Below are 125,110 nucleotides of genomic sequence, written 5' to 3'. Positions count from 1 at the left end.
CACGGCTTGCAGCGAGCTTCTCAGAGCAGCCAACAGGGGGCCATTAGGCGCTGTTTATTTTGCACAAAGATATAAAAAATAATGTCCAAAACAAACTGAAATATTTTTTATACTACTATTTTCCTCGCAAAATGCAATTAGCTTTAGTCATATCAATATAAAAGAACACACATTTGCTGAAAACAACGACCATGCTCTAAACATAGCCATTGTTCCGCTCTGCTGGACACCATGCGCGGCGTTGTGCAATACGTGGTGCAGTCGCGACAATTAAACGCAACTAACCGAGTTAGAATACAATTTTATGCAATAAAACTAATATATTTAGGAGTAAAAATTACATTATTGAAGAAATATGTTATTTAATGACTCGGAAGCAAAGCACATTGGAAACGAGAGTACTCCCTTCGCCCATCAATGGAGATCGTCGATCTCCTTTGCTTCAAAACTCCATTTAACTTCCTTCCATAATGGACTGCCGTGTGACACGGCACGTATCTCCCTCGAGGTAATGGCTACCTTGGTTGAAGGGAGTTGAAAGGAGTTCAGCCGTGTCCGTGTGACAGAGGTATACTTTCAAATTGTTGTTGTTGTCGTGGCTGTAGGAGGAAAGAAAAGAAAATGCATGGGCCTGCAACTGGCTCCGTAGTTGAGCCACCTCCGCTTCCTCGTACGGACAGAAGAGAAAATATACAAGAAAGAAAAAAGAAGAGAAAGACGCGCGCCGCAACAACAGGCGTCGTCCACCACCACCGAAGCGGTGGCGGGTGCAATGACGGCCTACAACAGATAAAAATTCAGTGGCAGGCTAGTCTCGCCGCAAGCGGCAGTGACCTACCTTTCCCAGCCCCATCAGAGCCAGGATCAGCCACCCTTCAATACCCCCCCCCCCCCCCTCAAATTGCGCGCCAATCCTTCCTATGTCCTTTTTCGGTTCTACTTCCAGTTGCGTGACATCACATTAATTCACTTCTTGTTTACCTAGCCTTTGGTACTTTCAAATTGCACGCCAGTCCCTTTCCATGCCCTTTTTCGGTTCTATATAGTTGCGTTGCGTGACGTCACATCTACTACACCTACCCATTCGGCTTTCACTCCCATCTTCCTTCCCTTCTGGCGCGGTTCAGGTATTCACAGAGTGACAGATACTTCGCCTTTCCTTTCCTGTGAACCAGTTATTCTAATTAATTGCCTAATTAACTTATTGACCTAATTATTTTTTCGGACACATTACGTCACCCTCTATCGACTGGACACCACTCATTAACCTCCATCCCAACTGCTGTGGACACGTTCTGCGGACAGAAATCTGTGAACATGTGATATGCTTTCGCATTAAAAAACGAATTTCACTCTTGTGCATTGCAATGTCAATGCACAAGAACCCCAAGTGGTCGAAATTTCCGGAGTCCTCCACTACGACGCGACTCATAGCCTCAATTTCTGTGGTAAAAGTGACCGCGTCACGTTCTGTACTCCGTTCAAGCGAAAACAATTTTAAACAAAACAGAACCAACAATTAAGAAGCATCTGTATGAAAGTCAGCCGACGTCAAAGCCATGGAGGGAGCGTAACACGGTTTCGAAGAAATCCCGTCCCGGGAGGAAAGAGGAGCAGTTCTCAATGGGCGCCTCAACCGTGCTGTAAAAAAAGATTGTAAACAATTTATTAGGCAAGGAGAAGTGCAGTATTTGTCACACTTCAGGGAAGGAAGCTGGGAACGAAAGAGAGGTGCCGTATTGGTGGGCTGCGTATAGTACCGAATTTCAACCACTGGGACCTTCCAGCACTAACACTGCACAGGACACAAAAGCCTCCATCTAAGCGCAGCCGCTGCGGTTGAGTGTAAATTAGAAGCAAATGAATTGTGCTGAAAGGAAAATTTATGGTGATTGGAATCGGACATCTAATCAGACATGCTATCCCTAAGCCTAGGTCACATGCACGTTTGTATGGCTTGGTCAAAGCAGCTCTTTACATCCATGTTGTGTGTCGCAATTGTTTGCGAGTACGTGTGAGGTCAGAAATGCTTAAGTTAAGGGAGCAATAATTAGGCGAATAGCAAAGTGCATGTCGGTGATTGGTAAGTGTGCGCAAAAGAGGTACTGCAAGAGAAGCTGCTGGTGGAAGCCATTAATGCTGTTACATTATGCCCTTAAAAGTGAAGTGTAAGTGCTCCTCAAAGGCCTTTTTTGTTAAAATTTGTATGCCTGTTTAAGTGCTATGTATTAGAACACAAAATTAATTTTTAATTATATTTCTTTAGAGGCAGCGAATATTTATCCTGAGCAGTGCAATGCCTGTAGAAAGCATATATCTAGGAGTCTGTTCGCATTAACAGTTTGCACACCTGTAATTAACATACATTTAGTATCATTTGGTGCGGCATCTATTGTCATTGCTATGTATTGCTATCGTCATTAAAAATGTAACAAGCTAAGTAAGATAGCAAAGTGGAACTGTACTTCCAAGAATTAGGTTGACATGTCATAGCCGTGTTGTCATGTTGGGTTGAGCGAGAGAATGGGGCAGCATATGTGGTTTGTGCTCTTGATGTAGGGATTTTAAGCACAAAGACAAGAACAAGAGAGGCGACACACACACACACAAGCGCTAACTATCAAGTGACTTTATTGGCGGAAGGCAACACCATATATAGGCCGAAGGGTGGGAGAGAATGAAGCCGAAGCGAATAACTATGAAAAAATTACCGACGATTACGTTACTTCCTAATGCGAAATTTGAGCGCAGCAAATAAGCTGTTTCACCTTTTCGATAGATTGAGGCAAAGAAATCGAGCAACACATGTATGCGCTATCACAGAATTTTTCTTTTTTATTTTTCACACGTATTCCTTTAACAAAACGGCGATGAGCTTCTGCTTCAGCCTCGCTTACACCTGGTTGCTCTCGACGGTGGCGATGAGCCTCCGCTTCGGCGGTGCGAACAGCAGGGTCTTCTCGACGGCGGCGATGAGCTTCTGCTTCAGCCTCGCTTACTGTTCTGGATTCTGGCGGCGACGGCGCTGGCCCTCTGCTCTGGCAGCTCGTTTAGCAGCAGCAGCAGCAGACGGAGGACTTCCACCGGTCGTCTCGCTCATGGCTCAGCAAGAACTGGCAGATAATTTCGCAGTGGCGAATGGCAGCAGCAATTTCGGCTCGGGCGGTGCACATATACAGATCCGCCGCCACCGATCTGGCTCTCTGATTGCCACCGCACAGGGGTTGCATTGGAGGAGGAGCGAAGAAAGGAATTAAGTTCGAGCCGGCGCTTTGACAACCGGAGACTCGCAGGAAGAGGGGGGAGGGGGGCGGCGTGTACACCCAGCGGCAAACGATGGGGGCAGAAGCGCGCGCAGCAAGCGGACAACGCGATAAAGGGAGAAGGGAAGAGATAGCAGCGACTGACTGATGCTGCTGACGCCGATAGTGAGTCAACCCCAGCTGCGGAGTTGGTTTCAGGGACAACGCCGCCAATGCCGACGCAAACAATATGATACCCTCGCTTCCGCAGCGCCAAGAACCAGGTCTAGCTGTGGGAACGTGGTCACGTATTCGTCGACGTGCCGGGGCCTACGTGAAATAACCGGCGCGTCGGCAACTGAAGAGCACCCTATCCGCCACACAGGAACAGGGGGGGGGGGGCCTCCCCTCCTCTTTTTGCATGGCGGCGACGGTGTTCTATGCAGTCACGTTATCTTGACTCTCTAGCGGCAGCAGCGGCATCCAGCGGTATCAGTCGGTCGCTGCTAGCGCTGGGGGGATGAAAGGGGGGCGGAGCTGGTTACGAGGCCTACGACGACGCTGACGCGAAACCCAGGAACGGGCACCAAAGAGCTGCGCTCTAAAACAAAGGAATCAAAGGTAAAAAGCCTGTAAAGCAAGGCACATACGCGGGTGGGCGTGTGTTTCATACGAAAAGACACTTTTGCCAGAGAATCAACAGGTAGTCGTGTTGAAAAAGTCAGCCTCGGACGTGAATGGAGATAAAGAGGGCTCACTGATGCACTCATTGCCAAGTTTCTTAATACGACAGGTTTCTAGGCTAATCCGTGCTGTCTTATCTTTACTTTTGCCAAGAACCTTCATCTCTTCAAACCGGGCCACACATGCATGACATTTACTTACGTGCACAACTAGATGCTTATGATTGTCATCATTATTTTTAAAATTTTTGGGCATGCTCCCCCAGACGGTCATTGACACAATGTCCAGCCGATGTAATACTTTCCACAAGACATGGGAATGGAATAAACCACTCCAGTGGCATTGCTTTGCTGGCTTTTTACTTTTGACTCCTTTGTTTGTTTTTTCATTTTTATTCACTTTGGTTTCATTCTCTCCCACCCTTCGGCCTATATGTAGTATTGCCTTCCGCCAATAAAGTCAGTTGGTAGCTAGCGCTTGTGTGTGTGTGTCGCCTCTCTTGTCCTTGTCTTTGTTTACGCTTAAAATCCCCACATCAAGGTAAACTACCAATCGCCCAACAGAAAAAAATAATGCAATAATGTTTTGTGCTCTGATGAAAGCAATAAAACTGTTACTCAACCAAAATGGTAGCTGAAACATGCCACTTTTTCGTGATGCCTGTGCACGGTTTTGTGTTAGTGTCCTACAAGCAGTTAATAAACCAACTGACTGTTGCAAGTGGGTGATAGTGAACAAGCAGCGCTTATGTCGTAGGCAGTGAAGTGGTGGTGCTTCCAGGTCTGCAGAGGCACGTAAGCTAGCGGAGCAATGCCTTGAACTGCAACTATGCTGCTTGTCCAACAATAACCCTGTCTCATCATGCCCCTTACTTACCTACTTAGTTCATTTTAATATTTGAGTTCTACTAAACACTTAGCAATCTATGCTTTACATGGTAAAAATATTGATCTTTCCTTCCTAATACAGAATTTTTACAGTATTAATTAATACAGTATAATTAATTTGGTGTACATTTTTCAGCATTTTTCTGTTTAAACCAAAAAGCCCAACCCTTAATTGTGAGAAAAGAATAAAAGGAGGCGAAGCTTTTAGCAACAGCAGCAAGGCACGACGGGATTTTTAGTCTCTATTAGCTTTCAGTTTGACATACTTACGACATACCGTCATCCACTCTATATCCAATTAGCACATTTAATTTTTGAGTCATGGTGTGCCGTCACGTGACTATTGGTACCACCACTTCTGGTGACATGTTCTGCGTTGTATTCTGACTGGCATTAGCATTTCTAAGCATACCAGCTATTGCTGAAATTTGAAATACCACAAGAGTAAATCCCAATTAAAACTTTTATTTAAAAATTATAACATTGCAGTCATGACTGACAGACACTGTGTCTAAAATGCTCTACAAAATGTTAAAATTACATGCATGCTTTAAGTTCGGCTTAAATTCAATACAAATAAAAACGCAGTTCTTAATAAAATGGATGTGTACAAAATAAAAGAGATAAGTTCCAAGTTTCAAAGAGCACTCAGTGTCTCGTTTTCACAATTCCTTGACAATGACGCTTGCTTGCACCTCAGAAGGTCGAAGAAGTTTCAAATGTCACTCGCATTACCACTCTTCACAATAATGGCAGTCGCTGAGGTGACATTCACATCACACCACCAAAACCGGTCAAGCTGGCAATGGCAGATCGCCTAATAACGTGGCCACATCAGGAATCACTTGTAAATGACATTTCTTCAGTATTGTCACCCGAAAGTTCAATTGGTATGGTCTCCTGAGTAGACATGCTGGACAAGCTCGTAGAAGGTGACAGAGTGTGGACGTTAGTTAATGCTGCAGCCCCGTAAGGCCTTCCTTTGAGCACAGGAGAAGAAAACTTCTTGGCAGCACTCATTTTTGAGTCCATAAATGACTTCAGAGAATCGATTGCTTCGTTGTAGTACTGAAAACATTGGAACTGTTCCCGAATCCATTTTGACAGGGCTGAATAAGAAAGAAGGAAAAGGATCACAATTGATAAAAAGCTCTCACTGTTCAAATAAGACACTTTTGCAAACCACCTTTTTTCATTGTTTTAGTGTTTAAAAGAACAGGCACCTTTGGAGAGATTTTGTTGAAGTCCTTGAGGTAGCAAGGTGCAGAGTACGTATATGTTCCACATTTCGGAACACTGTTATGTAAGTTTTCACGATTTTATGATAAAGAAACAGAAAATTGAAAGGAAAGGCAGACTGAAATTTAACAATAAATGTGCAAGGAAACAAAAATTTTATAGTGACTGTCACTCGTTATTATCATGCAATTAACCAAAAGGCTAGGCCTAAATGTGAGTACTTGCCCGACCTTCTCTGAACACTTCATATATACATATAGGCCAAGATGTCAAGCATCAGTCATCATTGCATCGAATAGCATACCTTTCTGAAATTTCGCCTGCTGTGAAAAGCGGTGGTCTATTATGATCAAGGCACCCCAGTCTTCACTGCAGAAAGAAAAAGACGAGGAAATGTAATTACAGTTAAGATCTAACTTTTTTTTGTTCTTTTCAAGATCATAAAAGCCGATCTTAAATGCCATCCCTTTCCTGTTATAAGGGGGAGTTGAACGAGTCTACATCAACCTTATTAAATTTATGTAGCCTCAGTAAAAGTGACAGACAAGAAAATTTAGTATCACTGTTAGTATGTGCACTTTGTCTTGTGAAGTATCATTGTGTCAGCCCCATGATAATTTTGAGAATAAAAGCTTCGTATGAAATTGTTGTTTTTTTAATGGTTGGTAAGACATGCACTCAAGGTTTTTTTATGTCTTCAGCTCACCTTCAGGTAAACTACGAATCTAGAACAATCATAAATTTTTCACCTGCAAATATTTTCTTTTTTAAAGGGACAGTCTGTTGGACACAAGTAAAAATATTGGCACATTCTTTTAGAGCTTTCACTACGATAACAATAGTCAGGGCATGGCTTCGCAGAAAAAATTACACCCTAAGATAAAAAAACAAAGGCAAGTTAGGGATGATGGCCCTGCTATGCTGGGTGGCATTCAGAGCTTTTTGTGGGCTGGAATGGACATACTATCTCACTTTTATGTATCCGAGAGACACCCCAAAAGATTGACATTTGCAGGAAGAAATTTTTCTTTTTTTCCTTTTGAAATTGGTCGTTATTTCTTGTGGAGTTTAAACCTTGTTTTCTTATCATTTTTTTTAACATTCTGAAAATGCAGGCTGCCACTATGGCATCAGTGGTACTGCCATGGTTACCATATGTCCACAGAACAAGTGTGACAGATACTGCGCCTGTCCTTTCCTGTGAACCAATTATTATTTTTATTATGTTCAAAATCCCCTTCGAACTCTATAGATCTCGGTTCAATTGTATCTGCACAAAAATTGTGATGTGACTTCACAGTCAGACATAACCTTCAAACAAAGATGTTATTTTCCCCCAATGGTTATGCAAAGATGTTAATCTTGTGCAATTTCCTTTGCCACACATGCGCTGCCATGTCGCCAACGACCAGAGCAAACCAAAATCACCTGTGCCGAATGCATCGTCCCAAAGCCTGGTTGAGGGCACGAAATGCCTGAGTCTCGTACCAGGCGTTTCCTCCCATTACTGGTCTACCCAACCTGCACTGTTGGTCATTGTACTTGCGCTTAAGGTCCACCTGCAAATTAGAAAAGAAATGTACACAACAAGCTCAGCCTTCTCCATGGAGCCTTTCTTAGAACGGCACTGAACAGCAGCAAGTAAAAGAATTTTTGCTTTGGTTTCATTAAATGTTCCCTGAAACCACCGAAACAATGTCTCAGATTTACTGCTTAGAAAAGTTGCAGTTTTCCACACTGTTTACCATGAACGAGACATTTGCGGGGACAGCAGTTTTGGATCTATCCAACACAAAGTACGCTACAACCACTCGACGGTCGAATATTCAGGTTCTTGATGCAATATTGATGCTAATGGGGTAGCATTAGAGTCCACGTAAGAAGAAAAACTCTGTGGCGTCGGGAGATTCCCAACTGGTTAAGAGGAGTCGGGAAATTCCTTCTCTGGTCGAGAGGCTGATGACATGCCAAGGTCATGCGACATGGCCAAACGCTGACTGGTTACCAAGGTGTATGAAGTCATGAGATCATGTGACATGCCCGAGTTGGCAGGTGCTCTGGCAGGTGACATGCTCAAATGCTGATCGGTCACCGGGGTGTATAACGTCATGAGAGTGTCAACTCTGCAGCAGCGCGGATCATAAGAAATGGCAGAGAGCAGTCGCAGGCTCGGTGGCAGTTGGCAGCTGTGGAGCAGACGTGTCTAGGCAGCTTCGCGTATCGAGTTGGAATGGAGTCAGACTTAACGCCACCTGGTGCCTTCCATAGTGGAAAAACAACCCAAAGTCACTGGGTTAGATCCACAAAGTATTATTAGAGAAAAAGAAAAGGTTAGTAAAATGTGACAATGAGCACGTTGGGCTGTAATGACAGAAACATTCAATCCTTCTGCCATAAGTCCACAGTTACTTCTAAAATTCATTGTCCTTATCTCCTTAACTAAGGCTCCTGCACAAAAAAAATGGCTTTGGCAGCACTCATAAGCACACTCCTCTTTTTGCATCAGCTGCAGCCATGAACTTAAACTTGCAGTCATTGTCATTCTCTTCTTATTCAAGGATACTGTGGAACAACAGTTCTATCAGAAATTCCTTCTATGCACCAGCAACCCAGAATTATAAGCCTAGAAAAAATATTTTCTAGACTTTCTTGTTTCCCCTGAGCAAATTCACTGAGTGAAAACAGAGAATTCTACAAAATTTTTTTCTTGCAGGCTTGTAATTCTAGTTACACTTCTGTAACGTAAGTATGCTTTTCTGCACTGCATATTTCAGCACAGTGTTTCAGTTGATTTCTGAGGAAAAAAGTAAAAATGGTGTAAAAAGAAAAATGAAAAATTACCGTAAGAACCCGCGTAAATGTTAACCTGCATATAAGAAGAGGTGTAACTTGTGGGGATTCACAATCCCCTTCCTCCATTATAACGCCTGCGCATAATTAACACGCGTGATTACGCGCGTTGGTAGAGAGGTTGGCGGAGGAAAGGGCATGCTGGCCAACCCCCGCCACCTCCCGGTCTCCTGCAGCGACATTGCCGCGGGCTTCCCCCTTTTCTTGCCGGCGTAACTGGGAGACCTCCTTTCCCATGTCCAAGTCTAGCAGCGCGTCTGTCGCGGCTGGCTCGGGGTTCTTCAGCGGTTGAATAAAAATGGGAGGAAAAAAACAAAATCTCGTATAATATGCAGGTTTTTACGGTAAATAGGGAGCTTATGGCAAATTTTAACCTTTTATTGTAACTACAGCTTCTGAGATTTGCATGTGCCAATTTTCATTAACATAGCTCTAATTATACCATTTTATGTGTATATCTCAATGAAATACTTTGATTAGCAGAACCTCGCTATAGTAAACCCAGATATATAGTAAAAACTCGGATATAGTAGATATAGTAAAGTGAAACTCAAGTCCCAGTTTATCTTCCATAGACGACTGTACATTTTCCACCCTTTATAGACCGTTTTATCCTGGGCGCTGCCATGTTGTGTATGTGGCGCCATCTAGCGGCCGAGTTGTGAACAACCGCCATGCTGGTATGGGGGGTCTCATCCGCGGAACAAGCGACAAGTAGCGGACATCAGCATTTTGGAGCTTTCGCGTGCAAATTTTTGCTTTCTGAAAGTATACCTAGCTGAAAGAAAAAAAAGTTTTCAGTAGCAGCGAAGCCATTCGGTCAGAAATGACAAAAAATGATGCTCCTGATCAGGTCGGCTGAAGGCTACAAGCCTGATTACAATTAGTGTGTAACTTTTATGTGGCACAGAGAGGCGGCGGCGCACCACTGGCAGTGATGTCAGCTTTCGATCTACTTTTTATTCTTAAATGATTTCTAGAGACGGCTTACCGTAACAATTTGAGGAAAGAAAGAAAGCGAATGTGGCCGTTTCATGTCACGTTTAGGAGCAATGCTAATCGCGCTAGATTTGTTGGGTCAACCGATCATTCATATGCTCTTTACTGCATGAGCGGCTACTGCGGAAGTTCCCACACCTCTACTGGGGTTCTGTTCTCAAGGATCCATTATCCACTTCGGATCCATTTACTCTACCCTGGCTACTTTTGTTGAGTGACAATCAGGCAGGGTGTTCAAGCGTCCACTACCAGGCAATCGGATTTCAGCGTTGCCTACATGACTCGACCACCTGTTTGCCGGTATGTGCGGGGAGTGGCAATGACTTGTCAGCAGCGGAAGCTGCTATCCTGCAATTTCTCTGACTGGGCATTAGTTGCGTTTGTCTGACGCTGCCGTCATGCTGACATTAAAATACAAGATAAAATGGACAAATGCTACCTATGGAATAGGGACCTTAGATTATGTCCCATAATGACCTCATCGAAAGTTGCTTTTGTCAACAATTACACCATTTTTCGTCGCAAGGTTTGCTCACTGCAAGAAATCGCTGCTATTTCTATGATCATATTCCCATTTATTATCGGCAGCAAAATCTTACGGGACGCGTGTTTAAAAAAAAAATATTGTAGCGCTGTTTCACTAAATAAATTGACAACCGATTTATTAGTATATCGTTGTCTTCAAGTGGGACAGGTTCTTCCATACTTGCATTAACCTCAGTTCTTCTTTACCTGGCGGCATCAAGTAAATATTTGCCGCAAGGAATATCATCCGCTTGTTGCCCAAAGTCTGCCGTGGTTGCACGGGTATTCAGTTTTTCCGGTCCCTACTCTACAAACACAGTGTTCAGAACTCACACGAAAGGCTGCCAAAGCAAAACATTTTCGGTTAGGGCTTGAAATTCAGAAGCTGCTCGTCTTCGCCTAATTGAGTGAGTTGCAAGTGGAACAGTGTAGAGCAGCACACGCGCATACCACCGCTGTTAATCTTTTATCTTTTGTTAATCATCTCCTTTTGGTTGTTGTTGTTTTTTTTTTGTTAATGCAAACAACTGAGTGAAAAAAAAAACAATTGCATTAACCGCGGCAGCTCCTAGCAGCTAAACTGTGGCAGGCGGAAATGAAACGATCAGGGAAATGAAGGAAAGAAAGGGGCGAAAGAAGAAAGAACAGGGAAAGAAAGCACATCGCTCACATCAGCTAATCGGCTTAAATACTTTGCGGCTATTCAAGACACTCTGTGTGCAAAAGACTGCAACATGTGCCCTTTCTCCGTAGAATGCCCTGCCGCCCCCGCTGCTATCCCCGCGTCCCCACATACCAGACAGGAGGAGCCGCGCAGAGCGTTCCGGTTCGAAGCTATTTTCCTCCTCGCCGCAAAAACGGTCTATAGTAAAGACATTTTTGGTAAAAATCGGTTATAGTAAAGTGTATCTGGCCGCGGCGACAATTTCCCACGAAATGACATCGCCACACACACACTAAATAGGATCGCGAGGCAAATTTTTATTCAGTAAGCATTTAATTACAAGACAGCAACTTCGGGACCATGCCATCACCGACAACTGATATAGTAAAGACCCTGATATAGTAAAAGATTTTTTTTGGTCCCAGTGACTTTACTATAAAGGGGTTCTACTTATGTGCTTCAGAAGTCTACCCCACCCTAAATATAGGTTCTTGTAAACATATCAGTCAAGTTCTACAGTCTTATATAATTGCAGCACTCATTAAATGCAAAGCTAAACACCTTTTTGGTTCTTAAAGTGACTTCATGACCTGATTTATGCAACTTCTCAGTGTACTCCACAGCACAGCTGCACGCGTCACGTCAGCAGCTATGGATGGCACCGTAAATAAAAATGAAGTTCTAATGATATGATGCGAATTCGAAATACTTCCTGCCAGGAATGCATCGAGTACAATGGTGAAAATTTTGGGTTTCTGAATGCTCTCGTGTGCCACTATGAATGATGTGAACATGCTGTGACCACACCCTTAAACACTAAGCGCAGCCTGTAGTTGACGCCATGGGGTGAGTGGTGGCACGATGTGCACCGTGAACAGTGACCAGTGACCAAGCAGTGGTAAATAAATCCTGTTAGCTGCAAAAAGGTCTGCACGAATGCATTTCCCGTGATGCTAAGTGTGAATTTTATTCATTTTGGATGATGCGAATTTCACACAATATGAATGTTTGGCCCCATGAGATTCATATCATTGATATCATGCAGTAGAGGAGCAACAGAAGAAGCGAAACGGAGTGAGCTCTCATTAACTTGAACTCCCAAATATGACTAGGCAGTCTAGGTCTTTTGAAAGGGCGTCACTGAATTCATAATAAACTTTGAATAATTCAAGCAAATTTTTGGTCTCCTTCGAGGTCAAATTATCATTTGCGCTCTTATTACTGGTAAACATACACTCTTTGTAAGGGGTTCTACCAGTCAGACTTTCACATGGTAGACAAAGAGGTACTGCAGGACCTTTTTGTCATACAATACATAGGACACAGAAGCAGATGGTATGAGTGTGTCGAGCAGATGGGCACTTTCTTGAAAAAGTAGCCCTCATATTGTATACCTCTATGTTCTGTGTCAAGTGTGAATTTGCATCTCATTTCTTTCTTCAATATTTAGGATCAACTGGCTCAAAATCATAGCAAGTTGAAGTTTTCATCAATCCATCAAAAACCAAACAAATATCCCCTCATGAATCAGTCAGTGCTCATACTTGTGTCCTCCCTTCATCTCAGTATTGTTTCATACTGTTTTTATGCAAAGATAAGCAATTATGTTATAAAGCCTTGAATTAACAGGTCAATTCTTGGCAAAAGAAAAAAAAAAGCTCGAAGTATGTCTCACCTGCATGTCCTTTACATTTGGAAATGGAATTCCAATCTGTAATTACAAATTGCAGAAAAAAATTAATTACTTCCGAAATCACAAACACTTCTCCATTTATACCTACTGCAACCACAATAAGCATGGTAGTACACTGCCACACAGAATGCAAAGCTGTCAGCCCCATACCAAAATTTCCTCAAGCTCATCACTGCTCGCTACTTGCTGCCATCTTCTAAGCACTAGCTTTGCATTTGTAGGATTTATTTATAACATATTCTGATGCCCAAATCTGACGCAAACAAAATTTCTGTTTCTTACCATCCCAAATTAGGGTAAGTGCCTCGGTCAAGGTCAATTGGAGTAAAGAAATTGCCTTGCTCAGTAAGTCCAAATGACTCTAAAGTCAAAATGAATGTGCCCAAATGAGTGAGTGCGGATGAGTTGTGAGTCAAAATAAGTGAGTGATGCCAGGTAAGTCGTGAGTCCAAATGAGTGAGTGAGCCCATGTGAGTCACGAGCTGAAGTGAGTCGTGAGTCATAATAAGTGGTTGACTAAGGATGTGTTGCGACTCAGAACTAATGTGAGTGTACTATAAGTCTAAATGAGTTTGAGATCACAAGTACGGTGAACCTGAGTGTATGCGAGTCTCAGTTTGAGTGAGCCTGCATGTTGTCCAAACTTTTGTGAGTGAGTACTCGTTACTTTGCCGAGAAAAATACATGAAACAAAAATCACATGTTTATTAAAAATACTTAGGAATAGTTTAATATGGCCAATAATATATAATATTCGGATATGTTATATCGAGGCTTGACCATAATCACCCCCGTAAGAGAAATACACATAAATGTCCTTTTCGAAGAAAGCAAAAGGACCGGAAAGCAAAAACGTTGACTACATTTGTTGTGACCAGCAACAACCACATATTCCATATCGATAGCCATATCAGTGGCGACAACAGGCTGACTACTTTGAGAGAGGCAGGAATCCTTTAGCAGAGTTTACTGGTTCTTACTGATTTAATAAATTCAACTTTTAATCTTTTAGTCGTGTGTGAAAAATATGCGGTTTGGTAAACATGCAAGGTTTCATGTTTCAAAACGGCTCAGGCTATGAGGGATCCTGCAGTGTTTGGAAATTTCAACCATGTGGGGTTCTTCAATGTGCGCTGAAACTGCACAGTACATGAGCACCCTGCGTTTTACCTCCATTATAAAGTGACTGCTGCAGCTTGGATCGAGCCCCCATGCTGGTGAGCCACAGAGGTGTGACATTTTAACCACAGTACACACCAGCTTAAATTCCAATTACCGTATTTACTCGCATAATGATCGCACTTTTTTTTTTAAAATACTGACGCAAATTTCGGGGTGCGATCATTACATACGCGGGGTAAATTTTCTACAAAAAAATTTTTGAGCACCGAAAACGCAAACAAGTTGCAGGTCAGATGTCTTAGAACATATATCTCGATTACAACCAAAAATAAAAGCTGAGTAAGGCTTACCTTCGCAATAAACACGCACATTAAGCATCACATGGAGTGCACAATGCCCATTTATTTTTTTTCGTCAGTACTCTAATCAAAGTCTGACTCCTCGCCATCCTCGCTTTCACTGCTGCACGACTCATCGAAAATGGCAGTGTCGTCGCTGGGAGCATCTTCACAATCCCACAGGAAGTCATCTTCCGTTCCATCCAAAGCGTTAGATATGCCTGTCTTCTTAAAACTCTTAGCCACTACCTCGTCGGGGATACTGCTCCACGCTTCTGTGATCCACGAGCACAGCATCTCCACGGATGGCCTTCTAATCTTTCCGCTCGGCGTCAAATCATGCTGGCCCATCGCCATCCACTCAGCATAAAGTCGTCGAACGTTGTCCTTGAACGGTTTGTTCAAAGACACGTCGAGAGGCTGCAGCAGCGAAGTCAGGCCGCCAGGAATGACTGCAATGTCCGTGCGCAGCTCTTTCAGCTTGGCACGCACGCTGTCCACAAGGTGACCCCTAAAACTGTCCAAAACCAGAAGCGAGGGAAGCAGAAATGCTCCTGGTCTTCTTCCCCAAACAGTCTTGATCCAGTCGACCATCAGGTCTGCAGTCATCCACCCTTTCATCTGTGCACATATAGGGATGCCACGGGGAAAGTTTCCCTTCGGAATAGTCTTCCGTTTGAAGATCACGTATGGTGGCAGCTTCCGCCCGTCGGCCGTCACAGCAAGCATGACTGTGCATCGCTGTTTTTCTGCGCCAGACGTCTTCACGAGGACGCTCCGAGCACCCTTCTCGTTCACAGTTGTATTCCGGGGCATGTCGAACGTCAGTGGAGTTTGATCGGCGTTTCCAATTTGTGACATGAGGTAACCGCATTTTTCGCGAAGCCTAGTGACGAAGTGATGGAAGTCTATCACTTTGCTTTCATACGCGGCTGGGAGCCGCTGGCACAACGACGTCCGCCGCCTCAGGGAAAGTCCATTCCGTCGCATAAAGCGAGTCGTCCAACCGGAGCTAGCGCGGAAATCCTTTGCGGCGATTCCCAGCTTCCTGGCAGTTGTGCGCGCCTGCGTCTGTATCATTTCTAATGACACTGCACAACCATCCTTGCGCAGGTCCCTCACGTATTCTAGGACCGCCTCCTCAACACGAGGGAACTTGCCCGTTTTGGGTCCACGGAAAGCCCGCCGTGTCTTGTTCGTAGCCATCAGCTTCTCGCGCTGCTTCTTCCAATAGCGTATCCTCATTTCGTCCACGCCAAAATGCCTACCAGCAGCGCGGTTGCCATGCTCCAGTGCATAGTCGACAGCCTTGAGCTTGAACGCGGCGGTGTAACTGGCATACCGCCCCATGGTGAAATGGCGTAAACTCGCACAAAAACACAAAGCACGCTACGACACTGCCGAATTGCAAAATGGCGAACGCCGCAAAGCATGGAATCATGGGAACTCCAACGTTACTAGACTAGGTTGGGAACTCGTCGGAATGCATTCACTGCGGGATGACTGCAGATCAACCACCAGGCGGCTCCATGTTCGGGGTGCGATCATTACACGGGGAATTTAAAAAAATGAAATTTTGACCTCAAAATTCAGGGGTGCGATCATTACGCGAGTGCGATCATTATGCGAGTAAATACGGTAGTTCAAAAACAAAGCAAATGAAACTGCTCAGCTAAACTATAAGTATGTGCAACGCACTTAATGTAGTATGTGACTGTTATTTAAGATCCCAATAATTCAGACTTCTGCAATATTTGGTGTTGGAATCATCAGGCACCTCACAGGAGCATGAACATACAGGAACGTGTATGTATGTATTCAGCAATCATCAGGCACCCTCACATGCACAGAGCATTCACAAGGAATATTTTGGCCTCCATAGGACCCAAAAGTTTGATTTTTCAGACTAAATTCGTCAGCCAGACGGTCTGTGCAATCAAGCTGGCTTGCTGCCACTGATAAATGTAAAACTCTGGACAAAAATCAACGTGTGATTGTGCTAACAATGCGACAGCAAGGCCTTCTGCCACAGCTCTGCCGCCGTCGCCACCTGTTCCACAAATTACGAGTAGTGAAGAAGAGAAAGGGAGAGGTCATATGTGCGCTTTCCATACATTCCAGCCTCTCCATGCCTCTCTTGGCCCTCGACACGTCTCGCCATTGTTCCCTGTTCAGTTACTCGAATCAATTTTTGGGTCTTGTTTTGAGTTCACGAAATCTGCTGGAAATTGTAAACCCCTCTTCACAAAATGTGGGCCAACCTGGGTCTGCAATGGTTGCTGTGACCAAACAGGAAGTTCCATCTGTGACGACACTAGAAACGGCGAATGTAAACATTGATGCCTTGCAGGGGGCGGCAGAAAGTTAGGTGGGCGGAAGATGTCAAGAAGTCTGCAGGGGTCAAATGGATGCAGCTAGCACAGGACCGGATTAATTGGAGGAATATGGGAGAGGCCTTCGCCCTGCAGAGAGTGTAGCCAGGCTGATGATGATGACGAACATTAATAAGATTTAAACGAATGAATGTGAATGAATTCTTGGATAAAAAAAATAAAAACATTGCTTCTAAAAACTGCATCCTTACCGTTACTACGGCTCTTGCACTGTTGTCGGCAAAGTCAAGGCCTTCGCTTACTTTGCCCCTGCAGACTGCGAGAAGCAATGCTCCACCCCGGTCATCATCATCTGTTTAAAGCCACGAAAAACAAAAGAAAAGAAAGCACGAAAGACACTCTGTGTTATACAATATCACACAAATTACATGAAACCTTTTACCTAAGATTGTCTCTGTACGCAGGCAGGACACTTATGCATATGAAGAAGGTAGCGGGAGCAAAGGCCTTTGAGCGCAGTGGAAAGGGAGAGGGAAAAAAAGAAAGGGAGGAATAACCTCACCAAGGTTGACGACTGGGCAAGTTGGTTAGGGTTCATATTTAACCAGCCAAAGGACGAGACACCTTTCATATTTAACCAGCCTCGTCCTGTCCTCTTCTTCCCTGTGTCTCGTCCTTTGGCTGGCTAAATATGAGGAATAACCTACTGCTTCAAGCAGCCCACTTTGGGATCCGACTTTTCTCTGCCCAAAAACTGTAAAATACAATTCAAATCACACAGGTCCAATTGCTAACAGTGGCTGGAATTAGGAAAGAGGTCATTACACCAAATATCCAAGAGACAGTAACCATCAATCCCAGGCACCACTTAATTTTTGCTTCCAGGCACTGAAGCTATTGGGTGCAGCTAGTAATATGCCCCACACTGAAAACGTTAACATGCAGATAATAATAAAGCTTACAGAACACACTGCTTTCTGACTACCAGCAAACAATTTTCCACCAGAGTTTACTAGATACTTATAGATGAAGGAAGAGTCCCTTCACATTGCCTTTTTACATTCCAACCGCATTCAGCCATGAAAAGTCACAGGACAGATATATTATTTATTATCTTGTTCGCAACGAAAAACAATTTTCAACCACATAATTTACACCCGCCCTGCCCTACAGTACTATCTTAGGATGTACACACTTACTGTCTAGTGCACAGAAAAAATGGTGTATTTGCTATGTCGCATGAAGGCAACCTTTGAAATGTGGTGTCAACAAATAAACGAAATAGAAAATTCGGAGGGCGCTTAAAGGTGCACCAAAGTGCTTTTTGGAAAACACAGTTCTCACTTTTATTTTGTTTTTTGGTTTGTCGTGGATAAAAAGCTTTAGTCACGAACAGTACAGCTACAAATTAAGCCTACAGCAATAAAATATGGCCATACTTTTTGCTTTCGCGCAACTGAAACTCATCAATCTGCGGTGGCTAATGAAAATACTATAACAGCCGAATGTAGTCTGCCCAACAAACCTCACATTTTCGTGAACTGACGAGTAAAGAGTGCTATGTAAGAGTGTTTTTAAATAGTAGCAAGGGGTGAACTATGCATTGTGACAGAAAATAAAGGAGGACACGAGGACTGTTTTGCACAATTCCTTCTATTTCCTTCGCTGTTGTATTTTTTTAATATGAACCAGGCGAGCTACCCTTCGTTCAACGCTTCCTTGGGTGTTTATACCTTAAGTGGCTTACTCGAAAGCAGTCAGCATCACTCCTTCGCAGGACGTAAGTGAAGCTACACATTATGCCACAAAATGATGCGCCAGAACCTCTGGGCATGCATGACGACTGAACAAACATAGGAAACTTAAAATCTTATTATAGATTTTAGCCAAAGGACTCAGCACACTCGTGGGGTAACCGTTTAATGGTGATAGCAATTTCAACGCTTTTAAGAAAGATATTAGTACAGTCGCACCCTGATATATCGAATTTTGGTTATATCGAACTTACAGAATATCCCCTTGAAAATCCCATGCAAAAGTATAGGAAAGCCGCGTCATATATCGAGCTCAATTTCACCGGTCGCTCGATATATCGAACTCCACACCACGCAAGACGATCGCATCACCCTTGGCCGTTTGCCTTGTGACGTTTTCAAGCCACGCGCGGAAGGAATGAGAGGGGACAGTTCGGCGACGGCTGGTCTAGGGAAGCGCCGCGGCCATTCCCCAAAGGCGCGCGCATCTGCGGTTATCGTTTCCCGCGCGCCAGCATGTGACGTTTGCAAGCCATGCACGCGAATGAACCAGAGAGAACCGGTGGGAATGAAAGAGGAAAAAAGCGATGGAGCGAAGCGCAAGGCTGTGCCCATTATTTTGCCGAGCAATCTCTCTCCTTCCTCTCTCCCGGCCTTCGTTCGCCGTAGCACGCGCTACGCATGCGACAAGCCAGCTCAGCCTATTTTCAGACAGAACGCCGGACGCTTTCTCCAGCGTGTGTTGCGAACCCTCTGCGCTCGGCGGCTGACGTGGCTATGGCACCTGCGGACGTTAAGAAGCGGCAGACCTCTCTCATATAATTTTTCTTTTTCGCGAGTCGCCCATTTTTATTGTTGTGCTGTACGCGCGGCGTAGCGTAGGATATAGCGGCTGCGGACGTTAAGAAGCGACAGTTTTTTTTTTTTTTTTTTGCTGGAGTCGTTTATCCTTGCATGTATGAATCAACGAAAGCACGCGGTCAGCTGCGATCATGACACCGGCTTTTAGCATTTTTTGCTTCGAACAGCATTTGCCGCTATCACGCTTTCCAATGATTTTGTGGCAGTGGACTACGCCACCTTTGACCTTTAGACGACTCCTGTAGATGACCCCAAGCTGGCAGGAGCTGCCAACTTGGGTCTCTCGACCCCCGTAGTGACATCACACCGAGCGGAGGAAAAACTGGAGACCAGCTCGGCTCGTCAGCGTGGTCCCAACGATAACCACGGCACGCCATGTGACGATGTGACGTCACACGCCACGTGACACACGAGCTGGCAGGAGCTGCCAACTTGGGTCTCTCGTTTCACACGGGACGGTTATGTCAGAATCAGCCTGCTAGGACCCTGGCATTCACGTTACCCCTATAGGCCACTAAGGCACGTTCATTTTGGTTGGTTAAAGCAGGGCTTTATATGTGGGCTGAGGAAGAAGAAAAAGAGAAGAAGAAGAACGCTCGGTCATCCGCAGAAAATGCTTTCGCTCAATATTTGGTTCAGCAGCGTTGAACCCTTGTAATTTTATTTGTTCTTGTTGTTTTCTAACTTAAAAGAGCTTTGTTTTCAGTTAAAGTGGTGTTTTTGTGATGAAGAACTGGTATTCTGTCAATACAATTCAACTTCACTTTCCTCTTCAGCGTGACTTTTATCACTAATCCATTAATTTGTGCCTCTTCTTTCTAACGCATACTCTTTACCATACATTCATTAACTACCACATTACGTGAAAGGCTACCTAAATACATCTAAAGCCCCTATTTAACCAAGCCATATGAAAAAGCTTGTGTGGCCCAGGGGTAGCGCGTATGACATGGGATAAATAGGTCACTGTGGGTTCGATCCAAATGTCATCCTCTCAACACAAAGGAGCTGCCTGGGTTGGCAGTGCCTGACAACAGATGTCCTGCCATGTCACCTTCCAACCAATGAATGTCCTGTTATGTCACCTTCCAACTACCACCTGCCAGAGGCATGCCTAAGATTGTTCGCTCACACCGCTAACAATGATTCCATATTTTCTTGAATGAGGCCTTTAATATTTTTGCCTAAAATCTTTTGTGCAGACAATCAAGTCAATGGGTCATATGTTCAATTCTGTGTGTGAAATTTCAAACAGAGAATATGCTTCAGCTAGGAAGCTCACAGATGGCTCCCAAAGTAAGGGGAGCAGTGTTTTTCACTCTTAAGGAGTTTGCTCTTTCCAGGAAAAATAGTTCTCACTTTATTGCTTTTTTTCTTTTCTTTTTTTGCTTTGCAATGGTAGTTCAAACTTAGGCTTCTTTTTTTATGGCAGTCTTTCTTTCTGTGTGCCCTGCCTCTCTATTTTCAGGCTGCTGTGATGCTGTCATCTCTTTGACGCTCTCCTCAACTTGAAGCTGGCTTCACCTTATCAGCTTTCTTGATTTTTCATTACCCAATTTGCCATGTGTTTTCAAATAGTTGGTTGCTTTCGGTGGCCTCCTGAATGCCTCACTTGTTTATTTTATTTGCCTTTTTTTCCCCTCCAAAATTATTTCTCAGAGATTGCTTCATCTCATTTCGTAATAATTTGTCTTTCATCACATTACAGCATCAATGGAGCAAGTTTCTTCTCTTCAGGATACTTTTTGAAGAAGAAATCTATTGAGGTAAAATTACACACATGGACTTCCAAATGGAATGGCAGAGTGCCTTACCATCATCATTTTCCCCTTTGGCATAGGTGTAGTACTCATCCATTGTGCTGTCGAATGAGCTCGCATCAGCCTTCTGAGGTTCCATTGCAATGTGCTTAAGGCTCTCCAGCTTGTCCCACATTCCAGTGACCTGAGAAAAGAGCAAATATAAAAAGTCATAAAGAAAACTGCACCAGATTTTGGTAAGTTGGCCAAATGCAATGTGCGCTAATATACAATGCAGTTCGTTTCTCTTTTCGCTTCAGATAGACGTTAAGGTTTCAAGGTCAGGCTTAAGGCAAAGATGGATGATGAAATTGGTGACTAGGGACGTATAGGTGACTAGGGAGGCGTAAAATTTTGAGACCACCTAAAGCACCTTAAGAGGGCAATGAGACAGTGATGTCTTGGATCCAAATATAGCGCATGGATGGAACTTGTTCAAGAAGACAACATGCACTGCACAGTGTAAGACAGTGGCAGCGGTTAAACATGCGAGGTAATCGGCTGCGGCTGGCGCAGCGGCGGCCATATTTATTTCAATTCTTTCAAGGTTAGAGCTCTTTCCCTCTGCTCATGCAACCAACTTGTAGTTCCCTCTGCACACCAGTCATATACTCCCGAAGAGAGAATCCATAGAGTCGATGATGAGTTTTCTAGTGAGAATCAAGTTGGCTCCTTTCCTAAGAAGGAATTTTACCTTTTGAACAGCAGACTATGTTGTGACCAGCAGGGCATAAAATGTGCCATCAGTGAAGGCACTTCGTTTCAGGTGATTTGCAAGTTTCCTAAGTGCTCTCCATATACAGTTGAAACCAGATATATCGAACATGAAGGGGACTGTGAAATAGTTTAATACATCGATTATTAAATATATGACATGCCAACAAATGATCTCCCTGTAACCCAGAAACATGAATATGATGCACCCATGTTACTGGTGCGTCTCCTGAAGCAAGGACATACTACCCACCAGCATGCTGGCAGCAGATCGCTCACCTGCAGTGTTGGAGCTTGCACTGGTTGCGTCTAGCGCCGCACGGGGGCTTGCACCAAAGCTAAAGCAGACGATGGTTTGGAAAGCATGACCTCTGGTGATAAAAGGTCTCATTCCGTTACTGAATTCAATAATATCTCAAATGAAATCAGGGTACAATTTACTTTGGTATCGGCTTCAACAGAGAAGCAGGTCACACGAGAGCCACCGCAAGCCTTTGCTCTACCAGGCTGGTTTCACCGTGCGACAAGCGGTGCCTTGAATGCTGGCTTCCCCGCGTAACAACAGTGTCGCATTATAAAAATAAGCAAGCCAGATTGAAGGCTGCTTTCAGGCGAACTTGACGTGCACATCATCATGTGGTTTTACAGCGTTAGAGCTGCCACCAGGTGCCCAAGGATGCTCACCTGACCCAGATCCACATGCGCAAAAGGAACATGTGACCATCATTAGGAGAAGCATCGCGTGCTGGGGCATGGCACACAGTTCGGTATATTGAATGTTCCTTTAACAAGTTTGATAAACGCGAACAACACTGCTATACTTTTGCATGGGATTTTTAAAGGGATGTTCAGTCAGTTCGATATAAGCGATAATTCGATATATCTGAGTTTGATATATCATAGTTTGACTGCAGCAGGCAAACTCACTTGTAAGCCACCTTAGCAAAATATCATCTACTCTAGTTATCAGCCTTGTTTTGCCTCTTCGAACCATGAAGATGCAAATAAAACCCCCTCCCACAGTAATGGCTGTGTATAATTACCGCATGATGCTTGCATGTGTTGTTCGGAAAGTTTTCAAGAAGATTAGAACTTCTTGTTGGGCTAGTTGGTGCATGGCTTGTTTTAATGAAGAGAGGAGAGGGCACACAAGCCTTTCGCTGCCACTTTTTGCCACCCCTTAGCAGTGCAACTGAGGAGGCCTCTTTTTTCCCTTTTAGAACTAAGGGGAACTCTTCTAGACAGCTCTGGAGGATCCAATTTCTCCTGTGGCTCCTAGCTTTTTTATACAAGGAACTGTGCATGCACCGAATTGCTCAGCCATCATGGGCAACTGAAAGCTGTGGTCTGTTGATATATCAAACTATTTCACGGGTCCCTTTGAGTTTGATATATCCAGGATCGATTTCGACACTTGCTCAAAAGCAATAAACGCTCCTTCGAATAGAAAACTTGTGTCTGTCACCTCAGGTCTGCACATCTCGTGGCGGCGGCTAATCGCTTGGTGGGCTGCATGTTCACAGCTGGACTGGCACACAGGCATTAGACGGCAACTACCACAACTGGCCTGTTGAGCCTTACACTAGAAGGATAGCCCCTTTATAGCACATGCAGGGCCATGGATATCAAACAATTGTTCGTCTTCAAGAAATGGATTGCAGATTTACCGAGGTGAGATTATCTGCACTGCGAATCCACCTTTTCTAGGTTCCTCGAAGAGGCATGCTTGCTGGTTGTCTCATGCCAGCTTGACCGCCAGCCCACCCTGGTGCTCATAAAGCTTTAGGGCAAATGTCCCACAGATGATAGCTGAACCTTCTGTCAGCTCAAGTTCCAAAAAACTGGCTTTGGGAGTTTGCTAGCCCATGGCAGGGATATCAGCTCAAGAACGAGGACTGGTGTGGGCGCATCACTAATGTTAACAGGCAGCTAGTGTCCATAAACACCATGGCATTAGCAGAATAACTCTCTGTCACAATGTGTGCGACCAAAAAAACATAAAGCCAGTATCAGCTATTACTTCTTCATTCTAAGCAAAAAGGACTCTCCTACTCAGCTGCTTAGTAAAAATGGGAGCAGGGAATTGTGTTAGAATGAGGATGCCATGAGGCACAAAGCATGACCATCTGAGGATTTCCTTTCATTGGCAAGGCACGCCACTTTTAGGTTGTGGGGATTGTGTTCCCAGAACAATAGCCACTGCTGTTTGTTTTGCTCGTTAGACCTTCTATACGAGTTCCCCGAGAACTGCTCTCATTCACCCCTCCCTTCTGTTCTTCCCACGTCGGTCTCACGTCCCCATTGGGCATCTCCTGGTGACGTATTGGGCTGTTGTTTCAATGCGAGGCCGCACGCAGAAAGCGAACGGAAGTGACCGACTGCCAACTCCGGCAGTAGCAGGTACGTACACTGCTCGCTCCACGTTTCCTGCCCCTTTGAGCGTGCGCATCTTTGTATGTGTGCTCGACTCCAGGCTCAAAAGAAGTCCAGTGCTTGCCTGCACAACGCCGACACTTCTGATTCGGGAGGGCCTGATTTGGCACAAGCCTTGACTATCGCTGGCCAGTGGAGGTGGCGACGCATGATGAACCATCGACGTGCAACCTATGTCACTGAGATGAGCTCTGTGAATCCCGTCACCCTCCTTTGTGATGTGTCGAGCGTGTACTGATCTTTTGGTCGGCCGTACGGCTTGCAAGACCCTTAGATTTGCCACAAATGCTTAAGTAGCTTTTGCTTTGTGCGCATGATGCCGCAGCTCCGCTTTCGGGTGCTGGGGCTGGGTCATGGTGTAGTAATGAGGTCTGGGGATCAGTGCAGTGTTGCATAATGCAGCTTTCTGTACAATAAAGACTCATACTCATAACCTGCGTCTTCCTTCCCTTGGAGCGAGAGCGCAAGCGCGCATCGAATGCTGGCGGTGCCTTTGACTTGCTCTGGCCCAAACCTGTGGCATGTGGGCGAGGTTCCATCGATAACAGCACAGTTTTATAAGTAATCCCACAAGGTTTGTCTCGGAGCGTAAGATTTTCTGTCACAAATGCATTCCGAGCGAGTGCTTGCTTTACCATAATTAACTTGGCCTGCTGTTCGGCAGCGAAGCTTTATAGACTGACCTCTTCCTCAGTGCACCACTCATTTCTGACAATGCTGGACTTTGCGTCATGTACCGCTGAAGAGTGCTCTTAGCTGAGAGCATCAGCAATAAGACATCCGGATATGGTATTATTCTTTAGGCAAAAGAAAGTAACACACACACTATGACAACATTAGAGAAACTCTTAGTACATTTCCTCTTCCTGATAAATCACTCACTACCTCGCAAATACGCATTCTTAGATGCATACAACTAAATACACTGCTTACTCCTGCCAGATCGTTTCTGTACCGATTCAGACATTCCCCCGCATGCCCAAATTGTTCCGAACACTATGCAAACTTGGAACATTGCATGTTTTCATGCCCTGTCGCAATTCAATCACACCACTTTTCACACCCTCCTCCCCCAACGTGGCGGGCTTGGTTAGCATCTGACCAGCTGGATGATCAGTTGGTCTCGGTGACTTTGGTGACCCTGGCCCAGGACATTCTCGATGTTTAGTAATGCATTGAATAAAATTGTTTCCTCTTCCTCCTCCTCCACACAACGCACAACTTTGTTACCTCTTCTGAATGGACTGTTTGTGGTAAAGAACGGAATACTCAAAGAAAAACTATTACTGCTTCTGTGCTGAATGCAAAGTGCGTAAAAGGTGCATGCTGCTGCTGTCTTTAGACCAGCACTGATCTCTCGAAGCAATATTTTTTTGCTCAAGAAGCAGCCATTTAGTGACTTCCTTTCTGCACTATGTTGCCCGACCCTGCTATTGTTAATTGAATACACAATTTAGTATGAGAGATTAATACTATAGAGTAACTAACATTAAAGAGGATAAGAACCAAAAGAAAAAAAAAAAAAAAAAGGCCAAGAAGCGTCATTACCTGCCACCGTTGTGCCAGCTTATTCATCATACCGTAAGATGGGAAGAAGCAGAGCACACCATGAGGGACAGCCTGGAAAAAATATGAATTCCACAATTAATGTGATAATTATTTTGCCTGGACTTCTAAACAAGTATGAAGCAAGTTCCGCTTCTTTTATTGTTTGGGTAGCGGGCACCAAAGAGCCAAAGAAGAGCTTTGCAAGCGCATGGCAAGCATGCCTGTACACACATCTCTTACAGGTGACTGAGAGCCAATGAACAATAAACCCTGCAAAGCTTACCTTACAAATATCCCACAGGATAGATCCAATTTCATCTTGAAACTCAAAAGTCTCAGCTGTCCTGAAGTTGGCAGTGAGGTTTACCTTGTTGGGACCAAAGGAAATGCCACCGATCCAGACCTAGACAAACAAGCAAGAAAAACTGTGTCGAACCCAATTTCTATCTGAAAATAAGCTTTTTTGAGAAAAATTGGCTGTGGTTTAACCAATGGTCATCCCGAGTAGAATTGCGGAAGCACTCCTCTCATTGTTCCGGAGTCTCCGCCGCCCGCTCGGCTTTTCTCTTGTCTAGCTTTCTCCGATCTAATGCCCTTTGCCAGGCTGCAACTTCTAGATCTGACGAATTACGAAGATTTGCTTGCCTAAGGCGCTCAGTATCTGTTCGGCTCAACTTCTCTATGGCTAACTGCTCCGATACCGGCACGATGACACATATATACACTAGCTCCGGTGCGTCGGAAGAGCATGTGAGGCGTGGCAATCGCAGCGGCGGCACCTCTGAGTAACCCGCGTAGCGGAAGAATTGGCGGTAGCCCCCATTGTTTGCCTCTTATCAGCGTTCGTTGCAGTGCTACCTATAATTATAATTGGTTTACAGGAAAGTAAAGGCGCAGTATCTGTCAACTTTCTCTGGCAGGTGTGTTTGGACGGTACGCCACCGCTATTTCGCGTGGCGTTCCTTTGACGCTTTCAAGTCTCCTCCAGAATGCTGACGGCCTCCAAACTGCAGCACTTCGTTTCGCCCAAGCGGCTGTCAGGCTCGGAGGGCCACCCCTCTCTAAGGAAAGCGCGCCGCGTTCATTACACCTCTCCTTCTAGCCACCCTACCATAGTGGAGGGCTTAGGAGTAATTTCGACAACGAATGTGCACAGACATCGTACAGCACACGGATGCCTCTCCGTTTTGCCTCCATCGAAATGCAGCCACTGGCGGTCGGGTTCGAGCCCGGCTACTCTGCCTAAAACGACGGTGAACATTGATGCGTTCAACGGAACACTGGTTGAGTTCGATGCAATGCTCGGTCACCTGCAGCCAAAACTATTGCTCTACATTCGGTTCAGCAGCGTTGAAACCCTCAGATGCACAGCTGGCACAGCGGCGACGGCACCTTGGAGTCACCTGCGCAGCGAAGGAGTCTGAGGTGGCTCCGCACTGCTCTCCAGATGTGTGCCTTGTGACATCACTCGCTCCTTGTGCCATTGGGGCTCTCTGGGGCCTCGCGAAATCGCTCAGACCTAGCATAGTGTTGCTTCTGCAACAATATAGTTTTCCCACTCCACAAAGCTAAAGAAACTGCACGAATATTAGTGGACATCTTGTGCTTAGCCCAGACAAGTGTCTTCATTAACAAATAGTCTTAGACCACTTTAAATCCATGTTATTATCACACAGAATATTTTGATGAGAAGTCTGTAAAGTACATTTTTAGGAGCAAGGTATACTAAAACACAAGTACTGACCATGTCGTTGTGTCAAGACTAATGATGCCCTATTCCAAGGCTCATACTGTACTAGTGTACCCGGGTTCGAACCCGACCTCCGCCGGCTGCGTTTCAATGGAGACGAAGCGGAGCGGCCTCCATGTGCTGTGCGATGTCTGTGCATGTTAAAGATCCCCAGTTGGTCAAAATTACTCCCTAGCTATCCACTACTGCACCTATTTCTCTCTTTAAGCTTTCTCTCCCACCTCCCTCCCTTCCCTTACAGCACGGTTCAAGTGTCCACGGAATTAAAGGGGTGCTTGTGATGCTTGCCAGACCAGTAATTCCAGCCAGCCTCTAGGTTCTTTACACCTTCCCGATGCCCGAAAGCCCAATCATAACGGCGAAATCGTAGCGCAAAATACTTTAATCTGCTTCAATAATCAATGCTTTGGCACTGATGTGAGCAACACTTGACGGCGAAGTTCGTTAGCGGATATGACGTTTCCTTCTCATTTGGGACTTGGGCGCTGCTTCGCTGATTGGTTGAGCACACACTTCAGATTTTACAATCGAATGTTCTACGCAGAAAACAAATAAAAAGTGTTTTAGTTTCGCATGTGTTCTTTTACTTTTAAAGTACTTTTAAAGACAGGGACTGTAAACTTAGGTAAATGCGGTGATGTCAACAAGCGCTCGGTGGAGCGTCTGCTTGCTGTGATGATGGTGGCTTTGCCCTTTATAGCGGGTCGCCACTGCCTTCTGGCGCAACGGAGCCAAAAAAAAAAAAAAAGTCCGCCAATTCGCTGTCCAGGCTCTACGGTCACAAGCACAAAGCTTACACAGCCATCGCCAACTGCCGCCAAGGCCGTAGAGCTCCTCGTTGTCACCAGAATTCGAGATGCCGGTTTGTGGTCTCTCCTCTCGCAGGCATGCACTATGCAGACATACGAGTAGATACGGTAGTGCTTTCGCATTAAAATTAATTTGTAGTTCAGCAAAAGGTAGGAACCGAAGAGAACTGTACCTTTAATTCGTTAAAATAAGTACCTCCACGTTGGAAAACTGTTTGGTGGCATCAACCGCATGAAGACTTGCAACCTTGAAAAATCATGAGCCTGCTTCTGAAAGGTGCTAGGCAGCAGAGAACTGGAAATTATTGCACTATGTATGAAGCGAGCAGGAAGCTGAGAGCATGAAACCAACCCTTGTTATCTTTTTCAAAAATGACAGTTGTCTACTATTTAAATTTTTTTTTGCAGTCAGTTCTCACTCTATAGGCTCCCAAAGCGTCGCGCAGCGGCACTGCTGCTCCTGACAGGGAGCACCATCTATGGCAGAAAAATAGAAGCAGGGAATATGGGAGCCGCACCAGCCACGCGGTCTCCTTGCACAGCCGCATTCCTGCTCCCTTGTGGGCACGTGCAGAGCTCTCACGCCGCATCTGTGGTGCGTCGCAGTGTGCCGTCAGCGGCACCGCTTCAAAAAAATCTGCTTGCTCGACTTTTATTTTCTGCAAATCAAACTCACAGACGGTTTAAAGGCTCGTTGATAACGTGAACCGTCTGAAGCAGATGGTTGACAACTATCATACACAACTGAACGTGAGGTGCGCTTCAAAAGTCGGCGATTGCTGCGTCCTTTGTGATATTTAGTCGTTCTAAGCGATAGCTTAAAGAGCTTGTTCAGTCGAAAAACCGCCGGCATATTAGTAGTAGTGGTCACACAGTCTGTCGGAAATAATTGTGGGCTGCGTAAAAAAAATCGTAGCACTGTATTTTTTGGTTCAAGTGATGGATGACTGTTTGATGTGTAACAGGCAATGACTAGTTAATGAAATAAATGTAATTAATTGAATAATTGATATATTAAATAAATGAAATAATTGGAAAAGGAGGTGTAAAGGTGTCAAAATGCTCGAAATGAAAAGCCGATGCTTGATGATGCCAAGTACTGGTGTACTGGTGTACATGATGCTAAGTACTAGTGTACAAAATAAAGAAATAAAAATTAAATATAGAATAGCAAGAAGCCCGTGTACAGTGCATTGCCAGTGCATGTTAAAAACACCAAGTGGTCGAAATTTACGGATCCGTCCACTACTGCGGCTTTCACAGCCTGAGTCGCTTTAGAAGGTTAAACCCCATAAACCAAACAATGAAATAAAAAAAAAAAATAATAAAAGAAATAAGAAAATGCAAAACATCCTCGGTTTGTGTGTGAAACGTTATCGTGTCTTACCCTTAACGGCTGAGCTTAATTATTCTCTTAATTTTTGATATATGCTCGTAATACGGGACCTCTATAAGCACTACGAATCAAAGCACTCAATGGCGTGCTAGATGGGTGTTCTACACTGTCGAATATGAAGAGTATGCTTTATTGTTTTTATATGAAACCCTTCTACAAGTATTCGGTTTCTCTGAGGGATGAAAGTTAATGGCATGCGAGAAACAATTTTCTGTGGCGGTGCTATCTATCCATTGAAAAGCCTTGGAAGGTAAGAGGCTCGCGTTCTTCATCCATTGAAGAATCAGCACCCACTGAATTGTCTGGGAGGCAGCGGAACTCTTAAGGTCTGAAAAGCTAGTCTAGGCTAGAAGCTAGGCTGAGAAGCTGGCCTGAAGAAGCTAGTACAATATTCTGGTTCTCACGCTGGCTTGGAGTTGAGTTTTGTGAGAATACTGGCTTTACAAGCGCGCAACTGGCTTGGCAAATACAATGTTCAGTGCAGGTGGTACTAAAGCAGTGTGCGCGACGTGCATGCGTAAATAACTAGGGCGCAAACATATGCGAAACAATGGTAAAAAACCCTAAAACAAATTTTATAGTTTTATTGTTGTTTTTTTATCTGCTCCACAATTATTGGACAGGAATGCTAACAAGGTTAGCATTTGCCAAGGAAAGTTTGGGAAGCTAATAGCACTTTTAAGACAGCGCGCTGTAAAAGTCAACACTAGCTCACATTTGTTTATTGCTGCGGTGGCCTTCATGCAAGTAAACCCATGCACCAGTGGGGCAATAGCCAAAGTTTTGACCTCTTCGCCTGCGGGTTGTAAAAGCATTCATGCTGTATAATGCAATGCTTCAGTAGAATGAGTGAGTCGATTATGAACCCACAGGAAATGCTTTTTGGCGAGCAACAGTTCATTTTTAATTTAATAGGCAGGTTCCACTTTTTGAATGAACCGTTAGCCTTTTCACCTCTCATCTAACCCTTCATAACAGGCAAGGAGACCAGCAATCTTGAACGAACACCTACTGAATCAAGTCTTTTTATCTTTTTGTACAAAGACATCCAATGAAAGAGCACGTCCGGCACCGCGCTCCCCTCCTAATCCCCGCTCGGGCTGAAGAGCGCTCACGTGTGTGCTACTGGCACTGCCACACGTTTTTCTCCCCAGTAGCCTTGACGGTTCGCCACCAGGGGAGGCGCAGCGCTGGCATTGCGCGCCGAAACTTAAGCTTGGGCTCCCTATTCCACAGCCGCTGATTCTTGTTTCCCATCCTGCTGTGAGAACTTCGAAAGTGCCCAGCAAGGTCGCTGCAAGACTCCTGTCGTACCATAATATGAGACAGCAATGCAGCAATCGAATGCTCTAAAGCCGTTCTGTATTCTTTCATTTTGCTCTCTCTCCTTTGCAAGTGCGCGTGCAGTCACACTTCGCCTTTATCACAACTCCGTTCTCTCACTTCTTAGAAAGCATAGCTGTTACGAAACCCGACCAAGAGGCACATTGCCTTTCCTGCAGTCAGTGTGCACAGAATAAATATCTGGCCATCTCCGAATCGTGACAATGCAAGGTTTTTAAAAAGCCTCACACAAATGGGTTGGTGCACTCTGCCTGCATGTGTCTTTTAGTTTAGTCTGTGCGAGGCAGTGTGTAGCATGTGAGACACACATGGTGCCAATATCTCAAGTCCACCACCGCAGGCATGATGGTGCTCTGCCATTTCTGCACTGGCAAGGAAGCTCCTCTCCAAGAAAGCGCACTTTTGCAAGACAGCCTCCCAGCAGCTTAAAACAAATGTGCGTGGAAGCCATCTTTCAGAGTGTGCAATTTCTTTCGCAGAAGCATTTCACCTATAAGTACTCTTAGCCTTGACAATGCTGTGCATACATCCATGGGTGAAGTTGCACGGGGGTCACTTAATTATAAAGTAACCCTACCATCGTCTCACACTGTTTACCTCCGAACTTTGCCGCAATCACGAGACTACTGAAGTGAAGCTGCACATTTTGCAGCAGCAAAAACAACACTATCGAAAACAAGAAAACTCGAAATACGAACCCAAAGCACACAAAGTTCCTCAGCATCTTCTGGAAGCTGTTGGGCTTCCCAGGCGCTTAAAAGATTGAGAACCCTAAGTTTCACTCACCCCTTCCCGTGGAACGACATGGTTGGCCTGAAGCTGGCTCTTGAAGGGCATGTCCAGCTCCGACTCAAAGGACTCCATGGGTGTCAGGGTTCCAGAGGCGACAATTAGGGAATGCACCCGGTCCTTTATGTCTGACATGGCCTACAAAGGCAAGAAGAGAAGAAAAAAAGATAGGAAAAAAAGTTGAGTTATCTTGAAGTGCCATGTAGGCGTCAGTGTCTACTTTTGATCAAGCAAAAAATACTAATGCAGCCCCACCACCTCCTCTTGTCCCAGCAGCTACGACACATACTAGCCAAACTCATGGACAAGCAAGCTAACATATACAAGAGGAAAAACAAGCCTATGTGCTGCTTTAGGCATGGAACATGTTCCAAGGTACTTCCGCTGAGATGTGCTATGGAGGAGGCACCTTCCAGAACGTTTTGCGAACGCAGCACAGAGACAACAATTACGAAAGTGGGGACGCACACGAGTGCTTACTCACACTGGATTTTGATCGGAAAGGCTAACTGAGCACATATACTGTGGAGAAAAGGCAACAGAAAACATGAAAAGAAGATGAAGCGACAAATGGTGTGGAAAAAGCAAGTCTGAAAAAAAGAAAAAATAAGAGAAAACCCGCACACGCAAAACACGTGCGGTACTACTTGAGAACTGGCTCAAGGTAAGCAATCTTGGTTTTTTGTTAAGCTGAAAGATGTGTCACTACTGCAACTGTCCCCTCCTTTCAGGACATGGTAAACTTCAATAATTTCTCTTGTAAACTGATTGCATGCTTTTCCAATCGCAACAGTTTTACCAAAAAGGAGGCAGCGTTTACATTTCATGTGATGCTTAGGCAAATTTTCAAGTGCTGTTGGGGTTCAAGAAGTCCTGTTAAAAAATGCGGAATTCAAACAACAGCAGATTGGAAGGTGTTTGAACGACTGCTTCTTTTCATGTTTCCCACTGCCTTTTTTTCACAGTATATATTCTGGTTAGCCTTCCTAAGAAAAATCCAATAGTGAGTAAGCACTCGTGTGTGTTCCTTCATTCGTCCTTGTTTTCTTTGCACCACATCCGATCCAAAATGCAAATGCACCAACATGCCCAGTTTAGCATCCTTGTACATTTCCAAGCACCATAAGCGTGCGCAGGGTTCTGCATTAGGGAGAGCGATGTTTCACCGCAACAACGTTTCACTGTCAGTATCGTCAAAAAATCTTGCATGGCCATAAACTCACACATTAAAGAAAATCAATTCTAGAGGGCACTCTGGGCCACTAAAGTGCAATGAGGTGAAAGCCATTATAGCGTGATCCTAGCCCTCCACTACGGCACCTCTATCTCCCTCTCTTTTTTACACGTGTCCACGGAGAATTGTGACAGATACCGTGCCTTTTCTATCCTGTAAATCAATTTCAAATGCCGCTGATGCCTGTTGTACTAACGCCTCCTAGACATCTGGGTCTGCTTCTGTTTGCTGTGTGGTGTGGCGTTCGAGGAAGCGGCAAATGAAAGGCACCGCATGGACGCCTGGATCGGATGCCCAGCGAGGTCAGCTTCGTATATGCATGAATCGCCTGGTGACGTCACGACCTGTCGTGATGGTACATCACGTGCCCCTTGTCGAACACAACCAGCATTTCATTGAGTGCATCAAAGTTCATCGGCGTTCTATAATTCGTTTACTATGCCTTATCCAACATTTTGTCAGGTGGTGGAGACTCCAGACGAGATCTTTTCTTAACCCCTATCTATTAGCAAAAATGTACTCGGATGACTTTAACCCCGCGTGCAGATTTTGTGGCGAAACAGCCACGTATGATCACATACTATGGCAATGTAAAGAAGAACCTCCACCGGAGGATCTAGTACAAATTCCTTCTCTTGAGCGATGGGAGGCCGTTCTGGTCAGCTCAGACCCGGGCATTCAAGCCTTGGCTACTGAGTGGGCCGCTAAGGTCGCCGCCAGCCATGGACTGGAGGCCATCTAATACGAACCGTTTTCATCTGCATTTTGGCGAAATAAATGTTTTCCAATCCAAATATAATTTGTTTACAGAAAAGGAAAGGTGCAGTATCTGTCACTCACAGAATCCCGCTATCATCCTCACAGTAGACAAGGGAAATTATGAAGGGCCCAGCCCCTGATTGCAAACAATCAGAGGCTGGGCTGGGGGTCCAAGGGATGGAGGTTTGATTCCTGGTGGAGACAAGGTTTATTAATTTATTTTTAACTCAAGGTTTATTAATTTATTTTTAACTCTCACTCTCAAAAGTGCAACACTTCTGCTGACAAGCTTCTGTCGACAATGATGAGGAATTAAAGGCTTTCACCTTAAAACTGATGGCACACACATTACGAAGTAATTATCTGACAACATGACATACTCAAAGTATACTTGCAGGTCATATTCAGATACATGCATGCCACAGAGCACTTACAACGGCAGGGTTGAGGCACCAGAAACTGAGACTGTGAGTCCAAGCCATGTTGAATGCACCACCAGGCTGATGTCTGGAAAGCTGGCAAGTGACAGTACCACAGCAGAATAAGTAACAAAAACAACTCAAGAAAAGTCAACTCTTCTTTGCATTCCTAGCAGGTTGCTGCTTAACTCAAATATTGAGCCTTATGACCACGTCATCCAGAGTCCCAATAACCACTAAAACTGTAGCACGTTTTTAGGCTTAGGCTAACAAATGTTTATCGCAAGCCACGTAAACTTTGCATAGTATGTCCAGCATAAAGAACAAGTGATGCATGGAATATCTGACAAAGGTTTAAGGTAAAGAGTAATAGTAGATGAAATTTTTTTTCTGACAGAAATGCTCTATACTCTCGTCGTGTACTCAGCGATGGTGGCACATCACCTATTTATAAAAAAGCTTCTTGAATGCTATTTCTTTGCTATAATTTTCATATTACAAGTGGTTTACAAGGAAAAAAAAAGCAAGCAAGCAACAAAAATAGTGAAATCTTCCCCTTTAAAGCGTGGCAGTAGCAGCGAGTTTCATCTCTTCTCACTGTCTCCAAGTTTCTTTTCGTGCTAGTAACCAGTTGCAGCTATTATTATTAAATATACTAATCCAACTCTCATCTTTATTATGCACGTTTTAGCACTGTCTTTTTATAGATTGCAAGCTTCTTTATCAGGATGATCTTAACTCTTTTTATAGACTGCAAGCTTCTTTATCAGGATGACCTTAACTCTTTTTATAGACTGCAAGCTTCTTTATCAGGATGATCTTAACAAGTGATTTTATAATATATGACAAAAGCCAGATTAAAATATAATCAATGCAGCAAATGCCACGAGGGGAACAGGAGAACATCTCACATACCTCAGTTTGCTTTTTCTTTGATGGTGACTTCACCATGGCCGCTCTGTGAGGAGTGTAGGGTAATTAACTGGCTGAACACAATTCTGAACACACACACAAAAAAAGATCGGGTTCAGACTACAATAAGGATTATGCCAAAGGTGCTTTCAGAAGCTGCTCCACCTCACGTTTTAAACTTAGGGGAACACACTTAGGCTCTGCCTTAAGAGTATGGTTAGGCAGCAGCCTGTGGTTGTCTCTAATTCCGTGCATATTCATTAGCAGACAGTCGAAAGACGCCACTTTACTTGAAAGACCAAATGATATACAAATAAACCCCCACTTGTTCTCAAGCCATACACGATTGCCTACACAGCCAAGTCGAAAGAACATTTGACTAGCAACCAATGGTCATGGGTTCGAATCGTGCCTAAAACCTGAAATTTTTCTTCAAGCAAGACCAATTAGTACTATTAAAAATCAGTATATATGAGACAGTGGTGACCTTTAATTTGCATTACATGTCATGTTTTATTCACTTCCTTTCCACATATGACGTCACATTTGAAAAGTGACAAGAAAAAGAAGCAAGAAGCTAGCAGTGTGCATTCCCTTTACCTGTGGCCTGCTTGAATGTGCATGAGCCTCCTCGCACCTATCTGATCGTTACTAGTTTTTCAGAAGCCTTCGCGATCATGAGCCTTTGCGAGAAACAGCCCTAGTACTTTGGAAGAGGTATCTCTCAATCACTGACCTTTCGCTAACTATTAACTACAGTTAAATCTCGTTACAAGAGACACTTGGTTATAGGAGACATTTAAAAATGGCTTGGTTGGTTTTCCTATGTCTGCCATGTTAACAACATTGCATACAAGAGACATGGTTACAAGAGACACTCGGTTACTCAGGACAACTTTTTCAGGTCTTCACTATTTAGAAGAGACACAACCCAGGTGTGCTCATGCAACTGAGCTGACACATACCAACTCGTACATGATGCACTTGAGATTCCCTTAACTAAATTCTGTTGTACATCAGCATCCTTTTTGCTGCAATATCTCAGAAACTGAGAAGGAGCGCTTCCCCATGATTGGAAAATGAAAACGACCCCATTGTTTCAGCTACTGGCAATGCATTACTGTCACCTACAAAGCAAATCAAAATGCATGAATGATGTCCAGCATTTTTAACTCCTTGCTGTTAAAATTTGATCACAAGATGAAAGCTCAGAGTCCTGATGTCTTTCTCTTTGTGGACAATGCTTCTTGCAGCACCGAAGTTATCTTTTCCCTCCAAAATCCACACCCCACCTAGAACCAATAGACAAAGACAATATGCACTCTGTCAAGTTGCTGTACAAAACAAGGTTGGTAGAACGCCTATTGGCTCGACAGGCAGCAAGACTGTACAATATAGTAATTGATGCTAAGTTTGCTGTTCAGGTGATTTCAGGTATCTGGAATGGCCTGAGAAGCCAAGCTGTGAAGAACTGTTTCAGACAAGCAGGCTTTAAATGTGACATGATGTAAGAGGGCTCACATATGGATACTGTGGAAAGCTTCCTTCAAGATGAAGCCTGGGCTAGTATCCAAGAGACTGCTGAGGTAGCAGATCTCTTGAGGAATTCGTATCTGCAGATGTGGATCTTGTGTGCTCCTGAAGAGCTTACAGACTGTGCAATTCTTGCGTAAGTAAACGGCACATGTGCCATAAAGGATGACCACGAGGACATTTCAGAGGAAAAGTGTCAGCATCTGAGGGTGACGAGCATGGAAGAGTGCTTCAAAGGTATTATAGAGAAACAGAAAGGCTTGCAATGGTGAAGTGCTTTACCTCCAGAATTTGGAAAGGAATACACTCTGCACTCACAAAAATGCATACTAGTATGTATAACTTCTTTAATCACAACTACTTAACTGTTCTTAATTAAAGCCGGTAACTAGTGTACTTAAGCTTTCCTGACCAATTTCCTGTTAATGCGTGTGAATGCATTTAATATGCTGATGTGCAGTAAATTGATTAACACAGTGCTTTTAGAATCTTTGGTTACAAGAGACCTTGCTTACAAGAGACATCTTTTTTGGGTCCCCTGAGTGTCTCTTGTAACGAGGTTTTACTGTATTTACGATTTCTTCACCAGTTCACTGCAACGAAGTTTGACCGCACAGCCTTGAAGATAAAAAAAAGAAGTGTTTGCTTTGCAATGGGCATAACTAGGAGTGACGGTGATGACGTTAATGCTTGAATCCGCCACTCACCTGAAGTCACCAAGGTACTTCTGGTTGTCTTTGTACATAAAGTCAAGGATAATGACTAGGTTTTGAAGAGCCGCAGAAGTTGCTGCATTGACCATGGGGCGAAATAGCTCTGGATCTTTCTCGACAGCTGTGATGACAGTGACAGTATTCTGGGGACGAAAAAAAGAAAAGTGTAGAAACTGAATGAGACAAAATGACCTTGATTAACTTGAAGGAGTAGCCAAGGATTCGACGAAATATGGCCTGGTCCGGCACAGAAGTGAAAAAAGCCATTAGTCAAATCAAGTAATGACAGCCGCGCAAAACCAGCGCCGTTCCTGTGATCTCATAGAGACTGACAAGACTAGCAGGTGAAAATTTAAGAATAAAATCTGCAGCATAATGACCAGGCACAGATTAGTGGCAGGCTTCCTTTCATGCTGAGGATGATATAAAAGAACAATTTTAGCCAGGGAATAAAACTGATAACTGGAGCTTTCGTTTTCTTTAGAATGCCAAGATTCAGAAATACCCTATCCCGAGAGATCAGCCCCAGTGATATGCTTAAGCCGTTCTGTAACCATTGCTGAACTTGTTGTACTGCCCATCTGGAAAGTTCAATGAATTGACCTGTATTTAATGGGCCTTTCAATGTCCCCCCAAAAATTGAGAGTACACTTGTGGGCACTTATGCATCACAAAATGCAACACTGACCTTGAAATTTTTGAACCTGTCTGGACTCAGACCGACATCAGTCATGAAAGCAAGTATTTCCGTGCCGGCCCACACTTTGCCAGACTTCTCAAAGCTCCTGTAGTCATTTAGGTGGTCCGAGTGCTGCGTTATCCACACACTGAGCTGGGACATCTGCGCATTATACAGCACCAAAGAAAAAAGTAAAACAGAGAGAAATTAATACAAAATAAAAATAAGGGAGACATGTGAAAAGTGTCAAAAAGCAATGTGAAGAAAAAGATTCGAAGGAACTTGATAAAACGGGTGGATGCATGTCCACAAAACAATAGAAAATTTCAGCCACAGCACAGGTCCTAAATCAAAATGACTGTGGGTTGCACGCAGCAGCACTTGCATATCAATTTCTATGTTAGCTGGTATGGCAGTTATCGCAACAGCTTCAGAAAATGCTTGAGAGTACCGTGGAATGAAAACAACAAACAAAAGATTATCTTCGACCCAAAGACAAAATACTGCGAATCCGTGCCAAGTAAAAAGTAAACAAACTCTAAATAACACGGTAAAATGTAGCTTTGACCGTCCCTCAAGTAAAAATATGGGTAACATTTAAAGGGATGCTGGCGGTAGCTTCACCCCTATTTTTATGTCACTGAAATCCAACAGTACAGCATTTCATGACTGCTGTGGCTTGTCTGAGAGCAAAAGACACAATTATTGTTAAAAATTCGATTCGAAGTGAAAATGTTTTTCCTCTGCTGCTGTGATTTAGTCTCAGTTTTCATCTATTACGTATTAGGTGAAAATGACTCAAACTATGACACAAATGCCGACTTCGTGATTGCTGGCATGCAGAGAGCGGTGTGCTGTAACAGCAGCAGAAATTAAATCTATCACTGACCTGCTACACACCATTCCTGAGCTTGACAACAAAGTTCTCAGTGCGAACACTGGTCTGCATTTAAATGGCCTCAGCCCTCAAAGGCTCTGCGTTTTCTTTTTAGGGCTGAAGCACCTTGACTAGAAGGATCACAGGTAGCACAATGTATTGGCCCGATATTGGTACACTGCTGGGACTATCCGGTCCAGCATGGAATCAGTGCACTGCCAACATGATACCAATACTGGGCCGATGGTTTGTGCGGCCTGACAAGGCGGTAGTGTCAGCAGCAAGAGAAGCTATTGGTGCGGCCGCATACATCATCGAGCCACCATCATGACTGACAAGTAAAACGTGCTATGTGCGGGCGTTTTTATACAATAACAAAGGGTGAACCAGGAACTGCGGCAGAAAATAAAGAAAAGGAAAGCACAGGGGATGTTTGGTGCAATTTCTTCCACTTTCATCGTTATTAAATTTCTTAGCATAAGTCAACTGAGCTGATCTTCGTTCAACACTCCCTTGGGTGCTCACACTCGAAAGTTGTCAACATCACTGCTTCGCAGGGTGCGTGTGAGCCTGAAGTACACATTATGCCACAAACTGATGCACCAGATAGCCACGTTCATATATACTAAAATGACAACTGAACAGCAAACATTGAGAAATTAAACTGTTAAAAGGTGCGGGACATCGGTGACACCACTTAACAGCCAGCTAAAAGATTCAGCCAGCTTAGGAGGCAATCATTCAGTGGTGGAGGCAATTTCAATGCTTAAAAAACAATCTGTAAAAAAAGAGCAGTTATGCTATAAAAGTACTCAAAATACGAAATACACTAGCGGTCGGCATGGTGCAGCGGTTAAGGCACTTGGGTAAAGCTTCAAAGAAAACCCTGCTCAGTACAGTTAATTTAGTTGTTTTTTTTCTTAAGTACCTTTACCATGTTAAAGCTTATAACTGTTTTCCCAGCCTTCCTTTTCTCTCCCAGAAACCAAGCCCATTTCCTCTCCCAGAAACCAAGCCCAGCAAATAATATAGAGTCAGCCTATACAATAGCTCTAGCTCCACCAAATTTCATGCAAGTTTATCCTGCAAAATAAACTGATATACACAACCTGGCATAAATTTCATAGCAGGTTTTTGTTCAACATGGAAACTTTGTTGGAGAATAACTTGGACTTCCATTGCTGCTCAAGAAACGTCAAAAACGAAACCACGTGGGCATGCACAGTGCTTAGCTGCGATTGCAAAGCGAAACATATCGAAATGGAACCAGCCACCTTTGGCACCGTTAAGCGCAGGTTTCTGCTTGCCTTCAAACATTTAAGCTCTCTTTTTGCCGTCTTCTTTGCATGATAAAAATGCGCATGCAGTTTAAAAAAACAAATATGTAATCGTAATGCACGTTAGACAGTCTCTGGGGCCCTTTGTGTGTCACGGTACTCTTTCCTACCTTTTGAGTGCTTTTTCTGTAAGAGTGGTGCTTTTGTGATGAAGAGCTGGTATTGTATCGATACAAGCCAACTTCACTTTTCTCTTCAGTGTCCCTTTAAGCTGGGTATGATGCAACAGTGTTACAGGCTCCCATTTACAACTCCCACTGCAGATCCTTGCTCACATACACGACTTTTGCTAATTCCTTAATTTGCACCTCTATCAGCTGGCACATAGCCACTTGCGTACAGTCTTTAAGCGACTGCATAATGTGAAAGACCATTGGACACAGGTATGGAGTCCTGCTTCACCAAGCCCTATACGAATGTGCCTACCTAGAGGTAGCGAGTCAGATGCGTGACAGCTCCTGCCAACTCGGCCACGACATGTGGTTTCATAACTTTACACAATCTACCCACCAATACAGCGCCCGTCTATGTCACTTTTTTTAACGCCGACGCGTTAAAAAAACAGAGTGCAGTAACACCACACCTCATAACAGAAAATTCAGCAGGCTTGACATTTCTGGCTAAGCAGAATTTTTAGGGGTAGGCCACTACTAATACTTTTAACCTATGCATCAGATAAACCACCCACAGGCAGTGCCAAGATCTCTAGTGCTTTGTGTACATTTGAGTTGTCCCTGAACACTTCATGTCTGCAGTAATAAATCCTACTGTGCTTCCTATATCCCAATGTTTTGCAGGCTAGACAGCAAAGCAAGCCAAGTTCTGCAATAGGAAGGCATCCAAGAACCACCAGTACTGTAGTTGAAAAAGTGAAACTTACCACCCTCGCGACTGCATGATGCTCATCGGGCATAACCGGCACACGCTCTGAAAGAAGATGATGATCTCATTTTACACCAACACGGTTGATTTCAGTAGAATATTATCAAACCTTATCTGCTTAGCCACTAAAGACTCAGCTAAAAATGAAAAGAAAAAAAAAAAAAAAAGATTGCGCTATACAATTTCCATTCTTGAAGTATAGTACCTCGAAAACTATTTATAAGTGTTTAATTTCACTATTATGACCGGCATGTATCAGCCTTCACAAAGAGAATGAGAGCTGCAAAAAAGCTGTACTTTCCCTTTAAGCCACCCGTGCTCTGCACACGTGCACATTTTCTGTGCTGATTTAATGAGTATATATTGCCAAAAGAAAGAGAGAGAACTTTCCGGCAGAAGAGCTAGCTGAACAGCGCTACATAAAGCAATGACTCACGCAGGTCTTCAAGGTCAGTGATAATGTCACGAAGCTGATCTTGAGTCACTGTAAAACTCATCACTTCCCGACTGATGTCCTCAATGTTGTGCGCTTCATCAAGCACCACCACCGCATTAGTCAAGTCGATGCTCAGCTGAAAGAGAGGAAGAAGAAAAGAAGAAAGCATGGCAGGCACTCAGATGGTCTGGGACAACGAACTGTGCAAGCAGAATGTGCTTTCAGAATGACACTTTTCTATTTCGTGCTTTTCCATTTGATGTCTTTTTCCTTCTGTCTTTCCTTATGTCTTTCAGACCATCGCCTGAAAGCTGTGGCCAATTTAAATTTGCTTTAATTGGCTAGCCTTTATGAATAGCTAATAATTTGCAGCTTCATTTGTTGCATTATACGCATTTCACCTCGCTTGTTGCTTCACGCGACATTAGCTGATGATGCGTGCTCATTTCTGGCACCGCTTTCCCTCTCTCCGCACGCATTATTCACATGGGAGCATTGCTGTGGCCACCTCTCTTACACCCCGGTCACATGGCACTTCCCCAAACTCTTTGCTGCAAAGGAGCAAAACCAAACAGGAGCAGCAGTGCAGCTACATGTCGAGTGCAAAGGAGATAGATGACGATAACGATGATGATCCAGGCAACCTTTGTGACGCCATCTGTTGATCGGCAAAATCACTTTATAGTAAATATAAAACAGTTAAACTAAAGTGTGTCAATATGAAATAAATCTTACATTAGCAAGCAAAAGCTGCCAAACAAAAAATGCGTGCACTACAAAAAGGCAACAAAGAAAGAACACCTCACAAAGTGAAAAGCAATGCATGTGTATGCCTATGCAGCTGCTGAAAACGTTCAGTCTTCTCTTAACACTACAGATTTTAAAGTTCATTGTAATGTAAAATTAACTCCTAAATAGAATTAGGCTTAAATATAATATACAAAATTATATTTGCGCCAACGTTCCTGTTTTTTGAACTCGCTCGCTGGTGCTCATGTTTGGGTTGCTCCTTTAAGCAGCTTAAGGGCTGCTGACGACCGCTTTTTCGCCACGGGCCTTTTTCGCAAAGGTCTCGAGGCTTTGTCGCCGTGTAGCTGCACGTCAACTGCCTTTGAAGCAAAGAACCCTAATTCCCAAGCATTACTACTGCCCGTGTGACAGGGGCCCCTATGCCTCTCCCTTGCCACCGATGTGAATTTCCCCTCACAACTCTCGTCAGGGGACCGTTTTCAAACTCTGCTCAGTGCAGGCACTGGAGGCTTCACTCTTCGGTCATGCAGAGACACACACCAGAGCAGTAAAATACACCTGCGATTATGCGTTCTAATCACTGTGCTTGACCAGGGCAGCTGTTTGTATTTTTGTAATTTGTGTTTTTTTTTTCTTCTTATTTTGAAAGAAAAAAATAATTTATCAACATGCGGAGGGTATGCTCGGATTGTTGTTCCCTGCCGGCAGTGTGACTGGTCAGCTGGCAGCAACATAACGGTCACATGATTGCGAGACTATCACGTGACATGTTATACCGCTGATGCCACAAGTGAGCCACAAATAAATGCATTGTGAAAGTTTCAATCACTACCCTCCATGTTAACGAAGAAATAAAGAAATCCACAAGAAAGTATATCAGCTGGGAATACTTCAATTATAACCAGGGTATTCACTTATCCTGGACAAGCTAGCAGGTAAACTGGACACACAGCTATAAAGGGACAGAATACTGGACAAAATATGTCATGAGATTATGGTGGAAATAAAAAGACCTTGCCTCATATAGTACAGGTCGAGCACTACAATATCAAAGAAAAGAGGCTTTACAATTTTAATCTGCCATTGAAAATCGCATAAAGACAACTGAAGCACTATCTTGCAAAGAAACCCTATTACTTTCACTGTAGTACCCCATGTGACTACATCTCAGCAAAATACAGATGATTTTCGTAAGTGCAGGCTGTTCTTTTTTCTTCTTCGAGTGCTTGTCATAATTATATTTTGCACTCTCTCCAGAGCATCCATAAATAAAAACCACCCTCCTTTCGCACCGTAAGAGGCACGCTTTTTGCTTTTGCCACTAGATGGTGCCACAGTGTGTTAAATTCCATGGATGAAGAGATGATAGTGCCCACTAAAACGTTCGGCGACGAGGCGAACGTTATTGTGTCGTAACAGCCATGAGTGTGAAAATTGAAAAGGACGCTATTCTATGCTGAAAAATGTCTAATTACTGTCTGGCGAGTGAAATTTATATTTACTTTCGGTGCGTCTTTTGACGACCACCAGTCATTATTGCAGTCGCTGCTCACTGCTTCCAGGATTGGACTACATAAAAATGGGCGCATGCACTGATTAAAAAATTCCTGGTAAAAATTTTCTATAGCGTTTCTACCAAGCCACTATGAAAATGAACATTTTAAACAGCTATCTTTTCATTGCGGCAAAAAAATTATAGATGTCTAAATTCTAGTGTCCTGTCCCTTTAAGCAGGGACAACGAGGATAAGGACAGCTTACTGCAAGTGATTTTTCCAGATGAAACCAAACACTACCAATTTTTGCCAACAACCTACAATTTGCAAAGGACTGGTCGCTGCACTATCATAAAAATAAAAGGTATGTGTAGATGCATGTGAAAATCAGATCTAATCAGATTTAGCATCAGATCTAAAACATGTAGTTGTAATCTCACAACAACCTAATGCCTGTCCTTAAAGCAAGCCTCTAAAGACAATACCAAAGGCAAGAGGTGGCAACCTTCCGAAATTTCCTGGGCTCCCAATCCCCACCAAACCGCAGCCTACCGCGACATTGAGGACCTTCGAACCAAACATCGATAATCCACACTGGCTTTATAGAAGTAAGCGGCATGTCCCTGTGTCAAGCCACACTGCCGTCTACAACTGGCTGTGAAATTCAATGGCAGCTGTTATCTTGTTTTTGATCACTACGGTAAGAGATCAATACAAGACGAAAATTGGTGAGGGTAGTGAAACAGGTAAAACTAGGGACTGTGTATGCTATTGCGTGGTTCCAACTTTGATCCTTCTCAATTTTCATCTAGTAGAAATCAAGTGGCTCCTCGAACCAAATCGCTCCTGTGTCTCCCACGCATATTTATTTTCAACCCGCAACAGACAATTTTTTGCCACTCCGCAGAGGGCAAAAAAGACGGATTCAGGCACCACAGGAGATGACGGAAGGAATGTTCCTACTTTGTGCCACTTAAACTGCAAGTCAAGTTGTGGTCTCAAGCCCATTTCACAGGCTATCTTCTTATGCTCTGACAGCATTTCGCTGCGCCTTATCGCTCCGGCAATCAACTTCCACTATCACTCTTCCAGTGCGAAGGCATCTGGCCACCCTGGAATATTTGCTGACACCATTCAGTGTGCGCTTCAGTCATGTGAAGATAAAATTATCCCATTAGATTTCTTTTACTAAATACGACTTTACTGAAAAAAAAAATGTGAAGAGGGCATTAGTCCAAGAAATAAAAGTTACTAAATTTTTTAATTACATGATTCTTCCCTGATTACTTATGGAGTACTGCAGCGCCTTATTTACTCCTGATTACTGTAGGATTCCAAATGCTTTCCAAGAACAAGCACAAAAAGAATTATTGATTTTGGAGCATGCAAACATAAGTTATTACACTTTAAAAATTTTGAATCAGAAAAATCACACGAAACTGCATTTGAGGCATCCATTTCATTCACCCAGTGCGAAGAATTGGTGCTGCCAATCAGAACTGCACTTTTCAAAGGAACAGCGGAAGCTTGCATCCAACTGTTGCCTTGCTTCAGCAACCAACAGTCGCGTATTTTGATGTCGTCACTCCGCATACCTATCATAGACAGCAGGGTGACTGAAGTCAGAAAGGAAGCTCTCCCATGCTGCTTTCTTGGCAGAAGTCAAAGGCTAATACTAAAGCCCCTTCTTTACTGTTCATTGTGCTGCGGAGAGACTTCATCTATAACCATTCCAACCCCCTCCAAAAAAAAAAAGTCACTTAGCCTTCCATGTTTTTCTACTTTTCTCTCTACTATATATGGTATTTGGGCAAGGTCTGTCGATGGCTCCCTCTCTTTCACTTCCTTCACGGCGCAGATTAAGTTGCAGCGCTCCTCCATATGAAAGTTTGAAGTGAAAAGTAACGTATATCACCCCTACCATTAATCTTATTAGCTTTTTCTCGCTTTCACTGCTTCTTTCCAGCTTTCATCCCATGCAAAAAGCATATACTAGCACTAAGATGCATCATATTTTGGATCTCTTTATTGTGATAGAAGAACCAAGTTAAAGCTGGATGCCCAACCAATAAAAAAGATAGTACCCAATCTGGATGCCGCCTCATTTCTACCGCCAAATATATAACCTCTGCATTGCAACACTATTGGCCAGAAACAAGCTTTTCTACAGAATAGTATCAGAATGTTAAAAGATCAGTACTTCGGCAAACTCCTTTGGCATCCAGGGATCGCAAATGTCCCATACTATGTATACAAATAATATAGTCACAAGCTGGATCAACATTGCAGGCTTCCTTCAATACATGGCAAGCCTTACAGGTATGATAAATTGTTATGTCGATGGCACAACACCTGTTCCTTTCATTGCTTTGTTTTGCTAAAAACTATTCGTAACTAGTTTGAACTATCTGTACAGGTATTTGAGATTACCTGATAATATCCTGTTCATTTTGCAGCCAATTTTTGCAACTCATGTTGACTTTGAAATCATACATTTGGTTTCTGCACATGTACAATGGTAAGCAAGAGTCCAGGGCATTAAAGGAGCAGAGAAACAAAATTGTAGTTGTGTTCTGCTTTTGGAATGATGTGCAGCACATTATGAAACATGAACAGTCACGTGGATTATATAAGAATGTGGCAAAAAATTCATAGCCAAATATTTTCTCTCGTGAAGTCTCAGTTTCAACCACCGAATCACAGCTGTGTCATCACAGACGAGTTGAGGTTGAGCGGCCCATACAAACGCTACAATATGATGCTGCTAGGACCGAGGATGTGAATTGGGCACTCCCAGTAACAGTTTGGCCCGCTGGCTGTGCCTCGGTGTTTCATTCTTCCCTGCCACGAAGGTGGTCAGAGCTAGCGGTGTGGCTTCAGTTCTCAGAGCGGAGCCGGAGCCCCGTGAAAACCCCCGCAAGCTGAGGACCACCCACAGCAGATGTATGCCAAAAAGAAGCTTGCTCATGGATAGGAAACAGCATTTAGTTCCGGGTTCATTTCCCGCCAAATTGTTTTGGGACCCTCAAGCACAGACACGGCACAAAAGTAGGCAAAAATTTGGTTTTCTAACAGCCATAGAAGATTTTGCCACCTGATGCAGCTTGGTGCCAATGGCTTGGCAGTTCTGATTGCTCACTTGTGTTGCGGCAACTTTACCAACAGCTGAATTAGGTAAGCATACCTCACATTCAAGCATTATTGTTTTTTTTTTGTTTTTTTTTTTTTTTGTTTTTTTTTTTTCAGGTGAAGGAGAAAACTGAGTAGACGACAAAATCTGTGCAAAAAAAAATGTACTCATGCACGCAACAAGCAAATAGGTAATAAGGTTTTCTTTCTCACACATTTCCTGATGATAGGGTCAATGAGGTAGTTGTAAGGGCAGAAAACAATGTCTGCACTTTGTGCCAAGTCCATGCTCCAATAGTAGGGACACACCTGGTAGAGAAAGAGAGAGAGATACAGAGAGAGAGAGCAATGCTTCAGCTTCAATGATGAAGTCTTGCTTGCCCTGTGTCAGCATGTCAACCTGACTAAAGGTGGCCATAAGGTGCAGTCTCACCTTATGCTAATAGGTGGCATGAGAAGAATATGCCAGCACTTTGCAGTGGCTGCTTTCGTAACAGTGGAACCAAATTCAATTTGAAAGAGGCCAGGAAACAGTTTAGTGTATCAACAGTTCGGCAAATTTCGATATGTTGCTAATGAATGTGATTTAAATGTTCGCGCATCTCTGGCAATTTCCTGTAACCAAGACAGCGAGATATTTACTGCTACTTACTTTTTGTTTGTTTTTGAAAAGTATTATACATTCTTTAGCGCACCCCTTAGTATCGTAGTACTACTATAACGTTCGAGAGAATGCCGTCTGGTCAGGATGAATAATTATAACATGAAAATTAAGTGACTGATCAAGTCAAAAATGAAAATGACATTTCAGATCCCATATTTATAACATGAAGATTAAGTGACTGATCAAGAAAAAAATGAAAATGACATTTCAGATCCCATACATGGTCTATGTTCACAATTTAGTCATTTTCGTTTTTGACTTGGTCAGTGACCTAATCTTTATGCTAACGATCCCCCAGAATTGTGTTGCCATTGTCGAAGTCCACTGAGCAGGCCTATGCAGTACGCCAAGATGCTGCAAGCCGACAATATAACCATGTGTTTATCTTATCAGTGGGCTGCTGTGCCCCCGGCTGTATGAATGTATGCTTAAAAAGCCTGCCAATCAGCACGCTCGCTTCATCTCGCTGCGATTGGCCATGCTGTCTACTACACTGAAATTGTCAGGTCGTGCCATGACAACAAAAAACACCTTTTGAACCGCACGCCTTTTTTGATGCCGATTAGTGGATCGATAAACGGACAAATGGACAGACACACGATATAAAATTTTAACTCTGGCAAAAAAAATATATATATATATTTTCGCACATTTTGCGCTCATAATGAACCCTCCTCCCAAACTAGTGTCAACTATTTTTTTTTTTAAATTGGTTTGATTATATGAGTAAACATGGCACTACTTAGAGGACACCTCAAAGATGTAGTAGGCAGATGTTGAGAGGAAATTACTCATCAATATCCACCCAAGTGCAGCTGAAGGAAAGCTATGAAGGAAAGAGGAACGGCATACACAAAACTGGTGATGTCCAAGGGTATGATCCTGGAACCAGTAAGAACATTTATTTAACTACAAAGTTTATATGGAAGTTGTACAGCTTTCCACTGTAGCTGTTTGGTTGCGCTTGGCTGGATACTAATGATTAAATATAATAATTCACCAACTGCATCTTTTTTTTTGCAACTTAGCTTTTGCAATTTTCACAAGTGCTACATAATTGTAAGGTCATTCTGCTCACTATGGGATGGAGGAAACACTCTCATTGCTGGTTTAAGTTTGCATGTCTGCATGGACCCACCACTAGTTCTTGGTCGTCGCTCAGGTATTTCAGCTTAGCTTGACCGTGACTGTATAAGGCAGTTCTAAACGCCATTGTGTAGTGTAAAGAGCAGCTGCTCTGTATCGTACATCAATGCAAAAACATGAGTGGCATAAAGCGTGAACCTCATGCACTGTTTTCTGAATGCAGTATCGTACATCAATGCAAAAACACGAGTGGCATAAAGCGTGAACCACATGCACTGTTTTCTGAATGCAAGAGTACTCTATGCAAGTATACTTGCAATCAAAAGTTTATGGAACACGATGTTATTGAATATACATAGTTTCATTGCCACGACTGCAAGCAGTCTGAAACGAATACATGCCCGTGCAGCTTCATCTGAGGCGTGCGAATGAAGCAGTACACCATTAAATCTCAAGCAATGTTTGCTGCATGAAAATATCAGTTTTAAAAAGTGAACTTCAGTGAGGCTATGATGGAAGCCGTAATGGAGGGCCCTCAAGAAATTTAAGACCACCTGAGGCTCTTTAACATGCGCTGAGGAATTAAACTGATTCAATATAGTAGCGTTCCATAAACTTATGACAATGGGTGCACACCATGCACAAAAAACACCACTGCTGCAAACTTTACGAGCAGCAATGCAAGGTGCTCCATTTTAGCACTTGTGCCCAAATCAGACCAATGATTATCACTCAAGAGAAGAGATGTCTAAAAACGAAATGGGGCAATGTTTGTATACAAATAGCTTACTATGTATGTAAAAGTACAAGTGACCAGAGTGAAACCAACTACCGGTCATAGATTTATCTGCCGGTCATATTATTGGGTCTACTTTTCTAAAGTCCTTGTTTGGCACATTTGCTTTGAGTCTCAATACAAGAAAGAAAAACAATTAGTGCATGGGCAGAGAGCCTTAAGAGTAATCAATTTCTCATGTCGATGGAAGAATACAGGCTACAAGACATATCATGGTTAAGGGCTACAAATAAGCTCTTATCTCCACATCTGTGCAACACATTATATTGAGTGACATACTACATGGGCCACTGCCTGATGCACTATTTCGCTTAAGCGGCGACATCTTGCTAGTATTAAAAAGTAAACAGCGGATCCATCCATAGCGTTCGCCATTCAACGTGCTGTGCAGAAAGCTCCTGCTCTGAACAAAGGCCGGCTAACACTTGTTCTTAAGCTTTTTGAGGAGGCCTGTAAATGCAAAGAGCAGAACCCAAACTGACCCTGTGTATCCGCCCAGCTTCTATGAGATCCTCCAAGTCGTAAGGCTCCATGCAGCCATATGCGGCCATTGGATATGATGGTGCTTTCTTCATGTTTATGTAGAAGCCACAGCCCTAAAAAAGAGAGAGAGAGAGAGAAAGAAGCAAACAAATTGAAAAAAAAAAAAAAGTTACAAACATAGCAGCAGAAAACCATGGCTGGCATACCCCGCCCAATGCTAAGGCTTAAAACTTGCATTTACAGGTGCGGAGAGAAGTCAACAAGGAATGCTCTGCTTGCTTAACTACATTCATGCCTCATCAAGAAGAAACTGAGGTCCATGCTGTACACATCATGTGAGACAGCATCGGTAATGACACTGCGTATGCATCTGCGTCTTTCAGTTTTCAACAGGCAATGCACGAGTGGCTCTGAAATATTATAACACCACCTATCCACATCTGCCCACCCCCATACAAGGCATAAAAGAAGTGCGGCACTTAACTTTTTAGCCACTTCTGAAAGAGCACTTGATCGCCTATAATAATGTAATAATTTGTGGCATGTAAATTTCAAAATCGGCATTGTGAGGCTTCCATCCTACAGCCTACACAAGTGGGCTTTGCAAATGCATGGTTTTCAGGCTCTGATTTAGAACAACCGATAGGAGACATATGGTCAGGAAGCTTAAATCCTACAGCCTGTGCAAACGGTCTTTGCAAATGCACGGTTTTCAGGCTCTGATTTAAGACAACCGCTAGAAAACATAAGGAAAGAGTGGCATGTGAAAGGGCCAAAGATTACTGAGGGAGGTTTTTATCAGACAGTATACATGACTTGACGACGACGACTGTGTTGCAAAATGAGCCAAGTATGCATGCAGTGACACGCAACAACAAGACCCAAGTGCATATAAACTTCTTTTTTTTCTTCTTAACCATCTCCTTCAGTTTTCTATTTTTCCACAGCTGAAAATATCACAAGAGAGGCAACATTCCAAGACTCAAGGCAAATTTGAAATGCTAAAAAGCCAATTTCTTCTTCACAGTCGGAGAAATAAGAAACATCACCGAGGACACAGATACGAAGCGAGCCAACAGCCAATCATTACTGGACCTATTACTGACACCACAGGCAGTAGTCAAGCGAGAAGTTGCACGCTAACAAATGACCTTAGTATTATCAGCATATTTAGGCTAGCTGCAATGAACCATTTAATTCACCGACATGCTGCGCACATGTGGGAAAATGTGGGAGAGGGGATGGTTCAGCCAATGACAAAATGCACTTACAAGAGACTGTGGCAAATCCTGATCATGCAGCATGGTTGGGTTACTGAGGTGTGCACGGCTCTGAAGCATTGCAAAGACACAATTAGAACAGGCAATGCTGCGTTAGTTCAACATGGGCGGTGCGAGCAACCCACGGGGTGGACCAATGGCGCAGTGGAAGCAATAAACAGCTTGCCTTGCAAGCATCAAGCCACTCCGAGAGGATCAGTCAACCAGGCATTTGTTTAAAACTTTATTCCACTGTACCAAGCAAAAAAAAAAAAAAAAATTCATATCTGCATAATTTCTAATACAAGCTGACCATGTGACATCATATGATATTTGAATTTAGTTAACAGATGCAAATGATAATTCACACCGTTAGCTGAAATTTACCTTTCAGCTTGGAGGATGCTATAGCTTATCTTGACGAAAGCAGAGCTACGACTTGAAGGCTATTGCTACCTGACAGTTTCGAAAAACATCTTCTCGGGAAAACTTACCATGGCTTTTTTCTTTCATTCTCCTATTTTCCTCACTACACACGAATAAATCGCAATCCAATATAGCTAACTACTAACTATCTTTGCCCTCTGATTTCATAATTCTGATCAGCAGTCTTAGAGTCACTTCCGAAATGCTTCGACTGGTAGCTAGAAACACGCACGATTCCAACAAGCCGTCACAGCCTTTCAAGTGATGTCAACTTCCCTGTACATCCTTCTCTCTGCCTTTTTAAAACCAGCACCATGAATGGCGCATTCTATGGCACGTCAGCACCCAACAGGCAGCCTGATAACCATGAGGGGCGCAGAGTGCCGCCCCACAAAAAAAAGACAAAACGCTACAAAATTTTACTTTTTCTGCTTTCCACTGTGCGACTCACTGAGCGGGGGCTCATATGTAAAGCAAAAGCGAATGACAGCCAGCGCAGGAGGGTAGGAAAGGGGGATAGGAAAGAGTCGTGGATGGCCGAAAAAGGCCGTACTCGGCAGGCATGGTAAAAATGGAGGAGGCGTTAACCGAGCCTTACGAACATGAATGTGTGGCTTAGGGGAAACATGCCGACTCGAGATCCAAGGGGCCCCGTTTTCGATTCTCGTCTCACAGGACCTGGGTGAGTTGGCAGCTCCTTCCAACTCGGCCATGTCACGTGACCTCGCAATTTCACGCAACCCACCGACTAACCAATGCAAAAGTGTTATAAGTACCTATTTGTGTAAATATGGTAACTCAAACGACAGCACAGAATGCTGCCAAATGAAATTTAAACTATATACGGTGAAAAAGCAGTCATAAAAATATTCCCCATACATTTATCAATTTACAGCCTTAACGTTTGTGAAACACGTTTGCTCAGGGTGTGAGAATATTCAAAATTTTGAATAGTAGTCGATTATGTTTGTTATTCGATTCGTGTTCGAGAAACTGATATTAGAAATTTTCCAAATATTCAAAAATTGCCAAATAACTGAAAATTTTCAAATTCATCGCTGTTTTACCACACTGTGCACTTCACCGCAATGCTTGACTGCGTGCAACTTTAGTTAATTTTATTTGCAAATATCATGTGAATTCTGAAATAAACAAGACGAGCCATGTTTGCTAGTTACTATAATTTTGTTTTTAATATTCTATACTCGATTCGATACAATTTTAATCATATTTGTATTCAACTCGCGTTCGAAACTTCCCATATTCACACCTCTAGTTGTTTCGCATTCCAAAATGCACTTCATCCAGTGAAGTGCACGTAGTATGCACAAATGCCCAAACTACTTTTTTCACTGCATGTTTGCACACTTTACCTCTGCACATTTTTGAAAGAAAGAACCCTATTTTCTATGTACTTCGTTATGCAATTGCATCTGTGAAACTTGATTACATGCACCGAACCACCAACGGTAATGGGCAGTTTTCACTATCCTTATTATTATTGCGCAGGTGCTGGCTACAGCAGACAAAACACAAAGAACATTTTGGGAGCCCTATAAAATGCTAAATCATTAAAAGATTCCCACAACAATGAAATCAATGAGCATTGCAGGCTACTACTACTGGCGGTGTACAGGAGTCAAGACCAACAACGACAAAGAAAGACAGATAATTAGCGAAACAAACCATTTGCTCTATAAGCTCCTTGCACTTCTCATTTTTGTTGGGAGCCTTTGAAACCACCCGATGAATGCAGGTTCTCTCTCGACTGGACAGGATTGCCATTCTGAAAGACAACACAAGGGAAGGGGGGAGCGGGAACTGTATACACCCACACTATGTTTACAATTGGCTGCAGCCGCAAAATGCTGGCAGTGTAAATACTGGGCAAGTAACACATGCGAGGTGCAAGCACATTTGCTTGTCCGTACAATACTAATTGTCGCTTGACTACCCCGCAGTTTTGTGTGCAATCCTGTTCTTTAAATACTTTACATTTAGGTTCAACTTGGTCTGTAGTTTGTATTACAGCGCAAACCACAAGAAGGGACGACGACAGACAGAGTGAAAAGAGCGCTGACTTCCAACTGTTTATTATTCTGATATGCCATGCATTTATACACATCAGTCGCACTAACCAAGAAAGAGCTGAAGTATCTGGATCGATGGTGATTAGGGCCTTGTCCTATCGCCTATGCCTTTCATGCTGATTGCTTTTCCTGCTCTTTCCTGCTGAAACTTCAAATGTGTATAAATGCGTGGCATATCAGAATAATAAACAGTTGGAAGTCAGCGCTCTTTTCACTCTGTCTGTCGTCGTCCCTTCTTGTGGTTCGCGCTGTAATACAAGTTAGATATGAACCAACTAGCCCGCCAAGCAACCGTTTTGGTCTGTAGGGGATTTATATTTTTATTTATTTATATATGCTGTCGTCACGAGGGGTGAGACATTACAGGTGTAACAAGCGTGTAAAGAAAAAAAAGAACAACAAACATGGTTACATAGGGATACAGCAACGGTATGGTTACAAAGTGTGCAAAAAAAGAAAAAATGGAAAGGGAAAAAAAAATGCATAGTCAAATGCGATTTATGCAGTAGGTCATTGGCAGGTTCATTGTGTGGAAGTGTACGAAATGAACCATTCAGTGAATTCCAGGGCTCTACGGCCAGTGGAAAAAAAAGTATATTCATGAGAATCTATTGACGCCTGTAGTAGAACTAAGCTGAACGAGGTTACTGCATCAGCAGCGGGGTGCAGAAAGATTGGTGAACTTAATTGATGCTTGTACAGATGGCGTGCCATGTACGATCATGTGTGGCTTCAGTAACATTGGCACTAAATAGACTCCTCTTTTATAGAAACCTAGCACATAAATGTTTTAAAGCCAGAGGGTGCTTCCTCTTTGCAGTAGGGCAGTATATTGTTAGGCTTATTTACAGAGATGACTCCACTTTAACTGGTACGTTCACTGAATGTTGGTGAGCTTCCTCTTCCTCACCCTTCTTTCTGGCGAGCTTCTTGTTCACACTTCCTTGTTCTCTCTACGCTGCCTGACATTTCCCCCTTTGCAGATGAAGCCCCCTGGGCTGTCAGTCACAGTCCCGAGAGTGGCAGCGCTTTATACTTGCAACATGGACAACTTGTGTTTTGCGAGAGGGGCAGCCTTAGGAACATTGGCGAGACACCACGTAATTCAAGTGATTGATGCGTGTGAGCACAATAAATCAATAAATGAGCCTGTGTAGTGTGGCGACAGCTTCTGGGACAAACCATGCTTGCGAAGAGGGATGGTAGCAGAACATCCTGATGCCGACGATCGTAGCGCTGCTTAGAGCAGTCCTGCGAGGTCAGAGTGCATAATCGGGCGAGCCGACGAGCCTCTTCAGCGCAGCAGAGGGTGCTCGAAACAGAAGGCTCGGTGTCTAGAGAGAATGGCAAAATGGTGTCGAGAGAGAACGTCAAGGCAGACGGGCATAGAGAAGGAAAAATGGACTATAAGCAGTCGTTTCATGCTTCGAGGTGTTATAGGCATATGTAATGAAGGTAAGCACGTCATCCCAGTTTTTGTGCTGGGAGTCGACACACATTGCAAGCACGTTCATCAGTGTCCTATTGTACGTTCAACGAGGCCATTTGTCTGGGGGTGGTACGGTGTAGAGTGATGCAATTGGCAAGTACAAAAGCGCAGAAGCTGTTCCACAACATTTAATGTAAACTGGTGGCCACGGTCACTGATAATGACACGAGGAGACCCATGACTGAGGACGGCAGCGTGATGAAGAAAGAAAGAGACGTCAGCGGCGGTGGCGGAAGGGATGACCGCAGTTTCATAGTAACGCGTGAGATGATCAATGCACACGATGACCCAACGATTGCCTTTGGACGAGCGGGAAAACAAGCCTATGAGGTCAACACCCACTTGCTCACATGGTGTGGTCGGTGGTGTCACCAGATGTAAGCGGCCCGGCGAAGTCGTAAGAAGCTTGAACAGCTGGCACTGCACACAAGAGGTCATGTAACGCTGATTCGTTCGACGCATACTTGCCCAGTAAAAACGTTCCTTAATGCGGGTAAGGGTCCTGGAAAGCCCCAAGTGCTTAGCTGTAACGTCATCGTGCATTGCGTGTAGAACAGAGGAGCGGCAAGCAGAAAGCATGCACTGCCAGACGAGTAATTTTTCCAGTAGAGCAAACTATCGCAAATGCAGAAAGGGGTTTCAGATGCCGGATCACAAGCTTTTCAAAAAGTGGTACCAGGTTCTTCGTGTGTTCTCGCTGGAAAGTGGCAAGATCCGAAAATTGTACTGAAATGGCGGCAAGACAGTCGTCAAAGTTGCCGTCATCACAAAAAGTATTTGCAAGAGGGAACCGCAAGAGGCAGTCAGCGTCGGCGCGTTGGTGACCCCTTTTGTAGGACACTGTAAAGTTGAACTCCTGGAGGCGTGATGCCCAGCAGGCCAACCGATCGCAGGAATCGTGCAGATTTACCAGCCAGCAAAGCGAACGACGATCAGTGATGACTGTAAAGGCACGTCCTTAAAGGTACGAGCGAAACCGCTGTACGCCGAAAACGATGGCAAAGCACTCTTGCTCCGTCACGGTATAATTGCATTCAGACTTGCTGAGGGTGTGACTTGCGTAAGCAACAACGTGTTGATTCCCGCCATGCCATTGTATGAGCACAGCACCTATGCCGATGCCACTAGCATCAGTGTGGAGTTCAGTGGGAGCTGTCGGGCTGAAATGACGCAGTATGGACCGCGAGGTAAGAAGAAACTTGAGCTGGCGAAACACAGAATCACATTCGGGAGTCTATTTGAAGGGAATATCTTTCCGCAAGAGGCATGTCAGTGGGTAGGCTATGTCAGCAAACTTGGGGATGAAGCACCGAAAGTAAGAACAAAGTCCCAAGAAGCTCCTGAGTTCCTTCACAGACTTGGGCTCTTTGACGCAGTTGACAGCTTCAATCTTCTGTGGGTCAGGCCTAACATCGTCTTTGTCAGCCAGATGCCTAAGCACAACAATCTGAAGCACCCCGAAGTGGCACTTCTTGGAGTTCAGCACGAGTCCGGCTTTCTCCATGCAGTTAAGGACAACAGCTAAACGGCTGTTATGCTCAGCAAAGGTCCTCCCAAAATTCCCGAAAACAGTCACACGAAAATTAACAGCAAGGTTCTAGCGTATACTGCAACAGAAATGCAGCCATCCATTCCACATCAAGCGAGCATGAGAAATATATCTCACCTGACATGACGATAATCAGTTTTCTTCAGTTCTCTCACCACCTGTTTAATCTGCTTGTGAGTTCTTGTGCCATAGTAGATTGTGGGTACCCTTGAATGAGAGTAGAGAAACGGACATGCTTACAGACACTAAGAAATGCTCACTGCGAGCTTTTTCATACAAGAGTGTTCACAAGTGCAGACATCTAGCTGCATGCTACAGAAGGCTATGAATGATAGATTTTAAAGCAATCAGGTGACCTTACTGAAAACGTTTTGCTCTACTATCATTCCCATGTACAAAGGAAACCAACAGCCCAGGCCCGTGAAACTAAAGAAAGCATAAAGAAATGAATTGCTTCTTTTTAAAAATAATTTGTAGCGTTGGCCAATAGCAAATCAATCATCAACTTTACCTGTAATCAGCCTTTATTTGAAAGGTACAGTGCTCTACCGAGTGCATTCCAGCCTGCGGCTGCACAACCTTCTACAGTTGATCCTGGATATATTGATTCTGGATATAATGAATTATTGCCTATATTGAACTCTCAGAATATCACCTTGAACTTCCCATAGAAAAGTATAGCAGTTTTGCTCGCGCTTATTGAACTCCTCTCCAACAGGCATTCGATATATATCAAACTGAGCACCGTGACCCTGCAAGGGGCTTCTCCTAAATACTCTTCCGATGATCACTTCTCACGCATGCTGCCTGGTTAGCTGCACTGCCTTGGGAAACTGCTAGCAGCGCTAATGCTGTAAACCAGTTAAACGAGGGGAACATGAACCAAGCAGTCTTCTAAACGAGATTCTAATATTAAACTGTAATTAAATTATTTTTTATCTGAAATAAAAAAAGAAAGAAAGAAATTGAATGAAAAAGGCATGAAAGACAAAAAGTAGGGACACTGACGAACGCCAGAGAAAAGTAAAAATGAATGTTCAAATCTTCATAGTTTTTTAACTCGAATCTAACGCGCACCTTTTTTCCGATATATCGTGCCCAAAAATTGGGTGCGCGCTAGAATCGAGTACGACCCTAAATCTCCGATATCATATCGCCATCGGCATTTCAAAATGGCCGCCTGGTATGCACTTCGATATAGTGTTCTAGAATTGAGAAGTGTGCCGTCTGCCGCCGGCGAGCTGGGCGTTTCAGCGATGACAGGAGAGAGGGCGCTGTGTGCAGGAGGAGCGCAGTGAGCGCGGAGCAGACAGCTGGGTGAACCGTCACCGCTAGTTCAATCGGACTCCGAAGGCGCAATAAATTGTGTCGCTTTAGCTCCCACACGCTTGTCTAAATGTATTAAAACGGTTATGTTCATGAACAAAACAACTAGTTCCCTATAAAATAAGCGGCCGTCGTCAGGGAACGGCAATACACATACAGGCAATGTAAGATACAGATTGCCGACGAACTGACAAGCAACGGCAAGATATATTTCCTGAACATATTGGGTGCTTTATTTCTCGAACACTAGCGGGAGGTTCAGTAACGAATGTCTAACGTATTTCTATGATCGTGTAAATTTTTAATATTGGATGCACCGGTTTATGCGGGCTAGACTGAAGTCTTCCATCGACGCTCGCACGTACTGAAAACGTAGTGAATGTGTTTTAGGCTAGGCTAGTGTACTTTTTGCGCCACATGTAAACAGAGGTATGCGAAGATTGCTTGAAGACAGAAATTATGCCAGTGCTTACTGATGACTTTATTTAAATGTGGGCGAATACATATGAACTGGCAGTCCTACTCAAAACGAAATGAATGAATGAGAGCACATAGCAATGAACGAAACCACATAATGGACGACGTGAAAAAATAATCGCGACTTAGTGCAAGAATAGGTACAAACGTATAAAACTGTACAGAACTATATGAGAATACTAATGAACTGTACTAGGCCGTGAATAAATTAAGCTGCTAAATTTGAAAACACACAAGAGAAAGGCAGAATGATTAAAGTCCTCAAACACGATTACTTGCACCTCCTCGCAGCTTTCGGTGCTTTACCTGCTCTGCTTTAGAGCTCTGCTCTTGGTTTAGCGACTTGGCATAAAAACGCAATCGCATGAGGACGTAGAACTTCACTATGTTAAGTGTCATTTCTTTGTCATGAGTAGGGCAACCAAACTTGGAAACCTCTGCGCTTTGCAAAAACAAAGCAAATTCACGCATGCTATTTGCGTTAATCTTTCTTGAACTAAAAAAAAAAACGTGAAAGACTCTTCCGGCGTGTGCACGAGCTTTGCAAGCTCAGAGGACGGATAAAGAAGACCTACGTGGTCGAAGTTTGAGATAAATTGATTTTCTTCTTTTTGTACCGCGCACGATTTGCAATGAGATAAGCGGAGCAAGTACTGCATTTTGACTTCTTCATGAACTTTCTAGCGACATATCCTGCAATATAAGCTATGACACTGCTAGAACTGTGCCTATAGTGACGTATCTGTGGTCATCTTAAGGAAGGGAATTCAAAGCAGCTTCGACGTCCTCGAGCCTTCTCTCGTCAACCAAACGGTCACGCTCATCAATAGGATTTGAAAGAAGCTGAGTAGGTTTCTCGCTTGTACGGCTAATTCCAAGTAAGGCATTTACAATTTCAGCATTATAATTTCCTGTCTTTGGGGGCGTCGCTAAGTTGTAAAATGCCAGGGCATTAACTGTCACTAAAAAATTGAGCCGGCGTGGGATGATCGTTGCAGCCAATAAATTGCCTCATGATGCCGAAGAGGTTTTCTAGTTTGTCTTGGCTTAGTCTCGATGTGATAATATTTTGCAGATAAGTAGTCAGCGAGGTCGACTGTGGACTGCGAAGTTACCCGAAGGCCTTCCGCGGTGCTGTTGCTTAGGGAACCATGCTTTGAGTGTATTTCGAGAAGGGAAGGGTTCGAATAGGGAAGGCAGCAGAAAGAGCGCGCAATGAGAAAAGAAGAAAGATCGAAAGAAAGGAAAAGAGCATTCAGTAAAAGAAGGGGGGGGGGGGGGGGCGAAAGTCATACGAGACGGACGGAACTGTTACTGTGCTCTCTGCAAACATGTGTTTTCCTGCTTGACCGATCATCGCTCTTCGCTCAACAACGCGCCATACTACAACAGCCAGAGAAGCAACGCGATGCAACAAAATTCACGCAGGAAACGAGCCGCAGAAGCAGACGCCCCAAGCGTTTCCTCTGCGGCGCGCGCGCTTGTGATGCGCTCCTAAGGCTGACAGCGCCACCTACGCTTTTCATCGCTCCGGCAACCACGTCGCTCCCATTGCCGCGCGCCGAAGACGGCACACTTCCCAATTCTAGAACACTATAACTTCGAGCCTACTAGCTGGTCTAGCTGTCTATGCCTAGCTGCAGTAGCGTCCTTCGTGTGCTCTGGTACATGTGCTTTGGTTAGCCTACCCGTTTTCTGCGATTGACCGACCAGTATGGACGTGCCGAAGATTCATCGAGTTCATCATGATGCCGCATTTAAACGGAAAGTCATCGTGTGTGCAGAGACGGACGGAAATCGGGCCGCATCACGCGCATTCGGAGTTCCGGAAACATGCGTGCGGGACTGGCGCAAGCAGAAGGAAAAGATTTTCAGCAGCAAGGCTACACGAAAAGGTTTCAGTGGACCGAAGCAGGGCCGGTTCACCGAAATAGAAGAGCGGCTCGCAGAATATGTTCTAGAGCAGCGAGCGGCGCAGCGGCCAGTGACGACGGACCTGCTCAAAGTCCGGGCGATGCAGCTAGCCCTACAAACAGGGCTAACGCGGAGCGACTTTAAAGCGAGCAGGTGCTGGCTGTCTAATTTTATGAAGAGAAAAGGCTTTTCTCTTCGAAGGCGGACAGGGATATGCCAGAAGTTGCCTGAAGAGTACGAAGAAAAGCTGCACAGTTTTCAGCGGTTCGTTCTAAGTTTGCGCCGCAAGTACGGCTACCACCTCGGCCAGATTGGAAATGCCGATCAGACACCGCTGTACTTTGACATGCCTGCCACCACAACCGTTGAAAAGAAGGGGGCGAAGCAAGTGCGCGTGTTGTCTTCCGGCCACGAAAAAACACGCGTCACCGCAATGCTTTGTTGCACCGCGGATGGACACAAGCTGCCCCCGTATCTCATATTCAGGCGCAAGACGCTCCCGAAAGGAATCGTGTTTCCGAGTGGCGTGATTGTGCGCGCCAATGAAAAAGGTTGGATGACAACGGACTTGGTCGCCGACTGGATCGATAACGTCTGGCGCAAGAGACCCGGCGGCAGTTTGGGCCTGCGTGCGATGCTTGTGCTCGACGCTTTCAAGTGCCATCTCGACCAACGCATCAAGGACAAGCTCGCTGCGTGCAACACCGACCTTATCGTGATACCAGGTGGCATGACATCGCAGCTCCAGCCGCTCGATGTTTGCTTGAACAAGCCAGTGAAAGATAGGATTCGGGCGCTGTACACCGAATGGCTTGTGAGTGGCTGCCATGAATTCACTCCCAGCAACAGAATGAAGCGTGCCTCGCTGCAAGAGTTCACTGGATGGGCGAAAGATGCGTGGTGCACGATACCGTCTGCCATGGTCATCAAGGCCTTTAAAAAATGTGGCATATCGAATGCCATGGTCGGCACCGAGGATGATATGCTTTGGTCCGTCAGCAGTGACAAGGAGTTGTCTGACAGCGACGACGAGTGAACCTTGTGCCGGCATAGTGACAATCTTGGCAAGATAAGCCGTTTCCTTTTGTGTGTGTGTTTTTTAGTGCACCGAGATTAAATCTTTGCTTTTCCAAACGAGACAAAGTTGTATTGCTGTATGAAAGCGTTGGGTGCGCGTTACAATCGGAGCTTTTTTTTTTTTCGGGGGTGGGGGTCACGAAAAACGGGTGCGCGTTACAATCGAGGGCGCGTTAGATTCGAGTAAATACGGTACATGCTACCAGTGGCAGAAGGCAAAATTTCAAATATAACATCATGTTATACCAAAACTCATCCCATTCCAAACATACAATTCATCGAGAATAAAAAGGGTGGACTGTGTGTCCAAGTGCTTCAAATATAAGGCAGCCCATCATCGTGAAAGAAGCTGGCGCTAACATATCTGGCAAATTGCTTGTGTTAAATGCATGATGTTCAAGAAGGTTGCACGCCACGAAGTGACGAAGTGAATGCTTTGTCCTTGTGTAATCAGTAAAGCTTCCTAAACATTTTATCCCTGGCTTAAACTTTCAAAAACTTTCCTCTTACGTTCCACCCATAATGAGGAAAAAAAAGACTCGTCTTGGAATTACAGCGTGCTGTCTATAAATCGAATATCAAAGACTGGGAAGGGCCCAGCATCGCCAATGGGAGGCCACATGTAACTGACCTCTCCAGGGGCTTGTCAGCTATTCCAGGGGGCCCTTTGGAAGGCGTGACTGGTTGTGTAAGACACGGCTGTTGTTGCTGCTGCTGGCACAACTGGTCAATGGCTGCACTGACACTCATGACATCGCTCTTTGGTGTGGGCTCCAAGTTTGGTGCGGCAGCGGTGTTCACCACCCTGGCTTGCATGGGCTATAAGAAAGAAAAAGATGACTGCTTACATTTTTTTGTTATTTATTGATTATTACAACCTGAAAGACTTTCAAATGAGGGTATTACACAAGGGAGAGCATAGTGCTTAAATGCAATACGAAGGAACGCACAATACAAAGCACTAAGCTCTCGATATTTAAAACTCACTTAACCCCCTAATGGACATTTTGATTTAAGAAACTTGAGCCAAAATGGTAGTACAGATACCACCATTTGTCGGCTGAACAAAAATCTGTATTGAACGAGCCCAATTCGCTGAAAATAAGCCACGGAGTACCTCAATACACACGATGAGTTGGACTCATCAGGAGCGAGAAATAACTGTTCGCTGCCATTTCTCATCAAAATAATCAGTAAGCACTAGCAGCCGGTAATGCATTTTCTACCAGGAATAGCCTTAAGAAGTTTTGCGGTTTAGACCACTGACTCCAGTTATGTTTCTCAGTACAGGCTAGGAACCAAAAAAAATAAGCAGGGTACCATTTTGGTTGTACCCATTACAACAAGAGTAGGTCTGGCTTGGATTCAGATGTATTGTTGCTAAAAAAAAACAGTAGCAATAAAAACAAATTCAAGAGGCCCTACTATGCCTAGTCCCTGCTTCACACTTCACAGATGTAATTTTGTTCACTTTTCAATGTTATTTAATACAGCCAGGACCAAATGGAAAATAAAAAAATGCTGCCACAAAGAAAGTCATCATAATATAGTCCCAGAAATCCTTCAAGATGGAGAATGCAGAATGTAAACAAGGAAACAGTTACAATATATTTGGAAAAACAATATCTGATGTAGTGATCGCTGTCTATGTGACAACTTGTTTTGACTAAGCAAGAAGCACCAACCATTCCAGAAATAAATATGCCTTCAAGGGACAGACTATTGTCGCAGATGGGTACAAAAGGATGGGTATATTCTGACCGATCTTACTCCATGCTGGCAAGAACAAGGACAGAACTCTAAGCATGGGCAGGAATTTATACAAACTTCCAACAAAAGCTAGATGTCCTCTCGTTGCAGATGGCATAACTAGACGTACGGTCCTACTCTGTTAATATTGGCTACTTAATGATGGACAATTTTCTTGGGAATTTAATAAGTGATGGCCGTAATTTCACATTTTACAGCACCAAGGTACCCAATCTTGATGCCTTATACAATTTATACAATACAAGGTACAATTTAAGGTACCTTATACAACGTACATGCCTTATACAATTTACACTCTTGCATGAATGGCTGCTAGAAAAGAAACTTTGGCTGCAGTTTGTGCAATGTTAAAAGGCATATTCAGCATCTATAGGCAAACTAAGCACAGGTATATACATACTAGCAGTTAGTGGGACAGCTACAGAAGATCAGCCATCATGTCACAAGATGTCATCATGTCTTATAAACTGCCAAGTGCTTCCAACTGAACTACAATTTTAAAGATAATGGGTGCCAAATAAATATGTCCACATTTTATTCTATTTTTATTTTGTCCTACATCACCATGGACAGAGACAAAAGTTAATCTAAATCACAGTGATTTTTTTTCTGGCTTCTTTTTTCGGAACCAATATGAAAAAGGTCCACATTAACAGGGCCAATTGCATGCTGTATTTCACGACTATATCCCAGAGTCGCACACAGTTATTTTTTGCTCATGTAGGATTGAAGCAGCATACTTTCCACACCTTCAATAAATTCGAGTGATTTTATTGTTTAACCTTGCCTGATCACAAAAAGCGAGTAATTATTCATTACCCAAGTACAGCCGCACGCCTATAAAGGAAAGCTACAACAGAATCTCGTTTTTATGCTCATGAGGTCGCGAGAAAATGTACATAATCCGTAACGTTGTACTACCAAAAAAAAGAAAACATGAAACAAATTTCCTATGCATAAGTATGAGAAATGCGTGCAGATCTGTCAAGGGCTGACAGGGCTTGTTTATGGACGTATTCTCGTAACTCACTACTCACTGTGCAAACAGTGTGACGGGTGATTTTGACTTCAGAAGTATATGGACTGCCGCTCACTCCTTCCCGTGGTTACAGTGCAGCTAGCAGTCGCGGAGTTGGTGACACGCAGGCCACATGCACTCACTGATCACGGTGTTACTACACGATTAATGATCGTGGTGCTGGCAATGTTCACGCAATGCTTAGTGCTCAAGGGTGTGGCTGCCCCCTTTGTTCTAATTATCCACAGCAGCACAGGAGTGTTTGGAACATCCGAAATTCTGCACATAGTATGCAATGCACTGTGGCCAAGGAATTTATTAAATTTATATCACTCCAAAATTCACATCACCGAGCTTTTACTATATGCAAAATTGGTCCTAGTCCAGGAAACAGAATAAAAATTGGTCCTAGTCCAGGATTTAAACTCGAGACTACAACAAGCAGAAATCTATTTCAAAGTTGCGTACTAATTCCGATCCAGCACGAAGCTAGAGCAAGCATGGGCTAATTTAGCACAGAGGTAATAAAACACAGGCTAACAGTGTTAGAAGATGGGCGCATTTTCTTGGCTGGCTTAAAGTCATCATCGTCATCGTCCATGGGCAGTTGAACAGGAATTTTAGGCAACTGCGGCTTCCCTGGCTCCCCTGCAAGTAAACAAAAACAAAATTATCACATAAATTGCATGCAAAATAAATGCAACAATGCAAAAGAAGCAGCACTTAGCCTTACCATATGCAAGCTCACAATCAAAGCAGCAGCAGGCACATATGTAATCAAGTGCTTTTTACAGTCACAGAACATCTAAATAAAGATAGAAGTAGCAGATGATAGATACAAGAAGCATGAAACTAATTCCACCCCCTCCCCCCTCACTCTTTTCTCTCTTTATCTGCTACTGTGAATTGTATCATTTTCCCGCAACCGCAAAAGCCCAAAAATGCAAAAGGTACAATAAGCATTGGGGGAAAATTAAATAAAAGCAATAAAAATCTGCAATTCTGTCATTACATCAAGTGCCTGAAAAGTGCCTGAACTGCGAAAGGAATTCACGTAACATATCACCAAGTGCCTTCACCAACCTTTTATTCACTAACACAAAATAGTAATGTAGAGTCATCGCACTATATGTTGAGACAACACAGAGACATGCAGCTACTAGAGTACACAGGTACCGGATAAGAGAAGGCCAGCCCAGACGAACCTAGACAAAATGTGAGATTGGAAAAAGACAAACGTAAAATAAAAAGACACAAAAAATAGATGTTTCACACTGACCTACTGGTCCTTGCTTAGCGGGCGTTGTTCGGTGTGCCTGAATGATGACTGTCTGCTTGCTCGTCTTCAGTTCGGGCAGCGACAGCAGAGTGTTCAGGTCCAGCGCCTGACCAGTATCGTTCTGAACCACAATGTACTTTGCACCCGGCACTGGTGGAGACTGCAGGAGACCACCAAGCGCCACAGGGAGGTGAGACGCAAGAGCAGCTGGTAACGTGGACATCGGGCTTGCCGATGGTGCCTGCTGACTTCCAGCAACAGAAACCTGGCTGGACACAACGGCTGACTGAGTACTAGTCGATGAAAACGCCTGACTTGACAGCTGATTTGTTTCACCTGCAGGCACGATTACCCCCGACGGCCTACCAGAAGCCTTCTTCACTGGCGTAGAAAGCTTGCTGGCCAGTGTGACAGCTTCCGGGCCACTGGCCTTGGCAATGTGTTGATACACCTGGCCAAGAGCTGGCGATGATGGTCCCAGCAAAGGAGCGGAAATGCTCATGCTTGCACGCACCTTGATCCCTTTGCAAGTCGGGCTGCCCAGTGGCGTTGCCACTTGCCTCGGGTCATAATGATAGCAGTCTTCCATCTCTTGCTCCCTGGCTGCAAATAAATAAATAAAAGCCAATAAAATAAAAAGAAAAAAGGGCTACTGACAACAGCTACTGAGACGCACAGGTGAAATTTACAGATAACACATACCATTGTGACTTTAATGAAAGGTGGCCACGGTGTAACATGGTTGAATTGATAGGAAAAAGAAAAAAGACTCCCAGATGGTCAAATTTTTTTATTACTGATTCTGAACAAACAAAATGAGTGCAGACAGTAAACGAAAGAAAAAAATTAAGGCAATATTTTGATTAGCATCATTTAGAAGTGTAAAATATTGAATATTTCTTAAAAAGCACGGCCAGAGCTGGAACTGATGGAATGAGGCTTGTTGTCTCAAGAAAAGCTATCATGCTCGAAAGAATAACTGTTATCCAATCCAGACTCAGTGTATGGAGTGAAATCCAAGTCGGCAGAGGCGTCACTGTTCATTTCGAGAGAGAAAACTTCGCATGCTGCCGCACCGCCATGTTTACGGGCAACTTGAATGAGCAATAATACACTGCGAGCGTCGACAATTAATAAACAAACAAAAAGTGCTAATAAAGATAAAAATCGGCATTCACGGGCATCTGCAAGAGAGTGCAAATAAAGGTAAAAGTCAACTCTTGCGTGCTTCCGTTATGGTGATGGGAAGAAACCGAAACCATGTTCCTGTAAACCGCCTGGTACACATAACATCAAAATCACTTCTCCTTTTCTCCACAACATTGTGTCGGAAAGACTTTCCTAACATTTCTTGCACATCATAGAAGGTACAACAACCCGAGAAATGTGGCGCCAATTTATTTGCATATGCTGCACTCCATAAAGCGAATTAATTTCTAACCCATCCTATTGCAAAAGCATGGGATGTAAGCAACCTCAAGGAACAGCTAGAGCTACTACTTACCCTCCAGATATGCTTAACAATGATCTACATGAGCCTAGATATTAACTGACACTCTGCATATGAGGCAAAACCTTTGGCTATGGTGAAAGGCACGCGAGCTAGCCTACCTTGCATTTCCTCCATGAGCTTCTGCAGCTGAGCCTGGTAGGTTTCTGGAAGATAAAGGTGCAAATTTTAAAGACAAAATAAAAGCCAAAAACAAAGACATTCACAAAAGAAATTATATAGTTGCAGTGGCCCCTTAACTTTACAGAGCATGACATATTTTCTATGTCACCCGAGCTTTGAGTAGAAAGAGTCCATGGTGCTCAAACACTATGGTAATAAACGTTTACTTACCCCGAGTTTAGAAAAGTATGCGGCACTTAGTGAAAACATAGGAGATTTTATTTTTGTTGTAGATTAATGCACAATAATAATAATTACTATTTCAAATTAATCTATAACAACAAAAAATATCCTACATTCTTCTTGGTGTTAGTGGCTGCTGACTCCCGTTCTCATAGTGAGCACCTCGTTTTCAGCATGTTTTCTAATGAAAACAGATACTAAAGTTTTGAATGCAAGACGACAAGTCAAAATACATCCTCCTGCTTCCAAACGCGGACATTCGTGCCAAAGATTAGGATGTGGTCAACATTGAATTTAGTTAGTGAGTTGCAGAAATGTTCTCGCACACCTTTCTTCTTTTTCTGCCAAGCCAAACATGAACAGAGAAGAGCCAGAGTCTTTCCACTTCCTGTGGGGGATTCAATGAGGCAGTTTCTTCTGTTCCTCAAGCCTTGCAGGACCTGATGGCAGGCGTAAGAAAACGAGCACTGATAGGTCGTATGCCCCAGGACGATTATGAACATGTTAGCAAGCTCCATCGACTGTCATTCTAAAACAAACACTTACCATAACATATTTTGTGGGCATATTTTCTTACCTGAAACTGGAGCAAAGGAACAGCAACACTGCCTAACATCCCCCCGAATGAAAACACTAGACTGTGCCACAGCATCTAAGAAACACGTTTTCTACATTTTTGGCATTATAACATAGACAACAGACACCTCAGAAGATATTGTAATTTAACAATAGTATCAGCTCACAATGTGTAATCATACTAGGTGCAGCTGTATACTTTGAATTATTTATTTTATTACGGATATCAGTAAGCAGTGTGATATATTAAGAGAAGATGCAATGGTTCCCAGCTATACACCAAATAGAACTCGTTTATAAAATCTACAGACCCTGATGCATGCAGCAACAGTAGCTCGGTTAAAATGGAAGAAAGCTAAAGATTGTACGTGCACTATAGTAACCTATGATGAATATTTTTAAACACAAGAAATAAAATGAAAGGCAGAAAGCTAATAAATAATTGGTTCACAGGAAAGGAAATGCACAGTATCTGTCACACTTGTTCTGTGGACACCTGAACCACTCAAGGAAAGGGAGGATGGTAGGAGTGAAAGCGGAAAGAGAGCAACATGAGCTGTAGTAGAGAGCTACGGAGTAATTTCGACCACGTGGGGATTTCTAACGTGCGCTGACATCGTACAGCACACGAACACCTCTCCGTTTCGCCTCAATCGAAACGCAGCCAGCAGCGGTCGGGTTCGAACCCGGGTACTCCGGCACAGTAGCCGAGCATCTTGACCGCTGCATCACCATGGCGGGGCAAAGGCGGAAACTCCAGCTACATTTTTATTTCTTTTTCACTATAAGCAGTATAATGGTCACAAGCAAAGGCTACACACATTACAGTTGGAAAAAACAAAACAAAATAACAAAAAGCCCAAGCTAACAGCAGGTGAGGAAGCCTTAGCGGCGAGCGACTAAGGTGTGTCAGCAGCAAACCTGTATTTGACTGCAACATGTATATTTCATAGCGAATGTCATTCGCTGAACCAGTGTGTCGCATCGACTAGCTCACCACATCATCACATGTCACCCGACAGCCACGGACACAATGCGCTTGCACCAGATCGATGCATACAATGAACCTGGTGGCAAGCAATATTTAAGAAGAAATGGTGCCATGGCTCCCAGAATAAGACGTGTCAACAACAAACTTGCATTTGACTGCCATGTGTATATTTCAGATGTGTAAATTCCACTTGCCTTCAGTTGTTACACAGAGTCGATCGCTACTAGCTTCTAGGGATTGAGTATGGGTGAAAAACAGCCTACCACAATCAAGGAACTTGCTAAGATCCTTAACATGCTCATGGTTAATGTTGGACAGCTGAGCAATGACGTAAAAAAAGTGAAAACTTCAATTCGGCGTTTGAGTGGCACGTTTGCTACAATTGAAGCTCGCCTCACCAAACAAAGTCTGTGCAGACCTACAGAACCCAGGGAAAGACCATATTGCCCTCAAAAATAAAAATGAACAACTCAAGAAGAAACTGGCACCAGCACCAGAGCAGATCATCTAGAGCTGGAATGGCACAGCACACAAAACAACATTAAAATCGAAGGTTTGCCGCATAGTAATTCCTCAGAAAGTCTAGAGACTACTATGCAACTTTTTTTTCAAAAAAATAGGAACAAAGATTAAAATTGCTGAAACTGATGCTGTGGACAGATTGTTTATAAGGGAAACTAAATGTTGTGTAGTGATCCCGATCGCCATCAGCTCGCGCGTGTTATTAGGTTCGTCACTCGCTCTTTGCGAAGCAAGTGCTCCAGGCAGTAAAAAAGAAGAGACTAATTGCAGCAGTTTCTGGCTACAAAGACACAAATGCAGTGTATGTAAAAGATCACCTTTGTACAAAAAACAAAATACTGCCTGGAAAAGCCACTCAATTGCAAAAGGAATAATTGTGGAAATTGTCACGGGTCTCACAGGGCAAAATTCTTGCTCACCAAACAGACACCTCCCTTGTTATTCATATTTCACAAAAGGCCGATCTCGCGAAAATTGCATAAACCTACGTGAATGAACCCTCAAATGCTCTCAGTAAAGGAACTAAAGAGCTCTCATGCTGTGAGCAACAACCTCAAGCTTTTGCATTGCAATATCCATAGCTGAATGATTAAGCAATATGCACAACAAAGTTGTACCATAGTCCCAGTCATCAATACCGGCCAATATCGGTTTACTGCACCCCGATGGCAGCACAGTGACGTCTTCCTATAAAATTTATTCACTTCAGCCTCACACTGGTCATGATTATGTAATCTCAGAAAATCTCCTAAGCTTCTCACTCCAACTCTCACCTACCTTTGACAAGGTTTTTTTTCGTTGCATGGTACTATATGCTCCAATATTCTAAATAGATCATAGGTTGTAAGTTTTGTGCGTCAAGTCATTCTTACAAGCTCTTTTGTTCCAAATAGAGAGGATGCCTTGTCATCTCTCCTCTATCTGTGTGCTGTCTTTGTTGTGCTTGAATTCTTAGAAGCAATGCACCAACATTCTCTACAAAGTGTCTCACTGAACTATCCTAATCTTACATTTGCCCTCTAATTTACAATGCTGAATTTCTGCCCCTTAATGTTATGCCTGTTGTTTTTCTTTCAAACACTTTACCTGATTTCTAGCCTTCATGGAATACTAGTTGTCAAGAAAATTACTGGCTATGTTCAGCTCTTTTGTGAGAATGAGCGTCGATGGCAACTTCTACCACGTCACTGCTAAAAAAAAAAAAAAAAAACATTACATCTAGATACTAGTTTTATTGGGAAATCTCAAAGTGTGCCAGAAAGATGCAAGGCTTTTCATGACATCCAGTTTGTTTCACGGCTAACTTCAAGTCATGTACAACATACCTTCGGACCCCAACTGTGGCACGTAATTTATTCCAACAATACTCTTCAGAATTTTTGCCAAAGAAGTTACTCCCAAGAGAGTAAGCATCGAAATAACATGCCCAATTCTGACACAACACATTTGACATGTACAAAACTCACGTTTATTCACAGCAAAAGAAGAGGGCAAGGTCACGGACATTGGGTAAGCTAATTTCATTTCACAATTTTTTTTATATATATAAAATTTTCACTTTCTCGTGAACAAGATTCAATGTCTCACTTGTGTACAAACAATTTTTTTAAACACAAGACTGACATTTTCAAAGTCTGCTTGGTGACACCACCCATGCCCCATTTTACAACTATGAGCAACATGTAGCTCAGTGTATATTGTTTTATTTCATTTTACTTTTTTCGACACAAGAGATGTAGCTCTCTTGTGCTAAAAACAAGTAAAATAAAATAAAACAAAGTACACTGATTTATGCAGGCTTCAAGGGGTTGTTGGTTCATCTCCTGAAATGTACAGTTTACAGATATGCTATTTCAGCACTAATCCCTATAAACCGAATTTTTTTCAGCTATGGCGATCGCATATGACAGCTAATGGAATGACTAATGCCAAATAAGTGGTTCTGGAAACACTGATACTGTGCTAATCAGCCTATGCTGACCATCATGACGGTGTAATTCTGGCAACGTCGCCCGACACAGGGCGCTGCCATAATCTTCCAAGAGTTCTTATTCTTCAAAACCCTCGCTATGGGCGGCACACACAGACGAGCTAAAATCAACTTCGTGAATGGCTATATACAGACTGAGAAAGAAAAGGAAATGCCTTCATGAGAAGACACAAAATGCTAATTGGCCATACATTTTCCTTTAGTGTTCTGCAAAGGATGTGCTTACTGGGCTTTAGACAGCGAAAACATCCAGGAAAACGAATGTGAGCGTTATCATTAAAAGTGTCCACATTTATCGATGGCAGCATTGCTTGAGTAGACATTTTCATGTAATTTAGTGTTTCACCAGGGTGCTATCGGCGTTATGGTTACATGAGGGTAACCACTAGTGGCTTTGCTTTATGGAAAGGCAGCACAGGTGATCACGAAAGAGGCCCAAGAAATCAAGGGAGCAAATAAATAAGACAAATATAATAATTGTGGAGATGAATACCTGGCTGATGGCCATTGAGATCATACATCAACATGCATTTGTTAAGCATAATTTTGCAGAGAGGTGCTATTAAGCTTTTTGCAAAAAACACACTGTTTTCTCGGGAACCACAAGTGCTAAAAGCATCATTTTTGCCCGGTACTTCACAAACACATGGCAGAGTCTACTAAACTAGATTTGTGGAAATTGATGAAGGAAACTGAGTTGCATAAGTTGTGTATTGCCCGTTTTACCCTAAAAATTAGAAAGGTTCAGTATATAAAAAAAAAACAAGAATGATAACCTTCTACCCAACATTTCTCTTTCAGTAAGGAGAGGATGGAGAAATGATCGACAGCTTTAATCCTAGAAGATCATAAAAAAAAAAAATCCCAAATACCTGCTAAAAGAAACCGAGGAGACACTTTAGCTCCAACTTTAAGGGTACAATGTGACAGCCCCATTTTAGACTCCCCTTATGGATCTTCATTTGCATAAATGCATTTTGCTACTCAATTACTAATTTCTTAATGTGTGCCTCTAGCCCTGTATACATGGGCTCAACAGCACTGGGTCGAGTCAGCGTTGAGTAAGCGAGGTCACCTTTACTCGGCTCGCTTTTTGACTACATGAACTCGCTTGTAGCGAGTAAATAGCAGCGGCACCTAGCATCGAGATTCGAGGATATTGTGTGAGCTTCTGCAGTTTTGTTTGATTCTGCTGCCTTTTACTATCGAGAACTTCGATTATTATATTTTATCGTTGATGAGAACTAGAAAGCATACAAATTCGGTAAAGCTCTCAGCAACGCCGGAAACTTTTTAATCACAGAGTTCCCCATAACTCGACCCCGTGACTCGACAGCGTCTACATGCTTTTAAACAAGTGGGTCAAGCGAGTTAACCTACCCCCTGCAAGCGAGTTAGCTCGACCTGCTCCGCTGCCTATTTTACTCGACCCGACTTCGTATACATGAACCTAACAACTGGTTATGTTTGCTCCGCTGCCTATTTTACTCGACCAGACTTCGTATACATGAACCCAACAACTGGTTATTTTTACTTGACAGGCTTACTCAACCCGACTCTGTTGAGTTCATGTATACAGGGCTTCTGTTATCTCACACATACTGAATTAGCATACAGCCAGAAGCTACCACATAATGTGAAAGAAACTCAACATACATATAAAGCCCCACTGTCATACGAATATGCCTGTGTGGCCTAAGGACAATGTGTCTGACTCAGGATACATATATTATGGTGAGGCTGCCCAAAAGTAATAGAAAATAATATGCCTCTGCCCGCACCACTAAGTACAACGGGCTTTGACTCAGGACACAAGGGTCATGGGTTGGATTTCTGTCTAACCCTCTGTAAAGCACCTGCCAACTCAGCCAAGTCCTGTGGTCTCGTGATGTCACAACCCGCCGACCAATGAGTGCCCAGCTATGTCACCTACTAAAAGCATGCTAGTGAGTTGTGATTCGTTGCTCACAACGTTGACTGTGCACAATACTGGGTTTTTCTGTAAAGGAGCTTAACGCTGTCGCTTCAAAACAATGGAGATATAAGGCCTACCCAGCTCTGTAGCCAAGCTTTTATGTTTAAAATAAGCAACATCAGAAGCAGCTGATATCTTTTAGTAATGACGATTGTTATTGCAAGAGATGCATGCAAAAGCAGGATAATAAATGAATCACTATCTGCCTCACCTTTATGATGACCATTTTCTGGGACTGGTACGGAACGTGCGGAAAGTAGACGGCGTGTGACTCAATGTAGAGGGGTTCCCTCCCTACTGAACTGCCGGCTTCCTTATCCATCATAGATTTTCGTCCGCACTATACAGAAAAGGAGATAACGATTATTGAGGCAGCGCCCGCAGTGCATGAACTGTGATCTGCATGTTCAAGAAGTGAATTTATTCGAATACTGAAGCACAGCAAGCATTATTACTACACTCGGGAAATTCGAAGCGCCCCTGCATGCAATGAACGGAAAGCGATAGCTTCAGTTCAAGTAAGTAATGTCAACGTGTCACTAGCCAGCACGTGTTAGTGTACTTAAATAAGACCACATCTGCTGGTAAGCTGGTATCCTAATTTTAATAACATGCAGCTTTGCAAATTGACTACCGAGCTTGTGGCATTTCCGACAGGAAGCGGCAGGAGCAGTCAGCACAACGCTATTTTTGCTTTCATTTAGCACATGTTTATTGAAATTTTTGCCGACTATGTCGACGACATTGCAACACGAAACAAAATGCACGTCACCACGCATTCAGGATGACTCCTACAGGTATTAAGCATTCAAACACAAACAGGTGTTCTTTTTACCTGGCGCCTTGGAGGAATCCGTAGCTTTTAGACGCCAGTTTCACCCGATCTGTGACTGATGTGGGGGGCACGCATAGTGTCAGCGATAGAGCAAGCTGCTAAAAGCTCCATTCTGGCACGGTGAAATAAATTTCTCATATATAAGCACGAAAATTCCGCGCCATTTGCCGCCATTACTCTCTTATCATGGGATGCGACTTTGAATGCGACTGAAATCGACTTCGGCTTAACTTGAAATTCGCGACGTTTCGCTTTCGCCTTGCGCGACCTTCGTGCATTTCTTTGTCGTTAATTCTTACACCTGTATACGAGATGCATAATTAACGATCACGATCCCTGTCAAATCATGGCAGATATATACTTGCCTCAGTTGCCGAGAACCAATGTACGGCGCTATTTAAAAACGAAGTGGCGTCTGTGTGCCGCGCGATGCAAGTGTTGTTGTTGTTGTGGCCGTAGGAAGAAGGAAAAGAAAATTCACGGGCCTGCTGCTGGCTCTGTAGCTGAGCCACCTCTGCTGCCTCGTGCGGACAGAAGAGAAAATAGAGAAGAAAGGAAAAAGATGAGGGAGAAAAAGACGCGCGCCGCAACAGCAGCCGTCGTCCACCACCGAAGAAGTGGCGGGTGCAATGACAGCCTACAACAGATAAAAATCGGTGGCTGGATAGCCCCCACCGCAAGTGGCGTTGACCTACCGTCCCAACCCCGTAGGGCCAGGAACTGCCACCCTTACTGCGTAGTCCTCCACAACGGCTCATTTTCCTCTCTTTCCACTTCACTCCCACCTAAATTAAATTGGTTTACAGGAAAGGAAAGGTGCAATATCTGTCACGCTTTTCTGTGGACACCAACCGCACAGTATACATTTTCCAAAGGAGCCAGTTTTCATGCTTCAGCTAATGCAATTATGAGCTTACATTTTCTGTTTACAGTTCTAAAAAAGAAAAAAAACCACAATGGACAAAAAGTTTGTAACTTCCCAACATAAGCACAACCGAAATTTTAGTTAGCAGCTGTTGATTATCGTAGCAGGGACGGCGCCTATTATTTCTAGCTATACAGTGAACAGTGTGCCTTTTGTGTCCGAAATTACTAGCGAAATTGTTTGGCTCTCTTTCACTCGCTTTTGTGCGACATATGGTGCATGATCCCATACAACTGCCCTGGAGTACGTATTTAGCATGGACCTATAAAGGGAAAGTAAATGGAACATCCCACAGAGATCCCCTTTTGGACGTTCGAACATATCCCAGTAGAGAACTTGCAGGGATGTCCTGTAGATTACCCATTAGGATATGGAGGTAGGGACTTGGAGGTCCCTGGTAGTTGGCGCATTTGGGCTTCTCACTGCAGGCACCACTGAGATGGGATGCAGTAAAAGAGCCTCATGCTCAAAAGCATTTCCCGACAAGTCAGAATTTGATCTGATGCTTAGCTTATTAAGTAAACAAAAAAGCCTTAACAGCAGGTTACTTTATAACTGCGGGCCACACTATAAAGCGTGTGGCCTGCAAAGGATGCAACTCAAAAAGAGGTGCCAGTGCAAATGTGCGCAAGATGTTAACACAGTGAAATAAAAGCACTCTAGTTCACTGTTTTGTGGCACGGGCAGAAGTTCTTTATTTTTCTTTCCTTTTGCATGCCTCAGCATAATATATGTATACGTTAAGTAAGGATCGCACTGGCAATGCAGAGGATTCCGATCAAGCAAAATAGTCAACTTGCAAAATTCCTTGTGCCTCATCTGCATAGTTTCTCCACAACTAAGCATCCATAATAGCTCAATTAAGAGCCTCGTCAAGTCGTTTCCTTGCATTAATAAAGTTTCCTCTTCACAATTAAGTTACTAGGGTGGATATATCTGGCAGTGCCTGTTAGCATACTTAAAATGGCTCATGCAACACTACACAAATTTCTTGCAAATTAAATATGGAACATAAGCGAATAATTTCAGTAAACACAGAAATCTAAACATGTAGCAACCACACACGTTTGCATTTTGCCAGAACATTTGGCTCAATTCAGTGCTAGGTTAAATGCAAACCCCTTCTTACAATGCACGACATAGATAAGCAGAAATTATTTTGCAAACATTCTCTCATACTATGTCATACTTACCTGGATTTAAAGGCATAAAAGTGGAGACTTTAAACTTGCCACTGCATTTTCAGCGAAAGTCAAAGCCATTCCAACAATGTGACACGACATGCACAAACAGATGTCATTTTATTGTGTTCCATTTACACAGGTTTGACCATGAAGAACTGGGCAGACTAGAAAAGAAGTTTAAAATGCTGCCAAACATTAGAGCACAGCAGTGGGATGTAGAAAAAACATGTGCACATCATACTTAACTGTGAGAAAAGCACAGCAGCAATCAAGCAATGTACAACACAAAAATCAAGAGACAAGGTTCCAACATCCCAACACTGTTTCATTTGGTTCCAAAATTGATGACTGTGGACATTTCTTGAACAGTGCAAAGATGAAAGATTATGCACAATACAAACTAGTTCAGTTCAAAATGTTTAAAAGTGGTTGCTGCTCACTCTTCCAAGTCACCCTTAAGAATAAGTCACAGCGGTCTCAAAATGTTGGGACCCTCTTTCTCGAAAAGTGTGGCTTGAGTTGTTCTCTGCTTTTACCCTATCCAAACAGAATTCTGTGAAAATGTTGACTTTCATAACACAACATAATGTGTATAAAGTAGAGGCAACAAGTAAGCAATATTTAACACAAGAAACACTAAAACTCATGAAACATGCACAGCTTACTAAACCTAGATAAAAAAAAAAAAACTGCAATTTAATTTTTCGCAACAAAACTCAGTGTTGACTTGAGTGTTGTGCACACTGCCATATATGGGAATACAAAAAAAAAAAAGCAATGCAAGCATGAGTTGGCAGGGTCACACGGCTCAGCAATTTTCAATAGTAATGCTGTGAAATATTATTCTAGATACTGAAGGTAGGAGAGTTCCAACAGACAACTGCAAAAACACCCCAACTTTAACATGGGCAACAATGTAAACAAAAAAAAGATCTCATAGCGAGCATGCAATAAGGAAAAGTGCATTTACTCTCGAGAGGCAGAGGAAGCGATAATACTGTCCACATGGGCAAGAGCAACCAACCAAATGGGTGCTCTACAATCACTTGGAATACCAGGAGAAACAAAAAGGCAAAAAAAAAAGTACGAGGGTAAAATTAGTATTAATTTAGTCTTTAACAAGGATCTGTGCAATGACCCTGTCCCTACGAGGATCTTGATGGACCTGCATTGCTCTTGTACATCAAAGATAAGCACTGCAATTCTTTCTTGAACTGCTGATGCCAATCCAGCATCCAGCAGCAAAACACATTTATTCACAAAATTACCTGACGACCTGAAACAATTGAATTTGAGAGCGGAACTGTTTTATTTTGACCCAACTTTATTCAAACGTGACGACAAAAAAAAAAAAAAAAAAAAAAAAAAAAAAAAAAAAACTTTCGTGACCATTTTCTTGCGGTGAATGACATTGTAGCCAAGCCTTGGAATCCACATGGAAAGCTTTTTTCGCCTCGCTGCAGTTTAGTTGCAAGAAACCGCCACTGACCCCAATACTTGTATGCCAGTTGTTTTTTTATTGCACACAAAAACTTCTTTTCCAGTGAACATATAGCTTTGTTGTAAAAACACAGCTATTTAATGACACTTTAATTTGTAGTTCCCCTGCCTTTAAAATACATTTGTGCGCACCTGTTTTTCAAGTCACCTCCGCCAACATTCAAGCAAGGTGCAAACTCGGTAGACCAAGACCCTCAAAAGGCAAAACAAGTACTAGACGATATGCCTTGTGCAACAAAAGGCAAAGAGAAAACGAACCAATGCTGAAAAGCAAGAAAAAAAAAAATGAACAGGATGAATTTTACAACGCATAAGCCTTCTTACATGGTAAGTGGGGTTTAATGTGTCAAATACATTGGAATGTATAAGTGACTGAATCAAACGTCAAAACAATAGTGACATTCTAGCTTGGAAACATGAAAGGGTTCTTTACACCCTTTTTTTCCTTGCAGGTTCTATCAATATAGGGCGTGCCATATAATATATGAGCAAACCGTTTACTCCTGAGATGCTCTTCTGCAAAGAGGACAAGGTTTAACTGTGTCATGACCACCATGAAAATTTTCTTGCTCCCTTAAGCTGTCTAGCAGAGTTGTACTGGCTGTCTAATACAAGCAGCAGCATTATTTTTTTATTCCAATTGCCAGAAACACGAGTTAGCTTATAAACAGCTAAACATTCACACTCACATGAATAAAAAGCTGATCAGCTTCAGAAGAAACTCCGCGCGGTCCAATTTTTTAATTTCGGCTAAAATGTAGGGCTAAGAGCAAGCCAGCATGCCGGCAGCTGTTGAAAACGAAAAACAAGAAATGGTGATCAAATACAACAGTGCCCACAGTGTCATTACCACCGACAGTACTATTGTTGTTTTAAATCTTCAGCTCAAATTGCAGACTGCAGTGCCTCATCTCAAATAGTCAAGAATATGCTGCTGACTAGGCATTCATCTTATTGTTCACAAATGCATGCCTATCACTCCAGACCAGCGAGGAGGCCTACATATATTCTAGTTCTTTTTACACAAGCAAAATTTTTGAAATGGCTACTGGAAACCTCTGAGAACAAAACCTGAAAGTTTCGAGTGCAACAAGAAACAGAGCCTTCAATCTCTGCTCTTAAGTGAGATTGTGAATTCATCGTAATTTTGCAGTATGTTCGCATTCAATCATTAGTGGAGCACAGTTTGCATACATAGGCATCATACATGCTTATGATTCACAATAACATTGTTCACATCCTTGGAGCACTGACTACAATACATCATGTATCTTAATTATGAAGTTAAGAGGAAGAGACATTTTTGATAATGCAGAAGATGAAAAACAGCAACAAAGAAACACAAACCTGCACACTTCCTGTGGCCTTTTTCGGCTTTACTTCCCGTTCCGTGACGTCATATTAATTCACTTTGTGTTTACGCATTTTAGTCTTCAGTACTTTCAAATTACATGCCAATTCCTTCCTATCCCCTTTTTCGGCTCTACTTTCGGTTGCGTGATGTCACATTCTTGACGTCAACCTAATTGACTCCCTTAATTAACTATTTAAGTCTTTGGTACTTTCAAATTGCACGCCTATCCCTTCCTATGCCCTTTTCTGGCTCGAATTCATGTTGCGTGACGTCACATCCTTGACGTCACCTTAACTGACTGATTTAAATAACTATTCTTGTATTTGATACATTCAAATGTGGCACCAAGCCATTGAATGAGACCATTTCTGCCTTTCCTTTTACATTTTCTTGCTTCTAACTAATTACCTAATTAACTTATTGGCCTAATTATTTTTTCGGCAGCAACATTATGTCACCCTCTATCGATTGACACCACTCATTCACCTCTACCACTTTTCAAGTACAACTGCTGCGGACACGATTTTGCGGACGAGGCCTGCGGTCAGAAATCTGTGAACATAGCGAAGCAATGCTCTCGCATTAATAAACTAGGCATAAAACAGTGGCCTACAAAGCACCAATACCTAACACTGCCACCTCCATGCAGGGTCAAAACTATGTACGGTGCCATTTTTGTGCCATTAGGACATCTTACTTCTGTCATACACAAAAGAGGGCTACCGGGCTACAAAGGTTGACACTCTGTGCCTACCGCACGTCTTTAAACAGCACGTGGGCCCAATGAATGATATCAACCAACTGAGCAAAGAACGTCTGCGTCACAAATGGGCACCCATCATCAAGGCACCTGAGAGATGGTGAAGACAAGGACATGACTGCTACAACCCTATTCCCCAAAACAAGGTCACAAGGGCCATCTTATGAGGCATCTTGAAGTAGGTAGCCATACAAGCCTGCATGACATCTGATTTCTGATCCTTCTAAGATCGCGCTACGACTTGTGAGCCCGACTGCTTGATTATAATAGTGGATAAAGTAAAATATACGTTGAGAACTTTCTCACAGAAGAGTGGAACCTACATGCGATTTCATTTGCTTATGAGAGTGACAGAATGAGGTGGCTTAAGTAACAAAAGCAAACCAACCACTGAATGCAAGGAAAATTGATCACAAAACACAGCTTTCACACCACACTTATAACATGTATAGTATTATATGTAATGACACAGACAGACTGACTTTAATGACTGGCATATCCATTAACACTTGGTAAAAACGACCAAACCTTGAAACGTCGCATATGTTGTGCGTTCTTTCATGACATAGATGCTCGATTAAAAAGGAGTGTTTTATTCTTTTATTCCTAGGTGACACAAAAAGAAAAGCCCTAGAAATGTCTGCTATAGTAAACACTGTGACTTCATAGTACAATGTTAAAAAAAGGAAAGCCTGATACAGGGCATTACAACAAGACAGATATTACACTTTGAAGACATACACACAATTATACAACCAAGTTACAAAACAAAAACAAATATTCCTGTGCCTTCGACTACACACAGGTAAACCTTCACCAACAAGTCAATGCTCAACAGAAAAAAAACATACATGTGCGTGTATAAGAGGAGGTCAGACCTTTTGCAACCCTATTCCTAGCTTGGATAACAACCTTCACAATTCATAAAATCTTTGTAGCACACACGACAAGCGAACTTCCAAAACTGACTTCCTACACATAAGCCACAAGTGCCAAGAAAGCATCAAAATGTTTGGGCTGGCTAGCTCAGATTGAGCGACGTCCACATGAGTAAGCTCGTTGATGCCGCTCTCACAGTTCCATACATTCACGACGACAAGACCAGAACATTCATGAATCTCAATTTTAAAGCAAGGCAAAAAAGAAGGGGGTGGAAAGAAGTTATACTCTCCGATAAATCTTTTGACTAACATGCCTAAAAGGAAGCATCGAGATGTTTGGAAAATTTGCAGCATGCTCTAGCAAATCTGTCTCCTAGAGCTCCGACTGTTTTAAGTGTTAATTACAGCAAAAGCTGCACGAAGGGAAAAGTGCTGATGGAGAAATGAGGCCCTGCCAAAAGGAGAAGGAAAAGAAGAAGAAGAAAAAAAAGGTAAAATTATGCAACTATCAAATGGCTGTGACTTATGGGTCTGTTGACACTCGTTCATTCCAATGCATCAACTAATAAAATCACTTGTGACAGTAAAAGAAAAACGCGGGGACGACCGCCAGTCTTTCACATTGCACAGAGAGACACTTGGTGGCATTAAAGGTGGCATTAAACAATTGCACGGACTGACACTCGGTGGCATTAAAGGTGGCATTAAACAATGACAAAGAGAAGGGATGCTTGCACAAAAGTCATATCTGCAAAATACAACCAGAAGCTGCTTGACCAGAACATTTTGACTACAACACTGCTGTGGCTGTGAAATCAGAGCGAAACATATTTCAGATTCACTTCCACGTCTTGGGGATTGAAGCTGCCTATGGGCTTCTCGGTCTCCTGCAGCAGTGTGAAGAGTGGTAAAAACAGAAATCCTTCAGTCAAATGCACTGAATACATTGAAATGGGGCGCTAAATAAAATTTAAACATAGCTGTAACACAAAAAGTTAGAAGGACACTTAAGCTACGCCTTTAAATGAGTGCAGACACCAAATTTTGGTCGCATTTTTCTTCTTGTTAATGATGTGTAAGAGAATTCTGTACATCTATCACCACATGGTTTTCGCCTACAACTGCTAAATAATTTATATGTATTTGAATTTTCTTTTCTCACCAGTTTCAGTTTTAGTTTCAGCAGCCGAGAGATAGATGTGATGGCACAACAAAGTCTAGGTCACGTGCGGCAAGAAAAAGGAGCAATCACTGACTCTTCCCTTTTTGTGATTCCCGTTCTTGAGGCAAGCTGATTTCACATTCTAGTTAATTCAAGCGACAGAGGAACAACTACATCGCTGTCTTCTTTTATGCCTCACGCACCCTAGACCTTGACTTTTGATGTCACAGCCATCGCTCGGCTGTTGAAACCGAAACCGAAAGGGGCGAGAAAAGAAATTCGATTACGAATTATTCAGCGGTCGAAGGAAAATATCACGTGGTATTCTGTGCACAGTAATGTCTTACGCACCTTCACAAAGGATGAAACACGAACCTAAAAATACTCCTTTAAAGGTATGATTCAAAAGTGCTAATGGCTCCCGTTTGCCAGCTACCGTTGTGAATCCTCATTTGCGTTTATCTACTTTGCTACTTGCTTAATCAGTAATCTTATATTTGTGCTTCTGTTATCTTACGCATATTAATTAACATACAGTCGTAAGATACCCCAATGTGTGAAAGAACACCTGACATAGATATGATGCACCGCTTTAACCAAGACGTACGAATCTGCCTGTATGGCCAGGGAAAGGACAGCGTGTCTAACTCAGGTACCCAAGAGCCCTGGACGGCTGCGTTCCGATCTCAAAGGCAAAGCCTGAGTTGGCAGCTCCTGCCAACTTGACCCTGTCATATGGTCGCGTGACGCCACAAAACGCGACGACCAGTCGGTGCACAGCCATATCACATGTCACCATGCGCCACAGCCATGCGCCACAGCCATGCCTGTGAATTTTCACTGACAACGCCGGATTTTCTGAAGAAAGGAACCTTTAACGCAAGCACTCTAAAGCCATAATTCACACAAACACCTTTTTTTTTTTCTGTAGGAATGCCATTAGAGACAGTCAATAATCAGGAAGGTCACAGAAGGCTCTCAAAGGAAGGGGCTTGGTGGTGACAACGGTGACAGGTGTATTTGACACTTGCCGAGATTACTATCAGTTCCGTTTCTTGTCGCACCCAGTTCAGGGACGACTGAGAACCTTCCAGATAGCATTTCCACAACTTGAAGAGCAGTGGCGAATATAGCAGAAATGGCTATGCCTGACTGTAATGTGTGTGTGTGTGTGTACCTAGTGGCCTGGTACACAAAAACAGTCATGTGCCAGAAGGAATAAAAATACGACCAAACACTGAAACACTGATTTACCCCCTCCCCCCCTACACTGCCGCACTTAGCCATTTCTCATATGAAAATTCTCCCCTTTGGCCATAGTCAGTGCACATCTCAAGAAAGCCAGTCAGTCAGGTTTGAAATGTGGAATACCACTAATTATGTTTTCAAAGTAATGTACTAGATTTCGTACTGTGTCACAGTGGCTAAAAGTCATAACACTGACCTAATTTGTTAAATGATTCCTTGAGGGATCAGAATAATGGTTTTCTTTTTTTTCTACTCCCAAACGCGCATGATGCTAGATAAGTGAAAAGAAAAAAAAAAAAATACAAGTGATGGCGGATGTCTAGCAAGAGTATACTTCAAGGACATGCCCTTAAGCTCACTGTTTTGAGAATAATTATAATTATTTACTGCATTTGTTAGCAGACATGAAATAGCACCTCAATCATGACATGACAGATTTGCTTCCCCCTATCTGCTTTCCTCTACATTACATTCTGCGGAGACTTCCGAATTATCAGTTTTTCGAATACGAAAAACATATTCGATTCGTATATAAAATTTCGAACATTCACACACCGCTAATTTACAGGCATTAAGATATAGGTCTTTGTCACTAAACATGCAAATCAAAGCCAATTTTGAATAGCTGCTCCTGTGACTGTCTAATCATGATCATAGCCATACAACTACAGTCAGAGACAGAAAATTCGGACACCTGATTTTTCGGACATGCTTGGCTATTTGGACTTTTTTCGTGGCACTGTGACAAGCTCTATGCAACTAATGTATATATCAGCTCCTGACATTTTTGACACATTGCAACTGATTGTTAGACTTTTCGGACTTCATTCGCATTTGCCGCGGCATCACTGCCAATAGCCAAGCCTCCATATAACATGTATTGTGGAACGGAATTATTCCAGGCTTCAAGGGAGTCGAAAATGTGATTATATAAAGCAAAATTTTAGCTAAAAATACAGGATCCTTTATGCAGTGCGAAGTAATAGCTGCAAACACGGCTCCGCTGTGTTTTGAGGATGCTTCACCGCATGGTAGATGATGACTATGACTATGCAGTGAAGCATCCTCAAAACGTAACGGTTCGACTAACTCACACTCGCAGGTTCGCTTTCGTGTCTGGGCTTCGTCTAAGCCAGCGCGCTCGTCTGTGAGGTGCCGACGGCAGTTCAGCCAGCGAATGCCGGGTGTAGCCCATTGTCTGTGTAAACATTGCGCAGTTAGACCGTCAAGCATCAGATTGGGATAATGACCCCTTCCTCCACAAAGTGGCACTCAGAAGTTTATGTAAAGTGATTTTTTCTATAAAATTTTATTTTTTGGACTTCCTGAAATTCCGGACGTTTTCGTGATCCCTAGAGAGTCTGAAAAATTGGTCGTTGACCTGCTAAATAGATTGATCACCAGTCAACAATAGTAGTTTGTTTCTTACTATCTTGAAATGTTCTAAGTTTTCTTCTTGCCTGTAGACTGTAAAATGGTTCTCTGCATTATACTGCTGACTGCACCAGCAGTCAGTAGTACAATTTTGCTATCTTATTTCTATGCTCTGTCCCCACCATTGCTATGTTTATCTAACAAAAGTCACAAGAGTATTTGCAAATAAATTTCTTTTTTTTTTTAAACGAGAGAGGCGGAAGGGGGGGGCATTTAAGCTTCGCCTTTAAGAGTATGGCGCTATAGCATTGACTCCCGCTTGCAGCTTCTTCTGCGGATCCTTGTTTGCATACGTGCACTTGCTACAGCGCCTGTCATGGTATGTGGCCCCGTGATGTCACACAACTTGCATGAAGGGTTAGCAACGAGCGACCCCGGCCGAGTGCTCACCTTTCGTTGCTTGAGCTTAGTCATCTCTTCCTTGAGCTTCTTGAGAATGCACAGGTTGGGCCTGTTGGCACTGGCTTTGCTCTGCAGCTCTGTAATGCGCTGCTCTTCCTCCTGCAAAGCGTTTCAGGTGCATCGATTGCATCAGGCGCCCCTACCAAACTGCACAACAAATGCTGCGATAAAAGAGATTTTCAAGCTATCACCACCAAGGCAGCTCTCAAACATAAATGCATTCTGTAGGCACACAAGAAACCAGTGACACTTTGCATAGGACAACAGCAGCCCAAGATTTAAGGCCACTAACTTGCTCCTCCCACTGCAACCAGTCAGCATTAGCAGCGAAGCCCTTCAGGCGAATTACTGCTTGTTTCAGCAAGAAAAAATGTCAATATTTCTTTGCATAGAAAAATCACGGGATCAGTGACTAATTGCTAGAAATGTTAAGTGGCAATCAAAAGACCAGTGTTGCCGATCTATTACCGGTACATCAAAAGTTTGGTAGCTTTTGAGTGTAACGCCACTAGTGTGAAAGTTTATTGTTTATTTTTCAGGGCGGCAAAGTATGTACTGTACACAATGAAGTCATCTTGACACTGGCTTAAAGTTCGCTTGGCATAAATAAGTGGGACTTGAAAAAAGTTTTAACACAAAAGTTGCTTCAATGCCAGCAACAAATGCCAAGCACCATTTTATGCTTGGAAAGAATCAGCATGTTTTTTTTTTTCCTCAACCGAGGCTGCTGGTACCGAGAGAAAATACAATAGCCAAGGCGTGGTTGATCAACTATGAACACTGCATAAACCTGCGCTGGCCAATATAGCCTGGTAAAATGCAGTACAAGACCAGTAGTTAGAACTCCACGGGACAAGAAAAAGAATTATCCGAAGCTCAAATGATCGAATGGACTCGAAAAAACTGACAAGAGCCAGTTGAATTACTGTAAATTTGATTGGTAAAAATTGGGCAATGGTCTTTGAATTTTTAGACTAAAACAGCGCCGCAAAAATTATTTTTCATATTTCCGTCAACGCTTTATTGCGTGCATATAGTCGGGGGCATCACAACAGAACTGCTCGAAAATGACAAGGGCTACCCCGGCATCCTTCGCAGTGCAACGCAATAGCGGCGGTGCTCCCTCACATGCAGCCTGCAGCGCATGTGAAGCGTCACCGCAAGACGTGCTGAATGGCACTTCCAAGAGCACACATGTTCGGACCAGTAGAAGAACAGAGAACCGCGTGGATGAAAGTGTGGAAAAACACTGCAACTGCGATCGGTTGGCTGGCTGATGCGCGGTCAACTGATGCTGTCAATGCGAGCTGGCAGAAACGACACCAAGCTCATAAAAGCAAAACCAAAACTAAGTAGTCTGCCTATTATCGCAGGTGAGGATGTCCATTTTTTGCCCCTCTTGCCATTGAGCACACGTCAGAAGTGCGCAGCCAACTTCGCAATATGCAGTTCAGGTTTGAGGAGTGCTATTTTGACGATCGCTTACAGTGCCAATCGTACTTGAACGCGGACTAACAGGTGCAAGACTCGTATCATGCGCTCAGTACGATAGCCTTACTGGGACAGCGCCGACAGTACGACTGATCTGCATTTCCATATGAAAGAGGGTCGAAAAAAAAAACGAGCATTCAGTTACAAGTGCCGAAAGTCATGCAAGTACAAGATCAAGCAGCCATGGTAGCCGCGACCCCTACCCTTCGGCGTTGCCAGCCACCGCGCCAGTCCCAGTACTGGTTTGGCTTTATCCATTCTTCCATGCTTTTACCTGGTTTTATCTTCCCTTTCCATTTTATAAAGCCACAGCCTCATAACTATACCGCACTATCACGGGGGCATTTTCTTGGGCCATGTGCCTGGCACCATGCCAGCTAGTCACGGTGGCGTGTAGTTCAAATTATGTGTGGCAGAACCAACTTGCGTTCTAATTAACGAGCTTTTTTATACATAGACTTTTAGGGATCTTGACCGGACCAATTAGTGCAGCTCGAATTATCGAGTTTTGAATTAACGAGCTTTCACTACAGCTACACGTATAAAACACGGACCATGAAAAAGACGTTGCATTAAAAAAAGCAGCTACTATTTCAGTAATAATAATAATAAAAATAATGTGAGCTTCATCTCCCCTCTTTGCCAGATTAACTTATTTTGACACTGCATTCATAGAAGGGAGTCCCCCTGTCCGTGTACGTGGGAGACATATGGCGCTAAGTGGGGGCACATATTTTAGAAGAGCTTTTGAAAATGTGAATAAATTTACTTTAACTCAACTTCTTTCAGTAAGCGAACGTGCTGTATAGGAGGCAACCTAAATGCCGACTTTATCCATAAACACAATCAGTGGAGTTGGTTACTCATTACTGTGCTCATGCGCATCAATGTGCACTCATCCCCGAATGCTACCACTAATTCTTCTCTATTCGTCCCCTGCTTCTACCATAACGTGTTAACCTGATCTCATCCGCTGGTGCTTTGCTCCTTGAGATGCCGAACTGTTCCTAGCATTCCTCCTGTACTTTCCACCAGATCCATGATTGATTCTTCCTGGTGCTCCACTTCCCTGCTTCACACTGCAAACTTCTCTGCTCCCTACAACTGATTGTAACTGCTAAAAAACACATTCTCACCAAAGTTCTTTGAAAGAATATAAACAATAAACGAGGCCAAACAAATAGGTACTCCCACAAATTTTACAGCTAGATATTCATGTCACGATGCTGATACCGCAACAGCTGCTTACATGGCTACAAGCACCTCCAATCCAGCAAAACTGATCCTTCCAATATCCATGGTCTACTATAACTAATTAGTTTGCTCAAAGATAGCTAACAAAAAGGCCCCATAAAACGGCTCATTCAGGGCTTCTCTGATGTTTACAGTGTAATGACATCTGCCTGTGCCACTTCATGTTTCATTAACAAGGTCAGGTTAGAAAAGAGATGACAGAGTGGAGAAGAGTAAAAAATTAGAGCATAGACAGCACTTGGTATAGGTCGCGGGGGTTTTGAAAATCGATACTATAAATGGTACCGCGCTATAACCAAAACATTAGAATTTTTTAGGTCAAAATGCACACCTGGGCCCGTATTCCGAGTTTGCGTCGTTATCGAAGTGTCGCTATCTCACCTGAGTCATCTGATTGGTTGAAAAGCTGGTACCACTATGGAACCGGAAAAAGGGGGCAACATCATGTTCCGGCGTTTCCACCAATCAGATAACTCGAGGTCGGGGAGATAGCGACACTTTCGATAACGACGCAAACTCAAAATACAGGCCCAGATGAATAGCTTCCCTTTCAAAAACGGCCCGTTAATTAGGTAGTGACCAAAAAGCATCCCACTAAATGTCCGTCGCATGCTTAGATTAGGTTAGCATATCGAATTTACTGCGATCACCGCCGCGGAACTGTGTGTGCACTTCACTTGCTATCGGAACATGTTCTGTCCCACAAAGGCAACCGCGCTACATCTGCAGTCTCGCACTCCCACGGTATGCTAAACCATCCCTTGGCTCTTTTCATTCCCATAAAGAATGTGAGGCGTCTCGGAACGAGACTTTTTGGCTGGGCTTGAAGCCTCGCGGCAAGGCTGACAGTGTTTAGTGCACTGTTGTGGCAGCATACAACATCGCATCTATGTTTTGCTTCGACGAGACCATTCTGTTATTGCGAAAATATCGCCTCTCGCAAATCGTTTGGCACATGTCACAGGAAACTAGCCGTGCATCTGTTCCAGCCGTGCCCCGTTTCACGGTTCGCCATAATGTGAGAAATGCAGTGCTGCCATTGCATGACCAAGATTTCAATGGTTTCCTTCACTCGAGTTTTAGAATAGGGGGACCCTATCGGTTAAGAGAATAGGGAAATAGCAGGGCGCAAGTGTGCATGCTCAGAGTGACTGCCGCACCCCCCGCCCATTCATTGCAGCATTTACAACCACACTGTAACAAGCATTTCATTTTGCGCAACCACATAAGCTGTATGACTCTACCTACATTGAGTCTTATGCGAAGTAGACCAGTGGGCAGCAATGTTGCATTATATCCAGTTCTGCACATAAGCGGCCACGTTGTAGGTGGTCTCCACTGTACTAACCTTCTTCTCCTTGAGTGTTTTGCACGAGCCCTTGCCGTAAAGCCTGAGCAGGGAGCCCCATGAAGTGATGTGAGGATGCAGTCCCTGTAAAATCCAACAAAATAAAAGGAACATTGAAAACCTGCTTTTCTCCTTGCTTACAAGATGAGGTCATTTGTGAAGAACCTTCACAGCATGCAAAGGTGCAACTTTAAATTGCACAGCAGCCAAGCTATTCTGACTATAACTACTCACACCTTAAAGAAAAAAAAAAAAAGAGAGAGAGAGAGAGAGAGAGAGAGAGAGAGAGAGAGAAGAAGAAGAAGAAGAAGAAGAAGAAGAAGACATAGAAGAGCATAATTAAATTTGTCCATGCAGCTAGGGTTGGAACACTGAGAAAATGTGCAACGTGCAACGTGGGTGTGCACAGCAGAAGCTCAGACCAGCAGATGCTAAAAGCACAAGAGCAGGTAAAGAATGAACGCAGAGCTCATAGGTTGACGTTACAGCTTGAACTTCGAACAGACCATTACCTTCTGGCCGGGTCAAATTTACCTATAACCAGACTCTTCTCGCGTAACCGGAGCCTCATCGTAACCAAACTTCACGTCTCTCTTGCACAGGCATGCAAGCACCTCTTTCCGCAATCATTTTTTATTACACGGACCCTGAAATAACCCATGACTTTGAATTTAATCTCTGTATTACATACAGGCGATGCACGAATTAAACTGAACTGAATTCTTTCCCTTAAGCTACTGGCTAAAATTCCACATTGGAATCGTACCCCGAAGCCTAAACAGTATAGTAGTGCATTAGTGCATTTACCATTGATGCAAGCCCAATTCAGGCAGCAGCAGCTGTAAATAGCCTTAATGTGCAGGACTGCCCTTTCAAAATGCGGAACTAGGTAAGTACAGTGGAAGGGACCAACACTGCTATGTCCAGAAGAACAGAATAAGCAAATTGGCTGCCGGCTTTTGTGGATATATCTTTTCTAGGCAGGTTACTACAGCAGTGAACTTAGATGCATAATGCATGATAATTTACTTTCTTTTTAAAAGGAGAGAAGAATGTTTATTAAGTGATATTTTGACTCAGTTCACTGCTACAACTAATTTCGCATCAGCATGCAAGTACGCGCAAGTTGAGCCAGAAAACATGTAATGCATTCCCCAATACCTCAACTCCGCGAGAGAGTTTTTCTGTACTGCGCCAGGAAAGCCGATGAACTCACAGTCAACAACCAACACTACATTAGAAGCACTGCTAAGTAAAGGCAATGAACAGAGAACTCTCACGGCCAGGTAAGCACAGTAAGGACCAGATATCAACTCACCTGAAGAATGGCTTGTGATGCCTTCTGCTTTCCATCCTTCTTGTTTCTACAGATCACCTAAAAGGAGACAAGGAGAATGCAGAAAAAGCTTTGAAGCCAACGCCATACAAGACGGTCATGAAGGCACACTTAACGAGCAGTTCTCCTTACACTGGCCGTGTGCTTTCCAACAGACATGATGAACTCGTTGCGATGGTGTTTCATGTTCTTCATCTCTTGCTTGATTTCTGTGTCTCCCATGCCGTAGTTCCTGCACAGTGAAGAATTTGGTGAAGCAATGACCTTACAACAACTAAGCTTTAGAACGAAAAAAAAAAAAAAAAAGTTTAGAAATAGACATACAAGCCTAAAAGTTAAAGACTCCTATCAAGAGAGAGAGAAAATAAAAATAAAAATAAAAATAATGGTAGGAAACAAGAGGCCATGAGAAGGCTGGCATGGGCAAGGCCCCAAACTTCTTATGTAGTGTGGACAGGTTCCTTTCTTTTCCTCTTCAAAGTACCTAAAACAACCTTTACCGCCAGGCTTATGAGTAGCTATAACATATATATATAGTGGCTTTCGCCTCACAAAAAACTCCCCTGCGGAAAAAGGTGTCGACTAATTCTCGTGACACCCATAGAGTTGCTAGCATGACAATGCAGGGTGTGACAAAAGGATGAGGTTCCCCATGACTTAATCAGATTAACTGTGGCATCATGAAAATCTGTCAATGCCAGTGGCTGAAGGGCCTGCTTTGAGGGGCATCTTCTCCTTTTTTCTTCAGTTATATTAGATTAAAGGAGAGGGTGGCTACGAATGTGGTAAGAAGGTATGTAGTACAGGTCACTAAGAAAGAGAGGAGGCACTGAAAGAGCGGAGAGCAGTAGGGAAAGGAAAGAAGGGTAAATAGGCATAGGACTGGAAAGTTCAAAATATCGAGTAGCAATGGTGGAAAGGTGAGTAACGGCGGCTACTACTATATGCATTAAAATATTTAACGATTTGCCTCATTAGAATGCGGTGCAGGGGGCAGTGGCTATACGGCCGACCTGATCAGCTCGAGACTGCATTACAATCATAACATATCAAACCCACTTATAACAATACCGCTCAGAACAATATATCGGATGTAACCATGGACTGGCAACAATGAACTGACGCGACACCATCAGCTTCTTGATGTCTCTGGTAAAGTTAACTGGTTATAGCAATGCTGCCTAGAAAACCATCACTTATAACAATTAAAGCTTGTCACCAGAAAACAACCGTTAAGAGACAAAAACATGGAAACGCTGCAACCACATCAGCTGAACAACACATATAATGCCAATGCTTTCCTTTCCACTGTCACTGTTTCCTCGGTTCTGTAAGCTCATTGGATATCATGTCAAGAATTTCTTTTGAAAAGCAGGCTTCATTCGGAATGCCAGGGACCCAAAGATCCGCGAAGCTCTCAACTATGTAATGGTAACGGTGGTGTGTCAACGCTTGAATTCTTGCACACTGACGATGCATAGGAATGATGACCAGGAGGCTGTGCGAAAGACGTCTTACAAACGACTAAGTTCCCAATGTCCCCCCGGGACTTAATTTTTGCTAAAAGTTCCTCACTTCGGCATGTGCAGAATTATGCACACCACAAGAAGATGTGAACTAAATTTGCCGTGAAACAGTCATAGCTGAGTGATAGACTTTTCCTGCAAAGAAATCAACAATGGCAGCTACTTCCCTGTCATTAAATTCTCTAAAGCCGTCCCTGCATGGTACGCAATAATCTTGATGTTGTGATCAAGGATACGACATGGCGGGCAATTTGTTTTTTTTTTTGGTATGGCCCGGTTGCAACCCTTAGTTATAACCATTACTGGTTTTAACAGTGATATTTCTTTGGCGCTTCAATGTGTTTGACTGCATTTCTTTTGAAATTCAGTTGAAGTCTAAAGCACCCTCTTTGTGTTGCATTCACGCAGGCAAGGTAAATCCGCGATTTTACACATAATAAAGGGAAGCTGGGGGCCTTAGGCATACAGTGAGGCAAGAACAATTTTTGGGGACTACTATTGAAATTTGCAGAAAAATTATAAATCACGTCACATTACTACCTTCATATATAAAAAGACAGGTGGCTTGAAAATCAAGTAAATACAGATGGCATGCAGGAAATTTCTCCACCCAAAGCAAGTGAACGGCTCAACAAAGCTCCAGGGAAAAGACACTTTGATCTAAATAAAAAATTGTACTATTGTAAACAGGTTTTGTCAAAAGAAAAAAAAAATAACCCGATAAAAACACTTACGCCGCTAAGCCTGTCAAAAGATTTCAATTATGATGTCACACTCAATATCCAACACCACTAATCATGCAGGAAACACCACTTTTGATGCTACAAATGGGAAGTGGCAGCAATAAAATCCCTTCCAGCTACCTTTTCAGGCATTCGAGGAGAATCTGGTACGGAGACAGCTGCCCCGTCTTTGCACACAAGTCATTCACACGCGGATCTTCCACCTTAATCTCGTCGAAAAACTGCAAGAGAAAAGGGAAGAAATGTCAAACGACTCCTCAACTTATAATTTTGCCATACAGGCAAATGCGACACATTCATGATGCCTCATCACAAAATTTCTACCACTACATCCACATAAATATGATTGGCCTCAATATTGGTAACAAGAGAAATTCTTTGCACAGCAGCTTTACAACATGCGTCTGGCCCAATCTGCACAGCAAGGGTGTCAAAAGCAGGGATAAACTGGGACAGAGCGCGTTCGCATCATGGTGACGAAATAGAATTTGGATTGAAAATCTTTTATTATAGGCTTTTCGTGTTGGTGTGTTCTTTGGCTTGCTAGGTGGCCATGGTGATGGAATGGCACGCTTTAGCTATGGTGTGTGTGTGTCGCACAGGCTCTGCATATTTCGAGAACTTGCTACCGAAAAAAGAATTGTGCTGCTCACAGCTGTAGTAAAGCAGGCTCCTTAAGTTTTTTTTTTTCAAATGGCTGTGTTTATACAATTTTTCAATGGGAAAGAAGTGTTCCGTGCATGAACGACGAAACAAAGTGTTTGTATCTGTCGCCAAATTTTTAATTATCCGATGCAATAGTCATAAAGGCCGGATTCATGTATAACCCACACCTGAGAAGATTTACATTTGCTTCTTAATCAAAGCTTTTAGGGACATTTAAGCTCCATGCTGAATGGTATGACAGGACAGTGTGGCTCTAGTCTGTGGCACCTCTTGCAGATTTTCATTTGCATGCACTTCGCTGCCTCTATTATACCACACAGAATACTGCTGTAAGCTACTGCACTATCCCTCATTTCGTTTCCAACTCGCATGCCAACTCATGCCATCAAACAACCTGCGAACTATAAGCAGCCAGAAGCGTGCTCGTGATCTTTGCTTCACAACATCGACAATGCTGAACCAATGTCAGTGTCAAGCTTTAATGCAATAGTGTTAAAATTTTATACTTGAGCACCTGAAGTTGTAACCTTATACATGCAAAACAATACAGTCAGGTACTTACAGCAACATCCTGGAAAAAGTCCTCACTCTTCTCATTCTTCACATTTGTGTCCTTCATTTGTGGGATGAGGATTTCCAGAGTTGCTTTGGCTGCAAAGGAAGGAGGAGGCAGGCAGGTAAAGCTGACGGAAATTTGCGTGAGGGCCCCCTAGAGCAGGATATGAATTTCTGCAACCACACAACCTTGAAATACCATTTCCAAGGCATGAACCCTTGGATTACAATCTCAATACTGCTTGATCTGCAATGCACAGATCATCGACATTCATGAAAAAAAGAAGAAAAAGAAATTGCTGCAGCCTGCATAAAAAATTAGTTGTGGTTTAGCTCTGATTAACCCTAGTTGAATTGCGATAGCAATGGCGTAAGCTTCTTTTGCCTGCTACATTATTCCCCTATCAGTGTAAGGTGCTACATTGTTGGAGACACTTAAGCTCATCCTTTAAGGGTGTGTATTACGTGAGAGCGTAAGTTACCAGCCCATATATAAAGTCATGCTTTAACCAAGCTGTATAGATGTAACTGTGTGTCGTAGGGATAAAGAGAATGCAAATGGTTCTGGCAGGCTGATTCTTGCATCACCCTCCCATATGAAAGGAGCGACCTGAGTTGGCAGCTCCTGCCCGTGGCATAGGGGTAACGTGAATTCAAATGTCATGGCAGGCTGATCTTTTTTTTGAGGAGACCGTAGCTATGCCTCTTCACAGCATAGCTGCGGCCACCCGAGGCCTCGCTCTGGCTGTCGCAGTATCGCTTTCGCAATTAAACAGCATTCCTTTAAACACACTCAAGGTGGTGTTAACTGGCACAAGTAATGCCCAGGTTTCAAAGGAAGGACTTTAATTTTTTTTGCCCTGCCGGGGTGGCTCAGTGGTTTGCACACACGACTGCTGAACCCAAGGATGGCAGCTACTTTTCAATGGAGGCAAAAAACAAGGCACCCGTGGGCTGTGCGATGTCTATGCATGTTAAAGACCCCAAAGTGGTGGAAATTTCTGGAGCCCTCCACTATGCAGTCTCTCATAGCCTGAGTCTCTTTGGGAAGTTAAGCTCCACAAACCAAACATTTAATTTTTCTCGTGAAGTGTGCCTGTCAGTAAAGTGAAAACTACTACATTTATGCTTTATCATGCTTTACAAAATTTTAAAAATTTTGACCAAGAGTTCACAACAAATGACAAACGTCAAAGCGCTTGACTATAAGAAAACAATACTTGTAATAACTGTCATGTTCCTTGGCTTATGATTTGTAGCATAGAGAAGCATGCCACTGACAAACTATGCAAGGCAGATTTCTTCCCTTGCGCTATTGCCATAAGTAGGAGACTGCTTCTGTTTACCTTTTTGTCTTATTAACACACCCTAAAAATAGCTGTCAATTTTAAATCAGTGAATAAACAGATTAACAGTAACAACCTTTTCTAAATGTGAACGAAAACTGGTAACAATTCGAAGACTGACGCTCGAAAGGCATTGTGATGAAAAGTAGAAAAGCAAGTCAAAGACAGGAGAAAGCCTGTACAGAAAACAAAGAAACCACCACCACTTGCCTGCCTCAGATTTTGCCTGCTTCTTGCTGCTTCCAAAGCCAGAGCCATATTCGATTCCGCTGATGACCACAGTAGCTCCATATGGCATGCTTGAACTCTCTGAAAGTGCAACATGGACCCTACCTTGAGCATAGCTACACAAGGTTGGACACAATGCAGTGTGGCTTGCATTTTGTGCTCGCACAACACGCAGCCTAGTTTGCTGCACAACTGAACAGCTAAGCCTAAAATGCTGACAAAAACATGGCAGAGCTACCCAATGTGTTGCATAAAGAAAACTCCTGTGATGCTCGTGGCCGAGATGTCTTAATAAAGATTAGCAACAAGAAGGTTGTTTTTATGTGATACCTAGTTTCAGGTACAGTTCTTGATGGCAATTCCAGAACTGATGCTGAGCAAGCATGGCCCCACTTTTCCTTCTGTCCAAGAAGGTACGGAATGAGAGTAGAGGTGACTGCTATCCACATTATCACCAACGCAGTCATTTACTGCAGAAGCTTGGACACAGAAAAGACTGGTAGGTCTACAGGTAGTTGGGAGGAACGTACCAAGCTCTTTGAACGTGTACTGGGGTTGGGTCCTCATGGCATGTTGCACGTACTCATGCAGGATGCACACATTTGACTTTCCACTTGGATTCATGATGAACTCTGAAAGAAGTGAATTGAAAGACAGACAGAGGTGAGCCCTGCTAGCATGGGGAAGGCAACAGGCACTATCCATGTACTAGTCTTAGATGGTCTTTTATGCCCCCACCCGCCCCCACGCAAAAGAAAAAGGAAGAGCTGGAAAGCGGGGGAAGGTGCAAGGAATATTATGACACAGCACAGACCCATAAGCTCTGGATTCTAAAGAAAGGTGCCGACTTTCAAGAAACTTGCCCCTTCTGATCTTACCCAAAAGGAAAGATTTTGACAGCAATAGTTGGGCAAACAATATTGCTAAATATGCTCAAATAACTGACGGCACTGTTCGCAAACTTTTCCTTAGTCAGTCACTTCACCCAATGTGCTACAAGGGACTCCAGCAAAACACGAGTATAAACCAAAAACAGCACACATCAGTGGCCAAACCATATGACATTCGGCAACAAAAGGGGTCGCCTGATGCTTCGCTATAACTAAACAAACACCAATGATCAATGCATCTTTCTCGTAAATGGCCTCCCAAGAAAGGGTTTGATCAGTAAAACAGACATTTATTTCTGTTGCACTGCTCAAATTCACTGTTCCCTTCACTTGTCCAAAAAACTCTCTCTACTTATATTCAAACAAGCAAAAATAATAAGGAATTCCAGAATTCTGCTTGGTCACTTAACAATCCAGTGACTGCTTTTCAAGCAAGCTGACTTGCCTCCTCCCCAAAAAAGACACCTATGCTAGCCTCGTTTCGCCATTTTTATCCCTAAAATAAACCTGGAGCTTTATCAAACACTGTAGCTACAAGCAGGGCAAATGTCTCTCTCTCTCTCTCTCTCTCTCTCTCTCTCTCCCCCCCCCCCCCCCCCACCCCCCCCCCCCACCCCCCACCCCCCCTTTTTTCAAAACAAGTTTCAACCCAAGCACCAAAAGCAAGTCTAGCGAAAGACATCCCATACATCAAAGATGCGCTTATAAAATGGAGACATACCTCTCTTGGCATTACCACTAGTGATCTGGCTTGTGTCTGTTGTTGGTGGCAGTGAACACATGATCAGCTTTGTACCTTCCGGCTGGATGCACAGAGGTTGAAAACAAACCATAAAAGAAATCCAGTAGTATCAGAGTCAACTTGCACCACACCGTCATGAGAAAAAGTATAAGCAGCACCACCTAAATACAAATACAACCTTGACTGGATGTACTGAACTTCCAGCAGCAGCAGCAGTAATAGCAGCAGAAGCAGGATCTAGACCCTTAAGAAGGGATGCGGGGCTAAAATCACAATTTTCAAAAACAGAAAGAGAGAAAAAAAAAAACATTTTAAAATTCTGGTTGTATTGGATAGTGCATGTATTAAAGAAACTTCTCACCAAGTCTGGCTGTCATATGTGCAGTAGGAATATTAATATTAAAAATACATTTTTTTTTTTTTTTCGAGATGGAGTGCACTTCCCATCGAAAGTGCCTGTGAACGCTGATTTCAAGATGCAGCCACATAACGGCCAAGAAACTGAACATGGAGTGCATCAACAAGTTAGAATGCTTGTTTTTCACGTTCTCAAAGCAAAAAAGGAACTACTATTGATAATAAACCAGACAACGAAAAAAAAAAAAATCTGGAAGAAAAGGTAAATTTGGGGTCGCGCCAACAGAGGCTTGGCTGGAAAACTCAAATAGAACTTCGAATTTGCTAAAAAGTAGCATGTAACCTTCGAACGCCATTTTCGCACCCCTCAAAGCAATTGCCACAGAGCAGTTCGTGTTGAAAACGATGACCCGATGTATACACCACGCTATTTTGATTTAATTACTTAGGCCCTAAATTTTAATAGAATGTTCTGAAATCTTCGAACTCATTTTTCTCAGTTCGCACTTTTTGCAAGTGCACAGCTGTTAGGAAAACTACCATTTCCAAACACTTTCGCCAAAGGCTGCTTTGGAGGTGGTTTCGAGACTCAAATTTTATTGTGAACGAAATAAGGTACTTTTTGGATTTCTAATTATTCTCTGATACAAAAAAAAAAAAGTATCAAATATGTGACTTATAATGACAACCAAAAAAAAAATAATAATAATTTCATTTTTAAAGCGCTCAGATTTTTACAAAAATGTCATAAAGAACCTGCGATGGGCCCTATCCTGCACAATGAACTACCTAGAAGTTATCTAAGCACAAACGGTTAGTTCATCTTCATAATTTTTGAAATGATAACTTTCCTAAGCTGACACACTTAATTACTCATAATGACAGCTACGTTTTTTCTACTTGTGCTAAGGGGATGAAACCTAGAATATATTTTAATAAGAGGAAGATAAGCCATATAACGAAACTGGTGCAATAGTTCAAAAGTTGACCCTTTAGCCCCCCCCCCCCCCCCCCCCCCCTCCTTTAAAAAGACCTAGCAGCATCAACAAATTGAATGGAATAGAAGCCAGACATGGGGACTGGAACTGTAAATAGTACTAGCTCGATCGGAAGGTGCCCACGATTACTGTTCGCCAACCCACAATGCTAATTGCTTCCCAGCTCCCTTTTCTTCTTCCTCAAGCGCATCTTCTCATTTCAAATAAATTTATTCATCCTCCAAATAAGTATTTTAATCATAAAAATTAGTATAGTTATTGTAATGAGCATAACGCTTCTTCCTGGACAAATAAAAATCCAAACAGTCCACACTATGAAATCAGACACGAACTGAACTGCATGAATGTTGCCTTTCATTCCAGTCTCAGCCACAATAAAGAAACAGTACACGATGAAACGAGGACACATCAAAATCGGGCAAGAAAACTATGTTTCACAGCATACGTGAGTTTACGAAGTAAATTATGTGTGGCCACACCAGTGAACAAGAAATATGCACTACGAGCAGGTTGCACACGTGTGCGAACACAAAGTGAGCGTTCGCTTGTCCATCCCATTTACAAACGACCAGCTTTTCTCACCGAAACCTAGTGCAATAAAATAAGTAGGAATGTGCAAATATTTCAAAGTTCGAACACGAATCGAATATGTTTGTTATTCGATCTGTATTCGCTTTCGAAAAACTGATATTCAAAACTTTCGAATTGAAAATTTCTGAATACAAAAAAAATTTTTTGAGTTCACCGCAGTTTTACCTCACTGCGCATTTTACCGCAATGCTCGACAGCGTGGCCTATGAAGTAAAGCATCCTCAAAACGTGACAGGGCCATGTTGTGAAGGCACTCACTCCTGACAGTATGCATAAAGCAAAGAACGTGACGAAACGGGGCAAAAAACATCGTTCTCACTTAGGTTTCGTCTCAATTGCAGAAATATATCGCGCAGGTGTCATTAGGTAAAATTACTGTGATGAAAACGGTTTTGGGCAGTTTTTTCAGGCCCTTTTGATAACACGGGCTGTCGGTTAATTCAGACATTTTTTTCTATTCCCTTGAAGATCAAATTTATGAGAGTTTGTAGCATTCAACAGCAATATGACAGCTCTACCCGGTTTCATGCAGGTCCATCCAGTACAAAAAAAAAACCCGATATACAGAATCCCGTAAAGAATGCATACTAAATTTTTCAGTGGGTTATATGCTTCTGTGCAATTCTAGTCTAATTTTATATGCAAATACCACATGAATTTTAAAATAAAGATGAATAATGTTTGCTATTTTTATTTTTCCATTCTGCTTTCTCTGATCAGATATTTGATTCGATATTAAAAGGTTTTTTTTTCTTTCCATATTCGCATTAGGAAATTTCCATATTTGCACACCTCTAAATATAAGGTTAAATCCAATATCAATGCATCGAAAGCATAGCATTTTAACACTGACCGCAACTTTCTTTGCCACATTTTGTCCATCAGCAATATGAGTCACAAGATTTCACTTACAAGCATGGGACGCTGCATCTGTTTCAGCTTCTTTTTGTGCTTACGACGGCCTGCCCAGGTTCTGAAAAAAGAAATGTGAGGTCAGCCATGAACGAGCGATTATGGTCAACATCTACCAAAATATAGACATAAGGCTACAAAATGGACTGCTACTAGGGAAACCCAATTAACATTCGACTCGTCTGACCCTCTCCAAACGAAAGCTAGCTCAAGTGGCACACTGCAGCTTCAAGCATTCGGGCAAATGATGAAGATTGCATCAAGTTAGAAAAATTAGGACTACTACAGCTTTCTTTATGAATATGCACAGCTATACCCATGCTGATGCTAACAGCAATTTCTGGCAGGATTTCCTTCAATGCATTAGAATAAGTGGGAAGGACGGGATAGCATTTCCGGAGAAACTGCTGTTACTTCCCTTATACACTGCACTAATCCAAACACAGTGGAATCAATCACGGTACTATACAGTAGCGGTGAAGCCTTCACACAAGCAGCGGCATCTACGTGAGGAGGCTTCACAGTATCAACATTGAACATGCAGTGATCGCGGAAATTATATATGCGGATAGAACCATGTGGGCGGAAGCAAGGGGAACACATATTGGTTCTGGAACATTGAAATGCGCTTTAGAAAGCAAAACACTAGCGATGTACTAATCAGTGTCTCAAACAGCGAGCAGTTGGGTTTAGTTGATACAGCCAACTGTCTAAAACATTCTGGGTTGGTAGCAGAACTAAGAAGATAAAAATATTGCAACAGGAACCGCCACTGTTGCCATGCCTGCAGTTGCATGCAAGACAGCTTGCTATGTTGGGTGAACCTAAACCACCACCTCCCAGCCCATTTAGAACGGTGTCCAGAGTTAACCAGCTAGAGGGGCCAACTGTTAAGACGAAAGCCTTTCTAGGCTCATGGGCTGTGGAAATGTTTGCACGAAATTGGATTCGAGAAAAAAACCTATCTCGATCGGGAACAGAACCCCTATCTCTCTGATCCCCAGACGAGCACGCGAACCACTAGGCTACATGGGGTCGTGAGAAACCAATCATAATTCCTGTTTAGTGTGAGGGTAATAAGTAGCGATGACAATGACGACGCGGGCAGTGATAATGATAATGATGATAGTAGCAATGACAATTACGGTGCATTTAGTTGATAATGATGATAGTAACGACAGTGATGACGACAATGACTATGCAGTTATTGAAAACAGTCCTTGTAAAGTGGCGTTCACATTTTCACTCTTAAGCAGACTTAAGCGCGGTCCAGTAATTTCGTATCTGACTAAGCACAACTAACCTTACATATTACGACTGCACCTTCCAGCAGCATTTAGGTGCATTTAATTAAGTTCACCAAAACATCAAAATGTGATTGAATTACCCAAAAGCACAAATTAGTTTAAACGAACATGAGTCCACTCTACCTCAGTTTCACCATAATGTAAGCCCCACAATAAATCGCTAATGTCATCACGTTGCAATATGAACTGCTGCATCAATTCCAAAAGAAATTACTTTAACCAAGGGATAGCTCTACGTTGCCTCTCGAGCACATGACTGCCGATTATGCATTTCGTTACCAACACAGGCACATGCAAAACACGAAAAGGCTCACTTGAACTTTCGAAGCTGAACGGTTTGGAATTCAAAAAGCCCTTCACAGTACTCCCGAAATGCAACAGCATCTGCAACAGAGAAAACAGGCTAATAAAAACAGGCTTGGGAGAAGTTTCTCACAAATTCAAGATAAAAACAGCTACTGCAAGTGTTCAGTCTAAAATAACACACTCAGAATAAGCAAAATTGCGAGCACTTCAGAAATCACATGTGGGAATCGGCGTTTCTGATATTGAAACTGAAGAAGCGACGTCCTTTCCTGATTACCAGAATTGATGCAGAGCTGAGAATTGGTCCACTAGGATTGGGTGTATCTACTGGTTGCGCACGGCATTAGTGTTTTTTGCCTAACACCCATAAGCCCGAAATCATAGTACAAAAAGAGCCATGCACGCATACCTGCTCTGATAAGCCTCGTAAAGGAGATGCATGTTTTACATATTTGTGCAATTAGGATCCCCCTTTGCACACATTTTGATGCATGCCAGCTGCAGAAATAAAAGCCCTGCCAAGCAGTGCTGTACATTTGTAGCCAGACTATTCTTTGATGTAGGTCTTGAATATTTTCTGGTCTAGTGTTACCTAACGACCGCTCCTTCTGGCTCTCCTTCACGCTCTCAACTTTTGCGGTGGGGATCCGTGCCGCCAGCTCTACAAGTTTGTCTGGAACGCCTGCAAAGGAAAACGTCAGCGGTGAGGAAAGCAAACACTCACAGCTGGGAAATGTGAAGGCGTGAAGGGCACAAGATTCGAGAAATCCTGAAGGAGTGATTACACTGGCTCGTGACCCTCTGCGCTTCTGGTGAGAGGGCAAGCATGCTTATAAATGCGCCAGGAATAAACAAGATAGCTAGAGAAATGTGAGCTGGCACTGTTCAAGCTGAAACTGAAAAGAGGAGGAAAGCACAAGTATGACTACAAGAAGCACACAGAGTATATAACAATGGCTTAATAGAGTGACAGAGTGAACATCAAGACAAAGGAAACACAGTTGAAGTGACGAAGAATGATATAGACCGATGCGGTTATAAAGCTTGCAAGTATGATTGGTTGTAGCTTCCACAACATTATCTGCTGACATGCAACAATTAGGGAAAGTTCAGCGCAAACAAGTGAGATGCTGCAGCCAAGCCAATCCGATATAACCGACCTAATGATGTCATTTCCCCTGCGGCACAACTGACGTTGGCCTGCATCTATAGGTTACTGCATTCTAGAAGCTACCTCACTCTATGAAGAAATTTTTGTAAGAAGCAAAAGTGTAGAAATACGAGCATAGTCATCACCTATCTTTTTTGCAAGAAAACTTCGGTGATGTCAGAACAGCTTTCGCAGCAGTAGCCAGTAGTGAGAAGCCTCAATGAAATATGACAGCATCTGATCTCAAAACAACAAATTTGTGGCCTCCAAAAAACTCTTTATGCACAAAACCGCCAAGAAAAAAGAACAGCGAAGGCCATTCACAAATGAGCACGCTCATTTTCCCCTCTTTAATTGCATAGCAGTGTTATCACACATTGTTGCCACGGCCTTGAGAGTGAAGACTGCTCTCTAGTGCTAGGAAAGACACACTCTCCTCGCTACTTTCCCGCCGTATATGCCATGGCAAGTGTGATGGTTCTGCCAAAACTGTTGCTCGTGGTCCAGGTGTGCCACTAATTCATTTTTCATCAAATATGCCCAGACCAAGCAGTTCTTTCATGCCATTCTGAGGAGCAGTATTGGAAAGTGAAACAAACGTTATGACACTGAGGGCCACAAGAATTATGTATCAAGTGGATGCAAGAGCCGCTACAGCCCCGACCTTTGCCATAAAGCACAGATCACAAGACTAACCTCATTGTCGTCAAGTGATGCAAACAGTGTATCAACTGTTCCACAATAAAAGCATTTTCTGTAACAGCGTACCTTGCAACCATCTTGCACTACACACTACAGTCTCACAATCTACTCTTACAGATTGCCTTTCAAAAGCACACGTCACAATTACTTTCAACAGAATCTTTCTAAACTAAATATCAGGGCATAGCTGACGATGTCAAGACTGTCTCGATGTGTAATCCAGATAAAACACACACAAATGCAAGCATATAACTGGGATCTCTGAGGCTATGCTAAACTGCTGTTAACTTCCAAAGGAAAACCACGAAGCCTTCCTTAGTGTGGACGTCGCCCAGTTTGAAAAGAGCCACGAGGGAAAAGAAAGCGTCCAAATTTTAAATATAATTTTCAAAGTAACAAGTCTGTCTTTTATTGCCAAGAAAATATGACAGTCAGAAAGGGCCACGCAAATGATTTTTCCTCGGCAAAAATTGGCCGCTCTTTTCCTCAGCATTTCTTGAAAGGGGCCCTCCAACATTTTCTTCACTGCCGCTTACTCTGGTTCTGAAAACTTCCCATGCATTTTAACAGCAGTGCTAATAGAATTATCGAAGCCAAAGCATGCAAACAAAAGTTATTCAGTTCACAAAGCGTGAAAGAAGAGGATCAAACGAAATAGCATTTTTACTCGCCCAGTGCAAACCGCTGCAGTGTTCAGTGATTAAGATGCTTGGCTACTGAACCAGAGTACTCGGGTTCGGGCCCGACCACAGCAGCCGCGTTTTGATGGAAATGTAACGTAAATGTCTCTGTGTGCTGTGCAATGTCAGTGCACATTAAAGATTCCCCCTTGGTCCAAATTATTCTGGAGCCTTCCACTACGACACCTCTTGCTCTCTTTCTTCTTTCAATTCCTTATGGTGCGGTTCAGGTGTCCACAGGTAAAGTGACGGATACGACGCCTTCTATTTCCTATAAACCAATTTCTATCTTTTTTTTTTACTCATCCAGTGCTGAGGTGGGGTGCTGCCAATCGGAACCAAGTCTTACATGTAAGTGCAAATTTGAAAGCAATGGCTGCCTTTCTAGTCAGCAATCGCTGACCGAAGAATTTGAGCCCACAGTGGTGCGAACAAATCAGGCTTATATTCAATTCCAAGAATGGCAAGCTGAAACCACAAACAAACACATGTGGTTGAATACCTAGTGAGGCCTCATGCTTAATTTCCCACTGTGAAAGAATCAAATCACTGCTTTTGTGGGTGCGTAAATAGGACTGCAATAAGTTTGAAAATGTCTATGAACGGGCAACCAAAGAATTGCTTAGGTAAACGTTTGACTTGTTCATTTCTCAGTTAATACCAACGTGCACAAATCACAGTAACATTAAGCACATTCTGGTGTAGATTTTCATCTTGTCAGTCACTCGACGCACTGAAAGAAATCGTTTCAAAAGTGACTTCCATATCATAGCCCACAGCAACACGCTTAAGATCAAAAAGAGAAGGTTTGTTTTTTTTTCTTTTTTTTTTTATTTACAGGGTTTAACATCCCAAAGTGACTCGGGCTATGAGCGACCCCGTAGTAGCAAGCGCCGGATAGCTCCAACCACTTGGGGCTCTTCAATGTGCCCTGCCATCATACAGCACACAAACACCTTGCTTTTGGCCTCCATAAAAAAAAAATGAGGCCTATCCCAAACATTAAAGTAACATGTAGGGAAACCAGAGGTTGGCCTGCATCAATAGACTAGAGCCTTCTAATGGAAAAGCGACCACACTAAGCAAAAAAGCGACGTATACAAGCTAGAAGGGACAAAAAAAAAACATAAAGCTGTTGCCATCACTGGTCTACTTCTCCAAGTAAACTGCATGAGATAACATCGAATTGTTGGCACAAATTCCAGAGACTAGGCTAGACCCCCACTCGTTCAAAATTCGAGCTGAAATAGAAACTGCAGAATCTGCATTGGAGAAATGTGAAAGCCTGAGCGTTGCTGCTGCACATGGTGTATTGCACGCCTCTTGCAGAGGTTTTGCTAACAAGGCCGGGGCTCATGCCGCACAGTGCAAATTTTCTTTCTTTGGCGTGTGTTTGTTGCAGTGCTACATATAACTATAATTGGTTTACAGGAGTGGAAATGTGTAGTATCTGTAACCCTAAATTTCTCCTGTAAGTGTGAGATAGAACGGTACACCGTGCTCCTGCCACATGATTCGAGTATCTTGGCATGCATTCGTTGCAGTGCACATTCAATTGTGGGATTGGCGGTACGGTGTTGCTTCTATCGTGTGGCGTTCTCACAGTCATGTGACATTCTGACACAAACCAGAAGCGCCTGAAGTGAAGGCGATGCACACAAACTTTCTAAGTTTTTTCCATTGCGTCACCACTGTCTCCCAATGACGTCATCGCACCACAGTCTTCTCCCGAAGGCGATGTGGCTATACCCTTTTTAACGGGCGATCACATGAAGGGATCTGACGAAAAAAAATAAAAGAAATAGAAAAAAAAAAAAAAAAAAAAAGCTCTTGCAGAAGGTTTTTTTTTTCAACACAGCCTTCGAGCTGTTGAACCACACTTCACATTCCCCTCTGTACAGCCCAACCTCCCACACTTCCCAATGACTCCCCGCATTTCACCAGTCTCATCGCTCCTCGCGTCCACCAGAACCCCAGCCGCCTTTTTGTGCACTCCACAAGGCCCTCAAAGACTCCACATCGTTCACACTTCCAGATAACCTTGGCTCGCCTTCCGATGCACTGCTGGTGCCTGAGAATTCAAGCGCGAGGTGTAGTGACGCTGTGCGAGGGGCAGGAACAATTGCACCACATCGCAGAATAACGCGCTCTACAGTCTTCTCCTCCACTCCGCAGAGGGCGCAATCCGGCAGGCGCTCACGCGTGAACTTCGTTCCTCAGAGCTCCACACTGGGCTTCCATCAGTAGCGGGCTCCCCATGGACTTGTCATACCATAGTTCTGGACCAATCCCTGTCTTTTGTGCGTTGTACAATGCCAGCGATGGCTTCGCCTTGGCCTTGAGCACCCACTCAGCCGTCTCCGCTTCTTTTACTTTCAGTTTAAGTTTTTTTTTTTTCTGGCTTACCGTAGGTACCTCTGAGAGGCGTGCCACTGGCAGGTGGTACCTTTTCTGCAATTTCGCTGTTCGCCTAGTCCACTTAGTCGAAATCCCAGCGTATACCAGAACTAATGTCTGATGTGCCAGGCTGTTATCCAGGAGTTGCATCAGTCGGTCCTCATATGTTGCCTTAGCTGCCGCCTCCCGCGCTATGCATGAGGACCACCCAGCTTCCCCCTGGATTCCCTCCACTGCAGTGTGTTTCAGCACCTCTAAGGCTACCCAGCTGACTACCCTCTGCTGTTGCTCGAGAAACTCCCGTGAGCCAGCAGAGATGCACAAAACAGCATTAGCATACATCAGAGCCGGCACCGCCACCATCTTCTACAGGGCTGTGGTCACTTCGTAGCGGTTGTACGCCCAGAGCACCCGACGGTCACACTTGCAGCGCGCCGTTTCCCCCCGCACTTCCCTTTCATGTTGTCCAAGGCATTTTACTCCGGCCGACAACCAGACGCCGAGGTATTTTCTGGACCACTCTCTCTACCTGATGCCCCTGTAGTTCCCATGACATCACATTGTTGTTGGGATGCGCCATGACGTCAGCAGCGGCAGTCTCCACGGCAATTGCGTTGGCAAGACGTTACCATGAGTGCATCCATTTTGCCATGCCATGTTGCCATGGGGATGGCGGGAACGCTAGGTAGGGAGAACTAAGATATTTCTCATGTGCCAGCGTGGCTTAGTTGGTTAATGCGCTTGGCTGATGATTTGAGGGGTAGGAGTTTGATTCCTGGTGGAGGATTTTTTTCTCATAAAAGTTTAACAGAACCCTGCGGTCATTTGGTCGAGTGTGACTTTCTGTGGACAGATGCACGCAAACTCATGAGCCGATAAATGCTTTCGCCTTACTAAAGGACAAACTTTAAATCCAATTTTCTCAGTGACAAATGATTTTCTTGCTGCCAGATAGATGTTAACATACCCGGAGAATCAATTTTTACTGTGAACAATAACAAGGTGAGTTAAAATCAGTGTTAAACCTGATTTTCTCACCCAAAAATAAACTGCTTGCTGCCAGACAAAGGTTAACATACCCCAGCAAGAGACAGAAAATGTTATTTATTTTTTTACTAAAAGCAGTAACTGGGTGGAGATGGAATTAGTGTTCATTTAAGTCAGCGCTTTGCTTTGCAGATTGCAGCGACTATGGGACGTTTCCAAGCAATGCAGAACAAGCCTGAGGATTCTTATTTTGATCAAAAATTCTAAAGCACTTACCATCACCACTTCCTTCCGAGACACCATTTGTGACAGGACATTTCTCCTCTTTTTCCTTCTCCCTCTTGTAGTGCAGGCAGGGAACAGCAGAGATGGGGATTTCATGTTTCTGAGAAAAAAAGACAGCAAATTCCATAAGCATGTTAAAAAAAGAGAAAACAGTCTAAAGGGATTCCATCCACACCATTCTGTTGTACATACCCGTATGCTACCTGGGCCGAGGAAGTATGGCTTGGATAAGGTGCAGACTCGTGACTGCTTGTGGAGGTAGACAGGCATCCCGCTATTGTGTGTCACTTGAATCCAGCCTTCAGGCAGCACATCAAAGTGATCATGCCCTCGCACTAAAAGAAATGATGCCATTTTGCCAGCTTCAAAACTCGCTGCATGCCTGACGAAGACACTGACTCCAGTCTCAGTCCAGAAACTTTGTTTAATCATTCTCAAAAGACCCTTTCACTCGATGCAACTGTGACAACACAAAAAAAACGTGTAAACTGCAAATTCCCTTGCCTTCTCTAGACAAACTAAACACTTTGATATGGGGCTTTATGATGAAAAGCATTCTCGGTTTTAAAAAGCCATTCTCTGATGTTAAAACATTGTACTTTATGTTTTCAGCCTTCAACTGTCAGATTCACCTTTCCCTCATGAAGTACTTGGAGCCAAAATATTAGACTTGCTTTAAAATTACCCATTGAACTCTTTGCAGAGGCCCAGAACACGATGGAGACTACAGCGACAGAGTACAGTGGCGGGTCGCTAGTATGCTAAGGCGGCAGCAGTGAGCTGTGGCTACATGCAGTAGCCACAGAGGCTACTGCACGTTTCCGCACGGGCGAGGTGGCTCTCCTCACCTTTGAGGATAACCTTCTCCTTGACCTCGTGCGCGGTGTCATCGTCCTCCTCGACTTCCTCTTGCTTGGGTGAGCGCATGCCAGCCTCCAACATCGCTTCGATCTCTTCGTCCGAGATGTCGCTGTCACTCGCCTCCTCATCTTGATCACCTCCACCACCACTACAGCTGCCGCCGTTGGCATCGCCTTTGTATCCGTTCGCGCCGCAGTCTTCGTCCTCATCTTCCTCACGCTGACCCGCTGCTCCATCATCGGCCAACAGGACGTCGAAGCTCAACGTTGGATGCTCTATTCCCGTCGCACTAACGCTCTCAAATCTGGTACGCTCCTCGCCGAAGCCATCGATCATGTGGTCATTCTGGAAATCTTCTTCGCCAAAGGAACACATCCTCGTTTGATCACCCGAATCGGATGAGAAAGAGTCACCGCTGAAGCGAGCTTGCTTCGCCAGCGGAGACCCATTGCTCGACTCTTCTTCGGCGGCGCGCTTGGCCGCCTCAGCCGCCTTTGACGTTCTCGACCCAGCGCTCGCACCTTCGCCATGCCCAAAGTCCAACCCTTCGACTATCGTCCGATTGGACATTCGCATGGACAGGAGTGAGGCTGGCGCTTTCTCGAAGCCGGCGGCCACCACCGTGGGTTCGGGCATTGCGGATTCGGGCATTGCGGGTTTGGGCTGAGCAGGATCACCACCACAGTCCATCGGAGACGCCGAGAAAAACAGTCACTGCAAGATGCGCTGGTAAAGAAGGAGCTCCTTTCAAGATGCAACGGCTCCTTCTTTATGAGGACATCTGCAGCGCTGCTGCTCGAAAGACTTTTTTACGTCTGCCCCAAGAGGGACAGTTTCTAGAGCTACACGAGAAATGGGCAAAAGAAAGACTGCGGTAAGGTGTACGACCGTGTGCGTCCTGCTAGCGAGGACCGCGTACGCTTTTCTGGCATGACTTGAAGGAAGTGATCAGGATAAATTATAGAAATTTGATGCGCGAATGTAGCATTGATGCTTGCTTGAAGACGTGAAGAGATTTCATCTTGACACACACGCGCGGTTATCACGCTGTCACCACCTTTCGACAGTAACCCTGCCCAGCAGGATCAGCAGCAGCAGCCATCATGGCGGGTTTGCACCAATTTTTTAGTGCAGCACCGCAGCAGGGGTGTGCCCACACTTTCATGTGTGAAACTACTTAATTAATTTTTTAAATAAGGTAACAAAAATTTTAAAATATTTTGAATAAATAATTCAGCTTCTTTTTGCTGCCCGATTCAAATTTGACGACGCCCATATGTGCGTTTATAGCCGTCTGTATGTTTGTAGTGCTCTGCGGTGAATGCTGCTATCAGGGAGTGCGTGAACATTAGAAAGTAGTGGAAATAAAATTTTGAGATGTGCAGTTCAGAAGCGCAGGCCCGTATTGCAAGAAACGTTTTCTGCTATTTAAGTGAGTCGAGCGACTGGTGGGAAATCGAGTTCAAATTTTGCGAAGACTGTAACACGCACTACTTGCGAGGCAAGCGAACGAAGGATTCAGAGTCGACAGTGTTGCTGCCCATCTCGGTTAACATCATGCTGAACTTTGAAGCGATACAAAACCTCCTGTCGTGTCTGCCGCCTGCGCCGAAAGTGACACTTGCTTTGCAGGATGGTGACACTAGTGTGGTCTTCTACGACGTGGCTCCTGGAATCGTGCATCCTTCGCAATTAGGCGCTGCTGCTGGCGACATTACACGCCCGGCTTCTGGAAACTAAACTCTTACTCGTTTTTTAAGACTCGTGCTATTCACGTCGCGTTCGTTTCTGGGCAGTCGCCGAGTGCGAAGAGAGCAAAGAGCGGAACTACAAGTCTTCAGCGATGAAGAGCGCTGCGAAAAAGCCACCGGCCGATAGCGCCAATTGGCGCATGTTGGCCTGCCACAACTTTGTTTCTCAAGACGTCTTCATTACCCAGGACAGCGACATCGTCGCGATGTGTGCAGCCAAGGACAAGCTTCTCATCGCCACGTCCAGAATGAGCGTCGAGGTCCGGGACCTTAACTCGAAGGGACTTCTGCTGTTCGCGTTCCCGACCACTGACCAGGTGCAGATGATCGACTTCTGTGAAGGCGCAAACTTTGTATTGACTCTGGAGAAAAAAATGACACTCTCTGTTGACGTGATCAACGTGCGCGCTTATTTCAACTGGTGGGTGGAACCTTGCAACCAGGTCCCAAATATGAGGGAGGCCGGTTCGGAGCCTCAAGGCAACGGCACTACCGACAGACGCCTCGAAATAATAGAACTGCCCACGAAGAGGCATGGTGTGTCGTGCATCGGTTGTTGCCGTCAGTCGGGAACCACTCTGGTGGCAGCAGGTGGCACCATCAGCGTGTTTGTTTTGAAAACACAGTACAACAAAACAAGAAGGCAAATGTACAATGATTTTGAACTGTTAATGACTTTTAAGATAAGCTTTCACCCAACATCTCTTAATGTGTGTGAAGATCATGTGGCTTGTTGTTCCCACTGTGAAGTCCTCATTTTCAAAATCAAGCTTGGAGCTGAAGTGAAAAACTTGGAGGCCAGCACAGAAGCTGCCACTGGCAGCCAAAAGAAGAAGCACATATCATTTAGCACAAAAGAAGGCAGCCTTGTAGACGACCAAAGCCACGTAAACTTGAAATTTGAATCTGAAGATAACATAGAATGGGCAGACGCCAGTGGGGAGCAGGAGTTGAAGGCTGTCTTGCATCCTTCGTGCTTCCCAGTGGAGTTAACTCTGAAGTCTGCAAGCAAATCCCGCAAGAATGAAGGTTCAGACATAGTTATTCTTGGGCCCAGGGTCAATCCTCCAGCAGCCTGCAAAGTTGGTGTCGTCATTGATCCGAACACAGACCTCGTTTCTCCAGGAGATGAAGTCTCCGCAATTACGCTACTGTACAGGAAGTTCCCTGGTAATGATAGTGAACATTTGATTGCGTTCCACTGGTTACCATACTATATCAATGACAGCATGTCACATCCCCTTACCGAGGCCATGTCAGCTGTCCCAAAGACTGTTTCATTTGCTTTGCACTCCAGGATTTTCACTAAGATGAAGACATTGGGTTGCCTAGTGTCATCTGGGAAACGTGGCTACCTGTACAGATTGAGTGGTACCCCACGGCTTGTGACCATCTACAAGTACTCTAAAGAAGCTAGGAGTGTAGTGGTAGATGCACTCTTTCTTCATGCACTCACGAGTGCAAGCTTGGAGACGTACACGCTTCCTGTTCCGTTTGAGCCCACAGAATCTTCTGAAGCATATAGGAGTGTGGTGGGGAAGTCAGCATTGATGGTTAGCCTGCGGCCTTTTTTGGGAATGAAGACCTTGCTCATGTCAGACCAGCATCTTATCCTGGCTGCTGAGAGCAGCAGCTTTGACCCTTTGGAAGAGTCATCATGCACGCTATATTCCCTGATGAAGCCTGCTATAAATCAGTTCTTTTATGACCTTAAGGAGGCAGCCAGTGTACACAGTGATGAAAACGAACTCTCCTATACAAATGCAGTCAAGCAAGGGTTTTGTCTTCTGAACCTCAGTATTGCACTGCAGGGCAGGTATTCCTGCAGTTCTGAGTTACTTTCTGCTTACTCCGACGCATGCTGCATTCTTGGGGATGCTTTCCTGAAGAGTGAAATGGCAGTTGAGAGAGATAAGGCAGCATTATATTACAGCTTTTCAGAGGAATGCCTTGAAACAATTATCAATAGAGTACTATTTTTCAAAGGTCTTGTGAAGGAAAATGCATTGACAAGAACTGTCATACAGTTCACCAAGATGACCTATGACCAGTCTGCTCTTTCGGCAAAAAAACTGAAGCCTGTATCACCAACACTAGCAGATACCATACTAGAAATTGTCTGGGAGGAGTGCCCAGAGTACTTGCACAAGCTTGTACTTTGCTCGGGAGTTGCAGCTTTCAGCTCAGAGAAAGCACTGAGCCTTCTGAAGAAGAACATAGCCTGCAGACATGGTCAGGGCCATGCTGCGGACAGCTTGGCAGTTGTACAGTTGCTTCTACGGGAAGGGAATGTGGAGGCAGCACAAGGAATGCTTAAGACTCTTTCTAAAGAATTTCTTATGCCTGTCCTCTTGGAACTTCACGACCTTGTCCATTGGAGTCAAAGCATAACGCAGCTTGGTGAGATGATCAAGGCCACTAGGCCTGACGTTTATTTTTCTTTGCTTGTTCATCTGAAGAACAATGGAGTGATGTCGCCAGAACAGATTGTGTTTATCCTCCAGCATGCCAATCCTCAGGCTGAGCCTCACTGTGTGCCGCTGTTGAGAGAGTTTCTCGAGGCCACCTTGTCCAGCAAGAGAACCAATGCGCAAGCTTACCCTCACCTTCTAATCACCCTTGTCAAGACTTACTTGGGCAAAATGGCACCGTACAGTGGTTCTGGAAGTCCTCAACTAACACCTCTGCAACTTGTCCATACTAAGTCGTCAACTCTATTTGGGAATCGTCCTGCATGGCTTCTGGAACTGCCCCCTTTCCTCGGTCGGGCCATCACAAAGACTTGTGACCAGTATTCAACAACGATGAACCTCGCAGAGTGCTGTATCTGCTCCAGCTGCTGGGACGAGCTGTTGAGAATGCAGTCACTGCTCTGCTCTGACTTGCTGTCGGCCTCATTGCGGTCACAGGTCCTCGAGCTTATGGAAAAGTTCTCGCTGACAGAGTCAGAAAACTACATCTCTCTGAAGGTTCTTTGCATACCCCCTCCCAGGACACTGTCGATCCTTCTCAAGTCGTACCCAAGTGCTGTGTTGGGCTTCATGGAGGCCAAGTTCCCAGAAGACAGCAGTCAGTGGGTGTCATTGTACACAACTGTGAACAACAAGCTTCAAGCAGCCAGCAAGAAAAAAAAGGTGGCCGTCTACAAGAACATCGTGGAAGGTGTGTTGTCTTACCTGAGTGATGTGTTGACACCGGAGCAACTTGTCGATCTGCTGCCGCCAGGGAAACAAGAGTACACAGACTATGTCAGGCAGTGCATGGAGAAGTACCAGGCTAAACTCCTGAGAGAGAAGATTATTGCACTTGGAACAGAGCTGAAGGATATGATGTAGTTAATGCGCTAGATCTCATGCATATTTATGCTTTCCTAAAAATTTGTAGAATATGTCATGGCTGAAGATCTTTTGCAAACGACAAACTTGTGTTTTGCTGTGGCAATGATTTGGCTTTGATTTCTTGTTCCGTTATGCGCAGCCTTCAAGGTTTTTGATAAAATCATGCGAGGGATGACTGCGTGGCACTGCTGTGCCTGAGGACAAAGAGGAGGAAGCATAGAAGAGTAAAATGGCAGTGTCTTCTTTAAACAGTGTCTGCAGTGTAGGGGCTTGAGTGGCTGCCTGTCCTTTTCCTGTCCTCTGCACAAATTGGGTATTGTATAGTCCCGCCTTGCATCCACAGTGCCAAACTACCTTGTAACAGACACTTCTTGCAGGGATATGTGCAATTCGTAATGGCGGAAGTGTTTCCAACAATCAGTGTACTGCCTGCCTGCAATATTATTAATGCGAAAGCATTTCTTGCCTTGTGAGTGGCATCTTTAGAGCCCGTCGGCAGTGTGTGTGGATGGAGCCTGTCATCGGAACATGTCCACATGAACTGTCAACCATTAATAAGAAAACTGATTTTAGAGAGAGAGAGAAGGTAGAGGGTTCATGATCAGTATCAATAAAGGCCGTGGGCTTGAGTCCCAAAGAAGGTCGTAGGTTCAAGTATGGTCAAGGGTTTGAGTTTCTGTAAAGGTTGGGGGATTGTGTGCCTAAGAAGGGCATTGATTCGAGTCCCAGAGAAGGTTGTGGGTTCGAGTACCAGAGAAGGGCGTAGATTCGAGTCCCAAAAAAGTTGTGGGTTCAAATCCCTCGCTTGGCAGCATTAAGAGAAATACTTTTGCATCATTGCACTTAAGCACCCAGGAATTTTATTTATACATACTTATGTGAAAAAATATTTAAAAGGCTGGGCAAATAATAGTCTAGCACCACCACAGTCTCTTAATGAAACAGACTGATAGTTGTAGTACTGTGGGAACGGGTGCAATGCTGCAGCTGCAGGCTCTGTACTAAAGAAGGCAATGGCCTGCTTCAATTCCTTCCACTGGAGTGTGCAATTTCTGCCAGGCTGCTCTGATTAGTGTGAAGCAACTGCTACTCATAATAGCCTGTTTTGCAATGGAGCCTCAAGAAGCTATGATTAATTATTTTTGTCTGCTGCACATGCTGTCGGTGATACTGAAAAGAGCCCTCATTCCAGATGCATTGATTACTTATTAAAGACTAATTATAGAGAACCCTTGATATCAGTGCATTAATTTAATTATAAGCAAGTAATTAGTCATTAGCATCCACCCAAGTGAAGCCAAAAGATTACAAAGGCAATCTATACAGCTTTCTAAGAAGCTTTGCTGTTAAAGAAATATGTGTTTTGGTTCAGAGTTCGTACCCAAACCACATACTATTCAAGGCAGTCGCTCTATCAAGTGAGCTGACCAGGGGAATTCCCCTAGGTGGAGTAGATTTCTAATAAAAAGGCAATTAACACTGATTAGAACAGATGCTCTTAAGGTGCTACCAACAAACACAGCAAAGTCCTAGCGTCATGCTTAGAATGTTACGTGTTTGCAACAATCCAGAGCTATAAATGAAACAACAAACGCTCCTGTAACTGCAGATTCCAGCGGCAGCATGATTAATACATGCACTCATTCCCTCTCCAGATTTCCATTCTGTTTTGCCTTGGAATTGCTACACTTAGGCATCAATGCTCATGCGCTACCTTTAAAAGTCCAGTGAGCTGTACATCTATTGAAGCCTTCTGTACACATCTCCTTGATTAAAGATTTAGTGCAGTGTTGCAAACCTTTTGTTCTGAAAAATTCAAAATGCTGTGGCTCTGTTAGGTGATGAGGGCACTTAGGCTTCTCTCACAATGAAACTTCTCTTGCAGTTACTGATTGCAATGCAAATTCATTAAGGGGCCTTTTGCAACAAGGCAAAAGAACCAACATTTCCATTACCCTAAGCTGCACTCATGATCACACTGATGGCACATATTGTTAAGGCCACAAGCTTAGATGTATACAGATAACCTATTTCAGAGACTGCCAGGAAATATTGTCTCTCCTTAGTTCGTAGGGACGACACCCTGCAATTTTCAGTGGCAGGATGGAATGCAGTTTAGTTCTTTTTAATGCATTAAAGGCCCTGATTTGCCTGAAATCCTGCGTTGGCACTGGTGCTGGTATTGTGAAAAATCACGAGCATGGTGCTGCCAGGCGGTAGCTGGCAGCTGGCGCACTGACTGATGTTATGTTTGGTAGGAGCTGCCAACTCGGGTCTCTCCTTTCATATGGGAGGGTGATACCAGAATAAGCCTGCCAGGACTCTTGCATTCACATAGGCCATGCAGGCACATTCATACGACTTGGTTAGAGCTGGGCTTTATATATGGGCTGGTGGGCTTCGCTATTGCATCATACCCTAAAAAGGTGGAGCTTAAGTGTCCCGCATAATATTTACGTTTGCATCTAGAAGATATTTTCCGGCCAAAACAGTAATGTTGGTCCTTATGAAAGTCTGTTGGTTACTTTTTTTAGTACAAAATAGTACAGTCCTGCAGAAGTGTGTAAAATTTCATTCTTATTGTCATAACCGATGAATGTAGCAAAATTGGAATGCTGTGGTTGATCAACTAAAGCCCTGAAGGAACGTGAAAACAATTTCTTTGTTAACGGTACACATCACACTTGAAATTTTAGAATGAAAATGGCCTTTCTACTGGTGGCAAGATATTTCAGCATAAAAATGGCAGACAACTCGTTATCATGCTCATTGTTTTGTGAAGTATTATTTACTGCTTTCACTAGTTGGTGTAAAATAAAGCAACTTACTTATTTGCGACATGAAAAATGTAAAATTTGCCTGAAACAAAAAAAAATCGCACTGCTGAACGCAGCATACATTAAAAAAAAAATGTGAGAAGTTGCTTTGTTCATAATTGTGGGCATAGCATGTCAAAGGGTTAACGCAGTTCTCAGTATTGGCCAGCAAACACTTTCAACATTTCCTTTTGCATGGAAGTTGACACAGCGATTTGTAATTATATATATATATATATATAATTGGTTCACAGGAAGGGAAAGGTACAGTATCTAACACACTTGTTTCTGTGGACACCTGAACCATGCCCTAAGGGAAGGGAGGAAGGTGGGAGTGAAAGTGGAAAGAGAGAAAGAGAAGCCGTAGTGGAGGGCTACAGAACAATTTTGACCACAGACGGACATCTCTTTGTTTCGCTTCCACCATAACGCAGCTGCCTCGGTTGGGATTGAACCCGGGTACTCCAACACAGTAGTCGGGCGTCTTACCACTGCACTACTGCGGCGGGGCGAATTTGTAATCCAAGCAGAAAAAAATTATGGCACCTCATTTCATAAAACGATGCAGAATCTGAAACTGCGTGCATGGTAAAAATTTGAACAGTCTTCTCCTTCTGCAAGAGATTTCCGTGCTGCCCAAATCTGAATCGCAGTATGGTACTGAGTGAAACTGAAACTGGTGGCAGAAAAATATTTTATCAGCCATGCTGTGGTCTGGCCCCGGTTTCACCATTACTGTGCTTATTGGCATCTTTCAAAGTAACAACACCAAGGTGAATACATTCGTATGTATATACTTCTGAAGTAAAGACAGTAACAAGTTATTACTCGCCACCTTGATATCATTTGAGATCACACTGACAAATAACATCAGTGTGTGTATAACACTCTTTAATTTTGGATTTTTAAAAATTCTTTAATTATAATTCAATAATTTGATTTTTTTTTTTAATGGGCTTCTGTTGAATACATACTAATTTGAATTCTTAGTTTTTATTAGTCGCAAACTAACCACGAGATATCAGTTTGTTGCAGGGCATAAAATACTTTCATTACAAAAAACAAAATGCCAACATATGCAGGAGGCCTTTTAATGGGCTCTCTTTAATGCCATCCAGAAATGACGTTTTGCCCTGAGTAACAAGGTCTAAAAGCAGTGCAAAAGAGGGCGTCGGTAGCTAAATCAGATATGAAGCAGCTGCTGACTTCCATGAGGCAATTTAGCACGTCTGTTGGCAGCAAGTCTTAGGGAGCCAATCCCTGCATAGGAGCTGGCTGTTACCCAATTTTCATAAATCTTGAGGTTGTGGAAGTAGAGAAAAAATAGATTTTTCCCAACATACCTAGCTATATGGAGCCAGACAGTACTATTGCTACTGACATGCTGTCTTACTGCATTTTCAATGACTTATTTGGATGAACTAATACATTCCACATGTTGTTTAGCACTTTTCTGCATGTTAGCCTACCTGCTAAATTTCCAAACTGTAACCAGAGGGGAATACATAGGAAACAAACCATGAAAGAAGGAAAGACAACAGGATTATTGTGTTTACTTATCATAGGTTCCTGCTGCTTACGTAGTCATTTTGTAGGCCTGATGGGTAAAAAACAAAAATGAGACTATACACGACATAAATGAAGCTCTCAAACAAGCACACAGTCATTCAGCAAAACATTTCTTTCAGAAGTGCGTTTACTAAATATGCCTTTTGAATTCGTTACTGAGCTCATCAGCGGGAAATTTCTCTGACATTCGATAAGAAGTTTGCATAGCATTGTCCTTGTTTAAAAGTGTATGGCAAAATAAAGTGGAGATAAAATGCGCATGCAAGGACACCCAAGTGTGTTATGTACTACTGGTAGGGTTAGCACAAGCGCACAAATTGGGCACGTCAAAACCAGCTAAGCAAGAACGCTAGCTTGTTTACCTACATTGTAGTTGCACAGTCTTTGTACAAACAAATTTTGCCTTCACAGATGTACGCAATGAACATTGACAGTGCCTCACGTGCGAAATAAAATTAGCTGCAAAACTCAATTTTGCTGCTCTGTTAAAGCAATAAAGGTAATTTTTTTTACATTATTATGGTCCCTGTAGAAAATATTCAACTCTTAAAATGAAGCTGTAATGTAGTTTTGCATATAATGTTACATCAATTGTTTATCTTCATTCGCACAGCAGGCAAAAGAGCAGTCAAATTTTGCTTGCACATACAAGTTTGTTTACAAATGCGAGCCAAGGTGAAACTCATATGCTAGCATTGAAGTCAGATGAGTTTGCTTCATATTGATCCCCTTATGCTTGTTTACATCCTGCTTTTCCCTCTATGGTGCCTGAAAAATGTCACATATTTCACGCGTGCCACTGTAGATGCATAGATATATGTACAGTAAAAACAGATAAAAGTTCCCATTCTTCATGCTGCAAGCACGATGCGTCCACAACAGGATACAGCAGGATACCAATAATACATTAAAACAAGTTCCTTAAATTTTTCTTTTTCCCAGCCAGCTTTTCGATACTATTAAGTATAAGTAAAATCGTTCTAAATATATCTGCGAAGCTACAAATTTCTTGCTTTGTCTGTCACTTCAAACTAGTGGCGGCTTTTAAAAGTGCACGGTTTCTCTTATTGTGACGTACCACTTCTCCCCACAACAGCCAATTGTTGCATTCAGGGCAGCTGCCACTAACTGGTATGGTCTGGCTGTGTTCGTTCTTGAGGAAAAGCATGGCAAGGCAACAAAGGTGTGAAACGGTGTGGCATTCCGGGTACGGGCATTCGGCCATACTTCTTGCTTGCTCCACGAGTTTGCCACAGATGGAACATGGCGTAACGGTGGGACAACGAAGTGGCTCACGAGCTTTGGGTGCACGGACAGCCTTGACTGGGCCATAGGCAATGGCCATGTGGAGGGGTGGTCTCAGATCAGGCTGCAAAGACATCGGTGCTATTTTTATTCATGGACTGCGATATGGAGTGCGACACAAGTGTGAAATATTTGTCTTTTCTCGAAGCATTTGCAAAACGTTTTGCGGAAAGTATCTGGACTTGTTGTGCATGCAATTAAGCTATGGAGAGCTAAAGTTTGGTTGCTAGTGCACTGAAGACTTAAAGAGTAAGGAGAACTGCCCTTGCTCCCAGGCACTTGTGGTCAGCTATTGCCGGCACTGTATCATATTTTGTGATGATTCTGTGGTTGCAAGCACGACAACATACTTTCGGTAGAAGCCGTAGGTGCAAAACTGCAAGACTGGTCAGTGTTAATTGGGTTGAGGCAACAATGGCCTGAAAACAAGCTCGACAAGGTAAAAAGAAAAACGTGTTTTCAGTGTATGCTTGTTTTTTTCTGCTAAACCCACTGAGCGTTTTAGGGAATGATGCACAAAAAAGCCTCAGTGTTAATGTATGCATGGTTGAAATTTTCAGTCCGGTGAACTCCTGGCAAAAAAACAAAACTGAAATGACTGCTTTTGGTTCTACTAGTGTCTCAGGTAAAAAAATAAACCTTGACACTATTGCAAGCATCTGCATATGTTTCTAATTTGAATATATATTTTTTTTGACACTAATCCTGATGATATGCTGTCTTCAAAGTAGTAAATGTGAGAGGTCAGGGCAGTGACACTGGAAGTATATGTTTCTGGGAAAGGGAAGAGAGAGGGGGGACTGCAAAAAGTTTTCTTGTTTGTTTATAAACTTTAAAGGTACTTGCTCATTATGTGCCTTTTCTCGGATTTCTGCGCAGATCGAAACCAGTGAGCAAGTTGTGCCAGCCAGTTTTATTGTAAAATTGCTGTTCTGTGAATACTAAAATGATGCCTAGCATCTCTATTCCTTGCCTGTTTTTATGTTTCATAGGTGTCATATATGCGAAATTGCCTACTACAACATCATGGTAGTAGCAGCCAATTTTATGGCGGTCCTAAGTTAGGTTACAGCAAAAAAATGTAAACAAAGAAGTCTGGTGTGTGCAAGATGGGAGGGAGGGTACTGAGTTTCCACATAAAAATACTTTAGGTAGGGGTCCCCACCCCCCAATTACCCCTTTGTTTTTGGCGTCCCTAGTCCAGGACAGCATGAACTCATGAAAATTGACTGCTGCACATATCAGTGTAAGAAACACAGTTTATGCATTCCAAACCAGTCCACTGTCCCTTTCAACCAAAACTGCACCAGGAAATGAGGTTATGCATGATTTCATCCTCACCTGAAAGTCAATTTGATAGTCTTCAATGAGCCACTGAACCGTAAGTGGCAGCCTGACCCACGGAACAGCCCTTAGCATGTGAGAAACAACTCTGAAGGCGTATGCAAACCGACTCTCTTTGCGAAGCTTTGCACCAACATGGCTGAGTCGACGAGACCGCTCAGGATGCTGCCAAGCCCATTCAAACTGCATTCACAAAAAAAGAAATGTGGTATGCGTCACACAGGTAAGCAAGTTGAGCACCATTCCAAGGAAGAGTTAGGTGCCTAATGTTATGTTTGGTTGCTGTCAAGGAGACTGATGACATGGACCAGCCCAGTTGAGAACAGAAAAGGAAAGAAATTATAAAGCAAGCATGGAGGTTGTACTATATAGAGCCAGAAAATTAAACAGCTCCACTTTTAAGCTCTGTTTTGAACAAATCAAATATAAAACAACCTGATACAAAAGAAAGAAATTTCTACATTATGTCGGCTTTTAATATGCTTTGAAACATGCCTACAATTAAAATTTACCCGATTAACGACAATGGACGTCCTGTAAGGCACATTTGGTCTTTGATAAGCCAAATAGTTTACAGGTCTTCATTCACTATGCATAAAATTAATATGGAAAGTTGGCCCAGTGTATTTCCCTGATAATAAATGGTGCCATGATCGGAAGGCAAAAACATGAGGATCACCCCTGTCTTTCCATTTTCGTCCATCTGTTGTCTTCTGTATGTGCTACTTTTTATCGTGAGCACAAAAGGAAGTCCGCATAACACAAACCATCTAGCTCACTGTCATTGGTAGAGAATGAACCCTTTCATTTCACAGAATTAACCTAGTGTACGATAAGCTGACAAAGTTTGTTTGTAATAAGCTGAATAGCTGGTGGACAGTATTTCAGCTTCCCATGAACACAATACTACACAAAAGCATGTCTGGGTGACAGAAACCTTTTAGCTTGCTGTAAATATATTGTGATGAATGCCCACTTCAACTCCTGCATTACATCACACCAGGTAGCTGGTTGGTTTGTGTCACTATGCTGCAGTAGAGAAGGCAGAAACACGTACACACTACAACAAGAGAACAAATGGAAAGATCCCTACTGACTTACACTCTTGCAGCTTCACAACAGCAATGCTGAATCATAGACGGCCTTATGTGCAAACAGGTAGATGCTGCAACCGCCGCTGTTTTTCAGCAGCTTTACCATTATGAGCGCGCTGTTTAGTAAACATTAACCAGTATTTCCAAGTGCAAAAAAAAAAAAAAAAAAAAAGCAACTGTGAGAAAAAAATTTGGAACATCTCTTGATCCGTCACATGTGTGCATAACACCACGCTGCCATACAAGATCACTTTTTTTTTTTTGCTCCATTATAATGCTCTCGTTTTCGCAACAGAAAAGAAAAGTTAACGAAACAGCAAGAACGTGTTAAGAAACGTACACGTAAGGCGGATATCTCGTTTGGAAAGCCGTGCACGATCAATGCCATGTCCCTGAAATGATAAAAAGATATGCAGTTATGTTCTCGATGAAAAATTCCAATCTTGTTCTTTCTCTCGTGATTACAAAGAGCAAAAACGGTCTCACGGAATGCAGTCCTAAAATTAACTATTCTGCAAAACGGCTAGGTTTGAGTACAGGAGATCAACAAAACTACCCCGCGTCCATCAGTAAAACCGTGTGAGCTCGTGGCAGAAGCGTACGTAAAAATATAGTTTTCGTGACCCGCAGTCACTCTTTTCGCCATGGAGGCAAAGGATGACATGAATATCCCAATTTTCGCGGGAGCCAGAGTCACATCGCTTCTTATTTGTATGCAAGATTTTAATATGGAAGTGATCGCTCAAACATAATATTATCGATCACAAGCGCGAAGACAAGCACTGCAAGAGAGCCGTTGCTTGTTTTATAACGACAAAGAAAAATAATCGCAATCCATGAGCAACATATCTTTACATCTCGAGAATAAAAACCTAAAGTGGCCTCACCATGGCCCTTTACGACTTGTGCGCCATGCACCACCAGCTTTAAATCCCTTATTGTGTTGCTTGATTCTTCTGTTAGGGTCTACTGTGAATCCGATGTAAGTGTGTCCCTTGTACTTGGGATTGGTGCAGTAGAGCAGGTAGCAGCCGTAGAACTGCTCAACTTCCATGATCGGCAGACATTTTAAAGTACACTTGTACCCTTAACACATGAGATATTCACTCAAAGTAGTCGGAAGTTGCTACTTATGTTTCTAAACAGCTATTTGTATGAATGGACTACCATTACATGTAGATTTCGATCGCAACATCCGATCAGCACTCTCTTGTATTTGAATTCGATCTTGCCGCCATATTTGCCGTAGTGGATAGGTTCACGGACATGGACAAATAGAAGGAGCATTTCCCACATTTCCTTTGAAACAAAGTAATGCAAGAACCTCTTTTCATGCAAAGAAACAAATACAAATGCAAGATTTCACAACCATTTTATAATATCTAATTCACAATTTTTGCATTTTTTTATTATTGTATGGATGTTTTTAAAGTCACTCCAAAAAATCACAACCATTGTTACGGCAGCTAACTTGTACGAAAATAATAATTATTGCATTTACCCGTACACATTTTGAGCCACTAGTTTTTGTAACTAATATATTGATAAAACTTTTAAGCACTTAAACACATACAACACATGTTCAGTTTCGGTTTCGATTAGCACACATTGGTGGTTTGCGGTTTGCGTTTGGTTTGCGTGGGCTTGCACGCGGTGAGCACACTATAATCTACAAATATCTCTAAGGGTGCCGAATGAGTGCAGTGTCTATGTCACGAAGTAAATTTTTTTAGGAGTACAACTTATTGGCTTTTCTTTAGCCATAAACTAATGACATACTCGCAACATTTGTCTGCATTGCCCTATATAACAAGTAGATATCAGTCATGTCCGGTCGCGTACGTCTAAGGAATGTTAATTAGTGAGACTTTCCACACTTACAAATTTTCAACTATATTTTCAGACAGATGCTAAATGCAGAATGTATTTTAAACAAAATTGATTCAATGCCGCTGATCTCGGCAGCTGCAAGTGCCATTTCAGAATTAAAAAAAAAAAAAAAAAAAACTGTGGGACGCCAATTAGGTTGAACCTATCACTAGTTATCAATAAGATATGTATCTCGGAGGTAGGCAGTAGAATAAGAGGGCGCTATATATAGCAGCTGCTGCATGAGCTCATAGCAAGAATTAACTACCATTATTTGGCAGGAAGCATGTTACTTATTTTAGTTCACTGAAACTTACCCTTGTGGCTTGCGAGCATCTTACAAAAATAGGCAGCCACTGCCAGCTCGGTTTTCACATTTGAGATGATCACTTAAGAATCAAACCCTCCAGCTACCGTAGCTTGGATACCGACTTGGACATGCTGCAAAAAATTGCAAAGGTGCACATTAAGCGCGGCCTTTAGTGCAACTCTTACCCTTGACCCCACTTGAAATCACGATGACATTTTGGGGGAGGGGGGGACTCTAGCCTACTACCTTTTTTTGGACTTGAGCCCAGGACCTTTACTGGATTTCAAACGCTTGACCATACTTTGGTTCTGGAACCCTAGCTTCCCTCTCTCTCTAAAATCCGTGTTTTTATTAAAGGGTAACTCCGGCGATTCTTCGATGCTCGACGTATCAACGAAATTTGTGTCAGAAGTTCTTCTCAACGTCAAGATTATATGTGCCAAGCAGCACAGTTGTGGACGCTGACCCAAGCTTACGTAATAAGTCGCGTGAGCTATGCCACACCGTTCTTAAATATCAGATCGGAGGAGAAGAGGAGATTAGACTCTTTAATTCAACAGTGCATAAAAAGGGCCCTGGGCTTACCAATTACCACATCCATAGAGAAGCTCCTTTCTATGGGAGTGCACAATAGCTGGGACGAAATAGCGGAGGCTGTCAGAGTTTCGCAGCTGGAAAGGCAAAAATTCTCGCAATTTTGCAAGAACCGCGCTACAGCGAATGCATGGTATTTTGGACTGATCCCTCTGTGCTACAGGCAGTCATTTGTTGTTTTGATCGTCAAGTTCAAATAGGTTGGTTGGTTGGTTGGTTGGTTGGTTGGTTGGTTGG

General features: G+C 43.3%; 4 protein-coding genes across 4 annotated transcripts; 1 reads left to right on the top strand and 3 right to left on the bottom strand.

Annotated features, from left to right (window-relative positions):
* Positions 1-5,262: 5,262 nt before the first annotated feature.
* Positions 5,263-74,592, bottom strand: LOC146197152 (Fanconi anemia group J protein homolog). The gene is made up of 26 exons (XM_084598923.1): positions 74,376-74,592; positions 73,752-73,880; positions 67,815-67,926; positions 67,243-67,287; positions 65,632-66,234; positions 64,894-65,000; positions 62,196-62,383; positions 56,888-56,977; positions 53,329-53,428; positions 49,957-50,070; positions 47,142-47,237; positions 41,555-41,690; positions 41,117-41,163; positions 38,032-38,184; positions 37,338-37,486; positions 35,101-35,143; positions 34,201-34,281; positions 31,771-31,911; positions 25,969-26,088; positions 25,686-25,757; positions 21,006-21,135; positions 16,828-16,928; positions 12,766-12,801; positions 7,481-7,611; positions 6,357-6,421; positions 5,263-5,922 (listed from the first exon to the last, which is right to left on the bottom strand). Exons 2-26 carry the CDS (start codon positions 73,863-73,865, stop codon positions 5,648-5,650), a joined length of 3,249 nt encoding a protein of 1,082 aa, XP_084455049.1. The 5' UTR covers positions 73,866-73,880; positions 74,376-74,592; the 3' UTR covers positions 5,263-5,647.
* A 5,835-nt stretch (positions 74,593-80,427) lies between these two features.
* pasha (microprocessor complex subunit partner of drosha) lies at positions 80,428-109,994 on the bottom strand. The gene is made up of 16 exons (XM_084598921.1): positions 108,871-109,994; positions 108,215-108,357; positions 108,014-108,122; positions 102,414-102,503; positions 101,830-101,899; positions 100,209-100,269; positions 97,330-97,411; positions 96,249-96,350; positions 95,701-95,799; positions 94,152-94,240; positions 93,044-93,144; positions 90,787-90,886; positions 90,637-90,693; positions 89,319-89,402; positions 85,214-85,324; positions 80,428-81,866 (listed from the first exon to the last, which is right to left on the bottom strand). Exons 1-16 carry the CDS (start codon positions 109,571-109,573, stop codon positions 81,795-81,797), a joined length of 2,073 nt encoding a protein of 690 aa, XP_084455047.1. The 5' UTR covers positions 109,574-109,994; the 3' UTR covers positions 80,428-81,794.
* A 136-nt stretch (positions 109,995-110,130) lies between these two features.
* On the top strand, positions 110,131-118,785 carry LOC146197150 (BLOC-2 complex member HPS3-like). Its single transcript, XM_084598920.1, has one exon. It carries the CDS (start codon positions 110,727-110,729, stop codon positions 113,967-113,969), a length of 3,243 nt encoding a protein of 1,080 aa, XP_084455046.1. The 5' UTR covers positions 110,131-110,726; the 3' UTR covers positions 113,970-118,785.
* A 130-nt stretch (positions 118,786-118,915) lies between these two features.
* On the bottom strand, positions 118,916-123,339 carry slx1 (structure-specific endonuclease subunit SLX1). The gene is made up of 4 exons (XM_084598922.1): positions 122,988-123,339; positions 122,441-122,492; positions 121,004-121,189; positions 118,916-119,726 (listed from the first exon to the last, which is right to left on the bottom strand). Exons 1-4 carry the CDS (start codon positions 123,152-123,154, stop codon positions 119,379-119,381), a joined length of 753 nt encoding a protein of 250 aa, XP_084455048.1. The 5' UTR covers positions 123,155-123,339; the 3' UTR covers positions 118,916-119,378.
* Positions 123,340-125,110: the final 1,771 nt, after the last annotated feature.

This window comes from Amblyomma maculatum, chromosome 3, assembly GCF_055883805.1.
Source record: "Amblyomma maculatum isolate TAMU_Amacu chromosome 3, ASM5588380v1, whole genome shotgun sequence".
In the NCBI taxonomy this organism is placed as follows: domain Eukaryota; kingdom Metazoa; phylum Arthropoda; class Arachnida; order Ixodida; family Ixodidae; genus Amblyomma; species Amblyomma maculatum.
The sequence above is the reverse complement of the archived record's forward strand: the minus strand, read 5'-3'. Positions and strand labels throughout refer to the sequence as shown.

What these genes read in the sequence shown, in the direction of transcription:
- LOC146197152 (XM_084598923.1), bottom strand. Translation starts at nt 73,865, where the DNA reads ATGATGGATAAGGAAGCCGGCAGTTCAGTAGGGAGGGAACCCCTCTAC. An exon ending in GGACGATGCATTCGGCACAG is followed by an intron (nt 6,422 to 7,480) that starts GTGATTTTGGTT and finishes TTCTTTCTGCAG; the next exon opens with TGAAGACTGGGGTGCCTTGA. An exon ending in GCAGGCGAAATTTCAGAAAG is followed by an intron (nt 5,923 to 6,356) that starts GTATGCTATTCG and finishes TTTCTTATTCAG; the next exon opens with CCCTGTCAAAATGGATTCGG.
- LOC146197150 (XM_084598920.1), top strand. Translation starts at nt 110,727, where the DNA reads ATGAAGAGCGCTGCGAAAAAGCCACCGGCCGATAGCGCCAATTGGCGC.
- slx1 (XM_084598922.1), bottom strand. Translation starts at nt 123,154, where the DNA reads ATGGAAGTTGAGCAGTTCTACGGCTGCTACCTGCTCTACTGCACCAAT. An exon ending in ACAAGTCGTAAAGGGCCATG is followed by an intron (nt 122,493 to 122,987) that starts GTGAGGCCACTT and finishes TTATCATTTCAG; the next exon opens with GGACATGGCATTGATCGTGC. An exon ending in ACTATCAAATTGACTTTCAG is followed by an intron (nt 119,727 to 121,003) that starts GTGAGGATGAAA and finishes ATGTCTTTGCAG; the next exon opens with CCTGATCTGAGACCACCCCT.
- pasha (XM_084598921.1), bottom strand. Translation starts at nt 109,573, where the DNA reads ATGGACTGTGGTGGTGATCCTGCTCAGCCCAAACCCGCAATGCCCGAA. An exon ending in CTCCTCGAATGCCTGAAAAG is followed by an intron (nt 90,887 to 93,043) that starts GTAGCTGGAAGG and finishes TTCACTGTGCAG; the next exon opens with GAACTACGGCATGGGAGACA. An exon ending in CTAAGCTCAAGCAACGAAAG is followed by an intron (nt 81,867 to 85,213) that starts GTGAGCACTCGG and finishes ACACTGCTGCAG; the next exon opens with GAGACCGAGAAGCCCATAGG.